Here is a 144,179-nt window from a genome sequence, read left to right as displayed (position 1 = left end):
GTTTAAAGAAACTCTAGCAATATATTGTCGATTAAAGAATCTCGACAAACTAACCAGAGAAAATGATATGTTAAAGGAACAAATACAATTTTCTGTATGTTTAAATTTCCCTGCTTTAAATTTGAGAAATTATGACAAACTAAATTAGAAATTTAAACATCACTAACCTGAACTATTAATTAGATTTAGCGCTTTCAGCGAGAAAATTAAACAGTTAATTTCTTTATGAGGCTTTGTCTAAAAAAGTGGTTGTTGCTCCAATAACCAAGAAGGTCTAGTGTTTCGCCACTGCCTGGAAGCCAAAATATTGAAAATGAAACATTTAACTAATTTTATGATAAAGCATTAAAGTTAAAATTAAATAATACTTTATAAAGTCTTTCAAATATTTTTTAAAATTTAAAAAAGATTTATTTTTTTTCTTAGAAAAATTTTCTTGCTTAAATTTTCTACTTAGAAAATTCTCAAAAATAATTTTGATTGCAAAAACTTAGAAAATTTTCAAAATATTTTTCATGCAAAATTATCTAGCTTAGATTTTTTTTCTAACTTAGAAAATTTTCTTTGAGATTTTCTTTCACTTAGAAATGTTTTATAAAAATCATTGAAATAATTTTCAAAATTTTTCAAGTTTTAACCCTTAGATTTTTCTTGGAACCTCATTTTTTATGTGATCAAAGGGAGAGAAGGAAAAGTATAAGTCTAAGGGGAGATAAATCCAATTTTTTCTACAGTTTTTCTATCTGTTTGCACTTTATTGTAATATTAGTTATTTTATTTTTATGTCTATTTATCCTAACTTAACTTGGGTTGCTCACATCAAAAAGGGAGAGATTGTTGGAACTCCAAGGTTGTTTTGATGTGATCAACAAATTAAGTTAGGTCCTTTGGTGTTTTAACCTTATGTCTAAGTGTGCAGAAGCTTAGGAGCATAGGGAGTTGAGCAAAAGACACAGTTAGCTAGAAGGACGGCATAGAAAAGAGTCGACAGGCTCGGTGCGTCCGAGGGACGAGGTGCTGCTGAAGAGTATGTGGGTGGACGAGAATGAGGTGTGCGGCGTTTCCGAGGGACGAGAAGCCGGAACAGAATGTTGCTCGAGAAAGCCGAAATTGAATTCGGGTGAGCCTTATTTCGGTTAGTTGAAATCATCCAAGCGAGCGGAGCCGGAGCGGAAGACCCTGACCGAGGCGAGCAACATCAGAGCAGAGGGCCCGGACCAGTTCGGGCACCCGGAGCCATTCCGGGTGCCTAGAATCAAGTTTTGATCGGATCGCGGTCAAACGTGATCCGTTGCGAAGGGGATAAAATTTTATCCCCTCCTAGGCGCCTAGACCCCTTTCAAGTGCCCCGACCAAGACTATAAATACAACCTTGGTCCAGAAGCTTTCAATCAACTCAAGCAATTAACATTTTCAACACGTGTACGCTTTCTTTAGAGTTTAGCTTTTATTTTTCTATGCGTCATTGCTGGAAGAGATTTCTCCGCCTGAAGGAGAATTTAGTGTGATACATTCCTTGGATTAACAACCTCCCCGGTTGTAACTAAGTCAAATCCGATGCCTCTTCTGTTTGTTATTTTCTGTTTATTTATTTTATGCAAGTATTATTCTGAGAGTTCGAGAAGGGTAGTTTTCTTTTATTTTTGCAGGGTTATTCAACCCCCTTCTAGTCGGCCAACACGGTCCAATAGTTACAATCAAAAGGTGAGAGAGAAGACACCCTACAACTCAAATCAAGAAGAAAAGAGAAGAGAAAGCTTAGTTGTATGTTGATCATTATTTTTGGAAGAATCTCCAAGCTCTATAGTGGACGAAATCTTCTATGGCTCCTTGGAATAACTCTCTTAGGTTTCCTTGTCACAAGGAAACCCCCTTGATAGGGAGAACCTCTTGATCCCTTGATGTCTTAAATAAGTCCTCCCTTGATTCCTTTATAGCCTTCAAGGATACTAAAATTAACAAACTTTACAAAATCTCCATAAAAATTAGAGGCACTACAACATGTCCACAAAAAATGATGTTTTGGGCCCTAAATTCAGTTGTTATGGTTCCACTCTATACCAAACTGTAGATCTCAGAAAGATTTTCAATTTGATAGGTTGTGGGCTTCGTGGTTCAACTCGAATCAAAAGTTATGTTTATTTGAAGTTTAGTTTGTTGTTTTTGTCATGGGATAGCAACGAACACGGTTGTGTTGGCCAACATGGCTTAGCCGTGTTCCACTCTATGCACTCCAATTTGATACTTTTTGGGTGCTTCTTTTTCTTAGATGATCCATGGTTGTGTTGAGCAGCATGGGATGACCTTGAATCATGATATAATGTGTATTCCTTTATTTTTTTCATCTCCAAATTTACTTTGAACGTCAAGGTCTTCATGTCTTATTAATAAAAACATACAAAGAGTAGTTCTTCAAAATGATGCATGTCACTAAACATGAAAATATCCTGAATCTATCCATCTCTACATAATGTGTACCATAGGACAAATGGACCAAATCAATGGTCTAGGTACACAGGTCAGATAAGGTATTAAAATCTAGGTCCTGAACATAATAAGGCATGGTTATGTCACTACCTCAATAAGCATATAAAATTAGTGGGTACTAACATGAAATGCATAACAAGTAAGCAAAAACAAGCATGTAATAGGTATCCGGTTGTGACAAACCGATGCAGATAAGAAACATAATTATTACTACTTGTTAAAAATTATTATGCATATCAAATGACATCAAAATAGATAAGTCAAGGTACCCGCCTCCAATAGAAAGGTCCAATCCAGTCCAAATCTAACGTTGAGATGCTCGTCTCGCGTCAAAGTCCTGTGTCACGAATATATATATATTTTTATTTAGCTACAACTCAAATGAATAGCTAATTAAAATCCTTAAGAATAATTTAGGGAAAACCCCTAAATCATAAACCTCAACCTACCTAAATTAAATCAACGGTTAATTAGGGTTAGTTACCTAATCCCCAATCAACTCATTAGATTAATAATTCAAACCTAAATCAATTATACTAATCATGAAGTCTACCTCATACCTAATTTAAATCTATCATCGCAATATTCCAATCAACACAGAATCTACAACAAGTATACAATTCTCTACTCCTTACCTCACTGCTCTAAAGTTTCTGTCGACAACACAATTAGAGGTTGTTTTGTTGCTGCTAGCAACAAGATATGTTGCTGGATCAAAGAAACCACAGCAAGTCCCACTGGAATTCTTCACCACTGTCGGATTAAGATGAGGACATCACAAATCAACAATACCTAATTACAGAATACAATGTCTTACCTCCAAGATCACAGTTAGGGCACCGAGTCGGGAATTAGGGCACGGTGTGGAGGTGGCGGGCGCTGGTCCCGTGCGGCGGCGACGCTCTCCAGAGGAAGAGGGGAAGATCGAACAGATCTGAGGCGATCAGTGGATCCGTGCCATCGAGGAGGAATCCTTGCGTTGGTGCTCGACGAGGCAACGGAGCAGAGGTCGCAGGAGCGGTGGAGGCGGCGGCAACCGGCGATCTGCCGTGATATCGGCAGAGGCTTGAGTCGGGGAGATCGGCAAGGGCTCGTCTAGGGGAAAGGCGGCGCCATCCATTTGAAGAGACGAAGGTATCAGGAGGGCGGCAGGAGTCGGCGGCGATCGGAGTCGAGGATGATGAAAAGGAATGGGATGGCTGCTTGCGGCAATGAGTGAAGAAGAGAAATAAAAGGAGAGGAAACCGTTGTCGTGCGGCGCCGGTTAGGAGGAGGAGACGACGTCGAGGAGGTTAGGGCATGCGGGTAAGAAACGGAGGAAAAGAAATAAAAGAAAAAGGAAAGGAAAATAAAAAGGAAAAATCAAATATTTCCTTGCTTAAATGGGGTAGCCTAAACAGGTTTTCCCGGTCCAATATTTATCCCCGTAACCTAAGGCATACGAGCTCTGAAAAATTCTCAAAAAATTTCAAAAAATTCCCTTATGGTTATTCGCCATTTTTTCGGTATTTTACACAATTAATAACGTTCATAATACAAAATATAAAAGAGAGAAATTGTAATTGAATTATAATTAGTGGGTATCTCATCATGTGTAATTATGTACGTATTGAAACCTTTCTTAGTCGATGAATTGATGAGATTGGACATCGTCAATTTTGTGAGACTAGCATATATTATACTCCTTGGTTTACCTAAGCAGTTAATTCTCACTAGTTGGAAATATTGGAATGTTGAGAGTTAATATATGGATGTTAGTTATGGGTAACTTGTTCATTAGATATGATCTGCTCTGAGATTTCATGTAGTTCTTTATATGTCGATGAAGATCTCATTGCAGCTCAAGTGTAAGTTTTCTTAGATTGACGTATTTAAGTTATCTTGCTCGTGAAGACTTATATTTTGATATCTTAGTAGGACATCTTCTAAGAGGTATAGATCTAGGATGATTGGGTATAAGCTAATATGCCTGAAGATATTTGAATTGCCTATAGAGGATTCACCACTCTTTTTATAAGAAGACATATATCTGATGACCTCTTGTTAGAATTATTACTCGTAAATCTTTGGCTAAAGCAAACACATCGAGGATAGTATTCTTGGACATGTGTTTTGAGTAATTTGAATCCATAGGACAATGAATTACAACTTGAACTAGGTATAACGTAGTCAGCCTAATGGGGACTAATACATTGATCATGTTCTGAACCAAGTGGGTGTAAGATAAGTGAAAGGAACAGACACACTAATAACTGTAACTGCTGAAGGGTTCAGAAGATGTTCTGAAATTAATTGTAATTTTTCGATCAATTGGGGATTATGATGTATAACTAGGTTTTAAAAATAGCTTTTCATCTTCTTTTTTATCTTCTCTCAATTCTTGATCTTAGTCTTGCTTTGTTGGTCTTATAAGCGTTGCAAGTGCTCCCACCATACTAATGCTAGATTTCTGAGTTTGAAGGTAACCAATTTTACTTTCATCTGATCGAGTACTTTTTTATAATAAAAAATCCTCTCCACTTCGTTAAGTCAATTAACAAATTCCTCGATTTATGACATATTAGAAAAGTCGGGAAGATCAACTAGAAATATTATATCTCTATATTGTTCCTCTCAACCATTGTTTTCTCAGAACTGAGCATGATTATGATATGGATTTTTAAAAGCGAAATTAAAAGTAGGATATGAGAATTTATTTTTAGTATTAGTCCTAGTACCAATTATGAGATGATTGTAAAGGACTCCTTTTGTATCATATTTCATTATTAATAAAGGCAAAGTTGGTTATTATATTTACTTGAATTCAGTACCGAATGAATAAGTATAATAATATCCTACAGTAGGAGATTCTAATCTATAACATATCTGATCCGGATGTAGGGAATGGCAGGGGAGTAATTAAGGAGAAGGAGGAGGGCTTTTTTGTAATGGGACGTTTAGGTTTTTTGTTTGGGGATTAAGGCAAGCACGAGGGGGAGAAAAAAAGTGGGGGGCTCGCGTTTTGGTGGCGGCCGCCGCCAGGGAGAAACGGAGGGGGGTTTTTGGGGGTTCTGTTCGTGAGAGGAAAAGGAGTCCGCCGCCAGGAAAAATGGAGTCACCCTCTTCTAGGGCTCCTCGCCGGCGACGACGCCGGCCACAGGCTGCCCCACCTCCTCCTCTCCGGTCTCACACCATCAACGCCGCCTAGAAGAGGGCGTTTTCACCGCTGCCAGGGAGAAATCGAGCACCGCCGTCGGGTATGGCGCCCAGCGCTACCTCCTCCTCCAGCAGCAGCCGGCTTCTCTAGCCGCCACGGCCGTCTCCGGCGACTGTCACAGCCGTCGTCGGCGTCTCCAGAAACCTCCGACACCTCCGCCACTGCCGCCTGCACTTCCCGTGGTGGATGCCGGCGATCACGGCGAATACCACCTCCAAACCACCGCCATAGCCGCCCTTGGCAGCCCGCCGATGTGGATCCGGCCATCGTGCCGGTGTATTTCATTGTTCGTACCATTATTATGCCTGTGAGTCATTCGTATTATCCGGCCTGCGTGCCGTGTGCCGGCCTATGAGCCGTTGTATTGTTCCGGGCCGCTACGACTCGATCAACGCCGCAGCTAGCTCAGCCGTCCATCCGAGGGCGCCCCCCTGGGCCAGGGTACGTTCTCGTACCTTTTCTGCATTTCGTTAACTATTCTGTCATTAGTATTCGATTGCTCATATATCTGTGGTATCCGCCTCGAGCATCGAGGTACCAGAGGCCGGGGCGACCCGGTCGCTGGATGTAGGTACAGTTGACCGGAGGAGGACTTCTGACGATCTGGTCAACGTAGAGGACAGATCATCAACCGGGTCATGGGGATGCGGTCAACCTTCCAGACACGTCACACCGGCAGGTTCGTCTTCTCAGCTTCCCGACAGGATCAATATCAATTGGTTGAATTGATAGTGAGATATTGTAGATATACATATAATACTACTCTTAATTATTCCTAGTCAAGCATTAATATGCAAGGACAATATTAATGCATTGAGACTAGCATGTAGGTCAACGGATAAATTAATTTCACAAGTCATGGATATAAGATATCAGGTTAGCACATGAGTATATATTAGAAAATATATACTGAATGACCTACTATGAGAATGTTTCATAGATCGTTATATGAGTGTCATAAACATTCTCATGTGACTATTGGTATGAATAGTCCTTAGACCTGAAGTGACTACGGTTCCATACATAAGGCGTTATATACTTTGGTATCGGCAAACATCACCTGTAATAGTGTGAACTATAAAGTCGATCACTAAGTATGCAATAACTTATGCGGAGGGATGTGAGTGATGCAGATGAGATCTATCCCTTCCATATGACAGAAGCGATATCTGTGAGCCCCTTGATTAGGACACAAGAAAGCATGATCATGCTCAAATGAATCAATATGAGATATTGATCTTATTTGATTGAGTGTGTCTACTTAGAGATCAAGAAACACAAAGATTGATAAGAGAATGACACGGTCTATGACTCATTGATCAATCTAGATATCAAGAATAGAATGACCAGATTATACAAGATAATAGCCATAGAAAGGTTAAGTCGGATCTCGACATTTCTTCACTTGGATAGCAATGATGTCTTGCTAGATGTCACTTATTATTTATGTATCTAAAATATTGATTTGGATACATTGTCAACGTTACGAGAACCTATTGGGTCACACACAAAGAACACGTTGATTTAAAGATGGGTTCATATGATGGATCATTGGATTAAATCTAATCCAAATTAGACTCATTGAGTTAAACTCAATTGGATCCAATTATTGGATTGAGTCTAATTCGAATTAGATTCATGAAGTCAATTTGGATTGATGTTCATGGAGTCAATTTAGATTGATGAGGTTTCATGTGTTAGACTCATTGGGTGAACTTGAATTCACCATAGAAGATGAAAGGTCAATTTGAAAATGACCATTAACTCATGAAGAATTCAAATGTTGATTTGAATTCTAAAAGGAAGACCAAAAGACTTTTCATGAAAGATGATTAAGATTAATTCATAAAGGAAAATTAAAAGACACATGACCTTTGATATTCCTTAGATGGATATAAATATGATTTATGAATAGAATTTCATTAGATTAAAATTTGTTGTGTCCATTGAGATTCCTCCTCATTATCTTCCTCCCTATCTCGGCCGAAACATCCTCGGTGGTTGCTAGCACAACCAAAGGTTGTTTTTTTCTCCACTTCGTGAGTTTGTCAGACAAACAAAGGCTTGTTCGTGTGGATACCATAGAGGCACGGATGCATGATCGTGCTGAGATCATAGCTGTCGGGAGATCGAGTACACACATCAAAGGTATAACCCTCTAATCAAACTTAGTATATAATAGTTTTTCCTTTACATGGTTCTTCTGGAGAGGATCTAGTAAATTTTTCGCTGTGTTTTTCGCGTGTTTAGCGCACTAGATCCCTACCCTTATAACCTTTAAGATCTTGGGCACTACGATCACAATGTGAGACTTCCTCAACTGGATTCTACTTCTCACGACCTTTACCATGTACCTCACTGTCTTCAAGGTCTCGCGTTGTTGTATACTAGATTAAATCTGTGACTTGCCTCTATAAATCCTCAATCTTGTCTTTGGTGATATGGCCATGGTGCGAAACTTCCTCAGCTGGAATCTGTCTATCAAGACAATGATCACAACCACAACGATCATCCATGGATCTCCCCTCGGAACGGACACTTGGCTAGCGTATGGTGGTGTTGCCACCATAAGGCCTAGGGGTCAAATCCCGACTAGTAGTCGGGTGTTTGCCCTCTCTCATGTGCTATTCAACTGGCAAGGTTAGTAGTCACTCATGATTTACCTTTTCTATGTTGGCTTAGGGACGGACTGGCGGAGGTGCTGGGAGTGAGTAAATCGTCTTTTGTCACCTTAAGAAAGCTCTAATACGAAGCGCAACCACGAGATGTTGGACTCTTGGGACGTTCGTCATAACCACTTCCCGATTTACCCTAGCGGCTGGTGGAAAATTTTTGTGAGGTCGGGTCAGTCGCCCAAGGTTTGGTATTACCTAGTTTAACATTTTTTAAGAGAACTCTGATACCAACTGATGCTGGATAGGATAATGAGTATCCTACGGGTTGACGAAAAAGGAGAATTGAAGAGAAGGTAAGAAGAGAAAATCACTGTCCTCTAATTTTTATATAAAAAAAAATTATTTAATAACCTAGGATAATTCCTTAGACAATGTTTATATAAACTTTAAATTCTAAGAAATAAAGAAAGAAAAGAAATTTGAATATATGTAAACCCCACTTCTAAACAAAAAAAAAATATCAAAAAAGAAAAATTAGTAATAGAGTCATCTTAAACCCAAAATAAAAAAGATAAAAAATAAAAATTATCAAAAATATCTAAAATATTAAAAAAATCTTTTATATATATATATAGTCAATAAAGTCCTTCCCATTAATAAATCAATAAGGCATATCAATCTAAATTTATATGTATTTTTAATTAAATAAAAAAAATGATTTCACTCCCACTAATGTCCTTCATCTCCAACTACATAGTGAAATAAAGAGAGATAAATATGATTTTTTTAAGGTAAAAAAGTATTTAATTTTTAGAAGAATGAATCCCATAAGAATAGTATGAAGTAACTCTTTCATCCGATGCCAATTCGGGGCTAGTTTATATGTATTTTCAAGTTCGGTAAACACGTATAGTGTAGAGATAAGCTAGCCGTTGGTTTGAAAGGACGAGTATAATACGGCCAAAAATACTATAAGAGAGGGAAGATAGTCAGGCGGGTAAAGAAAAGACGACATGGAGACATGATCACGAAAGATACTTAACCACAGAAAAAATAAAGAAAAGATCCAAGAGGTGTCAACTCGCCTCAGTTGGAAAGAGCAGAGGCCAATGGTGCAAGTCCAAACTTTTCCCCAGGGAAGCATCCCATCCCATCCCATCTTATCTCATCCCCACCACCACCACACTAAAAGCGTGCATGGAAGTCTAATAAAAAAGGATGCTTTTTGGGGATGGCTGGTCCTCTTTTAATGCAATTCGAACCACTCCATACAGATATTTAAGATTCTACCATTAGGTTGAATTCGGCACTTCCTTTTAGTCCAATCTACTGTCCACCCGTTGCGCCACTCCTATAAAAGCAACGTTACATTATGGTTGAGTTTTCAGTGTGGCAGTCGCTGAAAATATTTGGGAGGTAAACTAATATCTTGCTTTGTACTACAATTAGTAATAGTACTAGTTGCAGTACACGCACCATCCGTTGAATTCGAGCGCAAATTTTTGTATATATTTGGGCTGTGGAGATGACAATTAAGCATCGAAGATAATGAAAAGTAGCCTGTAATTTTATTTCTGCAAAGTTGCAAAACTTTCCGTGGCTACCCGAAGCGCCAAGGTGAGATCTTTAGCTCCTTATGACAAAATATTCTACTTTCCCTTGGCGTTCGATGCAGAAAAGTAAAGTCTTTCTTTTTGTGGGGCAAATTAAACTTCACTTGTTTTTTTCCTGAGAATCTACATGCATAAAGTTGAGATTTTTGATCGACTTAATTAGTAATTAAAGATTTTCGTTGATGATTAGGACATGGCGGAGGCGAGAGAGACGGAAGAGATCGAGAAAGGTGAGGAATTGGAAGCGGCCCCGGAAACAGGAGCCGCAGAGTGGAAGCGAGTCCCGCCATGGCAGAAGCAAATAACCGTGCGCGGTCTTTTGGCGAGCGCCTGTATCGGGGCAATGTACAGTGTGATCGTCATGAAGCTTAACCTCACAACGGGGCTCGTGCCGACGCTCAACGTCTCGGCGGCGCTTCTCGCCTTCGTCATCCTCCGGTCGTGGACCAAGCTGCTGGGCAAAGTCGGCGTCCTCACCACACCCTTCACGCGCCAGGAGAACACCGTGGTGCAGACCTGCGCCGTCGCTTGTTATAGCATTGCCGTCGGAGGTAGAAAAGAGGCGTTTTTATTTTTTTTAAAATAAAAATTGTTTCCTCTATCGTCGAATGTTCAATTTGATGGTGGAGTTGTTGGCGTAGGTGGATTTGGATCGTATCTGTTGGGTTTGAACAAGAAGACCTACGAGCAAGCAGGTGTGGATACAGAGGGCAATGTTCCAGGGAGCTACAAAGAGCCTGGGATCGGTTGGATGACCGGGTTTCTTGTCACTGTTAGCTTCGTTGGATTGCTTGCCTTGGTTCCTCTCAGAAAGGTTAACACCACTCCTACCTCTTTTGTTCACTCTTATCCTTTCAATAAATTAAACTGACAAATTGACATATTTGAGGAACACTAGCAGAAAATTCTGTCTAACAGAAAGTAATAAAATAGGGAGTCACTGATTCTGCTAAATGTTTTGCCGCTAAAGTAGAATTTCCCTGTTTAATACAACCACATATATTCTGAAAATTTTCTTTAGGGAGAATACATTCTGGTGATCGCGATGACGTCGCATCCACACGTCGGCTCAAGTAACTAGAATCGGAATATTTAAGTGAAAATCATGAGGTCAGGAAAATCTGGAAGGCAGACAATAAATTCTATTGGCATAGCTTTACTTTAGGCGACTGTACATTAATCCAATAATTGGCCACCACATTTATCAGCCACGATAATGGTTCTTATTCAGTTTTTATTTTGGCTTTCCTTTTTGAGATAATACTCATTATCGATCTGAACATTTTAAATAATTCAGATCATGATCATTGACTACAAGCTTACTTATCCAAGTGGAACAGCGACTGCCGTCCTCATCAATGGCTTCCACACGCCTCAAGGAGACGAGTTGGCCAAGTGTGTGCAATTATTCGTTTGCAGCTCAATTAGCCAGTCATAATTCAACTTGTTTTTATTATTATTATTATTATTATGTTTCTTTTTTGCTATATATTTTATTCATTTATCTCATTTCTCGACAGGAAACAAGTTCGTGGATTTGCGAAATATTTCACACTGAGCTTCTTGTGGAGCTTCTTCCAATGGTTCTACTCGGGAGGTGATGGTTGTGGATTCTCACAGTTCCCTACCTTCGGCCTCAAAGCCTGGAAACAAACGTAGAAATACGCAATAATCTCTCGACTCCTTAACTAATTTACAGAGTACCACACCTAATTTGAAATCCTAGCTAATTAATCATTCATTTATAATCGCGGGCAGGTTTTTCTTCGATTTTAGCCTGACATACGTGGGAGCTGGCATGATATGTTCCCATATTGTGAACCTTTCCCTCATGCTCGGAGCAGTACTGTCGTGGGGAATAATGTGGCCACTGATAAGTGAACTCAGAGGCGACTGGTTCTCTGCTAGCATACCGCAGAGTAGCATGAGAAGCTTGCAAGGTTACAAGGTACATGTGCTTGTCGAATTCATTTCCTCGCCCTCTCAATCACTACCCTTGGCCAATCTTGTTTGTTGTTTACTGAATTTAATTAGGTCTTCATCTCCATCGCCCTTATCCTTGGAGACGGGCTCTATAATTTCCTGAAGATTTTAGCTTTCACTGCAAGAAGCGTGCATGCCAGAGCATCGCTCAGGATCAAGCAAGGTACGAAATTCTATCGACCAAAGACTAGCTAGTCTACATATATTAATTATGGAATTAATGTCCGATGACAGATCAGGAGAACATGGTGATGGACGATCTTCAGCGCAACGAGGTGTTCAACAGAGAGACCATTCCTGTGTGGTTGGCCTACACCGGCTACGCGATCTTCGCCCTGGTCTCTGCCGTGGCGATCCCCATGATGTTCCGAGAGGTGAGGTGGTATTACGTGGTCATCGCCTACATACTCGCGCCCGCGCTCGGCTTCTGCAACGCCTACGGCGCCGGCCTCACCGACATGAACATGGCCTACAACTACGGCAAGGTCTCCCTCTTCATCCTGGCAGCGTGGGCTGGGAAGGACACGGGCGTGGTGGCCGGTCTTGTGGGCTGCGGCCTCATAAAGTCCGTCGTCTCCATCTCCGCTGATCTAATGCACGACTTCAAGACCGGGCATCTGACCATGACCTCGCCGCGGTCGATGCTGGTGAGCCAGGCCATAGGAACCGCCATGGGCTGCATCATCGCCCCCCTGACTTTCTTCCTCTTCTATAAGGCCTTCGACGTGGGGAATCCGGAGGGCAGTTGGAAGGCCCCGTACGCTTTGATCTACCGAAACATGGCGATTTTGGGAGTGGAGGGCTTCTCGGCGTTGCCTCGCCACTGCTTGCAGCTTTGTTATGGTTTCTTCGGCTTCGCAGTCGCAGCGAACGTGATCAGAGATGTGTTTCCCGGCAAGTACGGGCGGTGGGTTCCCTTGCCGATGGCCATGGCGGTGCCGTTCCTGGTGGGAGCCAACTTCGCCGTCGACATGTGTGTAGGCAGCTTGATAGTCGTCGCTTGCCATAAGATTGACGGGAAGAAGGCGGCTTTGATGGTGCCTGCGGTTGCGTCTGGCCTAATCTGCGGGGATGGATTGTGGATTCTTCCCTCCTCATTTCTCGCTCTCGCCAAAGTCAAACCTCCTATTTGCATGAACTTTTCAGCTGCTTAACTACCAGTACCGGTACATGTACAGATATTTGAGCAAGCCAACCATGTCCATCGGAGGAAATTGATACTGTGGCGGCCGGTCTTTCAAAATAATATAATTGTTGGGCAGCGCGAGTGCAAGGATATATAATTTACAAAAGGTAGTCAGAAATTTCGAAATAGGCAATAATTATAAACACGAGCTGATAAAAGATCAGAGTCGTTGAGCTTTCCATTCAGGGGAGGACTTGAGAGCCTGTGAAAGTATTGCTTAAATAGCATGATGCACAGAGTTTTTAAGTTATAGGTGCTCCACCACCACCAGCGGGTATTATTATTGTTATTACTATTTTTATATATAATTAAGGTATTCAAGTCTTATTATTATAAGACTAATTTTAAGATGATTTCTCCAATTTCATAGAAGTTTTTTTTGTTAATCATCTAGATAAATTGAGAACTACATATGAATTTTAACTGACGATCTAATGTTATATTTTTCAAATTCTCCAGATGTAATATATCTTGGATGAAATTTAAACTTTTATTATCTAAGGAGTCTATTCCACTTCTTATCTTCATAGTAAAAGTGATTACGCTTACTCTAGACTAAAAGTAAGTGGGGTTGGAGCCCATCTTAGCCCAAGGGTGATTTCGCCTCTCATCCCATTGCCCACCTTGTATCATACCATCATAGTCTAGAGGTCACAATCGAACTAGGGGTGCTCTGGTTATGACATTGTATCCTTTGATTGAGGTGCCAGGTTCAAGCACCCTCCTGCGCAGATTCTTATCAATTAAGTGGTATCGTTCACCCAAAAATCCCTTCGGGAGTTTCTGATAAGGGACCGTTTCGGCGGTGGTGTTTGTTGGGACCGAAAAGTAGCTAGAGGGGGGGTGAATAGCTCGTCGCTCGCTAGGTGCTCGTCGTTGCTTGTTTCTTCAAAGATGTGCAGCGGAAATACAAGAAACAAACCACACAACGCTAACAAGGTTAGTTTACTTGGTATCCACCTCACAAGAGGTGACTAGTCCAAGGATCCACACCTACTCACGCACCCTCCACTAATAAAACCCTCCTTTTCGGTAACTACCGAAGGCGGAGAAGTCCTACAAGTTCACACTACAAGAGGAAGGGGAAAGGATACAAAATACAAGCACAAAGCTTACAATAAGTACAAGAAAACTCTAACCCTAGCTTTCTTCCTCTTGCAATAGATCCGCCTCTTGACTTGGAAGAACCTCCAAGAACTTCAAGAACTGGCGTGGAGAGCTCTGTGGAGTCGCCGGTGAAGATCTGAGCTCTGTCGTGGAAGCAATGCCGAAGGAAATGAACGCCTGCGGCTTAAATCGACGCTAACGGTCGAATCCCGATCGATTGGAATGCTCCCAATCGATCGGGGAGGCTTTGGATCGATCCACGGATCGATCCAGAGCGCCTTTGTGCTCTTTGGAATAGCCTGGATCGATCGGTGGATCGATCCAGGGCTTATCACGCATAAACAGCAGCTCCCAATCGATCCACTGATTGATTGGGACCTCTGGATCGATCCACCGATCGATCCAGAGGGGTTCTGTTCGCGGGGACTCACCGGATCGATCGGCCGATCGATCCAGATCTTTTGGATCGATCCACTGATCGATCCAGATCTGCTGGATCGATCCACTGATCGATCCAGATCTGCTGAATCAATCGGCTGATCAATCCAAATCTGTTGAATCAATCGGCTGATCAATCCAGATCTTGGTTTTTGCCCAAAACCAAGTCCAAAGCCCCCTAAACCAACATCCAGTCAACCATGACTTGTTGGTACATAAAACCTAACATCCGGTCACCCTTGACCATCTAGGATTCTCTCACCAAGTGTCCGGTCAATCCCTTTGACCCACTTGGACTTTTCTCCTCTTGCCAAGCATCCGGTCAATCCGTTCGACCTACTTGGACTTTTCTTCCTCGTGCCAAGTATCCGGTCAATCCCTTTGACCTACTTGGACTTTCACCAGATGTCTGGTCAACCTTGACTCATCTGGATTTCCCCGTGTCTGGCTTCACTCACCAGGACTTCCCTTCTGCCTAGCTTCACTCACTAGGACTTCTCTTCTGCCTGGCTTCACTCACCAGGTCTTTCACCTAGCTTCACTCACTAGGATTTTCACCTGGCTTCACTCACCAGGATTTTCCTTTGCCTGACTTCACTCACCAGGACTTTCACCTAGCTTCACTCACTAGGATTTCCTCACTGCCTAGCTTCACTCACTAGGTCTTTCACCTGGCTTCACTCACCAGGATTTTCCTTCTGCCTAACATCCTAGTTAGGACTTCTCAGTCAAGTATCCGGTCATCCTTTACCTATTTGACTCTTCTTCAATCAACCTTGTATTGTCAAACATCAAAACCCAAACCAAGACTCAAGCTTGGTCAACCTTGACCTGAGGGATGTTGCACCAACAGTGTTGATAACTATAAAAAATTTACCCATACAGTTTCGACCCCGCGGGTCATCCGAGTTGGTATGTGGCGGGTGTTGCCATAATGAGGTAGCAGGGTCGATCCTTGGGGCAGCTGGGGAATAAATCCCCTATCCCCGTATTACACCCTGTCCGTCACATGCTCGCTCGAATCAGGGTCGGCTCTGAGGCATGTCACCAGGGGCGACGGCCAAGGACCCCCTAATATTTAGGGGCCCCTAAATTTGACATGTACATATAATATATATTATATATAATTAGATTGTTTTAATAAAAATCTAAAAAATATATTTTATTAGATTATTTTAATAAAGGTCTAAATATATATATTGTTGAATTGTTTTAATAAAGGTAAAAAAATCTATTAAAATTTAAGAAAGAAATCTAAAAAAGAAGAGAACGAAAAAAAGAAGGTAAACGATTTTTTTCTCTTTCTAAAATTTTATTTCTGGTACATTAATTTATTTACATAAGTCATAAGACTTTAAGGAATAAAGTATGAATCCTGAACGTTAATTTCCTCCCGTTTCTCCTTTGAATCTCTTCTAATTAAATTAGAAAAGTTTATTCTCCAATTAAAATTTTAGTTTTATCAATATCATCATTCATCAATGTATAAACTTTACCAACTTATCTATATTTTTTCTTATCATTAATATTCAATATTGATTTTTAATATTATATTGGAGTTAATATTTTATGATTTTTTTTTACAGATTTAAAAGAGTTTAAATGAATTATCCCAATATTAATCATCATAGAATAGATTATATTGATTGCTTTAAGCACAAACTAGGCTTTATTATCTTTTAACTATTATTTTCATTGCTTGTGTTTGTTTCATTGTTAGTTTTGTTGCTGGTTTTGTATGTTTTATTTTTACATTTAAAATTTGTAGTACAAATATATTTTCAAAAAAATATCAATCTCGGAGTATTAAAAGAAACAAAAGAAAAAGAGTAGAACAAATTATTAAAACTCACAAAGGTGTTCTTCGTAAATTTTTTAAAGCTAACTTTTCAATTGAAGATTCGGTCGATGAATTACAATAAGAAAGTCAAGAAAAATTAAATGATCATGCAACAAATAAATAGCAATCAAGTAATCAAGAAAAACTAAATAATCATGCAATCGATGAGTAAGAAAAATTGAGAGAAAATGATCATAATCATGCAACGAATGAGCAGAAAGAATTGAGAGAAAATGATGATCATGATTTGAATGCAAATGGCTTGACAATTTTATGTATTGAAAATGAGTTGTTAGAAAAACTTGATTTTGAAAATCTTATTGATAATTTTACTTCTCAAAATGCTAGAAGATATAGATTTTTTCAATAATTATTTTATACTTATTTTTTTTTGTATTTGTAGGTATTATACTTTTTGGAGAAACTTAGCAAACATATTTATATAGCGTTGCACTTTTTGAAGAATCTTGAGAAATATATTTTATATGGGGTTTACCATATTTTAAATTAAATATATTAATTTTCAAGTTTTTCTATTAAATTATATTCAAATTTTAGGTTAGTATTTTTTTTATAGAGGTTTCTTTTCTCTTTTCGCCCAAGGGCCCCCAAAAGTCAAGGCTGACCCTGGCTCGGATGCTACGATTTGCCTCCCTCGTGATGGTCTTGGGGTCGGGGGCGCTGGGGGCGAGAGTTTCGCTTTTTGCCACAATCATAGTCTAGAGGTCAATTGGAAAAGTATCATTAGAGTAAAAGATGATATCATTTAACCCATAACTAGATACAAACAAATAAATCAGGGGGATATTTTACACTAATACAACGGTCTTTTACATGATAAAAATCAAACACTCAATAAGATATTTTATATCGGTTAGAAATTGACCTTAAAATCTATTGAAAATTAATATTTTCTAATGGCCCATGATAAATTTTCTGACACGCCAATCTCAAATCTAAATAAATAAGAGTTGTATATTAGATTGTCAATTAATATTAAACAACGATAAATACTGTATAAGGAATAAATATTTTACAAGGTCCGACTACACAAGACCACTCATATCCTAAATTAAATTAAATGAGAACAAACATTATAAAAATACTAATTATCTTAAATTTCAAACATAGAATATGAAAATATTCATGAAAAAATAATGAAGATATTAGGTATGATAATTAGAAAAAAAAAATTATATTTACAATAGACAAAATGTATAAAGAAAATAATAGAGAACTTAGATTTTAAGTTATGATATACGAAACAAAGTAAAATAAGAAATGAAATATGTATTGTTGTACATAGTTCATTAAAAAATAAAGTAATAGGAACAATTATGAAAGGAGTTAAAATTATAGTTCTTAAGATAGTGATAGTAAAAAAATATTAATATAATTACTATATATGTACTACAAATAAGATTAAATGAAGATACCAAATATGTATTTATAGAAGACCTAAATGATGTAATATTAAAAATTTCGTCAAACAAGAAATGTAGGGTGCATGAGAGCTATGAATATTTTATAACAAGAAATGAAGAAAAAAAATTATTAGATTTCGTGATAACATATGAACTTATAATAGCTAATATGCTTTTCAAAAAGATAAAAGAACACCTAATTATTTTTACACTCGCACGACCCCTAGGAGTCCTCAAGCGATCAAATACCACCTTGGCCTAGGAGCCAAGGTCGTAGATGGAGGAGTTCTATGTCCTTCCACCCACAACATTATAAAAAATTTCTTTTATTTGCTGGGTGGATAGATCCTGTGACTCCCCTTCCTTTACCGGTGGCTGATATGCCTGAGCAACCCTACTTGTCATTTCCTCCTATGTAGAAAAAATATACAATTTATATCTTATACACAATTATTAAAGCTAATTAATCATTATTAAAGATTAAATATAAATTGTAAGTTAATAATTCAAATGTTCTTGTAACACCCATAAATTTTCTTTATTTTCACAAGAGCAAAAAGAAGTAGAAGAGGAGAAAAGAAATAAAAATTAATTATATATGGCCTAGGCTAGGATTGAACCCTAGACCTCTTACTTAAAATTGATTTAAGTAGTCATTAAGTGGTGGTAAAGCATCACATGATAAATATGAAACAATTCATTATATGTAAATTTTATGTGAGAGATGCTTCAATTTCCACTTAGTATAAAAGAGAAAGGAAGATATGAAGACCTAACTTTTCATCTCCCTCTTCCTTTCCTCTCTAGATGAATCCCTTCTTTTTCCCCCTTTGGGTTTCGGCCAAGATCAAGAAATTTAGGTCCCAAGCTTCTAAGATCTTCAAGTGGAGGATCTAGGAGGAGAGTGGAGCAACGATTGGTATGCGGGTGAAGGGCGACTCAGAGATTAAGGCATACGAGGGAGGATAATCTTCCCTACACCTTATAATAGTAAGATCTAGCGAAAAGATGTAAGTACCACTCACCTGCAGTATAAGTTGCTTCGCTGATGCATTTCCTAATATCTTTTATACATGATTTAGAAGATACTTGTGGAGATATGCTTTAGACATGTTAAGGAAGAAGCAAGTCATGTTATGTAAGATGTCCTCTAAAGTTTTGGGGATTAAGAGTATGTGTAGGGAATCTTAAATTGTTTCCCATCTAGTTTTGGGACTAAGAAGCATATTCAAGTGTCCTAAAGTGCTTCCCTATAAATGTGAGGGGATTAAGCGCACATAAGGTGTTTGGTTAAATGCCAAGCAAGTGCAAGTACAAGAAATTAATAGTTAAAAAGGAAGTATTTTATTTTAGAAAGACATGTACTGGACACAAGGTCCATGGGTGGGCTCCTAGATCGCTCATAGGCTCCTAAACTGCCTAGTAATACCTTGATAGGTTCGGGATTAGCTACCTCGGATCTTATTAAGGATGCGTGCAAAGTAGTACAATGTCGCGCCCAAGCAAGTTGATTATTATTTTCACTAATTATGTAATAGAAGGTTTTCAAACTTTACGGTTTGTCTTAGTAGAAGTTTCCTAAAGTTGACGACTTGAGAATAAAGTGCAGCATTGATGACCTCTTTGATATGCCAAAATTCCTATTTTCATTACATTACTAGCATGGTTTGAGTTGATGTTTTACATGATCAACCTATTTAAAAAAATGCATGCCATGTATATAATTCGGATTTATGCGTTTTAGTGTGAATTATGGTCAAGTGTAAGTTTGTGCTTTCCACAAGTAGATTTTAAAGCATGTCTACTTTAAATGCATCATTTTGTGAGTAAATGGTATTTACTAAGCATCCGCTTATAGATTTGCATTTCCTTATACTGTAGATAAAGGTAAAGGAAAGCTCGAGTAGGAGGAGGCAGCAGGAGCAGTGTTTGGTATGTGTGCAACGGAACCGTGGAAGAAGATCTTGGGATTTGCTATGTTAAACCTAGGTGCTAATGTATTTTCTTATTTCCGCTCTACCTGAAACACTAGTAAGGGTCGTTAAGATAAATTTATAGTTTGATAGTAAATTTGTGTGTCAAAGACTCCTCCTCAAGTAATGGGAAAAAATGGTAGGCCAAGGATGATCACAAAGGGGAGGAAAATATCTTTTTGGAGCTCGGTGTGACCTCCGCACGACCCGTGCCACTGTCGTGTGGAATCACACGGCCTCCTGCTTCCTGCACTCGGCCAAGGTGACACGGGCGTGTGGATTCACACGGTCGTGCCCCTCTTCCTCTCAGCCAAAGTGACACGGTCGTGTGAAGTCACACGGTCGTGCACTCCTTCCTCTCGGCCAAAGTGACATGGTCGTGTGGATTCACACGGTCGTGCACTTCTTCACCTTGGCCAAGGTGACGCGGCCGTGTGGATTCACACGGTCGTGCCCTTCTTCTCCTTAGCCAAGGCGACACGGCCGTGTGGGTTCACACGGTCGTGTACCTCCCTCTCTCGGCCAAGGGGACACGACCGTGTGGATTCACACGGTCGTGCGGCTTTGCTTGGCTCTAGGTCGTGTCATATTCAGTCGAATAAATTAGAGTAGACCTATGGGCTGAGCAGTACATAATGTGTAAGAATGTCAAAAAAATCAAGATGTACAGATAAGGGTAACGTCTGTACCCTATGTGGTAAGGGTAGAAGGTCGTGCGTTACAGTTTTTGGATCGAAGATCAACATATGTGTCATCCTTTCTCTGGTGAGTCTTGAGAAAGATCTCCAGGCAAGTGGGTTGTCTTTCTAAAGAACGCTCCTGCATGCACAAATAAGTTTGACTAAAATTATAAAAGTTTATTAATAAATAAAAATTTGATTTATGTAACTTTAAATTAAAATCACCAGATCCATAGCGTGATCAACAATGGATCGAGATCCTGATGTACGTCGAGCAGATCCGGTACTCGGGCCACTGGCTCTGTATTCCTATTCACTTGAGCTTTTAGAGCCTTTGTCTGCCATCTTTCTGCAAACCAAGTGGTCGTCCATGCACCCCAGATCTCATCAGATACATAAGTTGGTCGTGTGCCATCCTTTCTCACATAATATAATAGGTCTTTGTACAACTTGGCACAATAAATATTCCAAGTTGCTGTAAATTCTGCCTTGTGCCCATCCTCCCACGTATATTTTTTCTACAATTAAAAATTAAAATTTTAGTATATTAAAGGGTAAATATATTGTACATAGTCAATTTACTTACGACAAATTCTTGATAATAAAAATCCTTAGTTTCAGCATCTACATGTCTCCATGTAGTATCAGATATACAGACTCTTTCCTTAAATTTTCATATAATATATGTCAATACTCGATGGTCGTCAGGAGTAAACCTACATATAAACAATATTAAGACATAAGATATATGTTATAAATAAAGAACTTGAATTACTAATAATAAAAAATACTTACGATTCTCCAACAACCCTAAGGACGGTGGATCCACGGAATGGTGCTGGAAGATCTGCCATGATGCCTGATATCTACAAAAAAATATTACAGCACATCATAATAAAATTTAATAACATGATAAATAAGCAACAAAATATGATTGAAACATAACTTACTAGATGAACAATAATGCTAAAATTTAATCAATGCTAGACTCTGTAGTATTTCTACTCAACAACAACAGTTTGTAAGTCGTCGTCGCTAGACTTTGTTAGTTCAGCAAAATCCTCACTGCTGGATATCTCTCCATCATCTATCTCCTCGTTAGTGGCATTACCATCTACAAGTAATTGTGATGTAGATTGGAGTTGTGAATCAACTGAATGTCTCTCTATTTCGTAATTCTGAAATGCATCATGGTTTTGAGCAGTAATGGTGTTCGACATTTCTATGGTCGAACGAGGCTTCATTCAACAAACAGACAACCATTCACTAGCTCTTCTTCTCTTCGTAGGATATTCAAGATAAAAAACTTGACCCGCTTTTATTGTAAAAATGAAAGGTTTAAACTTATTGAACCTTCTGTTTGCATTAACCTCAACTAAATTATAATTTGGATGTATTCAGATACCTGTTCTTGGGGTCGAATCATATCATGAACATTTGAACAACACACACCTTTTTATCTGTAATGCAAGATCTCCAACCTGTATAATTTCCTCAAGTCTACCATAATAATCAAACTCAGTGTTATTGGTGTCGATAGATCCTTTAACGCAAACACTAGAATTAAAAGTTAATCTCTGTGAATCTCGTTATGTCACATGGAATTGAGACCATTAACATAGTAACCCAAATATACCATTATTCAATATGGTAAAATTCAATATTCTATCATCTTGCACATTTGATATTCTGCGGTCTTTCACCTATCAAAATAATTATGAGAAAAATTAGGACCGAACTTAATTTAATAAAGAATTATGAAAATTTCTCTAACTTACATATATTTGAAACCATAATGCAAATTTGATCTCTAACTTTTCAGCAACCTCACTTGCATTCATTGATGGATTTTATAGATATAATTGTTGTTCATACAAGCTTTAAAAGAAGGTAATTATAAGAAAATTAGGATATCAAGCAAATAAGTACAACGAAATTAAAGCTTGATTAGAGAAGTTAACTTACTTTATTTATAGTTTGACCTCATCACAGTTTAAGAGTATGCATGTTCTTGCAGCATGATATTCTTGTTGAATTAACCATCTAGAAACAGATTCACCCATTGGTTTACCAGAAAATTTGAAAATAGAAAGCATCAATGGGTCTATATTCTGAGTATCATCAGAATTTCTAGGGCATTTACGATGTCTGGTTTTAACATTATCAGCAAAATAATAAGAGCAGAAAGAAGATGCTTCCTCAACCAGATAAGCATTACATATTGACCCTTCAACTCTTGCTTTATTACGAACATTATTTTTTAAATTTTCAAAAACCTTTCAAATGGATACATCCCATCTGTAATGCATAGGACTAGCTATTCGTGCCTCATATGGTAAATGTACCGGTAGATGTTCCATTGAATCAAAAAAACTAGATGGAAATATGCGCTCTAGCTTACAAAGTATGAGAGGAATGTCATTTTCTAGCTGAAGCATATCAACCGTCATAATACACCTCACTGTCAAATCTTTGAAAAAAAGACTCAACTCTGTAAGTGCTTGCCAAATATTATTGGAAAGGAAATCATGAAAAGCTATTGGAATAAGTCTTTGCATGAACACATGACAGTCATGACTTTTCATTCCAAACATCTTTAATTTGTTCATGTCAACGCATCGAGCCATATTCGAAGCATATCCATCTGGGAATTTGATTTCTTTTAACCAACTACATAAAACTTGTTTACCATCTTTGTCCAATGTATAACAAGTTTTTGGAAATTTATTGGTTGTTTCATTCTGATGCAACTCTAGTCTGTTGACTAGTTCCTTTAGTTCCTCACGTGATTTTGCAGTGTCCTTAGTTCTTCCAGATACATTCATCACAGTGTTGAAGATATTATCAAAGAAATTTTCTCAACATGCATCATATCTATATTATGTCGAATGAGTAGATACTTCCAATAAGGCAGCTCCTAGAATATGCTCCTTTTCTTTCAATCATACTTGCACATCCTAACAAGATATTTATTTATCTCATCAGAATTAGGCTGAGATACTGGGATAAATCCATAACTATTTATTTGTTCTAAGGCTGTAAATGAATCAAATGTTCGTGAACAAGCTTGGTGTTCGGCTTGGTAAGAGCTTGTTTATATTCGTTCAATATACATAAGATTAATTAAACAAACAAGCTTGAACAGCTCGTTAAGCTAAATAAACAAGCTTGAACACATATGTGTTCATCTTGTTAATGTTCGTGAACAACGTTCGTGAACAATGTTCACGAACCATATTCATTAATAAAATTATTTTCAATATGCTAGATAAATAATAAAATAAAATAAATAAATTTAAATTATCAAGCTCAATAATCAATCAAATAACTAAAAGTTTCAAACAATCAAACAATCTTGAATTGAGAGCTTGATAACATCTAAACGAACCAAGCTCAAACCAAGCTCAAGCCAAGCTTGAATTGAGAGCTTGATAACATCTAAACGAACCAAGCTCAAGCCAAACTTCAAACAAGCTCAAGCTCATAAAAATAAACCAAGCCAAGCTTGAACACTCATTTCAAAAGCTTGGTTCATTTTAAGCTCGGCTCGGCTCATTTACCGCCCTAATTTGTTCAATGATTTCTTCGCCTGAAGCATGGACTGTTGGGGGAGGTTTTCTGACTACAATATTCTTTAGAAATTTTTTCTTATTCCGCCTAAAAGGGTGATCCAGTGGTAAAAATTTACGATGATTATCAAAGCAAGATACCTTCCCATTGCAAGGTAATGAAAATGCATCGGACTTTGTCATGCAATGTGGCATGCTAATTTACAAATAGTGCTCTATCCTGATAATATTGATCAGTATGCTGGAAAATCACTGATCGTCCATAATAAGGCAGCATGTAATGTAAAATTAGTTTTATTTGCAACATCATAAGTCACCGAACCTACATTCCATAATTCATTCAGCTCGGCAATTAAAGGTTGCAAAAAAAAATCTATCTTATCTTTGGGATTGGTTGGACCATAAATAAGCACCGTAAGAAACATAAATTCATCTTTCATGCACATCCATGGGGTAAGTTGTACGGTGTTAATATAACTGGATAAGATGAATATTATTGTCCCGACTGACCAAATGATAGAAATACATCTGCAGAAAGTCCTAATCTCACATTACGTGGTTTCATTGCAAAGGAGGGAAACACAATATCAAGATGTTTCCATGCAGGAGAATCACAAGGATGACACATTATACTACCTTCGTGCTCATGCTCATGCTCATTGATCTGACGATAAGAACAGGGACCCCCCTGAGGGAAGTCAACGCCACGTGGAAGTCAAAGGGCCGAACGGCCGACCGGAGAAGAGGAGATCGGTCGGCCAAACGGGGTCCCATCGGAGTCAAAGGCACCCGGCGAGGAGTCAGGGTTCCGACGCTCGTTGAACAGGATCGTATGGCCGAGCGGGTGGCCCACTCGGCCGAAGGCATAAGGTAGCAATACTGCGATCAGTCTCCACAGAGCACACTACCGGGAATATCCTAAGTGGACCAGCACGTATGACCGGCCGGACACAAGGGGGCTGCCGACCGGCCGGACACTCGGCATGTAGTAAGAAGAGAACAAGATAAGGAAACATCCTCTGACAGCGGGCATGTTCGAGGAGCAGGCCATACGCAGGATCTTATGACAGGGGTCCGCTATCCCATCAAAGGCGTGCTCGGACTGTAGCAGTAAGGGGTCAGGTAAGCTTTTCTGACAAGCCCATATTGAGGTATTGGCTGAGGACACGTATTCGTCTCGATATGTGTGCATGAGTCCCTTTCCAGCCCTATATAAAGGGCCTCACCCTTCACCGAAGGTACGCGTGCTACGATTTTTGGAGCCACTTCTTTGTTGTCTGCTTGCCTGACTTGAGCGTCGGAGGGTCGTCGTCGGGAACCCCCTCCCGGCCCGACTTCTTTGCAGATTCGCCGGAGCGTCGTACGACCGGTCGGAGATCTACGTCAGCAACCAGGAGAGCGCCACGTGCCCAGCGTCCGTTGATTCAGCGATTCGGACAGGATCAATTTGGCGCCGTCTGTGGGAACGCACCTGCATCCGACCGGAAGCAATGGACGAAGCTAGACGACCGCACACCATGATGCTCTCCCAGGAGGGGCCCGACGCTCTAATCGAGGCAAGAGCAGCTAAGCTCGTGGAGCAACAGAGACAGAAGGCGCAAGCCGAGCATTCCGAGCAATAAGCGACGTCAACGTCAAGAGGTCGAGCGGCATCAGAGTTCCGACCGGAGAATATCTCAACATGGGGCCGAGATAAAGATCCGGTCGGCATTCAAGGGGAAAGAGGATGGCCGAGCGAACCACCTCCAGCAGTACCGAGCTGGGTGAAAGGTACGCCGATGTAATTCATTTTATGTATGTCTTGGTCGCCTGTGTCCTTTTAATGCAGGAGGCAAAGTGATAAAACGCATTTTGGAATTATTGGCCGAACGACCGACTACACGAAGACCACGTGCCGCTCGGAACGTGTTGAAATTAGCCTTGAAGGCCGTCAAGCTCCGATGTTAAAAATCGAGAGACGAGCCGGCGTCTATAAACCCTCCGAGCGGAAGACCGTCGAGCTCCGACGTTTAAAATCGAGAGATGAGCCGGCGTCTATAAATCCTCCGAGCGGAAGACCGTCGAGCTCCGACGTTAAAAATCGAGAGACGAGCCGGCGTCTATAAATCCTCCGAGCGGAAGACCGTCGAGCTCCGACGTTAAAAATCGAGAGACGAGCCGGCGTCTATAAACCCTCCGAGCGGAAGACCGTCGAGCTCCGACGTTAAAAATCGAGAGACGAGCCGGCGTCTATAAACCCTCCGAGCGGAAGACCGTCGAGCTCCGACGAGCCGGCGTCTATAAACCCTCCGAGTGGAAGACCGTCGAGCTCCGACGTTAAAAATCGAGAGATGAGCCGACGTCTATAAACCCTCCGAGCGGAAGCCCGTCGAGCTCCGACGTTAAAAATCGAGAGACGAGCCGGCGTCTATAAACCCTCCGAGCGGAAGACCGTCGAGCTCTGACGTTAAAAATCAGGTCACGTTGACTAAGATAGTAAAGTCGACTGAGGGATCATTTTGCCGAGCGGCCAAGTAACCAAAGGTACTTGGCGAATAGCTTGCGAAAAATTCCATTTGCGAAAAATTATACCTTCATCCGAGCAGACTATCCACGCGAAATACTTCATAAAAACCCCTTGCGAATACGAGAAAGGTGGGATGAAAGGGAGAACTACGAGGAGAAGCAGGCGAATATAAACGGTAGTTAGCGAGCCGAGTGGACAACACGCATATGGATTAGCAAAGGGAAAGACATTAGCATTATAGAAACTAAGCCCGAGCGGCCCAATTACAAAAAAGGTATTCTTCGCTCGAGCAGCCTAATTACATCTAAATTTCTTATTCAAGATAATCGTACAGATCCTTAGGGATATTGTCAAGAAGAGCCACTTGATCTGCGGCCGGAATGGCGGCGGACTCGGGAAGTTGCCCCTTGGACTTCAAATATGACATTGTTGCGGTCATAGCAAGGTCAAACGTCGTATACATCCGCTCGTAGACCTTCTTCGAAAATTCGGCCGAACGGATGTATTTCTGTTGTAGGGAAGCGACTCGGCTTGGTTCGGCCTCCTGGTATTCTTTAAAGGCCGCTTGGGAAGCATCGACGGCTGCCTTGTGCTCTTGTAAAGCCGCCTCGAGCTTTGCCACCTCGTCCGCTCTGGAGACCTTTTCTTTGGCCGCTTGGTCCATGAGCTCCTTCACCCTCTGCTCTAGGCCCCGAGCCTCCACATTCTTTTTCTCCAGGTCGGAGATAGCCGTGTTCTTCCGCTCGGTCGCCAAGTTTATCTTGTGATCCAGAGATTTTTTCACTCGCTCGAGCTCGGCCAGATTGTGAGCCTGGTTGGCTATTTTCTTCTGCTCGGCCGCCAGCAAAGCTTGAGCCCTCTTCAGCTCCTTCTGCAACTCGGCATACGAGGGGCCTTGAGAGCCGGACGGACCGCTTACAGCCCTCAGTTGTCTCAATTCCTCGTCCTCCATCGCCAGGCGGTTGGAGACAGCTATCTCCTCTACCCATCTCTGACGAAAAAGAATATAAGTTGTTAGTGGCCGATCGAAAAGAATGCATACAAAACTTTGGGAGGAAAACAAACTTACCTCCCGTGGCCTCTTGCATATGGCTGTTAGCCAAATTGTGGAGGGGGATCATCGTGACGCGCGCCCGAGCGTCGGTCCACATCTCAGCTAGGGGCCCCTTCAGGATGATTGTGTGCTCGGGCGCGGTGGGGCGATCGGCCTCGGGTAGCAATTCTTCAGTCGGAAGATGAAGTGTAACCCAGACAGTGCGGCCATGACCGGGGGTCGTCCGAGCGGATGAGGGGAGAGGATCAGAGGCCGGTGCCGAGAATTGGGATAAGATGGTTGAACGCTGGACTCGTTGGGGAGCGGGTGGAAGGATGCTAACGGGAATGGCCTCAAGAGGGTCCGCCTGCGCGTCCAGTTGAGACGGGGCCCGATCAGACGAAATAGCCTCGACCTCTGGGGTCTTGCCGCGAGCGCTTGCGGTGGCTCGGGCGGACGGCTGAACCGCTGACGTGGCTGATCGGAGGGGAGTCTCCACTCGGCGCCTCTTTTGTTGGAGAGGCCGCTCTTCTTCCGGAGCGGAGCCTTCCTCCCGAGCGGAAGGCTCTTGGCTAACAGTTGCTCCAGCCGCTGGCTCTAGGAGAGAAGCCTGAGCGGCCGACTCCCCAGCATTTGTCCCGCTCTCTTCTTCATTTGAGTCGACCGCCTGGATGCCGAGCGTCTCCATCTCTCGGGCAGCCGCGGTCTCGAGCGCCGCCGCTTCTTGAGAATGCCAGTCATTACCGACTCCATGATAATATTCGCTGCAAAGGAGAAAGAAGAAAAGCAGTTAGCAATCAAAGCAAATGACCAAGTAAAATTCTTACCGAAGCTGCTCGGGAGGGGGGTTCTGATCGGACTCAGGCCGAATATGTACATGACCCCTTCCGGGAGGAACTTGTTGATGTCAAACCGCAGACCGGCCAACATATTGGCGGCGTGGAGATAATTCGGTTGGGTCTTGAACTTTTTGAGCTCTGGGGTGGGAGGAAGGCCGACCTGTCATTGGGTTCGGAAGGTAGGCCGTTCGGCAAGGCGAATGTAGAAGTAGAATTCCTTCCAATGCTTATTGGAGGAAGGTAGTTTATTGAAGAAGACCAAGCCGGGCCGAGCTTGGAACATGTAGGTGCCCGACTCGGATTGCTTGGGGTAATAGAAGTAATAGAAGACCTCCGGCCGGAGGGGAATGTTATGGAATTTGAAGAGGACGACTACACCACATAAAAGGCGGAAAGTATTGGGGACTATGCTTCCGAGCGGAATGCCGAAAAATTTGCAAACTTCCACAAAGAAGGGATGAATGGGGAGTCACAGACCGACCGTGAACTGGTCGCGGAAAACACAAAACGCTCCGCGCGGCGGTTTGTGTGGCCGAGCGGAGTCTGTGGGTATGATGATTTCAAGGTTGGAGGGGATCTCAAAAGTATTAATCAGAAGGTCGGCGTCGCGCCGCTCGAAGCGCGACTCCATGGTAGTGTACCATGGGCCGAGGGTTTGGTCTTGGGATTGAGAAGATTGGGCCATTGTCCGAGCGGACGAAATCAAAAAAGACGATAAAAGAAGATGGCAATGGAACAGTATCCCAAAGATGGAAACTTGGGAAAGAAATGCAAAGAAAACGCCGGAAACAAAGAGGGAAAGAAAGAGAACCTTGCAACGAAGAGGAGGATCGAAGGAAGAGCACCGGAGATCGCCGAAACCAGAGCAATGAGATCGCCGGAAAGCTGGAACGCGAGAAGTTGGGAGGCACGCAAGAGCAAGAGTGCGGCGAAGGGAGAAAACAGAGCTCTTTATAGGGTGGAGCCCGAGCGGCCTCCACCGTTGGATCCAGGTCGTGAGAATCGGAATACTCATCGCGCCGTTCATTTTGAACCGCCTTGATCCCATCAGAACACCACGCCGCCGCCGTACGATGACGGCAATATCGCCACGTGGCATTCAACCACTGGAACGCATTTAATGAGCGCGTGCTAGACCTTAATGATGGAGATTGGCGGAAAATTCGAAGAGATGCTGAGTAACGGTGGCGTTGATTGACGTTTTGGCTGCCCCTGGTTTCCGAGCGGATGGCAGTTGCAGCACGCCGCTCGGCCCAACTGATGGTCCAGTTAGTCAGACTAATCGCCTCCTTCGACTAGACTTGAAGGGGAGGCAAGTGATTCGGCGATAAGAACAGGGACCCCCCCTGAGGGAAGTCAACGTCACGTGGAAGTCAAAGGGCCGAACGACCGACCGGAGAAGAGGAGACCGGTCGGCCAAACGGGGTCCCATCGGAGTCAAAGGCACCCGGCGAGGAGTCAGGGTTCCGACGCTCGTTGAACAAGATCATATGGCCGAGCGGGTGGCCCACTCGGCCGAAGGCATAAGGTAGCAATACTGCGATCAGTCTCCACAGAGCACACTACCGGGAATATCCTAAGTGGACCAGCACGTATGACCGGCCGGACACAAGGGGACTGCCGACCGGCCGGACACTCGGCATGTAGTAAGAAGAGAACAAGATAAGGAAACATCCTCTGACAGCGGGCATGTTCGAGGAGCAGGCCATACGCAGGATCTTATGACAGGGGTCCGCTATCCCATCAAAGGCGTGCTCGGACTGTAGGAGTAAGGGGTCAGGTAAGCTTTTCTGACAAGCCCATATTGAGGTATTGGCTGAGGACACGTATTCGTCTCGATATGTGTGCATGAGTCCCTTTCCAGCCCTATATAAAGGGCCTCACCCTTCACCGAAGGTACGCGTGCTACGATTTTTGGAGCCACTTCTTTGTTGTCTGCTTGCCTGACTTGAGCGTCGGAGGGTCGTCGTCGGGAACCCCCTCCCGGCCCGACTTCTTTGCAGATTCGCCGGAGCGTCGTACGACCGGTCGGAGATCTACGTCAGCAACCAGGAGAGCGCCACGTGCCCAGCGTCCGTTGATTCAGCGATTCGGACAGGATCACTCATGATGCCACATCATGTGGCCAGCTGTAGCTGCAGATGCATACAAACGTTGAAATCTAGTAGTTAACGAAAAATAATACATCACTTTCCAAGCAATATTTTTCCTCTTCTTCCCTGGTATACTAGTACGATGCTTAAAGCAAGGGTGAGTACATATTTTACATTCATTCCAAAATATCATCCAGTTATTTATACAATAATCAATCTTCTCTACAGGCAAACCTAAACCTCTGATCAATTTCTTTGTTTCATAGAAGCTATCAGTCATTATGTTATCAGCAGGGAGAAACTCTAACATCAATTGACAAATATCATCATAACATCTTTCAGAAAAATGATGTTCTGCTTTCATATTCAATAACCTTGCAGTAGCTGATAGTTGAGAATGACCAGAAGGAATGTCTTCCCACACTTCTCTTTCACTAGCCTTTAACATTTCATATAGTTGCTGATATTCAGGGATTGATATTTCATCTATATTCGAATAATCAACTGCATTCATCGCATCTTAAACCATTGATTGCATTGAAATATGAATATTATTTGATGCTTCAGGAGCGGTAACAGTAGTCCCAGAAGATGAACCACCAGAAGACCCAATTGGTTCATATAAATAAGGCTCTTCGTAACAGTACCAATTGTAGTAATTTGGCACAAAACCATTTCTACATATGTGCATTTTTACAGTATCCTCATCACGAAAAACTCTATTTTAACATTTTTTATGATTGCACGGACACCGTAACTCAGCACCATTCATATATTCTGGATGATTTTTAGCAAAGTTCGCAAGCTATTCAACTTCAGCAATAAAATCATCTCTGATAAAATCATTGTCTAATCGATTATACATTCAAGCTTTGTTCATATACATTGTTACCTAATGATATTATAATTTGAAACATTATTAAACTTGTATCACTTTAAATACGCTTAAATAAAGCATTATGTGCATAATTTCACCTCACGATCTTTGTATCATATTACCGAAAATCTCCTCTACACTAAAGCAAATAAATAAAACTAATATACACATTTTGTTGCTTAGGGCATCATTAAATAAAATAATCATACATATATGAAAGTAAAACAAATCTAATATATAGAATAATGAACATGCAGCAAACAATGGCTACAATATGCACTCCTGCGGTAGCCGACATAGACATGAGCAGCCCTTGCGGCTAGCCGAGAGCAGGCCACAAGCAACCCCTGCGGCCAGCCGCGAGCAAGCACTTAAAGCAGGACTTTGCGGGAGCTGCGATCAGGACTCTGCGGGGGTCGCGAGCAGGCCCCCTCGACTAACCACGATTAGGCAGTGAGCAGGTGCCTGCAGCGGCCGACCTCTAACAGTCGGCTGTTGGGATATATACTAAAAGCCTAGCTTTTTGTATGAAATAAGAATCACATTGGTCAAATATCTGTATTTGTGTTAAATGTAGTTGCCCATTTAATTTATATTGTAGATAACATGGTGTGTGGTGCCACACAGAAAATCATATTATCAGTTCCTTATAAATTATAAATAGTAGCTCACAACCAAGATAGAATGGGACAAACCATTGGAGTGGTTGTAGTGTAATTTAGTATTAGTTTATCTTGACTATAAAATTACACTAGTACACTATGTGTGTATTGAGAAGGACCATTTGAGGTAGTTTCTTTTTATACTGACTACATAAAAGAACAAAACCTCTGTTATTATGGTTGTGCGTACTCTTAATTCCGATATAATAACAAGCATATATACTTAGTATATATTTCTTTAATTTATCAATAGGTGAGATTTAGTTCGATAAATCAATAGACCCGATAAGTTGGAAAATAATATTATTTATATGGTGTATTGTTAATTATAGAAGGAAACTGTGTCCTAGTAATCTAGGTTGATGATGTCCCCTTGAGGAGCTCATAAGGATTGTCATGTAAACCCTGCATGTGGGTGTAGTCCGGTATGACAATACAGTTGAGTGGTACTACTCTTGGAGCTAGATATTAATTAAGTGAATTGTCAGTAACTTATTTAATTAATTGACATTCGATATCTTAAACACAGGGAGATTAATGCACTCATAATAAGAAGGAGTCCATAATGTAATTTGGGATTGGTGTGGTAGTTCAATAATAACTCTTTAGTAGTATGAGTTATTATTGATGAACTTGAGTTGGGTGTTCGGGGCGAAAACAGGAAGCTCAAGCTCATCGGAAGACCAAAATTAATTCCTCCTCTCGATCCCTGTTGCAGCCTCTATAAAGCCTTATATCCACCAAGTCCACTTCTTACCCAAGTAATGGGTCGGACACATCCTTGCTTGGAGCAAGGGGCCGGCCAAGTATCAACTTGGAGCCCAAGAGGTGGCCGGCCAAACCATGCTTGGTGTCCAAACATAGGGTCGACCACACCACTAGAACCAAAGGGAGATTTTATTTTGTTAAAAAATTTTCCTTTTGTAGCCATTCATGAAAGGATTTAAAAGAGAAATTTTAATTTTAAAATTTCCTTTTATAGTCATCCTTATGGTTTTAAAAGAGAGTTTTAAATTTTTAAAATCTTTCCTTTTATAGCTATCTACAAAAGATTAAAGAGAGATTTTAATTTTGTTAAAATATTTCCTTATTTGTAGTTATCTATAATGTTTAAAAGAGAGATTTTAATTTTTGATAAAATATTTCTTTTTTGTAACCATGATTTAAAAAGAGAAGTTTAATTAATCTTTCCTTTTTGTAGTTGTCTACATGTTTTAAAAGAGAGAGATTAATTTTAAAACTTTCCTTTATTGCCATGTACAATAGAAAATTTAGAAAAGAGAGATTTTAATTGTGGTTAAAATTTCCTTTTTTAAGGTGAGACCACAGATAAGGAAGTTTTAATTATGTTTAAAACTTTCCTTTTTTGCCATGACCAAGGATTATAAAAGAGAATGAGAGGTTGCCTCATGAGACACACAACCTAAGCCTTGCCTCCTCTCCTCTCTTCCTTGTGGTCGGCCCTCTCCTTTCTTCTTCTTTCTTTGTTTTCTTTCCCATAAGGGTCGGCGGCACCTTTCTTCTTGTCTCCTCTTTTGCTTCCTTAGGGCCGGCGGCATCAAGGATTGGAAAATCCTTGTGGCCGGTTGCTTGGAGAGGAAGAAGAAGAAGGAAATTTTCTATTTTGGCATCCCTTGGTGGTTCGAGAGTCTTGGAGGAAAAGAAGTGGTCTGGGTGGAATTCATCTTGGTAGATCGTCGCCCACACGGCGTCCAAGAGGAGGAGAGGAATACAACAGAAGATCAAGAGGTCTTTGTTTACAAAGAAAGGTATAACTAATTAATGATTTCCGCTTCAAATTAATTAGTTAGTTTTCTTTACATGGATTCTGAAACACCAACACAAGAGGCTAGCGATTTTATGTTTCGATTTCGTGCTATCGATTTTGTATTTTGATTTTGCGTTTCAATCTTGTGTTTTTATTGTGGTCTCTGTAGTTAAACATAGTGTTACTATAAGAAGATAAATATCCAATTTCTTTGAAAGACTTTGTCTAGGAAGTGGTGGATGATCCCATAACCAAGAAGGTCTAGTGTATCGCCATGTTTAACCTGGAAGCCAATATTTGAAATAGATATTTAATTAACTTCTGTAATATGGTTTAACTTAGGAAGATCACATCGGTTAAACTTGGAGTAAAAATGTTAAGTATCGTTTCCAATCCAAGTTTAACTTCTGAAGAGCAACTTGGATTAATAATGTTAAGTATCGTTTACAATCCAAGTTTAACTTCAGTAGAGCATATGGGTAGCTAGGTTAATTTTGTCCTTGTATAAATTTTTGTATAGGGGAAACAGAACGAAATCCAGGTGTAGCAACCAACATCGGCCAGCTGCGACCGACCTCTAGCAGCCGGCCTGTGGTGGCCGACATGCCGCAGACAAGCGCCTGCGGCGGCTGGGCTGCTGCAGCTAGCTACCGCGGCTGGCCTGCTGTGAGTAGATGCCTGCTGCAGCTGGCCTACCGCGAGAAGCTACCGATGGTGACCCGCCAGTCGCGAGCAGGTCGCGGCGGCCGCGTGGGTGTGAAAAGGAAGAGACGAGAGAGGAGCATACCTGAGTCGCTGGTTGCTGATCATGGTGAACGAGAGAGGGCAAAGAGGCTGCTGGACGCGGAGAGGAGATCGTCGAGAGAGGAAAAAACATGGGTCTAACGGAGAGGAAAGGGAGCTCTCGTGCCCTAATTTTAATCTACGTTACCGATGGAATCAATCTTCCATCGATATTTTTCGACGGACACTTAATTCCGTCGGTAACTGCCGACGGAAACTTAATTCCGTCGGTAACGATCGATGGAATTAATTTTCCGTCAGTAACTTTTCTGCCCGCACCCGTTAAATTAAAGTTCGTTAACTTATCCGTTGGCCCTAGGGTGATTTTTCGACTGAATTTAATTCAGTCAGAAATTACCGACTGATTTAAATTACCGACGGAATAATCAATTCCGTCGGTAGTCGCCGACTGAATTAAATTCAGTTGGTAATCTCGTCATTATTTGTAGGAATTTTTGTGATGGAAGGTTCGAGTGTGTGCTACTAGAAATTGTTTTTATTTTTTTACTAACTTGACATATTTGTCTATACTTTCCATGTTTTAATTGTCATAATATTGGTCATTTCATTCATATTTAGTATTGATACATTATATATGTTTTTTCATAATTTAGATATCTAGTTATTTCGATCGAACTAATTCTGAAGATGATCATTCCAATCTCACAGAGTTTTCCACTAGTCAGTAAGTTTATGAATCACATAAACACTACAGCAAGCTACCTACAGTTGAACCCCATGGTGTTTGTTGTACCTGTAAGATCATCCAATGACAAATCAATACTTTACTCATAAAGGTAAACTCACAGGCTTTTTTTCGCCCAAGAGTACTTCTGCCCACAGCTGCCCAACTCACATTATTCCTCTAAATTTAGCACCAGTACATGTCCCAACAAAGGATCAAATCATGACAATTAAGTTACGATAAATTAGAGAAAAATCCCTAATCACAATGTTAACTTTGCATGCAATTCTCATGTCAAAAAAACTTTGTTTCCACTCCCTGCATGCAAAGTATTACTTGTTTCAACTGTCTCATACAAATATTGATACCTAAATTGTCCCTCAGATTTTTTTAGGTACAAAAAGTCCAAAATTGAGTACAAAAAGTCCAAAAACGAGTATAATTCTTCTTAAAGTCAGTACTTTATATTAAAAATTGAGTATATTTTCTATCAAAATTGTACCTCTTATTTTTTAGGTATAAAAAGTCTAAAAATAAGTATAATTCTTGTTAAATTTAGCACTTTACACTATAATCTAGTATTCTATACTAGGATCTAGTATATTTTCTATCGAAATTAACCCTCATATTTTTCGGTACAACAGTCTAAAAATGAGTATAATTCCTATTAAATTTAGCAAATTAAATTTAAATTGAGTATATTTTGAGGTGAAAAAAGAAGCGTACTCAATTTGATAAAAAATATACTAGATTCTAATTTAATATATTGAATTTAAGAGGATTTATACTGATTTTTGGACTTTTGTACCTAAAAATATCATGGGCAATTAGGTAAATATGTTTGACTGGGGAGTGAAAACAAAGATTTTCATGGATGGAAACTGCATGCAAAGATTTATTTATTAATAGGGACTGCATGTAAATTTTCCCATTAAGTTATCTCCATTACATCTTAATCATTGGGTCATGTCCGTAAGGGTGATTATGCTTTTAATTCTTGCTGTATATGATCGTATATTCATGCTACTATATTTTGCATGTTATTTCAAGTTTTGTCATGATATTGATCTCTTGATTTATATTATGAGAAATTAATACATGTATGTCATACATTATTATGTCATTATGACTTATATCTAAATTCTAACCATGTTAATTTTTTTTTATATTCATTTAATGTATGTCATAGTTATTTACATGTGTTAATTTAAATTTCATGTAATTAAGGACAAATGAACTTATTCAACATCTTAGTGTTAGTTGCTACTCGGAATATTATTCTAATTCTCATATACAAAAATTTGTACAAGCATAGAACTATCCTAGCTACCCATGTGCTCTACTGAAGTTAAATTCAGATTGCAAACGATACTTAACATTATTAATCCAAATTGTCCTTCAGAAGTTAAACTTGGATAAAACGATCCTTAACATTTTTACTCCAAGTTTAACCGATGTGATCTTCCTAAGTTAAACCATATTACAGAAGTTATTAAATATCTATTTCAAAAATTGGCTTCCAGGTTAAACATGACGAGACGCTAGACCTTCTTGGGTATGGGATCATCCACCACTTCCTAGACAAAATCTCTCAAAGAAATCGGATATTTAACTTCTTACAGTAAACTAGATTTAACTATAGAGACCTCAATAGAAGCACATTATCGAAACATGAAATCAAAAAATAAAATCGATAACAAAAATGATAACTTAAAACTGATAGCCTCTTGTGTTTGGTTTTTCAAGATCTATACAAAGAACATGAACTAGTTATGATGCGGAAACAAATAACTAGTTATACCTTTCTTTGTAGCTAAAGACCTCTTGATCTTCTGTTGTATTCCTCTCCTCCTCTTGGACGTTGTGTGAGCAATGATCTACCAAGATGGAATCCACTCGAACCACTTCTTTTCCTCCAAGACTCTCGAGCCACCAAGGGATGCCAAAATAGGAAATTACCTTCTCTTCTTCTCCTCCTCCAAGCAACCGAACACAAGCTTTCTTCCTCTCTTTGTTTCGCCGGCCTTAGCAAAGTAAGGATGAAATTGCCTTCAGCCAAAGGTGAGGAAGAGAGGTCCCTTGTATGTCCTCAGATCTAGATGAAGATGAACCTCTCTTGTGCCGCCGACCCTTGATAGATGAGGGGATGGGAGGGCCGGCCACAAGTAAGGATAAGAAGAAAGGGAGCCGACCACTCCAAGGAAAAGAGAGGAGAGAATAGGGTTGTGTATCTCATGAGGCATCATCTCCTTCTCTTTTATAATCCTTGTCAAGGCAAAAAAGGAAAGTTTTAAACATAATTAAAACTTCCTTATTTGTGGCCTTCCATTTTAAAAAAGGAAATTTTAACAACAATTAAAATCTCTCTTTTCTAAATTTCCTATTGTACATGGCAATAAAGGAAAGTTTTAAAATTAATCTCTCTCTTTTAAAATATGTAGCCAACTACAAAAAAAGGAAAGATTAATTAAAACTTCTCCTTTTAAATCATGGTTACAAAAAGAAAAAGTTTTATCAAAAATTAAAATATCTCTTTTAAACATTATAGATAACTACAAATAAGAAAAGATTTTAATAAAATTAAAATATCTCTTTAATCTTTTGTAGATAGCTATAAAAGGAAAGATTTTAAAATTTTAAAACTCTCTTTTAAAACCATGAGGATGGCTATAAAAGAAAATTAAAATCTTTCTTTTAATCATTGTAGATAACTACAAAAAAGAAAGATTTTAACAAAATAAAATCTCTCTTTTAACCATTGTAGATAACTACAAATAAGGAAAGATTTTAACAACATTTTGTTTTAAACAAAACTTCCTTTTTCCTTTACCTATGGCCGACCCCATGCTAGGTCACCAAGCATGGCTTGGCCGACCACTACATGAGCTCCAAAATAATGCTTGGCTGGCCCCCTTGCTCCAAGCAAGGATGTGTCCAGCCTATTACTTGGGTAAGAAGTGGACTTTGTGCATACAAAGCATTATAGAGGCTACAACAGGGACCGAGAGGAGAAATTAGTTTTGGTTTCCCGATGAGCTTGAGCTTCCTGTGTTCGCCCCGAACACTCAACTCAAGTTCATCAATAATAACTCATACCACTAAAGAGTTATTATTGAACTACCGCACCAATCCCAAATAACATTTTGGGCTCCTTCTTATCATGAGTGCATTAATCTCCCCTGTATTTAAGATATCGAATGTCCATTAATTAAATGAGTTACTGACAACTCACTTAATTAATATCTAGCTCCAAGAGTAGTACCACTCAACTTTATTGTCATGTCGGACTAAGCCCACCTGCAGAGTTTACATGACAATCCTTATGAGCTCCTCAAGGGAACATTATCAACCTAGATTACTAGGACACAGTTTCCTTCTATAATCAACAACACACTATATAAATAATATTATTTCACAACTTATCGGGCCTATTGATTTATCGAACTAAATCTCATACATTGATAAATTAAAGAAATAAATACTAAGTATACATGCTTGTTATTATATCGAGATTACGAGCATATACTTCCATAATAACAGAGGTCTTGTTTCTTTATTAAGTCAGTATAAAAAGAGCTAGCTCAAATAGTCCTGCTCAATACACACCTAGTGTGCTAGTGTAATTTTATAGCTAAGATAAACTAATACCAAATTACACTACAACCACTACAATGGTTTGTCCCATTCTATCTTGGTTGTGAGCTACTATTTATAATTTATAAAGAACTGATAACATGATCTTCTGTGTGACACCTCACATCATGTTATCTACAATATAAATTAAATGGATAACCGCATTTAACATAAATGCAGATATTTGACCAATGTGATTTCAAACTAAGTGTTTATATAAAAAGCTAGACTTTTAGTATATATTCTAACACTTAGGTGGATAATCAAATTAGGAATGACTAGATAGATTTGCATGATCACACAACACAAGGACAATTATTTTATATCTCACAAGAATTAATGATCAACTTGTATTGTGTAACGAGACACGTAAATATTCGTGAGATGTTAGATTGATGAGTTGAGTTCAAAATGTTGATATAGTGCATCTAGATTAACTAAGTATCATTGAATCACATAGATATAGTATATACCAATCATAAAAAAAAACAATGCCTATAGAACATGCTTGAAAATTATTTTAAAAAATATTCTTAAAATTAGTTTTGAAAACCTTGGTGTATTGTATTTGCTACTAGAAGTCACTATTGATAGTATTGATATAAAGATAAGATAAAACATTGAACTTTCAACGATTTCCAACTTTATATTAATTTTTAAAAATAATTAGTATTTTCTTCTGAAAATATTTTTATGATAATATTTAACATGAATAATGTCTATATTTATTATTATTATTTTAAAAATTATAAAATTACTTGTGTATTTTTGAATTTTGAACTGTTGCATTATTTAGACTATAGTTGACTAATCTAAAAATATTAGTGACTAACACAATATCATTCAATAATGTCCCATTAAGAGTATCAATTGATTGCTTAGAAACATCAATTGACAGACACTTAGGATTTTAACTAAAATTTATCTTTTCAAATGTCTATGCTTACCCCTAGATAAGCATTCGACGGAGAATTTCTTGATGAAAATCAAAAGGAAGTGTTAAAAAAAAAGAGGATGAGGAATTATGGGTGGGTGGGTGGCCTAAACATTTATGGTTCGATTCCCAATTACGGTGCACTGTAGGATATTTTCCTCCCGTTAGATGACAAACTCAGGATGTAGGGTTACTGAGCTGCCCATTGCGAGTATTTCATATGTACTCTGATCAACTGATAGTTGATGAAAAATTTTAATGAGGTCAGGCTAGATTAATCTGACTTGAGGGGCCAGATACTTGGTGCTAGCTAAAAAAAGGTTAAACTTTTAATCTCACAACATTGTAGTTAGAAATTCCTAAAGGTTTAGGAACTTCAAGATGTAGTAACTAAGGGGGAGGTCCCTAGTTCTTATATAAGTAGAAGATTTTCAAGACCAACAAATGAGAAGTATGCTTTAGGGAGGCCCGCCTTATGATATGTGTAATGACCCACAAAGAAAAGATGTATTTCCTTAAGGTGAGAGGGGCATCCTAAATTAAGCAAAGAAGTTAAGAAGAGAAGGTTGGAACAAGGGGGAGGCATCCACCTTGTTGAAGTGTTAAGTTCTAGGGTAAATTTTGAATGAATTGCCATAAAAGGGAGAATGGAAGGTAGAGAATCTCCACTTAGGTGTCACCATGGAATTCAGAGAGCTTTTTTGATATATGCCTAAGAGGAGAATAAAATGTTTAAGTTAAAAAAAAATCTTCATTTTTTTTTGGTATAAAATGTGGAAAGTTGGGCTAATAACATAAACATATTGTCAAATATCAAAAAGAAAAAAAATATTGGTGCAATCTAGTTAAGGTTAACCAAGTTTAAATTAGATTTATTTGATATTTGATAAATATTTTTAATGGTTGAGCGAGAGATCAAATAGTTCAAAGTTCACTAAATACTTGACAAGAAAAAGTCATAGTTGATTGGACACTTATAGTTGACATCCAAGATATTGGTGATGGAAGTCCTAATAGGTAAAGAGTTAGTAAATGTTAGACACATGAAGGAAAGCCCTGGCAAGTCTTGGAAGACCAAATGTCGAGCATATGACAGAAGTATAATTAGGTCATGGATGACTAAATATTGGGCATGTGAGTGGATGTCTTAATAAGGCATGCATGTCTGAATATTAGACATGTGAAGGGAAGTCATGATAGGTCAAGAAGGACTAGATGTTGAGCATGTGAAGGGAAGTTCTGACAAATCATAGAGAATCAAATTTTGGACATGTAACAGAAGTTCAAGTAAGTTTCGGAGGACTAGATGTTTGGTAAGAGATAAAGTTCTGAAAGATTAAGAGCGACATAATGCTAGCAAAGGTTGAAAGTTCTAGAGGCGTGAATTCTATATTATGGAAGTCTTGGCAGATTAAGGGTAACTTAAGACTAGGCAATGGGTAAAGTCCTAGAAATAAGGAGTTTCTGAGTGAGAGAAGTCCTAATAAAATGAGGTTAACTTAATAATAAGCAAAGCTAAAATCCTAATAAATCAAGGTCCACCTATACTAAACAAATGAAAAGGTTCTAAAGTTCTAAAGACAAAATCTCTTAGCATGAGAGAATTTAGTGTAAATGATATTTTCAATAGCGTGAATAATATTTTCAACACTATGGACGATACCAATTGATTGAACATTATAAGTCAACTAAATGAATAATATTTGTCAACTAAATCAACAATATCAGTCAATTAAATAAATAGTAGCAATCAACCAAATGAATAATATTTTTTATATGAATAGTATTTTTCTAAAATTGAATAAAAAGTTATTCAATCGATTAAGGCAACTGATGATTTTTTTTTTACTCAAACAAAAAGTTTAGAAGTTGAGTAAAACAATTAAGGATTGAATAGAAAAATTTTCAATCAACTGATGGAGTTGATTGATGTTTTACTAGAATGAATAAAAGGGTCAAAAATTGATTTAGAAAATTAACTCTATAAAGAATAGTCGATTGATGGTTAATTCATAAGTGATTAATGAAGATCTTGAATACACAGACTTCTCATTTCTATGATATCAATCGTATCATATACAATAGAAAAATGATATGCACAAGGAAAAAAATTCAATGAAAACTTCAAGGATAGACACATAAAATGATGTGACCCACAAAAAATGAAATGGTGGACCATGACTTTATGTGTCTATCCTTGAGATTTTCATTGAATTTTTTTCCTTGTGCATATCATTGCTCTATACAATAATCAATTGATAGTATGCAAACAGTCCAATGTAATGACCCCATTTAACACGAATTCAAGGCCTCTAATGTTTGATTGTAAGTAATCAACTAAAATTATATCCAATCGATGGACTAATATCACCTTTAATTAGACAACGATTAATGACTTAACAGTTATAAATCTAGATGGAAGGTATTTTAAAAAAATAGGTGTGGTCTTTAATAAATTTTAAAGTGTAGTGTGATATTTGAGTATTTTAGAAATTTTAATGCGTCCTTTAATATCTTTTAAAATACATTAAAAAAATAAAAGAAAATACAATTTTAAAAATGTAGTATAAAATAAAATGGCAAGTACATGGGCAAAATAAAATATTCTCGGAAACGAGCAAGAAAATAAAGGCGGAACCGACTCGTATCGAGAAGAGTAGAAAAGGGCAATGGGTATTCTCAGGGTCTTTGCCCTCCCTGCAGCGATTGCAGCGACAGCTATTATTTCTTCTTCTTCTTCTTCTTCTTCCTCCCCGCCGTTTCCCTTTCCAACCAAGTTACCCTGCTCCGTCCCTTCTGCATTAGCGACCCGCTCCCTCCGCTTTGCTGCCCTCAGTATGGATTCTTCAGCCGTCGAGATTAAGACTAACTTCATCCAGGTGAGTTTCTTGCACCATCGCCTGCGGTTCTCGGTCTCCCCGTCTCTTCTCATGCTCTCTTGTGTTATTTGTTCTAATCCTTGGGATTTTGTTTTGCAGAAAGATACGATTTTGCCAGAACTCCTGGTAAGATGCACTTTTGCGCTATTGATTACAGTTATTTTTTGCTCTTCTCTTTTGTACTTTACCATGTATATGATCTTATCTTTTGGGATGCTATTGTTTTTAAAAAATTTTTGTCGAGGACATTCTTGCAAATGGTTTTATTGACAAAAAATTACTAATGCTTGTGTTGCATATATAAAGACTTCATACTTGAATGTTTTCCCTGCGGGAGGTAATTGTTTAGGGTTCATATTCTTTTCTCGTGTTCACATTAATTTACTTTTGGTAAATTTAAATGCTTGTTTCCAAGATTGAGGGCTGCTACAGTTAAGAAGGTAAGATGAAAAAACAAATTAAGATGGAATTTTTTATTTTTAGTAGTGTAAGTTGATCAAACAACATGTGAAAGAAACGCATACTTTCATTTTCTACAGAAGTAAAAGTAAAACCTTAAGATTCCTTTGTTCAGGTAACTAATTTACCATTATCTCTTGTCTAATTGCATCACAGCTAGATTTTTTTCTTATAGTTTGAAAGGTATAGATCAAATTTATTGAGATGCGAACTTTCAGCAAACTTTTTGTTTCACTTTTCTGGTCTAGTTATTCAGACCCGTTTCTTGTAACATGTAGTTTATTTCAAAAACTAAAACCAAAACCATCAACTTTTATCAAATTATTATCACTGCTGCAACAAGAAATTGAGTACTAAATAATTTGCATTTTCTTTTTCAGCTACTTGCAACTTTTAATCAAGTAGAAAAAAGATATCCGTTTGTTAAATCATAAAAACAACACTGAATAAGTTATTTTTTACTCAACTATTTAGTTGATGTGCTCCATTTTCCCAATTGGGTGTAATCTACTTTGTAGTAGATAGGTGATCCTTTATTCGTTTTCCTGTACCATATTCCACGACTTGTTTCAGGTTGCATGGTTTCTCAGATTACACGTCTTCCATATTGTTTTATGTGATTTCAGACAGAGTTCATGGTGGATATGAAATGTGATGCATGTGTTTCAGCAGTGAGGAATAATCTTTTAAAACTTGATGGTAAGGCTCAATGACCCCTTGTCTAAACAATTATGTAGTGAAAATTTCATCTTATTTGTTATCAGGTTTTTGCTAGTTCACTGCTGGTGTGTTTCAGTTAATCACCCATTTTTTGTTTTTCTTTGTCAAACAAGGAATAAAAAATGTTGATGTAGATTTGAGCAATCAAGTAGTAAGGATTCTTGGCTCAGTTTCTGTGAAGTCAATGGAAGACGCTCTTGCTCAGACAGGTCGCTCTGCTCGATTAATTGGACAAGGCAATCCTAATGGTTGGTTATTTTCTTTCCATGCTGTAATCATGCCAAGACTTGAGTAAATCAAAGGAAAGGCTTTGCCTTTTGTTCTATTGGCAGCTTCATATAATTGATATATGTTCTCATATAGTCAGATTTACAGGAGTGTATCAAGCAACTAATTTCCCTTTTTTGTTCTTGTAGCATGTATATCCTGTACAAATTAACAGCAACCATGTGTTGATTCTAGAAAGAGTTCTAAATTATTCTACTAGCTGCTAAGTTCTCTGTAGCTTTTTATAAATTATTTGATGAGCATGTCAAGTTTTTGCTGCATATTCCTGTTAAAATTGTGATTCACCTATATTAGAGTGAAAATATTTACACTGGTTTGGTATCATGTAAATGAGTCTTTGCTACCAAATGATTTAATTTTTTTTTTTGTATACCTTTTAAAACATGAACTGCAGAATGCTAATATGTCTTGGTAAGCATCCACACATGACACATCTAGGGGTGTCAATTCGGGTGGGTTCGGGTTGGGTTGAAGCAAGGATTTTACAAAAAAAAAAAATCTCGACCTGAACCTAGAAACCCTAAACCCGAACCTGGATAACCCGACCAACCCGATTAAAATAGACTTTTTTTTTGTTATTTTCTATATAACTCTTCATTTTTATCTTTCATCATTATCATATTAACCTTGTTGTTGATTAACATAAAATCATCTTAATTTTTAAAATAAAATTTGATTTAATGCCAAAAATACGCTAAACCCTAAATTTAAGTCAACCCGGGTTAACCCGAACCCAACCCAAGCCTAACACAACCCGAAAACCCCAACCTCAACCTGATCTGAACCCAAAAATCTCCAACTTGAACCCGATATTTTTCGGGTCGACTCGGGTTGGCGGGTCGGGTTCTTTTTTTGACACCCCTACACATTCTTCTAGTATGATCATCATGATATTTTGTTAATTTTATACCAAAATTATAATTGTGGACTTGAATATGGTTTTACAGTTATTGGAAGGCTAAAGATGGGAAACTGTCAATTTCTGGAATACTAATAGTTAACATAACTTGCATTTTTCCAGATTTTTTAATTTCTGCTTCTGTTGCCGAGTTCAAAGGTCCAGTTATATATGGAGTCGTACGTTTGGCTCAAGTGAGCATGGAATTGGCAAAAATTGATGCTAGCTTTAGTGGGTTATCTCCTGGGAAGCATGCATGGACCATAAATGAGTTTGGAGATTTGACCAAGGAAGCAGCAAGTACTGGGAAAGTCTTTAACCCTCCGTATAATATTTCTGAAATGGTAATGAATCATACTTTTTTTTCATAACTTTTATAGATAAAAAACTAGTTCTCTCAAACTTTGCATGCCAATTTTTTTATTTCTTATGGTTGTTGCTCTTGTAGCCTTGAAACTACATGAATTCATATACAATAATTTTTTCAAATATAACAAATTTGATTCAATTGATTATTTAATTGTTATTGCCTTATTTTAACAAGTAAATAAAATATGTGAAGAGTATCCAAGGAATATAATACATCTATATTCATCTCAACATTGCTTTGATGCATGCCAAGGCCATGCTAATTGTGAGCACAAGACAATACAGTGCCAAAATCATATCATTCCAACTGGATACCAAAACTCTACATGGAAAAATACTTTAAACTCAAGCTCCCTTCACCTTTAGTTAGCCATTTGTATTTAACATTGACACTTTGGCATGATGCTAAAATCGTACTATTCTAGTCAAATATTGAAATTCTAACCCGCTCTGAGATTTAAAACCCTGGAGTAATTAGCCTGATGATTAGTGTCATGTTGCCACAATTTTTTTTTTATTGAGAACTCTTCCATCAATTACTAATTCATATTTTGTATAAACTATAAACAAATAAACAACATAAAACTTATGGCATATATATAATACGATACTTCCTATCGGTGTCAGCAAGTTTCCATGATATATTGTGTCTGATTTGGACTTGTGTGATAATTCCATTAGAAACCTTTTTAGGAGCTTGTTTAGGTATAATCATGACGATGGTTTGAAACCTCATATTATGTCGAGCGAAATGACAATGTATTGTTCCGGTACTGAAATTTGATACCACTCGGCACCAAGATTTAAAATCTTGAATCGTATTATAATTTCGGTCTTTGACCAAAAAGGTACTATTCATGCTGACGCTCTTATGTATGGTGTTGGTGATAGTTTGGAGGTTGATGGAGGAAGGAGATGAAGCAAAGGATGTGTTGAGTGGTATCGAGTTTTGATAATTTACTGAAATGATATGTTTCCGTTGTTTCGCCTGACATGGTACAAGATTTAGAATTTGTGCTTAGTACAAACTCCTTCCTATACTTCATTTATCTTTCCAATCAAAGACCGAAACGTTGATATGGCTCGAGATTTTGAATCTTGATCATAACCACTTGATACTTGAGGTACTGAATTTGGAGATTGGGCCCTAAGCTTAAATCACTATTAAGGTACTGAATTAGCTACCTATTAGACCTAAATAAGCTCACATTATCCTCAAATTAACCCCATATTAGACCACTTGACAATTATCTCTAGCTTATTTAGATCCATTAAATAACAAAAGGATAGTTCATTTGTGATTTAGGTAATTACTTTTCTTATGGTATGTTTGTAATTGGTTCATATAAGGGTGAGAGTTTGGTCACGGGTGCTAGAAAGAAATTGCCGTGGGTGTCCCACAATTAATGCAAGAAGATGATGCATGCTGGGTAGCATACACGTGCATTTGATTCTGGTCCTATTCTCGGCAAGCTTGGCCACAATGCTGAACAATGATAGTGTTCCATAAGCTTTGCCGTTTAGCAGGGACACATCCTATTTGTAGATTCTGTTTCTTGTATCATTCCATATCAGATTGTCTTGCATTGCTGTTACAGCGAGTCCTTGGGCAACTCAATACAAACATCATATGGTCAACCATGGTTCTTTGTGGTCTTTTTTAAAGTTCATCCACTATAACTTGATTGTTTTTTTTTTCATATCATGCTTTCTAGATATTTGAAAAGGTAACATGGCTATGATTTTTTATCTTTTGCAGCCCCTTGGTGACCTGGGAACACTAGAAGGTCTTGATACAGGCATATCTCATTTCTCAGGTTTTAAAGAAAGAATTAGAGTCTCTGACCTCATCGGTCGTTCAATTGTAGTTTATGCAACTGAAGATAAATCAGTCCCAGGCATTGCAGCTGCAGTTATAGCAAGAAGCGCAGGAGTTGGTGAAAATTATAAGAAGCTATGCACATGTGATGGTGTAACCATATGGGAGTCGAGCTAGATCTTGTGTTCTTTGCTTTTGGGTTATGTTGTGTTTCTGTTGTAAAACTTCAGTACATCTTTAGTACTCTGGAAGATTCGCTTGAGAGTGAACAAGCCATGAGTAAAATCTGTGTATTTTATTGGATCTAAGCCTTCACTTGGGATCAAAATTTCATTGATATACAATGAAAGGTTTCTAGCCATTGTCAAAATTGAATTGCGACAAAACATCCGACAGTCTTGGAGGATTCTTGATTCATTCACAGTAAGTTTTTGTATTGAATCGTGGGGATAGATCTTTTTAATTAGAAAATTTTGATATTTAATATGTTCATCTTATTTTATTGCTGGCAAATTTTATTGTAAAGATTGTTAGAATAGGTTGAGTACTCATTTGCAAATGGATCTGGATATGGTTTTGCAGTATCTCATTTGCTATAGTAGTAGATTTGCATTGAGGGGGTGGTGAACAAGGGTGGTACACTTTTTTAAACATATATAATACTATTTACTGTATCAAAATTTTAGCATAAGAAAAATATATATTAATACCGTACTAAAAATTTGGTTTATTGAATTTTTATTATACCATTAATATCAGTATGTTCAGTATAGGTAGATATAGTATATACAATATATTAAATTTTTAGTATTTTTCCATCTGTGAAGCTAGATTACTAACTCCATCCTTTCTTTAAATGTTACTTGAAATGCAATATATACATGGTTATTTCGTTATTATCATATATCATGTTTATTGAGTATAAGAACAACTCTCCAAAGGAAGTGGCAACCACAGCGACCTCAGCATGGCAAGTTCAGCGCACACGCGCATTACTTGTCTTCCAACACCGGCTGCACATTCTCCAACTCCAAGCGCTTGCTTAATGTGGGCGTCTTGCTCGAAGGTGTACCGAGCAATACCCTACATATGCTTAAGAAAGGGTCACACTGTTCCCACGGTGTAGCCGAGTTAATACTGGGATAGTAGAGCTATTTTATTAGGTAAGAACAGATTTCTGTGTAGTGTTTATTCTCCTAATGGTTAAATATCCTCCCACCTATGAGGCTGTTGGTATGTGATTTATTTCCTTTTATCTCACTATGGGATTGGCGATGAAGAGTCATTGGATGAGCGAAATCACCTTTGCTTCGTTAAGAAAGGGTCACACTAATTAATGTAAAGCCTTGATAAAATTCTTCACAAGTTGAGAACATCTAATCAAATGCTTCTTTCAATGCCAAAAGAGATGGATGATTCCATTGAAAGTCTCATTGGTACATGTATTATGAAATTTGATAGTAACATCAGAAGGCATGATCTTCTTTGTTATTAAATTCTCATATGTATCTTAATTTTTGGCAAAACTTTATCATAGGTTTTTTTTAATTAATGAATATCAAGTGTAAGTTTTTTTTTATGCTTTTTAAATAGTTGGTAAGGAGATGTATAATTTCTATTATTGGCCTTTCACAGGGGCGGATCCAGGATTTTAAGTTTGAGGGGGCCGTATAATGAAAATCCTCTACTCCTTTAAATCCCGAAACTATCTAAAAATACTTATCAAGGACCTAAGCACAACCTTATGATTAAAAAAAAACAAGAGACTAAATTAGCATTTATAGTCCTTAGTACATAAATCTAACATAGCATACTATAATCACTACATAAAATTCCATGCATCAGATTACTAATTTGTGTTATGTATCCCATAAAATGTGACACTTTCATGCTTTTTAAAATGAATAATGCAACAACATCTACATATTCTATTAACATTATATAAAATAAACACAAAGAAGAGCAAAGCATATTAATTTACCTTTCCAGCCATGCCATTGATTATAGCTGAAGCTTCTTCGCTAGATATAAAAATCACAAAACCAAAACCCTCTAGACCTTCCACTTTCCCTGCCAATGATGCACTCTAGCAGTATAGTTAAATACCAGTGAGTATAATCATGTACTGCAAAGATTAAAAAGAAATCAAAAAGACAATAACGACTTACCATCAACAACTTCACCATAATTCATAAATGCTTCTTTTAAACTCATCATTAGTGTCAAATGAAAGACCTATGAAGTAATAAGAGCATCATAAGCGGTGTAACAGCAAATCAATAGCGATATTCTGAAATGTATTTTGCCAAACCTCTAATAAAAATTTTTGAAGATGACATGTATCGTATTGATTGGAATAATGATGGTCGGGAAGGAAAAGATTTCTTCAAGAGATTTTCAACTCACAAACACCATGTTAACATGAGAATTATATGGACAATAAATCAGATAATTCTTTAGAGAGCAACAGATTGTTTTTTTCAAACAGAAATACAGAATAGTATAACTAATTGTAAAATAGTTGCATAGTCCAAGAACAAACACATTCAATTAAGTATCAAATACAATTATCTAACTAAAAGGAATTCGACGTTCTTTTAAATTTTCGAAGTCTTCAATGATAGCTTCTATGCTCACATTTCTAGCAATTTCTCGCTCAATATATATCATTAACGCGTCTGAGAGAAAACCATCCTCCATTTTGCTCCGAAGCCTTGTTTTCACGATATTCATCGCAGAAAATGATCGTTCTGTAGTAGCAGTGGAAACTGGAAGAGTAAGCACAAGTACAATCACTCTAAAAATGAGATTGTATGTAACAGACTTGTTAGTCTTCACCAACCATTGACATAATTCTGAAATAGTTGCAAGATTATTGTAGTTGGGCCCTTTGACTATATTATACTCGTAATGCTTCAATTGCATCTCTAATTGCTCTTTTTCATCTCTTGTAAAGTCTTCGGCATAAAATTTTTCAACTAATTTACATATATCCTCAACTCTGAAAGACTCCACTGCATTTTGAGGATTTAAGGCATTACTAAGAATAAGCAATTCCATAGCATCATCACTAAAGCGCCCATTAATTTCTTGCAACTGTGAATCTATTGAAGCATAAAAGAGGTCTACCTGATAATGATGCTCAATGGTGAAATTGTCTTGACGAGCACGGGCTCGACCTCGTCTATTAATATATGGAGCATTGAAATCAGGAATATCAATATTTCGAAGTTCACAAAAAGATTTCACTTTTGCAAGCAAATCATTCCACTTGTTATCCCTCATTTGTTGAAGTAAATTCTTAGTAGATAATACAAGCTCCATTGCATTTATAATATCCTGAGACTTACTTTGTAAAGCTTGACAAAGGATATCTGTGATTCCCATGATCTCTTTCATAAGATGCAAGATGAATACAAAATCAAAAGAAGTCATTTCATCATAAACAGATGTTGCATCGGCTCGTTGAGAAGGAAGTCCATCATCCATAACCTTAAGCAATACCATACACGATGCACTAAACATCTTAATTAAGCCTTTCAACGATCTCAAATGAGAACTCCAACGTGTATCAGCAGCTCGTTGTAAAGTACCTATCTGATTAAGTCCACGCCCTGTCTCAAGTTCATTAATAGCAATCAAATGTGCAATGTCATCTGCATGAGCATTCTTCAATTCATCATTACGCTTGCACGAAGAACCAACAATATTAACTATAAAAGTTAATTTATCAAAAAATTGATGAATAGATGTCACATTTTTTGATGCTGCAACTAAAGCCAATTGTAACCGATGAGCAAAGCAATGAACATAATAAGCACTTCTACAATCTTTTATGATTAAAGCTTGCAATCCATTAAACTCGCCCCTCATATTACTAGCACCATCATAGCCTTGACCTCTAATATTTTGAACATCCAAATTGTAGTGAGCCAAAGAAGAATATATAGCATCCTTTAAAGTCAAAGCTGCTGTATCAGATACATGAATAAGCCCAAAAAAACGTTCTTGAATGAATCCATTAGTATCCACGAACCTCAATACTATAGACACTTGCTCTCTTTTTGACTCATCTCGGGCTTCATCAACAATTATGCAATATTTGGCAACTCCAATTTCTTCACGAATTGCATTTTTCACTCTCATTGAAAGCACATGAAGTATTTGTTTCTGAATATCGTGACTTGTATACTTGGCATTTTTTGGAGCTTTCGCAATTGCCTTTGAAAGTTCATCATTGTACATGCTTAGCACATCCAAAAATTCAAGAAAATTGCCACGATTAGATGAACTAGATTTCTCATCATGGCCTCTAAATGGAATTCCTTGAAGTGCAAGCAACAACACCACATGTATGTGAGCCTTTAATCGAAGACGATTAGTTGCGATTTGTTCATCATTAAAATTGTCGAATCTCCTTGATATGTGTTGTGGTTGGTTCATCAAATCCTCACATGCCTTTTCAGCATTACGATGGGGTGAAGATACATTATCTTTCCCTATATGGCTGAGGAAAGCACAAGCTTTTCCATTTCGAACTTTTTTCCAACTATTAAATCCATTAACAGTAAATGCAGTTTGATTTGAGCATCCCGATGGCTTGTTGAAGATAAAACATAGAAAGCAATATGCTTTATCTTTAGCTGGTGAATACTCCAACCAAGGAAATTGTTCATACCAAGTAGACTGAAATCTTCGCGGGTGCTTAATATTTTTATTTAGTGGATATTCTTGAAGAATAGGTTGGTATGCCTTCAGATTCAAATAAGCTCGACGAATTTCCTCTCGTTGGTTAGGATGATATTCCCAAATTTGTCGACGCAATCCTGGATCACGCTCTAAAGAATCGAGATCAACCTCTTCAATTTCTGTACTTTTGAATCTTTTAGGAGAAAATTCAGATGGAAGATCATTGTTATTTGATCTTGTCGATAGGGTTATAGGAGTAGCCGGATCTGGTTCATTTGCTCTCTTCCTTTGAAAAAACTTATCAATCGTAACGGATTTTCCCATTTAAAATATATGAAACCTTTAACAATAAAAAACTCAAATTATTTCAAATAAGTGAATAATAATTAATAATAACAACATTACACCAAACATTAAGTCAGTGAATAATAACAACATCATACAATAAAAAAAACACCAAGCTTTTTTTCTTTTAATCAAATATTAAATCAACAATTCTAACTTCAACTATTTCATCATTTAGGCACTTTAATTTCTAAAATCACAAGATTTAATTAAAATGCTTAAAATTAATCATTTCATAAGAGAACAACAAACAAAGAATCTAGCAAAAAAGGAGAAAAGCAAACAAAATAAAAGAATCTGGTAAAATTATGGGCTTTACATAGTTCTATTCTTAGTAAAAAGTTATAAATCATAAGTCATAAAAAAGATAAATCTATAAATTATTTCAAAGTCACAGGCCCACAACAACTAAATGGTAGGACCATTGATGGACACCTTTTACAATATAGTATGTTTGCTTGTGTGTGCATATATTATAGGTAAAAAAAAAAAAATCTAAAGTAGCCTTCACTTTCAACAATCAACAGCAAGAAATCAAGAAGGACAAGGACTCAAGGAGGGCCATGTAAAATTAATTATTATAATTTTTTTCTAACAAAATGTATGGAATTGTTTTTGTTTGGTCCTCTGACTTTGCCTCATGTGTTCTTCTCGTCTCATTCATAAATAAAGGTATTAGGTATATAGCATAAATGATAAATCTGTTAAGCAGCCTAAGCTTCATAGTGAGGTTAGCTTATGGGGTAGAAAGTAGAAACGATTCAAACGAAGATGGAAAATACCAAAAAAAAAAAATTCTGTTGTTCCCTTCTCAGTTCTCAATTTTAAGGGCTTCAAAAATCAAAACCCTAAGGACTAAGGAGGAAGGAGTAGAATGAAATTGTACCTTTCTTTCAAATCGGGCTCGAGAATATTTTCGTCGCACGAGACCTCCACATCCAATGTCTGATTGCTCGTTCGAAGGCACCGGAGCAATTGCCGTTTGCCGAACGATGAGTAAGGTATGCCGTCTGCAGCGGTGCAAGGCTGTAAACGTACTGTTTTTATCCCATTCCCAAATAAATTTATATTTAATATTCACTAATAATATTACTAATAATTAATATTATTATTAATAGGGTTTACACATGGACTGGGGGGGCCGTGGCCCCCCCCCCCCAGTCCACGTGTAAATCCGCCCCTGGCCTTTCATACGTAAATCTAAATTAATTTTTAGTCATTTTAATTTTTTTATCATTCTTTAACAAAATTTATGACTTGTTAATTTAATACTTTTATAATTCACATAATTTTATATATCTTTTTTATTTTTATACCAGGTTCTAAAATACTTACATCCATTAATTATATATATTTTTTTCTTTTTCAATACTAAATTTAATAACTAAGTCATTTAATACTATACCTTTCTAACACTATGCTTCTCTGAGCATTTCTATATTTCTATTAGATTATCATTTGAGTCAATTTTTTTTATTTTTTATTACATTTAATGTCTATTTTACTTTCAAAATTTAAATTGTCCAATATAAATTTAAATTTTTATATACTTTGACTTATTTAATTTTCTAAGTTAAATTGGTCATTTAAATCTTCATTTCACTTTTTTTATTTCTTTATTCTTCACTATAATATTGTATTGGAATAATTTTTAATGCATCTTATTGGGTAAGATTTTTTTTTTTTTGCTCTCTCCCGCTTTAACTATTTTATAGAGGTATCTTACTCCTTTTGTATCATATTATCGATAAAGCATTTGAAAATTTGAAAACTTCATTCTTAATTTCACTCGGTGCTTTCTTGCTTTTATTTCTAATTTCTCCTATATTTTTTCATTTCACCATCAAAATTTTTTATTTAATAGTGGCCACTCTCTTGACTCGCCAATTATACTCTTGACCACTATTTTTAAATTTGATATTATCTCATCTCGTATATTCAATTTACCATATATTTCTTTTAATATTTGTATTTCTACATCTCCTTAAATAAAATTTATTTTTTATTCTTTAACTTTTACCACTTGATCCCAAGAGTTATATATATATATATATATATATAATTGTTATGCTACAGACTCTATTCTGCGGATTGCTACGGACTTTGCCATGTCATTTTCATTTTAATTTTTTTAATACAACATTTCCTTTATTTTTTTCTCTCTCGTGCTTCTTCGTTCTCGCCGCTGGCCACCTGCTCGCCCGCCAGCCACCCTCCCGGCCGCCGGCCACCGCCGGACGGATCGCATCCAAAATCCCAGCGACAATCCGGTTGAAATTCGACCGCGATCACGATCGCTAGCGTGGCGGCCTGATAGCGGCGGATTTCGACTGGATTCTGGTTGCAATCCATCCGTGAACTGGCGGGGGTCTAACAGTGATCGGATTCCAGCCGCGATCGCATCGAATTCCGGCCGCGATCAAGCCAGATCGCGGCTGGAATCCAACGCGATCGAGCTGGATTACGGACGGAATCCATGCCGCAAACCCCCAGCATGACAGCCCCGCCGCACGCCACCCGTCGGCTGCCCGCCCACCGTGCCGCCTGCCCACCGTGTCGCCCGCCCCACCGTGCCAGCCATGCTGCCCACCCACCGTGCTTAACTCGCCAAAATCCGTCAGCAATCGCGGCTACATGGACGTGATTGCGCTTTCGGATTCCGACGCGGTTGCGTCCGAATCCCAGCGCGGTCGCATCCGGAATCCGTTGTGATCGTCGCATGCCCAACACGGCCACGGTCGTGTCGGATCGCGGCTGGAATCAAGGCGCGACCTAGCGGGTGGCTGGTGGCGCTGTCCGACGGTGGCCGGCGGCCGAGCAGGTGGCCAGCGGTGATGAGGTTTGGCGAAGCAGGGTGATGAGGCGGGGCGAGGTGCTGTATTGACGAGGCGCGGCGAGAACGAAGAAGCAGGAGAGAGAAAAAATAAAGGAAATGTTGTATTAAAAAAAATTAAAATAAAAATGACATGGCAAAGTCCGTAGCAATCCGCAGATAGAGTCCGTAGCATAACAATTCTCTTTCTCTATATATATTTCTATTGATATTATACTTGAGGCATGTATCTAATATTATTAATTTATATTGACTAGTTAAATTTTATTCAGGATGACTTTACCATCCTTATAAATTTCTCCCTCTCTATCTAAGAATAAGAAAATTAATTTATAATTTATTATTCGTACTTTTGAAAATAACTAAGTATTTTTTTATTCTTAAAAAAATATATTAACCGTTATAAATTTATATACTATTACGATATCCAATATATTTCAAAATCATAGTCCATATTACTGATTTTGTACTTGGTTATATTCGACATACATAGTATAGTATGCCAAGTGGGTCTCTTGAGGTAATGCATAACTATGTGTTAAAATTTTTTAATGTAACATGAATCATACCTGCTTCATTGTTTGTTTTTTTTTTTAAATTTAAAAATATTTTAAAATTTTATTATTATCGCAAATTTATTTTTCTTAAAATTTCTTATAAATATTTTTTCACCTTTTGCTCTTGTGAAACAAAATAATTAGCTAAAGATATTTTATAATTAATTTTTTTTCTTTTTGAATATTTTATAATTAATTACATACATGATTTATTATTTTTTTTGAAACAATAATGATAACTTAGAAGGTGCCCGCTCAATAGTATAACTAGCGATCAGATATTTCAACGACAGTTAATAGCTTTTGTCAAATCTAAGAATATTTAATATGGATAAAGTGAGCATTTTTTAATTTATGTCTTCTCGGATGATCTACTTATTAACATATAAAATATTATTATCATGAGATTTGAAGTTCGAATCTCGATAAAATCAAAGTAAATATCTTTCTTATATGTATATCACTATTCCAAAAATTAGTAGTCCGTAATTTACCTTTTCCGTATTGATCCTAAAATAATTATTATTCTAAAAACTAATAATCCATGATTTATCTTTTCTATATTAACCCTAAGATGAATTGACGAGGACGTTAGGTCCTAACATATTCACACTTTTTAATTTACCGGTTGGAACATAATCTATGAATTATGAATATAAATAATAAATAATGAATATAGATGATAATATCGAATATGTAGATGCAAAATGGAATAATATTTCAGGGCTAGCGCAGTTCGCATCGTCATCATCCTTTTCTTTGACAATTGTGGCGGCAATGGCATCGGCCACGACAATACTTTCTCCTCGCCCCCTCTCTCTCGCCCTGCCGCCGTACTTTCACAACAAGACTCGTGGTTGCTGCAGCCATGCCTCCCGAACGATGCCGCACGATTCGGGCGCCAGAATGCGCTTCTCGCCGCACTATCTTTCTTGCAATCAACGTCGGTCATCCGCCCGTGCAAAGAAGAATCCTGGTTCGTCGCCAGCAGCGACGGTGGAGCCACCCTTCAATGTTCTGGTGGCCATGAAGTCCTTGCACAATGACATCATGATCGTGGACTCCTCGACTACGAGGTTTTTGACCCTCGATTCCACCAGTAGGTGCTTCTGCATGTTACTTATGTCTCATGATCTATAGTTTGCTTGCAGAAGTATGCCTTTTGATGAAATGCGTCAACGTATTTTCTACTAGTTAGGAAAAATCTCTCATTTGGTTTCCTTATGTGGAAGCTCACCGCAACCCTTCCTCCAAAATTCCCCACTAGAATATGATAACTTGCTGCCTAACAGACACGAGAAATCTCTGTAGTTGCTTCCTCTTGCCAAATGATACGCCATGGTCGCTGTGTACGCACGACTTGCAACGGGAGGCTGCTAAGAGGTGCCTCTCGTTGCTAGAAAGGTTGAAAGATGCTGTGGCCGTGTTGATCACTACTTCAGATGCGAAGGACACAGATTGCCCCAGCACGAGAGGACATTGCTTCAAACAATGTATATTGTTGCCGGTATGAGAATGGAGGAGGAAGACCACCTCTTGCTCGTTTTAAAATCACAAGAAGATCCTGCGCCAGCAGAGTAAGAAAAAGATATAGAGGGAGAGGGAGGCTCACCATGGACACCATCTTCTCTATGACTTCTGAAACACAGCTGATGGTGTGCAAAAAGGATTCCAAATTGAATGAAGATTTTCAAATCAAGAGCTCACTCAAAATCTCCTAATTGAGGAGGAGATCTATCACTTGAGCTTTTTTGAATCTAGGAGATCTCTGAATCAGTAAGCTTGATTCATGCTCCTAAATTCCAAATTTCTGACCATGTGGGAGGAGAATGGTGCTTGTTTGAGCGAGTGAAGGGGAGACTGCAGTCTTGTGCAAGAAAGGGAAGGTGAGGAATTAGAATAATATAGTCTAATTAATCCCAGTTATAATCTCACTGGTCCTGTTCACCTTAACCAACAATTGATACAAATTTAATTGCGTCAATCCCAACTCAAACTTGTCAAGGCCAAAACACACCAAAGTCAGATTCTCTCCATGTTACATTCTAAATTGTGAAATTTATTGTATATTTTGATCAAAATTTAGATACAATATCAATTGATAATAAAATGAGTAAAAACCGTTTTGATAAATTTGAATATTAATAGTGATATTGTCTAGAGCTTCATGGAGGCACGCAGTGTAACACGATTTTGATGATGTTGATGATTCATTTGAATATTGTTGTTCTTGAGGAATGACAATGAATACTAAATGCCTACTACACCTTAATGAAATTCTTGTAGTTAATGCTATAAACCGGTCAATTTATTAATCTCCAACACAAAACTTTGATATTGCTTTTCCTTATTATCACTGTGACATATGCAATCTATCTATTGTTTTATAGATAACATTCATAGTATGCTAAACAAGGAGCAACCTTGGACTGGATCATATTGGGTATGTAGTGAATCAATTTTGTTATTTCATGACTACTTATTCTTTGAATTTTGATGTATGATTGACTTTCAGTATGTTTCTTAAGGCTAGTCAACTTGAATTTTGAATGCTTATAGAATCAAACAATAGTTTGAATAAGTAACAATACCATTCCTTGAAGTCATCATTCTACTCTGTTCACAGTTTCATCTATTAGTTGAATATCCAAATCTTAGATAAGAATAAAACAGTGTGTCTCTAATATTGGGATTACTAGATTTTTGCCCCTCATCATTGTCCAAATTTTACTTGATTTTTTTAATTCCTATTCAATTTGAACTACATGAATTTGAAGGTTGTGTAAATGGAGATTTTTTTTTTCTTTTGATGAATGAGAGATTATCCAATCATAAAACAAAAGATAGGAAAAATGATTTGAAAGAGAATGAGTGAAAATGTTGCATTTAATCTGATGAAGGAGATGCCAAAAGAGAGAGAGATAAGTTCTAACACCTTGAAAGATACATCATTGGAAGTGAGAGACATTGGAAGTGAGAGAGAAACTATTCGATCTCTAATCTTGCTGTCCTTGGAGAGAGAATTGATGGTGTATAGAAGATGAGTTCTAAAACAAAATGTTTGTAAAATCTAGGTAAAGTGGGTGAAAAAGATGATGCTTATTAGTAGATCATGCCCAGGTTTTTGATTGTGTTTATTTTGGGATGAGAATCACATTTTAGGTAATTGGTTGGTTGCTGCAGTGTGGTTTTTTAAGGCATTCTTTAAACTTTAAATGATTCTCAGATGCACCTAAAGTTTATTTCTTAAAATTTTCTCAAGTGCAAATGATATGAAACCAAAATTTTCAGTCTTTGTTTCATCATAATATATGGATGGATTATTTCTTATTAACTCTTTTCTAGAATGAAAGAGATTTAACTCTCTCTCAGTGAGCCCAAACTAATTGTGCTTTTAGATGACACTGTACTTTAGCTGCTATTCTGGAAATCTTTGGGTAACATACTTTGCGTTTAGCCTCCGACTAGAGTTAGTTTATTATTATTAAAGTTAATTTATAATTGACTATCATCTCAACTATTTTTAGTTTTTTTTTTCACTTAAACACCATGTTTTTTGAATTAAATTCCACAAAAAGTATTTACTTAAACAAATAGATTCTTTTTGTTACATTAATATTCCCTCACAATAAGAATTGTATTGTGTATAAAATATCCATAAAAAATGTAAATAAAGCATATACTTTTTGCGATCAATTGGAATAATATAGGTCAATTATTAATTTAGAATCTTATACAATTTTTTTCATTACACTTGCTAAAACTATCTGAACATAAATCTCTCCATACAATTCCAATTGAAACATTAAAAAACATTGTGACATATTAACAATATGCTAAGTAGCAACATCCTAGCTAGGGCCATTGTAGAAACTATGTTTATGCTACTACCATTGTTTATATTGATTTTGTACTATTGGTACCTCATATTGCCAAAGCATTGAAGATACTGATGTGGTTCTATGTGATAATGGATGCGGATAATTGGAAATGCACCAAGTAAAGCTCCTTAGTTCTTTCCTCACCTTTATCAACTATGGGTTCATATAGGGTTTCAAACTTATCATTAATTCCCTAAGTTAGAAAATATAAAACACTTCGTAGGCTCCTGCTCAAGTTTTATCACTAAGACTGGATGTGAAAATTTTGATACGAAGTGTTCCTTACTATAAAAATTATAACATTGTACATTAGGGTCAGAATTGTGATTAGGTCTCTAGTATCATAAAGGTTTATACAACAACAATTAAGCATTATCCCACTAGGTACGGCTATATGGATCATTCTACTCCATTGGACTCTATTCCCTACTCTATCATTATTTATATTTAAATAAATTTTAGCTTATTTTATTGCTGCTAACCAAACCTTTTTTGGTCTTCCTCTTTCTTATTTGATGTTCACATTTGTCATAGTTTCATATCGCCTAACCGAAACATTTATTGGTTGTTTAAGTATATGCTCGTACTATCTTAAAGTCTCTGGAGTTTTCCCTTAATAGGTGTAACCCCGACTTTTTCTCTAGTATTTTTATTTCTTATCTTGTTCATCCTTGTATGTCCACATATCCATCTTAATATTCTTATCTCGACAACTCTCATCTACTATTCATGTGTTCAAGTCATAGCCTAACATTTTACTCCATATAACATAATAGTCAAACCGTCGTCTTGTAAAACTTTCCTTTAAGTCTCGGAGGTACTTTATGATCACAAAAACATTATCATAAAGGTTTATGAATTAACTTTTTCTTGTTGGATGAGATCTAGGATGAGTTGAGCTAGTGATTTTCCTTGATGGTGATGCCTTATTAGGTGGTGCACTTTCAGTTAAAGGGGTTTGCCTGGATGTAACTACCATTAGGATCATCAAAATTTTTGTAGCCTTGTGGTAGGCCTCTTATGAGTTAGGAGAAAACTTCACTTCTTCTTGAATTTCTCACCTAAGTTGATTAAGGAAAAAGATAAGGATCACTAGGTTCTTTTCTAGCTTTATAGTGTATATGGAGTTTTTTAAACTTTGTTTTTTGTCACACTTAAGGATCGCTACCTTAGATTCCATTTACTATATGGTTGAATCTTAAATCATTTTTAAATGTACTTTTTGGTCTGTCAATCTTTCATTTTATTTAATTTTGTGATTGATGCTTGTCTTATGTCATGATATACTAATCAAAATAGTATTAAATTTTTGCTGACCTATCATGAGATACATACAAATCTAACTAACCATCAAAACTAAGGCGTCTTCCTTAATGTGCCTACTGATACTTCCTAACTCTGCTATGCTTATGCCTATTGCTATTATTGTATTCAAGAAAGTACTTTACGTAAAATATGCAATATAATATTTTTTTAGATGATCTAATATTTATATTTTCTAGTTGTTTAGTAACATGTTTTTTTATATCCCTTTAAGTTGTCTACTCTTACTCTTACAATTTGAGATTGACTTCCATAGTATCATATCTTGAATCAAAATCATCAAACCTTGGATATGCGCCTTCTATAGTAGTATTTTCACTTATTATGCCAGCATAAGAGTCGACAAGTAATGAAAATTACAAAATAGGTGAATGCTTAAGATTGAGAAACTAGTAAGAAAGTATGTAAATGATGATGGTAAATGATTTGTGAGAAAATTGAATAAATGCAAACAATTGACTAAGTTAAAAAAAAATCTTAAAATGAGGGTGAGTTTATTGGATTGTTGCAAGTTTAATTTTGTCATTGTGTTTGTCTCAAAGAACTTGACCAAGTGGGCTCAACTTTATCTTGTTGCATACCTTAAATCAATTCAATTCACGAGAAAAATTTAAGAGGGGATGGGGCTCTAGTGTTGCTATAGCAACTTTATTTTTGGGGTACTGTAGGTCTGTAGCTACAATAACTTTTTAACTGTGATTGAGTTTGGATTGTGCGGTGCCACAGTTGCAACGTTTGTCAATAAGGTCCATCAAAGTTTAAAGTTGGTTACAATCGAGATTTAGTTTGGATTGTGTGAGGCCACATTGTATAATTGGTTAGGAAGCTCAGTTGGTTGGGTGAGGTGGTTCTCACATGAGCTTGCAGAGCACCAATCATCAGAGAGGAAGGCGATACCAATGAGAACTTTTAGAGCAAGAAGAATTCACAAGAAGGTGATGTGACTACCTTTGCTGCATTTTCGAAGGGTCAAATAACCACCATGCATGGAAACTTGGTAATGTTGAGGAAGAAAAGTCTCCTATTGCAAGTTGGAAGAGTATGCGATAGCTTGGTCAATGGCAGAGGTCAGCGATGAAATGAAGACATGAGTTGCAATAGAAAAGCTAGCTAAGGTGTTATGGTTGGAGTGATTGGATGGTGGGGAGGGGTCTTGGCAAGTGAAGTCGATCTTGTGTAGTAAGGTTGAGAGATGGAGAGATGGTGAGGTTTGGTAACTGATGGGAGCCACAATAGGTAGGGAGGTATGAGTGTTGTAAGTGATGAGAGATTTAGAGGAGTGGCAATGCTAAGAGGATTGCATGGAAGTGTGTGGTGGTAACAAAGTTCTTGTATTGGAGAGGGGTCATGAAAGTTGGAACAAAAGTATCTAAATATATTGGCTTTTAAACCATTTGATGCAATGTTAATGTGACCAAATCTTACATAGAGTAGAAAACTATGAACAAAAGTTTATCAAACCGAAAGATAATTTGCACTAGGGAGGAGGGGCGACATAGGGCCCTTTTTATGAAATATTCAAAGAGCCTAGCCTTCATAGTTAATTCTCTTAAAGCTAGATCTAATTTACCTAGTGAAGATACAATCTTTTTTAACATGAACAACTTTTAAAAATTTAAAACATGGAATTAAAACTTGTCCTAACTAAATCCTAAATTCATTTGCTGGATTATTTAAGCAATTAATTAGGTCACATAGGAAAGAAATTTAAATAATTAACTTGAATTATTCAATGCAAATATTAATTACTTTGATCATAGAAGTTACTCATAATTTATTTGCCATTTTACCCATAGGCCCAACTAAAGTATGACATTTACCAATAGACACATTTTATTTTGTAGTTTACAAAAGAGTGCACCTTCCCTTTTGGATATTCTAAAAATACCTTAGCTCTCACCTGAATGAAAACAATAATCAATGATGTTTTAGTGGTGAAAATTAAAAAGTAGATGAATTCTTTCTTCGGAACTACATGAATATAATGGGGGTCTTATGTTGCTATTTTGATCACGTCATTAAGATGTCTAAAAACACCTTAATGGCCAATTGTGCCAAGATTAATAAGAGCATAAATGCATTTTCAGGATCACTCTATTAAAGATCCTCTAATGGTTAAAATAAAAAAAATAAGAGTATAAATAAATTTCCAAGAGCACTAAATGCAATGATGGTTCCATATTGCCATTTTAACCGCTATAAGGACATTAAAATTTCTAGGAGCACATTGAATGCAATGGTGGATTTTTAGTTGTCAATGGATTCCTAAAGAATACCATCAATGTAATAGTGGTTTATATATATATATATATATATATATGGAAGACCATCATTGTGTAATGCATGAATGTATTATTCTTGTATGAGAAGAGGGTTTTCTTATACTATTTTGGTAGTCTTCCATGCCCTTTTTGATTTTTGACCACTTAAAGATTATATATGTTTTTTTTCCTTGAAAACGTTAAGGTGTTTTCTTATAAGACCACTGTATTTGTGATGCTCCTAAAAATCAAGGTTTTAAAATTCGCTAGGCGTTAGTCGGGTGCCAGATCAGCGCCTAGCACCAAGGCCGCTTTGGCGGAGACTAGGCGCCGCTAGGCGAATTCTACGGTATCAATATAAATTACATAATAAATCACATTCTATAACTCCAACACAATACCATCAAATTTAAAATGAGTTTAAAATTACACAACTAATAAAATATCACAAATTTATTCTACTTATTCTCCATAATTTTCAATAACTTGTTCTTCATCGGACACAAACTCAATATCATCATTGTGATCCTGCTCTTCTTCTTTGGATGCAAAAATGTTCCTCGTGAAGTCCTCTTATTCTAGAGCTTCTTCAGAGTTGTCCGATGGCATGACGTTTCCAAAGGATGATGCTTTAGCCAACCTTCAATTCAATCGCTTCCAAATCGCTCAATTGTAAAAAAGAACAGACAACAAATTTTTCTTCAAATCGATTTCTCCAGCCTTTAACTCTTTGATTTCTCATATATGTGAGCTTCTTCATTTGTTCTGATTTCTCCAGCTCTGGTTACTCAGTACGATAAAGATGAAGTTTGGTGCTAATCGCTAGGATAAGCCAACAAATCGATTTTCTTGTTGGACCAAAGGTTAGGGCTTATAAAACTTAAGGCCAATAATAAAAAAAAATGTTACATTTTTGTTTCTTTTTTAATTGGGCTTTAAATTAAAAAGTCCAAACTAAAAAAAAAATCATGAAAATAGTGCACTATTTTCACAGTGCCTAGATGATTTGACTGATTAGTCGGTGCTATGGACCGCCTAATCCCGTCTAGGCGGCAAGGCCGCCCAGTCGCCAAGGCCGCCCAGTTGCCAAGGCCGCCTAGGCTGGTCGACTAGTATATTTTCGGTGTAGCTGCTGGTGCCTAATGCCTAGACGGTTGCCTAGGCCAATTTTTAGAACATGGCTAAAAATCCATTCATACCTTTTTATTTTAATCATTGAATGACGATGTCTTGTAAAGATATGTTGATGATCTTCTAGTGGTCAAAATGATGATATATGACCACCATTTCATTTGTAATGCTTAAGAATTGATTTGTGCTCTTATTTTTTTCCCTTAATTTTGTCCATTAGAAGTTTTTCAATGTGTACTTAAATTTTTTAGGGATCGTTTGAGTGAGTGTCAGCGTTTTTTAGAATCTTTATTGTGGAAACTGTGTCCTTTGCTAAATTTAATATCATGGTATGCTCTTTGATAAGTGCTAAACTTAATGTATGTTATTTGGTAAAATACCATAATTTATTCCTAAATAAATAAGGGAAACTTAGACAATCAACTTATCTATTATCTTAAATCTTTTAATATCCTCCTAAAATTAGGTTATATTACTTACATCATCATTGAATTGTGTCCTAATTGTTTTAGATTGATTACATAAATCCCATACCTTTATTAAGCTTCATGAAGGGACATATTATTAAAACCATTCAAATAATTTATGTTACATTAATTTTCTTTGAATTTTCTCAAAGCCTTAAATCTTCTCCTCTATTTGATTCAACTCTTCTACCTCGAACCTAATCATTGCCTTTAAATCCTTCATTGCCATCTCTAGTTTTTTTTTCAATAATAATTATTTTTATTAATAGACAACAATTCATTTATCCTAGCTCCATATATATGTTTTTAGGGAATATATCTTCAATTAATCCTTATAAAGTGAAAGGTAGCTCTCTATCGTTGTAACTATAAGATATTAAAATTCTGATTAATATGATAATTAATTGAAATATATTGTTATAATCTTACTGGGTGGCACGCTAGGTTGCCAGCTAGTGCTTGACTTTCAAGCAAATATTCAATAAATGAATCCATTAAACTATTGTACTAATGCTAGATTATTTCTCGGAAGGAACACATTGCAGACCCGACTATAATGTCTCGGTAAGGACGACTACATCTCTATAGAATTTGGGTGTAGTGTTAAATATACAAAAGTTTTCATACTATAGATTGGATAAAAAAGGGCATCTCGGTGCACGAAACTCTTGCCAATGTGGGGTCAATGATCTATTGTACGTAGCCTTACCTTGCTTTGCAAGAGGCTGCTTCGAAGTTGGATAAAAATAAATATTATAGTAAAATTAATTGGCTAAGATTTGGAATATGGAATCTAGGAACGCTCACAAGTAAAGTAATAAAGGTAGTAAATAAGATGATTAGGAGAAAAATTAATATTTTATGTGTATAACAAACAAAATGGGTAGGAGAGAAAACAAAGATGATAGAGAGTATGAGTTTTAAGTTATGGTACGCAGAATGAATAAAACAAAAAATGGAGTAGGTATTGTTGTAGATAGTTCACTAAAAATTGAAGTAGTAGAGATACTTAAAAAGGAGATAGGATTATAGCTCTTAACATAGCGGCGGCGAAAGAAACCATTGTTGGACCCCGTGATAGTTTTGATGTGATCAACCAAGTTTAGGTTAGGTCCTGTTTGTCTGACCTGTGTCTAAGTGTGCAGGAACTTAGGAGCGTAAGAAGTCGAGCGGAAGACGCAGCTCGCGAGAAGGACGGCACGGGAAGGGAGCCGACGGGCTCGGTGCGTCCGAAGGACGAGAGAGCTGCGGAAGAGTACACCGGTGGACGTGAAGAACGTGCGCGGCGTTCGAGGGACGTAAAGCCGGGACGGAAGACTGCTCGAGGAGAAGGCCAGGAACTGGATTCAAGTGAATCCTATTCCGGTTAGCCGAAATCACCCAAAGAAGCCGAACTAGAGCAAGTCAACAGGAAGTTGACTTGTCAACGGTTCGGTCGACTGAACCCCATGATCGGTCGACCGAACCCCTTTTCATCAGAACTGTTGGTGACACATTAGAAGACACGTCAGCAGTCAGCTGGACTGATCGGTCGACCGAACACTGTGATCGGTCGACCGAATCGAAGATAATCCACAGACTCAGTCGATCATTTTGATCGAGCCAACTCAATTGGAGACCGTTGGCCGATCGGTCGACTGAACGCAAGGATCGGTCGACCGAACCTAAGCTCGATCCAGCGAGACTGCACCTGGACGGAAAGACTGGGCAGGTTCAGCAGGTTCGGTCGACCGAATCTGGGGATCGGTCGACTGATCCCTCTCGAGTCAAAACCTGATCCCGAAGATCAGGTTAGCTGATAAGCTTTAGAACCCCTATATAAAGGGGGTCTCGGGTAGCTATTGAATACAACGAAATCGAACTACAACTCCTGTACTTACATTCTAGCAATAGTTCTGTGCTTCCAAGTGTGTAAAAGGCTTCTCTGCCTTCAGAGAAGGAGATTGTTCATAGCGCTTTATTACTGCCTTGGATTAACAACCTTCTTGGTTGTAACCAAGTAAATAGCTGAGTCTTCCTTTTCTGTTCATAGTTTAGTTTTGTTTAAATTTATAACTATTGCATTTATTTGAGTTTAAAATTGGTTGAGGAGGGTATAGTTCTTATTTGTAGGCAATTCACCCCCCTCTTGCCGGTCCCGCTGCACTAACAAGTGGTATTAGAGCCCAATAGCCTCAGAAGGACTAACCGCCGTCTGAAGCACAAAGATCATAACAATGACCGACGCGAACATTCATCCCCCGAAGTTCGACGTAGATTTCGCTACATGGAAGCGAAAAATGGAGGTATTCTTTAAAATGGATTTTGACATTCTTATTACAATGAAATATGGTTTTGCAGCTCCAAAAGACAAAGAAGAAAACCAATGGACGAAGGAGCAGGCTGATTTCATCGCTAACGGAAAGGCTGAGTTTCACTTGCTCAGCGTTCTTCCGCCCCAGGAGGTAAATCGGATTGGAAGCTACAACTCCGCAAAAGACCTCTGGGAAAAATTCCTGGAGCTCCACGAGGGTACCTCGGAAGCAAAGCTAGTGAGGCGCGACATCCTTCGGACATAACTAACGAACCTCTGGATAAACAATGGCGAGAAAGTAGCGCAACTCCAAACAAGGATTAAGGAGCTAATAACTTAACTAATCAATCTTGGAGAAGAAGTAACGAACCGGGATTCCATTCGATATGCGCTCAATGTTTTCCCCAGAACTCCAGCCTGGGCGTCCTTAGTAGATGCATATTACATCTCTAAGGACTTTGAGGTAAGTAGTTTAGAAAACTTATTTTCTACTTTCGAACTTCACGAGTCTTGACTTTCAGAGAAACCAGAAGAGAAGTCGAACCTTAACATTGTCCTACAAGCCGAAAAGGACGATCTCGACTCTGAAGCATCGATCGACGAAACCGAAGCGGCACTATTGGTAAGACGTTTTAGTAAATTTCTTAAAACTAATAAATTTAAATCGCAGTTGAGGAAGCATCAATACAACAGAAGGACAGTCCGATGCTATAATTGCAATGAGGAAGGGCACATCAAGGATGACTGCCCCAAACTGAAGAAAAAGAACAAGGAGAAGTCTCAAAAACCGAAGTCCTCTACACGCAAGAGCCTGAAGGCTACATGGGACGATTCTTCATCCTCCGAATCAGAAGCCGAAGTTTTCTCGAGACTAGCACTGGTGGCCAACCATCTCCTTGAAGATGACTCAGACTCAGAGATGAGCATAGATGAAGGGGGAGGATCATCAGAAGAGAAAAGCTACGATGAAGGGGGAGCCTCACCAAGTAAGGTAAGTGAGGTACGTGCACTAAAACCTAAACAGTCATTTCAATTTATTATAGCTCTCTCTAAAGACTTAGCTAAATTAGAAAAAGAAAATACTGAATTGAAATTGAACTTAGCAAAAGCATGGCCACTAGAAATGTATGATAGTTTAAAATTAGAACATGAAAAATTAAAAGTTGAAATTGAGAAATTGATAAATCATGATGCATGCTTAAATAAATTTCCAAAATCAAAATTAAGAATTTATGGAAAATTAAACTGGTATATTAGAAAACATCAGGGACAACTTAGGAAAGTTCCCAGAAATTATGCCCCCCCTAAATTTTTGAGTAATCCAGTAGGAAGGAATCTATACTGGATTCCAAAATCTTTACTAAATTAAAACTATATAAGTTAGAGCTTAACAGCGAGTAAATTAAACAATGAATTTCTTTATGAAGCTTTGTCTAAGGAAGTGGTTGTTGCTCTAATAACCAAGAAGGCCTAGTGCCTCGCCACGACCTGGAAGCCGAAATATCGAAATAAAATGTTTAATTAACTTTATGATAAAAGCATTAAAATTAGAATTAAATAATGCTTTGAAAAGTTTTTTAACATTTCCTTAGAAATTCTCCAAAAATTATTTTTTTTCTTAGAAAAATTCTCAGTCTTTGCTAAGTTAAAATCTCTTTTTAAACTTAGAAATTTTCAAAAGACTTTGACAATGTTTTTGTACCCTGTTTTTACTGTGATCAAAGGGGGAGGATAAGTGTAAGTTCAGTTAAGGGGGAGTTTAAAATTTTTTTTCAAACAATTAACTAACTAAATTTTGATGTTGCAATTACTTTAAATTGCAAATTTATTTCTAAAATGTTAGTTTAGTAATTTCTTTAAATTACTATGTGTTTGTTTTTACCCTAACCTGAACTTGGGTTGATGCACATCAAAAAGGAGGAGATTGTTGGACCCCGTGGTAGTTTTGATATGATCAACCAAGTTTAGGTTAGGTCCTGTTTGTCTGATCCCTGTGTCTAAGTGTGCAGGAACTTAGGAGCGCAGGAAATCGAGCGGAAGACGCAGCTAGCGAGAAGGACGGCACGGGAAGGGAGCTGACGGGCTTGGTGCGTCCAAAGGACGAGAGAGCTGCGGAAGAGTACACCGGTGGGCGTGAAGAACATGCGCGGCGTTCGAGGGACGTAAAGCCGGGACGGAAGATTGCTCGAGGAGAAGGCCGGGAACTGGGTTCGGGTGAGCTCTATTCCGATTGGCCGAAATCACCAAAAGAAGCCGAACCAGAGCAAGTCAACAGGAAGTTGACTTGTCAACGGTTCGGTCGACCGAACCCCATGATCGGTCGACCGAACCCCTTTTCATCAGAACCGTTGGTGACACATCAGAAGACACGTCAGCAGCCAGCCGGACTGATCGGTCGACCGAACACTCTGATCGGTCGATCGAATCGAAGATAATCCACAGACTCAGTCGAGCATTTTGATCGGGCCAACTTAGCTTGAGACCGTTGGCCGATCGGTCGACTGAACGCAAGGATCGGTCGACCGAACCTAAGCTCGATCCAGCGAGACTGCACCTGGACGAAAAGACTGGCAGGTTCAGCAGGTTCGGTCGACCGAATCTGGGGATCGGTCGACCGATCCCTCTCGAGTCAAAACCTGATCCCGAAGATCAGGTTAGCTGATAAGCTTTAGAACCCCTATATAAAGGGGGTCTCGGGTAGCTATTGAATACAACGAAATCGAACTACAACTCCTGTACTTACATTCTAGCAATAGTTCTGTGCTACCAAGTGTGTAAAAGGCTTCTCCGCCTTCAGAGAAGGAGATTGTTCATAGCGCTTTATTACTGCCTTGGATTAACAACCTTCTTGGTTGTAACCAAGTAAATAGCTGAGTCTTCCTTTTTTGTTCATAGTTTAGTTTTGTTTAAATTTATAACTATTGCATTTATTTGAGTTTAAAATTGGTTGAGGAGGGTATAGTTCTTATTTGTAGGCAATTCACCCTCTTCTTGCCAGTCCCGCTACACCAACAACCATTAATGTAATTAGCTTATATGCATTCCAAATAGGATTAGATGAAAACACCAAATATAGATTTTGGGATGATTGAGGTATTACATAACATTTTGTCAGCCGAAATGATTTTAAGAGCAGAAGATCTAAATTGGTATGTAAGAGTGAAAAATGAGGAATATGATAGGCTACATCGGCTTATGAGTTTGGATCAAGAAATAAAGAAGGAAAAACTATATTGAATTTTATGATAGCATATGATTTTATACTAGCTAATACATTTTTCAAGAAAAGAGAAATATACTTGATCATGTTCAAAAGTGAAAATAATAAGTCGCAAATTGACTTTCTTATAGTTAAAAAGAAGGAAAGAAAAATTTGTAAAGATTGTAAGGTCATCTCTAAAGAAAACTTAAATGCTAATATAAGTTATTACTGTTGGATATACACCTTAAGCATAATATCAATAGAAGGAAAATGTGTATGACTCTTAGGAATGGAAGTTAAAGGCATGGAAATAAAACTTATTTAAGGAGAGGATAAGAGTACAAGTATTAGGAGAAATATATGATGAATCGAATACAACATGAGATAAGATGATATTAAAGTTGAAAATAATAGTTAATAATGTACCACCAAATAAAAAATCATAGCGGCGGAATGAGAAGATACAGGTGAAATTAAAGAAAAATGAACAATCTATAAGGTATTATATATTTCTAAGAACAAAGAAAACTTAAAAAAATATCCAATGGCCAAGAAATAGGTCCAGAAACCAATCAATGAAGCCAAGAATGAAACTTTTAAACACTTAGATCGATAATTGGATAAAAAAAATCGGAAAGAGACATTTACAGAATAGCTAAAGCGAGAGGGAGGAAGACAAAAGATCTTATTCAAATAAGATATATTAAAGATGAATGTAAATTAAATGATGAGGAAATAAAAGAGTAATGAAAGAAGTATTTTTATCAATTTTTTTTTTTATTTTAACTAAACTTGTAGAAAAATTTTTTAAATGAATGAAAAAAAAAAAAAAATTTAACTATAATGATATTCCGATAGAGATATGGAAGTGTTTAAGGAAATAAAGTATTGAATAACTTATAAAGTTATTCAACCTATATTGAAAACGAAAAAAATGCATATTCAGTGATGAGTTAGTATTTTAGTTCCCTTATATAAGAACAAAGGAGACATCCAAATTTATTCAAAGTATATGGGTATTAACTTAATGAGTCATATTATGAAATTTTAGGAAAAAGTAATAAAAAAAAGACTAAGGAAAGAGACAACTATGATTGAAAATAAATTTGGATTTATGCCTAAGCTATACATCTTCTTAAGTAACTAATTGAAAAGTATCGGGAACAAAAGCAAGACTTACACATGATATTCGTTAACTTGGTAAAAACTTATGATGGACTCCCAAAGGAAATTATACGGAGGTGTTATCATAACGTATATTGAAATAACCTAGTAAAAGCTTATGATGTAATGATAAGAGTGATGACTTCAAGTGGATTAATCCAAGCGATTCCCATAAAGATAGGGTTATATCAAAAATCAGCTCTAAGTCCCTATCTTTTTACACTAATTATGGACGAACTCAATTGACACATATGAGATACGGTACCTTGTTGTATGTTGTTTGCAGATGATATTGATTTGTTAGATGATACACGTGAAGGGGAAATATGGGAAGTGAAAGGTTTTAGGCTTAGTAGAGTAAAGACAAAATATATATAATTTAAGTTTAGTAATATTAGATTTAATGAGACAATTGTTAAGATAGAAGATGACGAGTTATCTAGAAAAGAGAGCTTTAAGTATTTAAGATCTTTTTTGCAAAAGGATAAAAGGATTGAGAGAGATGTGTTATATCGAATACAAGCAGGATGGTTGAAATGAAGGAGAAAGTTAGATGTTCGTTGTGATCGTAAAATATCTATAAGACTTAAAGGAAAGTTTTACAAAACGGCGGTGAGACCCATTATGTTATATGAGGTTGAATGTTGAAACTCGAGTACATGAGCAGAAGATGAGAGTTGCAAAAATGAAGATATTAAGGTGGATGTGTGGACATATGAGGATGGATAGAATAAGAAATGAAAATATTAGAGAGAAAGTCGGGTTGCATTTATTGAGGGAAAACTTCGAGAGACACGTTAAGATAGTACAGATATGTACTTGGACGACCAATAAATGCTCTAGTTAGGCTATGTGAAAGTATGACAAATATGTACATCAAACGAGAAATAGGAAGATAAAAAAAAAGACTTGGTTAATAACAATAAAACAAGATAAAGTTTATTTAAATATAGATGATATAATAGGGGATAAAATCTAATGACGTAGAATGATTCATATAGCCAACCCCACCTAGTAGGATAATACTTGATTGTTGTTGTAGTTATAATCTTACTTTAAACTCATTGATGGGACAAGATATGTAGCAATTTTAAAAGTTAGGACAAAGACAACTTGAGAAGGATGATGATAATGGTATTGATAATGATAGTTAACTATCATGTAATTATGTCTATTGATGTTGCATTATTAATTGATGATGGTAATGACAATGAATCTCTAACCACTTATTCCAAAAGCTTGAGTAAGAAAAAATCAATTTTATCTAATGGACCATCGTATTTGTTCATGGGAGAGCAATGAGTTTGGAGTCTCCGTGCTTGGACACACCTCATGCCCATTATGATTTAGAGGTAGTGACCTATTTTGACTTAAGTAGAGTTCCTAGACTTCTAGCTTTGATACCATGTTAAAGTTGATTAGTTAATCATTTATCCAAAAATACTTTGGTTAGGAAACAAATCAATTTTGTCTAATGGACAACCACACTTGTTCATATGAGACCAATAGGCACGGTGCCTCCTAACTTCTACACTTACAAAGGAAGGATTGTTGAATCTGACTTGCTTTTCATGTCTATATCACGTTCATTTGATGTTACACATTTTTAAGACTTAGTTGAGACAGAATTAAGTCTGATGAGAAGTTCTGAGATGAGACCTAATTTTCTTCACTGTTCAACTACAATGAATTTCTATCTATTCATGAGAGTTATCTGCTAAATTTTGCATTCTTGGGTATGTGCATCATGACATGAAAACTGCCATTTTATCTCTTTAGAATTAATATTCTGTTTTAACACTTAAACTTGCTAATACTAGTTTTTTGAGACAAAATGTTTAGTTTCTTGTTTGTTTGATTTGTTTTTTAGGATGAGTTTGCCAGTCTTCCTGCTATTGTTCCTGAAGGTCCAATTGCAATCTTAGGTTTGGTAATTCACTTGATCCTGAAAAGCCTCAGCTAATGAAATGAACTGCAAAATGTCTCAGTACTCACAATTCACAGAATGTATTCTCCAGGGTGGCGGAACAGCTGCACATACAATGCTTAAAGCATGGCCAAACCTGCACCTTCAAGGTTGGGAGATTGATGAGACAGTAAGAAAATTTCTCAAGATTATTTTTTTCTTAATAAATATCCTTCTAGTTGAATGGTACCTGTGCCAAATTGGTGCATCCAGCTCGTAAGGGAATCAACTTGCTTGGCTGTAGTTTTGAGTTGCAGCATTTCAACTTTGTAACTTTGAAGGATCGCCACAAGAGAGGGAGGTGAATTGTTTGTCCAAATTAAAAAAAAATTAAGTCTAGATATTAAGCAAAAACTTAAGTCTATGATGAGAACACTCAACCTAATCAAAACATCTATTTGCAACTAAGATAAATATAAGCAATTCAAATTCATATATAACGGATCAAAGCATTGTTAATTAATTAACAACTACTGTCAGCGTTTAGGTTGGTTTATATAAGAGACTATGTGATAGATGAATATTGTTGGTGTATATAATAATATAACTAGTTTAATTGCTAGATTGATCGTAACACTTCATGAATGTATATAGACAATATACAAGTGTTTTCCAAAATGTATTGACATGTAGGTATGAAATCTCGAGTTGGGCCACTTTGTACTGTCCAAGATGTAATGACTAAAAGTTGATACATAAGATAGGCAAAAAAAAAAAAAAAAAAAAAAAATTGTGTTGCACATGCTTGACAGTGTTGTATGTGTCGTCTGTTTCGCTTGTTTCACGAAAAAACAAACTTGTGTTGCACGGAATGACAAATTTCGCTTGTTTCCCAATTTTCCTTGGCACAATACGAAATTTTATACCATGAGGAGTAGATTAGAATAAAGAAAGGGGGTTACATATCTTGGTGAAATGAAAGGTTCATGGGATGCCCATTGAGATCACCCTTCAAAAGAAGAAATAGTTTTCTTATGTTTAAATGGGGAGAAATAGAATGATGACAATGAATGCCAAAAGATGACATTGGGTTTAATAGAACACCACCTGGGTATCCCCCAGCAGTTGGATGTTGTCATTCAATTTTTGTTTAGCTTATTACCATTAGTATTCTAATTTTAGCAACTTATATTGATGATATACTTATATCATGAAGTGTAACATGTAGGATATAATAGATGTCCAAAACCATCTTAAAAGTCTTGGAGTAGGAGTTGCTTACAACTCTTGTGGAACATCCATATCTTGATGAAAATATGCAATGCATCTCTTAAGTTGGTATTATTGGATATAAGCCTGAAGAAACTCTAATTACCCACAATCATAATTTGCAGTAAGAAGATAAATGACTTTGAACACCATTTTGTTATTTAAGACTAGTAAAAAAACTCATATATCTTGTAGTTACTAGGTTAGATATATCTTATGCAGTTGAGTTGTGAATCTGTTCATGCAATAATCCAAGTGTCATCATAATTTTTTAGCATATTAAAGGGTATACAAGGAAAAGTGGATAGAAAGTTTTTGAAGATTGACTTTAAAATTACAAAACCAATAGATATACATTGTGTTATAGACACTTATGTATGTCGCAAACAATCCATTGTTCCACGAGCACATGAAACACATTAAAGTAAGCCAGACTGTCACTTTATTCACGATCCCATAGTGTGTAAGATTAGTACACTGTTCGCTTGTTTACTAGAACAAGCAATTGATATTTTTTAGTTAGCCAATTTTTACTAAGCTATGCTCTAGTACTTGATTTGTTTGTTTGTAACAAGCTGAATATGATAGTCCAGCATGAGGAGTGCTAGGAGGAATAAGCTTTTTCAATATTATGTAGTCTATCTTGAGACTTTTTCCATGTCTGAATTTACCTATTTGTATATTTTTAGCTAGTTCTTAGGTATTTTTTTTATGGTTATAAAATACAAAATTTCTATTATCTTTGAATAAAATAATTAGAATTTCTCCTCTAGCTCATACTTTATTATTCATTTTTATTCTTTTCTTGAGCAATCCGATTAATGCTTAAAACAATCAATACTATTTAAAAGAATCTTATAATCATGGTTTGGATTTTCATTTTAGGTTGAAAGACAATTGAATCATATCAGTATATTAAATTATGAAAATTCAATATTGAAACGATATGTCAATAAATATCATTTTGTGTTGACACTTGACACATCTTGCTAACTTATATTACAAGGCAAGGTTTAAAATTTCGACCTGTGTCGAGGTTTCGGTTTTGGACCGGAATGATACGATTTCGGTATTGTATCGTGCCGTGCCAATATAGTTTCAGTATTTTCTAAATAAAAAATATATTAGTTAAAAAATAAACAATATAAAAAATAATCTTAAAAAAAAAGAAAAGATATGAAAATAGATAAATAAATAAATAAAAATTTTATTATAATTTTTAAATTAAAATAAATGAAATATAAAATTAATTAGATAATTTTATTAGGGTTTAATAAAGCCTTTTTGATTATCTCCATCATAACTAGGAGTTTATTAAAATAATTAACCTAAATTTAATTAAAAAAATTTGAAATTCGACACTAACGAGCTCACGCGACTTTGGCGCTGTCGCAGGGTTACACTACCCCTCAACCATGGCCGCGGGGATCGCGTGACTCCTCTGGCACGACCGTGGTGGTCCATTTGCAACGATCGCAGGGTCACACAATGCCTTCGCGGAGGCAGCGGAAGGGTTACTGCTGTTGTGGGGTCGAGCAACCTCTCCGCTGCGACCACAGGGTCGCGCAACATGTCACAACTATTGCAAGTTTGGTGCCGAGGTTGTGCTGGTGTCGGTCGCCGAGCGGAATAAGATGTTTTGCCTGTTTCGACCGTCTCGGCACGACACTTTCAACCATGGTACAGGGCAATATGAATTCACGTATTATTTTTTTAAAGCTTGCCATTCGAAAAGAGAAATTATGGTGTACAAGATGAACATAAATTTACATTTCCAAATTTCAAATTCTAACCCTTTTGAAATTTTAACCTCACAATACTCAATGTTCATGAAGATACTTCATTGATAAGCTATTACTCTAAGTAAACATAAGCCTTTTTGGACAACAACTATAAATTAAATTAAACTAGCTAATCTTATCTTTCATTTATAATCTGTACAATATTGCTAAGAACATTTTCAAAAATTGAGGATCATGTTTTTTTTTTTTATGGAAATTCTGGTGAGATTGACAAATATCATAGTTGTTAGGAGGCTTTGCAAATTTGGTAGGATAAACAAGAATATGAAACCATAAAGGCTCAATGTTCAAATTTTTTTTAAACAACTTTCAGGGTATATGGGGATTAATATTATAGGGCTGAAAGTGGATTAATCACAAGATAATTATGGGAATGTTTAAATTGTACATGCAAAACAAAGGTCAGTATGGTCACACTAATGCTTGACCCATATCCTGTGTTGATATAGTCTACATCAACCGAGAATTGTACCAAGACCAAGACTTTAACCTTAATTACTTGCGTAGGGATTTTTAGAAATTTTGAATAGTAAAAATATGTCTAGTTCTTTACCAAAGGCAATGCCAAATAAGAGGAAGTTGACCATCATTAAAGGTTGGCATTGCCTTCAATCAATCTGGTAAAAAAGACAAGACCCTTTCATATCAATTTTAGTGCGACTAGCACTGAGACATAACTTTTGTTGACCAACATTCTGTGTCATTACAAGGTGACGCCAGCTGTGATCGAGGAGAAAGTGGCAATGACAAGTGCATATCTTGCCTAAATTTTCCTTTGTTATTATGTACTTTCGAACCTAGTTCTCCACTGAAGATTTCATTTTGCACACCCTTTTGAATATCAAGTTCAATAGTATATTTTCCTCCATACTCATTCATTAAATTCCATGAAGGCCTATGTACGCTCACTTATGAAAAGGCACAACTGACACTGGTTGTTGTCCAGCACAGTAGTTGATCATTAATATGATTTTTTATTTTTAAATTTCTTTTGTTTTATTAAATAAAATTGTATTGTGTTTCAAAATAATGCATAACTTATAAATTTATTGGCAAACTTGTTTGCAATTCTTTTACATGCTACTGATTATGTTAGACTATTATCAATTTTAGTAAAATTGTTCTTGCTAGGTTTCCTTCTTTTATTGGTTGTGGTACATTAATACAATATTACCTCTTCCTCATTAAATTTTCTGTAAATGTTTTAGCATTTGTCTTGTTCACGTTTATGCCAGCTGATTGATTTGGCAAGGGAATATTTTGGTCTATCTGATCTAGAGAAGTGCACATCAGCTGGTGGTTTTCTTTCGGTTCACATTGGTGATGCACTTTCTGAATCTGTGACAACTGGAGGTGGCTTTGCTGGTAATTACTTTTAATTTTCCAAGGACTTAAATTCTTTCCTGCAAAATTGCTTTGAATTTCCTTCATGAAGATGCTTTTTCTTTTTATTCTGTTTACATTCTAAAAATTTTGAAGTTAGGGAAATTAATATGCTCCAATGTAAAATCCTAATCCTAAAACATCAATATGGAAATAAATCTATAACCCTTTGCTTACTTCTAAGGATGGATAGAGGAAGGATGGAGGATTATTGGGGAAAAAAATCCACCGTGGAAAAGAAAGGAAAAGAAAGAGGAAAAGAGAGGAATAGTTGTGAGGAAAGGAAGAATTAGGGAAGGAGGAAGAAGCTTGGAAGGGGAAGAGGTGTGAATTGTCCATGTTCCGCGACTCATGGCCAGGCCAAGGCTGCGACTCATGGCTAGGCCAAGGCCGCGACTCACGGCTAAGCCAAGGTTACAGCTCATGTCCAGAATAAGGCCACAGTTGTGACTCGCAACCACGAGGTCGCGTGGTGGCAACTCATAGCCACGTGGCTTGGCTGTGAGTCGCATGGCCACTTGTAGCTGCAAGGCCACCATTTGCAGTTGCAAGGTCACCACTTGCAGTTGTGAGGCTGCCACTCTTGGTCGTGAGGCTACCATGCACAGTCACAAGGTTGCTACACACAACTAGGTTGTGACTCTTGACTATTAGCTCAGTGAGCTTCTTGGTCTAGACTGACGAGGCACATGGGATTTTTTTTTTCTTTGCTCAAAGGAAAGAAATTTTTGCTTGATTTCAGGTAGATTAACAAAGGAAATTATCTTGACTCTCATGTAATTCTTTCTTTTTCTTACCCTAATCTGTCCTTCAAGATAATTTTCCTTCAAAGGAAAATAGAGTATTGGACTTAGTTTCTTATAGAAAAGGGAACTAGCTAGGGACACTAATGTGGTAGAAAAATTTGGAGGAAAGGAATAGGGAAAGATTTCCCTAGTTTATGACTTAATAAAAAGGAAAAGTTTTTGATTATTTGAAAGGAAAGAAAGAGGTTAAGAAAGGTTTAAATTTATAAATTAATTGTTAAAAATATAAACAATGATTATAGTAATAGTTTCTAAAAAAATATCTTATTTGGAGTCAGAGTTCTTTTGCCCAATATTGGAGAAAACATGTGAAAAAGTTTAGGAAGTATCTAGGTACTTGGGGAAGCTTTACCCTAGGAGCCTTTCCTACATTTCCTTGTCATAGGAGGCTATGCTTTTTGATAATTCTAATACCTTTAGCACTCTAGAAAGTGCAGACTAGCACATGATCATGATGAAGAGATGTTATACTCCAAAGTATATTTACACTTCAATAGATATAATTAGGATATAGAGGGGTTGATTGAGGATAATTAGATATATCTTAAATGCTTTTAATGTTGAATTAATTGTTTTACAACTGAGGCAGGTTGTGTTGGGATTTGATGATTTTTTCAATTAGATTTGGGGTTCATTTAGGGTTACATTTGATGTTTAAGAATGGGATTAGGTTGTGGTGTGCATCAATTTAATTTTGTCTTGGGCTTAAATTGGAGCTTTTATGATTAAACATGATATGAATGAATTAGCTTGAACCAATCTGGATGGGCTCAATTGGGTCAAGGTTATTATTAAAATTCCTCTACCTTCACTTGATGTAAGCATGCTATAAGCTTGTCTCGTCTCCTAAACTTAAGGTCATGTCTTCTGCAAGTGTCTCTGCATGCCCACTAGTTTGCGCTGATCAAACTACACCACTAGCCATCTCTGTGAACACTTGTATTTATTGCTGTGCCCACATTTACCTAGGAGTCAAAATGACACTATTAGCTTTCTTTGTGAGCGCCTGAATTCAAATTATGGAGATGATCTCATTTAGAAGCTATAGGGATCGAAGATTTTATGATTTTTTTTTCTAATGCATAATAATCATTTTGGAATTAGTAATCAATAATTAGTTTGAGATACTTATTTTATTTTTCTAGTGACTATACTTTCCTAGTGATAACCTTCCTTCAAGATCTAGTGACTTATATTGGCAATGAAATTTGACTTATCAGTGCAAAGCAATTAAGATATTCACAATAGTTTGCAACAAAATCACTTAAATTATATTGGCATACTATAATATTCTGAATACATAACACGAGAATATAATCATGACTTTATATGGTTGAGACTTGTGACATTAGATTATATATGTTCCATGCACTTGAACATTCATTTATAACTTACTATAGAAAGTAAGGACAGAATGTTGAGTCTTGTTGGGCTCTACAAGTGGAATTTACCATATGACTTGTCAGCCAACTGATAGCGAGACCAGTTTGGCATAGCAGCACATGACAAGAAATAAAGAGGGAAGAAGAGAGACCGAGGGAGGGAAAAGAGGAGAGGGGAGAAGGAGAGGAGTATTAAAGGGATGAGCAACAAGAGAGAAGAGAAGCCATGGGAGAGAAAAGAGGAGAGGGAGAAGGAGAGGAGTATTAGAGGCACAAGCAATAAACAAGTGATGATGTGTGAGGTTTCGGGTAGAAAGAAAAGTGTATTGAGAGATAAGAGAGAAATTAAAAATTCCTAACTGTTTGAAAGTATCACTAATCTATTAAATATGATTAAACAGGACTATCCAACATATATAAACTTTACTATTTTTTAATCTAGTCAAAGGTTGAAATATCTGACCGTGTTGGTCGCCATGGGCAACATTTACCATTTTGCTAGTTGACTAACAACAAGGCTTCTTTGGCAATGACCACGCATAATGTGAAATAGAGAGGGACAGAAGAGGGACTCAGGGAGAGACAGAAGAGGGGAGGAGAGTATTAGAGAGACGAGCAATAGGTGAGCGATGACAAGTATGCATGTGGAAAGAGAAGGGCATGGAGAGATAAGAGAGAAATTAAAAAAATTCTAACATACCACAAACCTAATTAAGTATGATTGAACTAGATTATCCAACATATATAAACTTAATTCATTTTTAAACTATTCAAAATAAATTCAAATTGAGACTTGTTCAAATTCACTTGACGAATCACCATTCCTACTCAATGAGCTCTTCTTATCACTAAACTGACCTACACTCAACCCTTAAAACTTCAAATATTAATTCAATTTAGCTTAATCAAAATCTAAAATGTTTTAAAAATAAGTTAAAATGTAAATAAGAAAATTTAGTATCTAATATTAGTCAAGATTTACTATTTTTTTATTTAGTATCATTAAGCTTTTTCCCCTCTTATAAATCTTCTCTTAGCTCTTCGGTTTGAGTATTAAGGATTTGTTAGAGTTCAACATAACACTATAATTAAATTAAATTGATTTGATTAAGTTAAGAAAATAAGTTTTTATTTATTTATTTTTAATTCACTTCATCTAGATATCATTAAAGATACATAAGGATTATAATAGATATTTTAAAAACCTTTATCCAATTCAATTTGAAGGTATAAACTTTTTTTAATTTTGAATTTCTTTTTATCAAAAAAATCTTGAATATGAAAGTTTTAAATTTACATGAGTCGAATTTCAATTTTTAGAAATTTATACTTATAATATTAAATAAATTTAATTATCATATTAAAAAAATCTAATTTATATAATATTTTTACATTCTAAAATTTGAAAAAGCTTATATCTATATTTTTTTTATCCACTTTAATAATTGTAGACCAGTGACAAGCAGATGTAAGACCGTTAGGCGCGCCTGAGGCGTTTTTTCATCACCTTCTTTTCTTTTCTCAGTTATATCTGCTTCCTCTGTTTTCTTATTTTTTTCCCTTCTTGTTGACAGCAAAACTGCAACTTCTCTCTGTTATATCTTCTTCCTCTGTTTTCTTTTTTTTTCCCTTTCTGTTGACAACAAAACTGTTGCTGCTGTGATGCTGTCCCGTTTTTTTTCCTATTTTTCTTTTTTTTTTTTTGTTTTCTGTTGTTGGTACTGTAAAAAACTGGATAGCTTCGTTTTTTTCCCTTTCCTGTTTTGTTTTCCAGTTTTTTATTTTGTTGTTGGTCCTGTTTTTTTTCCTTTTTTCCCCTGTTTTCCTTTTTCTTTTCCTATTTTTCTATTGCGGGTAGTGGTACCAGTGGTACAGTACTTTTCTATTATTGTTGATGCGAGGTACAGTAGTTTACCATTCCATTAATTCATTAAAATATTTTTTTATTTTGTTTTTAATTTTTTAGGTTATTTTCTTGTTCGATTATAATGGAAGGTAGTAGTGATACTCCAACATATATATCAAAAGATCTGGCATGGAATTATTTTCAAAGAGTTAATCTGAATAACAAAAATGATTTGATTTGTAACTTTTGTCAAAAAGTTACAAAAGGAGGTATTTATCGTGCAAAACAACATCTTGTTGGGGGGTTTCGAAATACTACGACTTGCAAAAAATGTCCGCCTCATGTACGTGAAGAAATAAAAAATTTCATGGAGAAAAAGGCAGAGAAAGGCAATCTTTCTAAACTTGCGACATTAGACTTTGAGGATGTAGATCCTCTTGGTGATGATATTGATATGGATGATATTGGAGCTAAAGCTGTACCGCCTATAAGTACAAGTACAAGTTCTAGATCAGTGAATATGCAAAAAAGGCCAAGACAAATAGGTCCAATGGATACGTATTTTGCTCCTAATGTGCAAAAAAAATATTGAAAGTAGAAAGGGTAAAGAGAGGCAAACTACGATAAATGAGGCATACAAGAAAGAATTGAGGGAAAAAACTTGTATGGCTATAACTGAGTGGATGTATGATGCGGCAATTCTTTTTAATGCCGTTAACTATTCAAGCTTCAAAAGGATGTTGGACTTGGTTGGCCAATATGGTGTAGGTCTAAAAGGACCTAGTTATCATGAGGTGCGGGTTTCTTTTCTAAAAAAGGTTGTTGATAGTGTGACTAATAATTACATTAAGTTGTGTGAAACAGAATGGGCAAAGTATGGTTGTAGTTTGATGGCAGATGGGTGGACAGACAAAAGACAGAGGACATTGATTAATTTTTTAGTGAATTCTCCTAAAGGTTCAGTTTTCATTGAATCGGTTGATGCTTCTGATTATGCAAAAATTGGAGAGAAAATATTTCAGTTGCTTGATCGATTTGTGGAGAGTGTAGGAGAAGTTAATGTTATTCAAGTTGTTACGGATAGTGCAAGTAACAATGTGCTTGCTAGTAAGAATTTATTTAATTTTTTCTTATCATTATGCTTTTTCTTATATATGTTAAAATTATCTAATTTTATAACTTTTTATAGGAAAATTATTAGAAGCAAAAAGGCCACACTTGTATTGGACTCCTTGTGCTACTCACTGTGTTGACTTGATCTTAGAAGATATTGGGAAATTACCTGATTTTAAAGTAACATTGCAAAAGGCAATGAGTGTGAATGCTTACATTTACGTTCGCTCCGGTATGATAAATATGTTGAGGCAATTCACAAGACAAAAAGAGTTTTGTCGGGCGGGTGCCACGAGATTTGCTACTGCTTTTCTCACTCTTGAAAGGATGCACCTACAGAAGCAAAATTTAAGGAAAATCTTCATTTCAAAGGATTGGACAGAGAGTAAATGGGCAAAAGAAGCGGCGGGGAAGAAGGTAGCTAAAATCATCATGACACTTAGATTTTGGAGCAGTATTGTGCATATTTTAAAGATATATGGCCCTTTAGTTCGTGTTCTGAGACTGGTTGATGGTGAAAGAAAACCTGCAATGAGCTATATTTATGAGGCTATGGATAGGGCAAAAGAAACAATTATGAAGACCTTTAAGGAGAAAGAAGAGAAATACAAAGAAGTGTTTGAGATCATTGATAAGATATGGGAATGCCAACTTCATTGGCCTCTGCATGCTGTAGGACATTATTTGAATCCAGAATATTTTTATTCATACACAGATTCAAATATCTGCGGAGAAGTGGTGAATGATTTGTTTGAAACTATGGAGAGATTGGTTTGAAACACTGCCGAGCAAAGATAAAATCACTGCCCAACTCTCTATATATCGAAAGGCAGAAGGACTATTTGGGAGGAATGTGACAATTAGACAATAGAAGAGCATTATCTCCAACAGAATGGTGGGAATGCTACGGAGCAAATACCCCAGAATTGCAAAAGTTTGCTATTAAAGTGCTTAGCATCACTTGTAGTGCTTTTGGTTGTGAGCGCAATTGGAGTGTATTCGAGCAGGTATGTAATAAATATAAATGTTTAATACTATTAGTATGTTACTTTTATAAGTAGAAAATATTCTTTGTTATTTTATTATACTTATTGTGATTTTTGATATTTTGTAGATTCACAGCAAAAAAAGGAATAGGCTAGCTCAGCAACACTTAAATGATTTGATATTTGTGAAATACAATCGTGCCTTAAAACTTCGGTATGACGCACGTGATAAGATTGACCTTGACAGATATTGATGATAGTAATGAATGGTTGATGGGTAGAATGGATGGAGAAAGAGATAATGAAGAAGATGAGTTGGTTTTTGAAGGTGATGACTTGACATGGGATGTCGTTGTTAGGGCTAGTGGAGCTGAAGAGCCTGAATATTGTACTAGAGGAAAAAATATTGCATCCATGACCTCTAGTTCACATGCTAGACCTAAACAAGTTGAGAAGGGAAATACATCTTCCTTTATGAGACACTCATCTCTAAGACTTTAGATGAAGAAGAAGAAGAAGAAGAAGAAGAAGAAGAAATTGAATTTGAAGAAGATGAAGATAAAGAAGAAGAAGAATACAATGAGGATGATCTTGAGCTTGATGATTAATTTGACTTATTACGCTTGTTTTGATGAACTTTGTTAGTTTAAATTAGAAAATTGAAACTTGAAAGTTTGAAACTTTTATTAATTTTATCATGGTGCTGTTTTGCTTGTCGTATTTGATATTGATGTGTGTGGAATATTAATAGTTATCATATTTGACATATTATATGAGTGTGTGAATAGTTTAGTAGTCATCAACCTCATGCTCAAGAGGAGTGCGCCTCAGGCGCGCCTCGCGCCTTGGGCTCTATGAGCCCTTTGCACCTTGGTGCGCCTCGCGCCTCTAACAACATAGGATATAGGCTTGACACTAAATAGTGGAAGACGAAGGGTTTTCGGAATGAGATGAGGTTTTGCGTTGCACGAAGGTTGCGTGTAGGTTTAGGGGACAAATAAAATTAAGGGAAAAAATTTAAGGAAATTAAAAATAGGAAAAGAAAGAAAATTGGTATAAATAAAACTAATGAAAAAAACTTAACGAAAATAAAAATAGGAAAAAGAAAGAAAATTGGTATAAATAAAATTAAAGAAAAAACTTAACGAAAATAAAAATAGAAAAAGAAAGAAAACTGATATAAATCAAATTAAGGTTTCATAATATAATTAGTGGCTAAAAATTTATTTATTTATTATAATAATTATCTACTAAATTTTTATCGATAATCTTATTAAACTTTATCATAAAACTTTAAAAAATAAAATTTCAACTAGTCAAAATTTTATAAAAAATATTTCATCAAAATAAATTTTAAATGATATTTTTAAATTTTTTATTGGTAAAAGTAAATATAAATATTGATCATTATGAATGAAATATAAATTTTCATTTATTATAATTACTGATCAATTATTTTTGTTAACAATTTTGTCAAATCTTATGATATTTTTTATTTTAAAAAAATTAACACAGTGACAAAATTAATTTAGGCGAAAATTAATTAACACAATTATTTTCATTCATTATGATATTTTTAAATTTTTAGAATCCAAAATTAATATAATTTTTTATTATATTTTAGGCGAAAAGAAAGGGAGTGAAAGGGTTGTAGGCGAAGAAGTGAAAAAATTACAGCAAATATTAATTCATTTAAACTTTTACTTGGTAAAATTTAATATAATCATCCATAAAATATTGTTAATGATATTTAATTTTATTTATTAAAATTATCAATTAAATTTTTATGGTATTTTTATCAAATTTTATTAATAAAATTTTAAAAATAAAAAAATTCTACTCGACTTTCAAGCATAATTTGTTTAAAAATAATATATTTGGTTAATAAATATTTTTAGTTAACTAAATAAAGTTAAAATTAGCTAGTAAACGGTAAAAAAATATTAGTTAAATTTGATAATTAGTGATAAATTATTAATACTAGTTAATATACACTTCAACAGTTATTTTTAAAATTTTTATTTATCAATTTTAACTTTGATAAATTATCAATTAAATTTATTTGGTCAAAAATATTTGGCTAAAGCACGACAATAACAGTATAAAAATGACGATGAAGGAGAAGAAAGATGGAGAAAGAATAAAATTCAAAGATAAGCAATCCAATGTAATTTTGAATATATTTTATTATACATAAAAATCTCTCTCATGTCTAAATTTTGAAAGTATAAATAAAAATTAATTACTAGTAAGTATGACCTATAAATATTTTTAATTACTAGGCAAAATCAAATTTTGGCTAATAAATCAAATTTTGATCTATAAAAAATTTAAAATTATTGGACAAATTTAAAACAATGAAATAAGGTGATTCGTAATTATTTACTTGCTGAAATTTATTTTGGCTGATAATTCTAAATGTTTACTGGTCAAACTCATTTTGGATGGAAAAAATTCGTTGGCAATCTCGTCTTTTTTTAGTGTATCAGGAACCGAAGTAAGACTTACAATGGTATTCATCAACCTTAAAAAAATAGAGTACCAAAGAAAATTATAAGAAGAATTTCATGAAAGTTCGACAATAGAAATTATATATCTTTTCTAGCAACTAATTGAAAAGTATCGGAAATAGAAATAAGATTTACACATGGTATTTGTTGACCTAGAAAAATCCTATGATAGAGTCCCATGAGAAATTATATGAAAAATTCCATGGAAGGTCAGACAACTATTTAAGAATTATCAGGAACAGAAGCAAGACTTACATAGTATTCGTCAACATAGAAAAAACTTTAAGATAGAGCCCCAAGGAAAATTTTATAAAAAATTCTAGAAAAGAAAGGTATTAGCATAATGTATATTGAATTAATTAAAATATATATGAGGATGTAATGAGAACATTGAAGACTCCATGTGGATTAATCTAAGTGTTTCCCATAAAAATAGGGTTGCATTATGGATTAACTCTAAGTCTCTATATTTTTATACTAATCATGGACAAACTGGACATATAAAAGATATAGTACCGTGGTGTATGTTGTTTGTAGATAATATTATTTTGGTAGATGAGACATGTGAAGAGTAAATACTAAATTCGAATCTTAGCGGAAAATGCTAAAAGTGAAAAGTTTTAGATTTAGTAAAAGATAAAATATATGAAATTTAAATTTAGCAATGTTAGACATAATGAGACAATTGTTAATTTAGAAGATGATGAGTTATTTGTTATTGAGAGCTTTAAGTATTTATGATCATTTTTGAAAAAGGATTGAGGGATTATAAGGAGAGCGTCAGATGTTCTTTATGATTGTAAAGTACCTTTAATACTTAAACAACAGTTTTACAAAATGACGGTTATGCCTGCTACGTTATATGGAATTGAATGCAAGACTATTACTCGAGCATATGAGTAGAAGATGAAAGTTGCATAGATGTGGATGTTAAGGTGGATGTGCGGACATACAAGGATGAAAAGGATAAAAAAATAAAAAATATTAGAGAGAGTTGGGATTGTTCCTATTGAGAAAAAACAACAGGAGATACATTTAAGATGATATAAACATGTACTTAGATGATCAATAAATGCTCTAGTTAGGTGATGTGGAATTATGATAAATGTGCATATCAAACGAGGAAGAGAAAGACAAAAAATACTCGGTTAACAATGATAAAATAAGATAAAATTTAATTAAATATAAATGATGATATAGTAAGGGATAGAGCCCAATGACGTAGAAGGATCGATATAGCCAACCCTACTTAGTGGGATAAAGCTTAGTTGTTATCCAAAACTTGTCTTTAGGCTTTAGCAAACAAAATACAAGCATTAAAGGGATACATAATGCTCAAATTTCTTATCAATTAGTTATGTTCATTTCAAATAAAATTACATCTTCAATAGTAAAAGTTTTTCGTGCTTTTAAATTTAAAAGTGCTCTAATGTTGCATAATTCAAAAGCAAAATATATCATAGTTATAGAGGACCTAGAAATGCCTTTGTTTTTTTTTTTTTGCTCATTTGAGTGTTTTATTTGTAAAAATTGATTAGATTATAAGTGTAAATCATTATAAAATGAAAGAATTATATAATTTATGAATAACTAAAAAAAAAAGTTAATAGATTATAACATTTTTTACTCTAAAAACTGAGTTGAATTAATTAATCAAATAAACACCTATCAACAATCTAAATAATTATTAAATTAACAATTAATTATATAAAAAATTAATCAAAAAGTACAACTTATACTAAAAATTAATCATCTCATTAAATATTATTCAATTAATTAAGAATCAAAGCATATGACAACATGATACATGATACAGAGCAAAACTATATTGTTTCTTATAAGACCAAAACTCTAGCAAGGTTTGAGATGCAAAGATAAACAAATATGAATCATCAGTATCATTTTCTTAACAAAAGAAAATAACCATTTAGGAAATGCGTAGACCAGATTTTATGATCTTAGAACCTCTTGCAGTATGGTATTATATATAAAAAGTTTCAACTGTTTTCTAATACATTAATCTCGTAATATATCATCCATATCTGATATTCTAGTGCATACCTCATTCAATAACTGTAATGTATGCCTCAACAAAAATGAGGTCATGCATTTGGTCCAGAATCCAACGAAGCTAATAATTCCATAAGTATTTCATTTTTATAATAAAAAATAAAAGTATGACTTAAGTCATTCTGGAATGAATTACATGTTATTTAAATTAGTTGCTAAATCAACAAAGACTTAAATCTTGTGATTAAAACTAATCGTTATGTGGAATTTAATGGATCAATTCTGGAACACTCAAATCAATATTGCAACATAATGTAATGGTCATGATTAAACAGAAGTCTGCATTAGTCTTTGTCATATTAAAGTTAGTCAAGTCCAAATGATGATATCCAAATACCATATTCAGAACTATAGCAAGTGTATGCTTTTGCAATTTTTTAACATGCATGTATTGCTTGTTAATAATTGTAATCCTATTGTTTCATGTTGCCATATAGGAATTATTGTGGATTTATTTTCTGGTGGAGAAATCCTTCCTCAGTTGAAGAAGGTTTGTGCTCTTTTTCTATGGAATATTCCACTTCCATCTTTGCTTATATCTGTATTACGAAATACTTTCCATGTGAGATTTTCTTTTGTGACTTATTTATGTGTTGACTTGATGGTGCATATCATACACCAGAGTTCTAGAACTTTTCTTGTGAGAGACAATTCATCCCATGCCAATTTCAGACCCACATTTATGGGAGTTCATGCACTGGGATAATAAATTCTGGTAGCTTTGTGGATCGCTACTTATTTTACACCATGAGAAAATTTTTAGTTCTTCTTTTCGTGCCATGTATTTTATTACATTACATATTTCCTACATGTTGAATTGATTTACTTAATTCTATCGAGAAGGTATTTCAATTATATTACCAACTCAACATATTCTTAGTTTCTTGAAATGCTAAAAAGTTTAGTTCAATCATCTTCTACATGATTGTTTATTTGCTAAAATTAGCCTAATAAATCCTTCTAAAGATATGAAATAAAGGAAACGATTCCATGAAGAATCCGAAGAGAAGCAAATAAATGGCCCTTGTCATTTATACTTGTGCATGTATATAACAACAACAACCAAGCCTTTATCCAACTAAGTGAGATTGACTAAATGAATCATCCTATAGTATTGGGCTCGATCCCCTACTCTATCCTTATTTATATTTAAATGAATTTTATCATATTTATGGTTACTAAGTTTTTTTTTGTCTTCCTCTTCATCAATTAATGTGCATATCTGTCAAGGTTTCACGTTGCCTAATTGGGGTATTATTGGTCGCCTAAGTCCATATTCATATTATCTTAAATGCATCTCTTGGTGTTTTTTCTCAATAGACACAATTTTGGTTTTTTTCTCTAATGTTCTTATTTCTTATTTTATCTATCTTCGTGTATCTACACATCTACCTTGCACATTTACCTAACATCCTATCTTTGTGACTCATCTACTCGTGTGTGATCATTTGAATCAGAGAAGCAAATAAATTTCCATCCACCTATAGTCATGCATGTATGGTGAAATAAATTTCCATGAAAATTTTTAAGAAAAGCAAATAAATAGTCCTTGTCACTTATACTCATGCATGTATTGGGAAGTAAATTTCAAACATTATGTTTAGATCCACTAATAATGATTTTTTTTTGGATTATTTGAATAAGGTGATAGACTAAACACTGTAATATGCTGGCATTTGTAGTGATAGTGTTGTTTTAGAAGTTCATAAAATTGCAGATAGTAATGTATGACCAAGAAAAATATTGCCAACATGTTGGAATTAAAATTGTTGAAAATTGTTGCACGATAGTAAAAATGTTACATCCTATAACCGCCAAAACCTGTACTTTCACTAGTAATACATTACATCCAATGGTGTTGAAATGGACCATCTTTGATAGCTATTATTGCTGCAATGCCTATGTAAATAGGTTACCTAAAGAAAAATAAAATATTTGAAATAATCTCATATAATCATACATATCTTGAAATTTTATAATCACTTACCTAGTCATATATATATTCATAAACATGTAGTTTGTTATAATGATCAAGTTGTTAGGGCTGTCTATATGAATTATATCTTCCAACGAGCTCTATGCAAGGTTATATCACTAATAACAATCATGACTTTTGCTCGTAAACTCTTTATGCAAGGATTAGAATTGTATCATAACATCCCCACTTGGTAATTTTCTCATCACTTTGTTGCTCTCTACCACACCCTTGCTTGATCCCCTTCATAAGGAGGGATGATGCTATACTCTTCTTTGTTGAGTAACTCTTCCCATGCATTTTTATGATGCATGACACCCTCTCCATCACCATCGTCTCTAGGAGATTTGCACGCCGTGAAAATTCATGACCATACTTCATCGCTTTCATGCAATGATTAGGAAGATCTCAAGGGTCGGCACCTTTGGAATTCCCTATCGCTCAACAAATTGATGATTGGCAGGAGGCTCACACCTACACTTCCTACCACCTCTCAACCTAGTCCACCGTTCTTCCAATGCCATTTGATCCTCCATGCATGCGCTATCAAACCTCTAACATCCCCACCTGAAGCTAATTTTCTCATCTCACCTTGTTACTTTCCTCTAGCACACCCTTATCCTTGCTCAATCCCCTTCATAAGGAGTGATGGATCTTTACTCAAGTCACCTAAGAAAGTTGGCATGCAAGGTAGCTATAACCTTCATATAGATCTAAATCACAAGATGAGGTTGAAAATGAAATGATCATAGATAGAAAAATGTATTAGAAATTACTTGGTTAACTAATCTACCTATCTAGGGCACCTTTTGACATCTCTTATGTCGTAAATGTTGTGAGCTAGTTCATGCATAACCCTAATGCACATTTTTAAGTAATCTACAGGATATTTTTAGCAACTCCAGGGAAAGGGATTTTGTTCAAGAAGCATAGCTTGATTACACTTCAACTGTCTATTGCACCTTTATTGGAGAGAACTTAGTTACCTAGACGAAGCAAACCCGATGAGAATAATGTCTCATGAACCCACAATAAATTGAAGATAAAAACTAGGAAAAGTCTGAATTTAGCAAAGCACAAATTTAAGGTCTATGAGATAGAAGAGAACACAATTTAAAGGATTTGGGCTGGTAAGTTAGATAAACGTCACAAGTATTGTCTTGATAAGTTGTAGTCTAATAAAAAACCAATAAGTGAGAGCCTCACTATGCTTTTGTATTGAAAACAAACATTCTATATATGTGTGGTTGCCGCCCCTTCCCCCTCTATTTATAACTATAAGGTGTCATGAAAATCCTAAAAGACATAAAATAAGCCTATTTAGAAGAGTCCTAGATAGACTACTTCAACGATTAAAATACAGTTATGTGTCGTCCGGTATAGACGATTTTTATCGTTCCGCCGCTGGAGCGAAACTGGTATAGGAGGCGGGATAATTTCATGTGTCACGCGTCACACGACAGAAGGAGTCGCGTCGCGTCGTGCGACAGAAGGAATCGCGCGCCGTGAGATGGAAGGAAATATGCTATATAACATAGGAGGCAGCTGCGGCGAGCGATCATTAGTAGTGGGGAGGCAGCGGCAAGGCATCAGCGAGGCGACAACAAGGGTAGCGACCATTCTCGGGACATGTATGATTTCAATTTGACCTAAACGAGCAGAGGTGGTGTATCAGAGGTGTAAGACATGTTGTGGGACTCCTCCTGTGCCGCTAGAAGTGTCGTCGAAAGCCTCTGGCGGTGCTGGGCGCCTCGTCGAATGCCTCTTGCATTATCGGACGCCTCACAAGACGTTGTCGAATGCCTCACAGAATGTCGTCGGATGCCTCGCTAGACCCCTCCGGTGCGGCTGAATGCGTCGCGGGATGCCTACGGCGTTGCCGAATACCTCGTAGGACATCGCCGGATGCCTCGTAAGACGCCATCGGATGCCTCGTTAGACGTCTCCAGTGTCGCCGGACTCGTCGTGGGATGCCTTCGGCGCTGCGTGTACGCAAGGCGTTTTTGTTCATCGAAAGTTAAACCAAAGATTTAATTAATTGAAACATTTCCCAATTTAGGTGTGATATTTCGAAAAGACTTTTATAAACCCTAATTAAATTATCCCCCAAAATATATAAAAAATATATTTAAAATTAAATAAATTTTATTAATTAATATTCTGTTTTTTTTACTATTTTATATATTTTTAAAAATTCTAAAAAAATCTAATAAATCCTTTATATTATGATATATTTAGTTTTTATTTTTTTACTATTTAATTGATATTTTGATTTTTTTTTACCATTTTAAATTTATATTATTTAAATTAATAATTAATTAAATGAATAAATAGTTAATTTATATAATTGGGCATTGATGGACATGTGAAGAAATCAATATCAATATTGCATGTCATGCGATGATTATTTAATCTGGGTGTTGCAGAACTATAGAGTTGACCTAAGCAGACTGTTATAAGCACCAATACTTCCATCTAATTCACGCCACTACTTTTGGTATTAGTAAGGTAACATATTATGATATATCAATTTTAATCCAAGTTATTGATAGATTAATTTTATTTAAAAAAACTATATTTAATTATTTTTTCTAGTCATATTAAGTTGTCTAATAATTGAGAATTTATATAAAATCAATGTACAACTTATTTTTAAATTATACATAATAAAAATATTTATCTAATAAATAAAAAAATACCGAAACCGTATCGGCACATCACGATACGATATCAAAACCATATTGTTCCAGTCTAGGACCAAAAACTTGGCACGGGTTGAGATTTTAAACCTTAGACTACTTAGCTAGTTTAGGTTTAATCCATCATTAAAAAATTTCCCATTACCTACAAATGAGACTTAACTTACTAATTAGCTCATCTAAGACTTAAATTAGGTTGACTTCGCTACATGACGCTCTTGTCCAAATCAGCTTCAAGTGCAACCTTAGTCATGACATCTTCAATTAACTCATTAAGCATTTCTTTTTATGTTTTTAGCTCTACCCTTTATAATTGAGCCTTCATTAAAGTGTAATGGGTCATTAAAAAGTTCTAGAATAGGATGCTTCTTCCTTTCCATTGTCTCGTCTTGATTCCCATCCTTAGCTTGCTTTGTCGCAATTTGGTCTCCATCTTTGTCTCCATCATTCCCCCTCTCTTCTCAAAAGGATTTGTCCTCAAATTTTCATCACCTATATTAAAGGGAGAAAGAACATTAAATGTAGCACTCACATTATACTTACCAAGAAAATCAAACTTGTAGGAATTATCATTTATTAGAGCAATAATTTGAAATAGTTCATCTCCTCAAGCATGCATCTTAGTACGACATTTAGCTAGAAACGTATCCTTATATGAACCCAAACTCAATCCCTACTTCAAAGATCACTTTCTTTCATTCTTTGTTGGCTTGTGTAGCATATTGTTCAATCCTCTTTTCAATTTACAACTATACTTTCTTATGCATTTTGTCTCACTAACTCTACCTTTCCTGTACCATCTAAACTAACATGCTCAGAGATAGGTAAAGGTAATAAATCCAAAGGAGTTAAAGGGTTGAAGCTATATACTATAAAAGGTGAAAAGTTAGTAGTAGAATGCACAAACTTTTATAATCAAATTCGACATATGAAAAACAATCTTCCAAACCTTTCAAATATTTTGAATAATAGCTCATAATAAACGACAAAGTTTGATTTACTACCTTGGTTTATGCATCAATTTGTCATTTGTAAGTTATAGAAAACAAAAGCTTTGAACCCAACTTATGCTATAATGTGTTTCAAAGGTAGCTCCGAACTTAGAATTATGGTTTAAAACTAATCAACACTCCATGAAGTTACATGGTATCTCTAACGAATAAATCAACACTAAGGAACTTAGCATTGTTCGTGTCACGCCCCAGAGGAGTCTCTGTCCGAAGAAATTTCGGCAGCATCTCCCCTGTACGGCGGACAATCTGAAACTTTTCTACAAGCACTATATACCTCAGCCACATGCGGCTGGAATAATAACAATAAAAGAAAACAAACACCACGCAGTTAATATCAAATTCAGCCTCTGGCTGACACAACCACGCAGTAAAAAAAAAAATAAAGCAGCCCACTCGGCTGTACCAAAACCAAAACACAAAACTGCTAGCCGGCTAGGCTTACACAACCAACAACAAATACAAAATACCACATAACGACATCAACACTCCAAAAACAAAACCGGAGTACAGAGCTAAACAAACTGATACATAAACAAACAAAACATACGTGAAATCGATAAGTCTTCTGATGTGACGTAGGGACCAGCAGACAGGATGCTCCAAGCGACACCATAAATAACGTACCTGAAAAATATAGAGTCCACGGGGTGAGTTCAACAACTCAATAGATACCTAGTTGACATGTATATATCAGACAATAATAATGAAATACAGCTTTCTAATCATATATCTAGGAAAGATGCAAAACTGAACTAAGGAAGCTGTACTCACCAGAACTCCTATCCAAACAAAAGGGTCATCAAACCGAAGTGCCCTAAATCCTGATGTCAAACATATGCACCAACCAAATGCGCAAACACAATCACAAGAAATAAATGATCAATGCGTATGATGTCAATGATGCGTCTGGTCACCCCCGACGCCACTACTATCTCACACAACGGCGAGACCGAGGGTAGGGACAACCGACACTCGTCGTCACCGCTCCCGATGAGTGACCGAGTGGACGGATCTTGTCGTACTCCTGTCCCGTGACCCCAAATCATAAATGGGGAGCTCAATGCTCTCTCACGATGACGGGGAGGAATCCCTGCTGGCTAACACGTTGTGTCACACTACCCGTGGCGGACCAACGAGCTAAACAAAGTCCTACTGCAACACACATCGCTCGAATCGACCACTAACCCACGAGTGGTGGTGTGTGCAGATCCATGTAATCGGCGATGTGCTCAACAACAATGGAGTCGATTATCGCAAAGATGCAATCATGATGCATGACACTAAGCATGGAAAACCGATCAACATAACCATATCCATACATACAAAATGGGTACTGTAAAAGCGATGGTCACATACCAAGATCTAGAGTACACAGGTCGATAAAATATCAAAACCTATGTCCCGAACATAATAAGTATGGAATATCCCGATCGGATAGAAAATCCATATATCATAATATGGGTACCACAGTATCAGGAAGTCAAATCCACGGATCTAGGGTATACAAGTCCTCTAAGGTATAACAACCTGGACCCAAATCATATCCTCTTCCATAGATATGTACCAACAATATACACGGATCAAAGAATCATGGTCTAAACACCCGAATCATATATGATACACAAATAGAGGTACACAAATCTGATATGGCCCAAAACCTAAGTATCGGATAATCTAGATACACGGGCTAGAAACAACAATCCAAATCCTAGTCCTAACCTCAGTAAGCATGGTATGTGACTCTAGAAACTAAGATACTCATGGTAACAAGATAATCATGGCAACAAATCACGAGATATAAGCACGGATACATCACAGGTGACAAACCTAACATGCTATGGATATCAAACAGTGACATACCAAAGACAAACATGTTCATTGCTTGTAGTTATAAAATACTATGCATATCCAAAGACAATATCATAAAAGATAAGTCAAGAGGTACCCGCCTCAAATATAGATCGTGTGTCCTCTAACCAGAGCTCTAGTCTCAAATCAGAACCTGAAATAAATATACAATCAATCACTTAGGTTTATCGTAGATCAGATAATGCAAGCCAAAACCTCAATAAATCCAATCTAACAATCTCATCATTTTCTTCCAAAAATCCACCCAACACTTGATAATCATTTTCTATTAATATAATCCACCTTAACAATTCCTCAAGTAAATGATTACCAATGAATCTAAATCTGTAACTAAACTACAATCATACAGCAACAGATTTGTTGAAACCCTAATCCTCAGTACAAAACTCACCTCAACAGATGAATTGTGGTTGATCCACAATTGAAGAGCTGCCACTGTATGCTGGACAAGAACACCTCAGCGCGAAAACCACCTTGCTGGATTCTCCCCTTCTGGTCAAAAATCAACCATAAGATCACGAATGGAGATCACGGATCATATCAAGGAATGAAAATCACTAGTCCAACCACAACCTAATTCCAACCAAATCTATTCATCTTACCTTTTCAATCGTCAGTGCTGATCACAGACCCAGCGAAGGAGAACGAACCAATCTCACTTACTGCCTCCCAACCAAAACGCCCAGATCAACACTACACCGAAAAGATTGAGGAGGAGATCGAAGAATCAGTAACAGGTCTACGACCGGTGAGGAAATGAAACATGAATCCAGTGGAGAGGGGAAATTGATGTACCTCCCTGATGGCAACCACCTCTACCCTCTTCAAATCCGTGAGTGAGAGGGAGAGTTTGCCCTAATTCCATCCAGCGACTCCTCCTTACCAGCGACGACAACACCCAACAGCAGTTGCTTTCGCAACAACAGAGTGGAGGAAGGAGTGGTGTCTCACTCGCTAGCCGGCAATGTCAGCGACAGGGCTTGGACAGACGGCGTCGGCTGCGATGACTGTGGCGTCGGGAGTGGGCCGTCGACGCTATGGTAGAGGGAAGTCTCGGCTGCCTCTTGCTCAGGTGTCTGTGAAGGAGAGAAGGAGACGGGGCCGAGTAGAGAGGCTAGGGCACGGAAGCAGGGGAAGTGGATCGGCTCGGCGCCGGCACCTAGGGCAGAATCGGTGAGAAGAGGGAAGACTTCCCTTGGCCACGGCATGTACTCGAGGGAGAAGGAAACCGCCGGCGCTAGTAGATTAGGGCACGGGGTGAGTTCGGCGGAGGAGAAGAGAAGGACGCGCGGGGGAGAGGTTTCGGCGAAAACAGGGAAAGAAAAAGAAAAAGAAATAAATAAATAATTCCAACTTTTCCTCACTTAAATTGGGTAGCCTAAACAGGCTTTCCCTGACCCCGTTTTTATCCCCGTAAACTTGTCCATACGGTCTCCGAAAAATTCCCAGAAAATTTCTAAAAATTTCGGAAAAATTCCCTTATCATTATTCGCCATTTTTTTCGGTATTTTACAGTTCGTTTACCTTCGAGACAAAGCATCCACAATCTTATTTTTCATACCTCATTTATACTTGATCACATTAGAAAATTATTCAATGAATTCTATCCATTTTGTATGACATATGTTTAACTTACTTTGGTGGCCTTTCAAATGCTTCAAGGACTCATGATCAATGTGAATGTTGAACTCATTGATCCCTAAATAATGTTCTCAAGTTTCCAAAGTCCTTACCAAAGCCTATATCTTCTTGTTAAGTTGGATAGTTTAAAGCTACTCCGATGAGCTTCTCATAAAATAAGCAAGGAGTCAATCTTTTTACATTAGCACTGTCACGCCCCAGAGGAGTCCCTGTCCGAGAAAATTTCGGCAGCATCTCCCCTGTACGGTGGACAATCTGAAACTTTTCTACATCTCACAAATACCTCAGCCACAAGCGGCTGGAATAACAACAGTAAATAAAATCAATCACCACGCAGTTTATATATGTATTCAGCCTCTGGCTGTCACAACCACGCAGTTAATAAAAATAAACAACATAATAATACTCTGACTCGAAATCAACCCTACTCAACTACACTCGTAAAGCCCAAATCCGATTTTTCTTACCTCTTCTGCCGTCCAGGCAGGTATGTAGTAGAGTAAATCCAAATCATACTAAAAGTCCATCCAGCGGAAAGATTCCATACAATATCCATATGTAAGTCCAAAACAAAACTAACACAAAGTCTGATAGCGAAAAGCTAGAATGAAACAACTCAAAAACCAGCAGAGGAGTAGCACTACGTGCAGTGGGGACTAGCGACTGGAACTCCCTCCTGACAGCATCAACCTGAAAATATCAACAATGGAGGCGGGGTGAGTCCAACACTCAGCAGGTACAGTTGATATGCAAAGTAAAGAAACAACACCTAGCACTAATCATGCAGATACTCCGATAAGAAAGATAAGAACGATCCGAAATAAACAGAGAATACTTGTACTAACCAGTCTGAGTATAAGGTCAAACAATCCGAGGGATAAGGAAATCAGATGTCAAACATAGGTATCCAAACAATACGCAGATATAAACGTGAAACACAAACACAGCAATAAACGATCGTGCGTATGATGCGATGATCGTCCCCGTCACCCCCGACGCTACCGATCATCTCACACATAATGAGGCCGAGTGGGTGGACAACCGCACTCGTCGTCACTACTCCCGATGAGTGACCGAGTGGACGGGATCTTTGAGTACACCTATCCTCCTACCCCAAATCATATGGGGGAGCGCAATGCTCTCAACTCCGAGTACAAGACGGGATGCCGGATAACTCGTTGTGTCACACTACCCACGAGCGGACCAACGGTGCCTAACAGAGTCCTTGCTGACACTCTGCTGAATCGACCACTAACCCATGAGTGGTGTGTGCATGTAACTGGCGATGTGCTCAACAATAATGGAGCGGACTATCGCACAGCATGCAATCATGCAAATGATGCATGGCAATAACCATATAAACATCCTGACATAATCCATATATATAGAAAAGTGCACCCTAGGTCAACGAACCATATCGAATCAAAGGTACACAGAAGGTATAAAAACCTAGGTCCTGAACATGGTGAAGCATGGTATATCACTACCCGTATAAGCATGTATAGACAGGTAAAGTATACATGGGATGCAAAACAAATCAATCAATCAAACATATATCAAGATTTGGGTAGTGATTAACCGAAACAGATAAGAAACACAATTGATGCAATATGTTAATTTCATTACTAAGCATATCAAAGACAAAAAGTCAAAAGTACCCGCCTCCGATAAAATAGAAAGGTCCAAGCTGACTCCGAGATACTCGTCTCGCGTCAAAGTCCTGAATCAATTCGCACAGTTTAGCTAATTTAAATTTTTAAACAAATAGCTAAACTAATTTCTAATCCACTGATCATTTAGGGTTAGTTTCATTAATCCTGATTACACTATTATATAACTTATAAACTTAAGTTATTAATTATTGCTAACACAACTAGCAATAATCTACCATGAAAATCAAAACTCTAAACCTTACCTCAATTCACGGCCGTGATTAATCCATAATCAAGGAATGTGTTTGCTGCTGGAACAAGGTGAGTGGCTGGAAATCCACTTGCAAAACAATCAAGAAGGAAACTCTGTCACGCCCCAGAGGAGTCTCTGTCCGAAGAAATTTCGGCAGCATCTCCCCTGTACGGCGGACAATCTGAAACTTTTCTACAAGCACTATATACCTCAGCCACATGCGGCTGGAATAATAACAATAAAAGAAAACAAACACCACGCAGTTAATAAAATTAAAGCAGCCCACTCGGCTGTACCAAAACCAAAACACAAAAACTGCTAGCCGGCTAGGCTTACACAACCAATAACAAATATAAAACACCACATAACAACATCAACACTCCAAAAACAAAACCGGAGTATAGAGCTAAACAAACTGATACATAACAACAAGCAAAACATACGTGAAACCGATAAGTCCTCTGATGTGACGTGGGGACCAGCAGACAGGATGCTCCAAGCGACACCATAAATAACCTGGTACCTGAAAAATATAGAGTCCACGGGGGTGAGTTCAACAACTCAGCGAATACCAATAGACATGCCTAGTGAGATATATCTATGAATAAACATGGAATACTGACCTAATCATATATCTAGAAAGACGAAAGGTAACTAAGGAAGTCAGACTCACCGAAACTCCTATCCAAACAAAAGGGTCACAAACCGAAGTGCTAAACTCAGTATGCACGCCAAACATATGATCAACCAAACGCAGAAATAAACGCAGAAACACAATCACGAAATAAATGATCAACGCATGATGTCGATGATCGTCTGGTCACCCCCGACGCCCACCATCTCACACATGAAACGGCGAGACCGAGTGGGTAGAGTTGTAACAACCGTGCACTCTGTCGTCACCGCTCCGATGAGTGACCGAGTGGACGGATGTTGTAGTACTCCTGTCCCGTGACCCCAAATCATAAACGGGAGCTCAATGCCTCAACTCCGACACGACGACGGGAGGAATCCTGGCTAACACGTTGTCACACTACCCACGAGCGGACCAACGTAGCCAAACAAAGTCTCTGCTGCAACACACACTGCTGAATCGACCACTAACCCACGAGTGGTGGTGTGTGCAGATCCATGTAACGATGTGCTCAACAACAATGGAGTCGACTATCGCACAGCATGCAACCATGATGCATGTCACTATGCATAACAAAAACTGATCAACATAACCATATCCATATATACAAAATGGGTACTGTAAAAGCGATGGTCACATACCAAAATCTATAGTACACAGGTCAGATAGAATATCAAAAACCTATGTCCAGAACATAATAAGTATGGAATATCCTGATCAGCATAGAAAAATCCATATATACATAATATGGGTACCACAATATCAGTAGGTCAATCCACGAATCTAGGGTATACAGATCCTCTATGGTATAACAACTTAGATCCTAAACATATCCTCCTTCCATAACATATGTACCAACAATATACACAGATCAAAGAATCAGGGTCTAAACATCCGAATCATATATGATATACAAATAGAGGTACACAAATCTGATATGACACAAAAACCTAAGTATCAGATAATCTAGATACACAGGCCAGGAACAAAAATCCAAATCCTAGTCCTAACCTCAGTAAGCATGGTATGTCACTCTAGAAACTAAAATACTCATGGTAACAAGATAATCATGGCAATAAATCACAAGATATAAGCACGGATACATCACAGGTGACAAATCTAACATGCTATGGATATCAAACTGTGACATACCAAAGGCAAACATGTTCATTGCATGTAGTTATAAAATACTATGCATATCCAATGACAATATCATAAAAGATAAGTCAAGAGGTACCCGCCGCAAATCGCAGGTCCAATCCAGTCAAATCCAACGTCTCGTCTCAAACCAAAGTCCTGTATCAATCACATGATTATAATTTAGCTAATTATATATGCAAACAACTAGCTAAATCTCAACTTAACCTAATTAGGGAAAACCATAATCAAATAACCCTTTAATCCTATCTTTGATCATGTGACCTACTACATCATGTATCAAAATTTACTATACCATGCCTCAAGCTGCACAGATTAACAACCTCAATCCTGAAAATAAACCAATCCTCTGTTCACAATTAACACTTAAATTCTTAGAACCATAACCAAATTCAATGCAGCAACAAAATAATGGATTTAATTTAGTACTAATCCAATTCTATACACTTCTCACCTCAATGTAACACTGCAACTAAATAGGTACTGCTGGAATCCATCGGATCAAGAAGGAGAAGTGGTGATCGGCAACAGGGACAATCCACAGCAACAACCCACTGGAATTTCAATTGCCGACACTGCCAAGGAGCCACTGCCAAGATGTTTCATTCCTAATAAACACCACATCCGAAATCTCAAACCTCTACATCTCAAGACTAAAAATCAAAATCCCTTACCTATGTGCCAATAGTTTCTTTCCCAAGCCGAAATCACCGAAAGAGGTTGTTGAGGTCGGCAAACAAGGGCTCGCCGGTGGTGGTTTTGCTGCCAAGTTGCAGCAGAGGGGGCGGCCGTCGCCGGCTAGGGCAAAGGAGAAGGTTGCCACTGCGTTACTCGGTGTCGCGAGAGGAAGAAGGAGGCGAAGGATGTCGGCTAGATCTGAACTCACTCCAACCACGCCGGAGCAGAAACTAGGGCTCGGCAGAATCGGCCGACAAGGAAGAAATCGGAGAATGGAGACCGGAGACTCGACAAGCTTCCCTCCTTCTCGCTCCAAGACTGATCTGTGCCGGCGACGACACCAAGAAGATGAAGAGAAAATCGCCGGTCGCCAAGAGAGGGAACGCGAGGAAGAGTCGGGGAGGAAGAGATGAATCGGGTTCGTGATCGCCGTTTGGGGAAAATAAAAAAAAAGAAAAGGGGAAATGTTTATATAAATAAACATTTCCTCACTTAAATGGGTAGTCTAAACAGGCTTTCCCGGAACCCAAATCTTATCCCCGTTAACTCGTCCATACGAGCTCCGAAAAATTCCCGAAAAATTTCCAAAAATTCCTATTAATTCTCTTATCAATATTTGCCTATTTTCGGTATTTTACAAACTCACTAATCAACAAAATAACTCAATTCAAAACATAACCTACTGACCTTACCTCTTCCTTGATGCCCTCAACCAAAGCAAGATTGCCACGACAAGTTCCAACAGCCCCAAATCAAACCTACTGGCCAGACGTAACAACCTACTGCCCTGATCAAGTTGCTGTCCACCAACCGGATCAAGAAGAAATGATCAAGAAATCACAAGACACTCTATTAACAATTAAAGTCCAGTAATAATTTGTTCCCATTACCTCTTCTTCGATGATGACAGCGAGAATCAGAAGTTGGTGAAGTCGCTGTCCACCAAACCCTATACACTAAATTAGCCATCCCACACCCAAGTGCTGCTCACGGCAGGATAAGAATCAAAGCACAGAATTGAAAACAAAAAAACAAACCCTAAGCCCTCACCTTCAGTCCCACTGGCCGGGTTACAACTACCCCCTGTCACCTTCTTAAGCTCTTGATTTCCGGCGACCTAGGCATAGTGTACAGAGGCGGCGTCGCATAGGGCAGAAACAAGGCCGCAATCACTCTAGATCAGAGACACAAGGAAGGGAAACTTCGGCCGGCGCACAGGGAAGTCGGAGAGGTGGCTCATCACCGGCGGCAGAGGGGGTCAGCATCACGGGCAGAAGGCCGGCGATGCTAGGCAGAGGCGACGGCGATGCTAGGAAGAGGCGACAGCGCTGCTCAAGTCCAGTGAGGGCAGCGGCTTCGGCAGGGCTCAGTGGCGGCCGACTGTCGGCTATGGTGGCGGCGTGAGGTGGCTAGGGCAGAGGACACAGGGGGAAGAAACCGCCGGCGCCGGCGGTTAGGGCTTTTTTTTTCTCGGCGTCGGGTTCGGGAGTGAGGCTCGGGAGAGAAGGAACACGGAAGAAAATAAATGAAAAAGAAAAAGGAATTAGGAATTTTTATAAAAGAAACAATTCCTCGCTTAAATGGGTCGTCCAAACAGGCTTTTCCAGGCCCCATTTTTATCCCGTTAACTCGTCCGTACGAGCTCCGAAAAATTCCCGAAAAATGTCCAAAAATTCCGAAAAATTCATTTATTAATAATCGTCAACACTCCATGAAGTTACATGGTATCTCTAACGAATAAATCAACACTAAGGAACTTAGCATTGTTCGTTTACCTTCGAGACAAAGCATCCACAATCTTATTTTTCATACCTCATTTATACTTGATCACATTAGAAAATTATTCAATGAATTCTATCCATTTTGTATGACATATGTTCAACTTACTTTGGTGGCCTTTCAAATGCTTCAAGGACTCATGATCAATGTGAATGTTGAACTCATTGATCCCTAAATAATGTTCTCAAGTTTCCAAAGCATATATCTTCTTGTTAAGTTGGATAGTTTAAAGCTACTCCGATGAGCTTCTCATAAAATAAGCAAGGAGTCAATCTTTTTACATTAGCACAACCTCAATACCTATTCTTAAAGTAACACTCAACTTCAAAAGTTTTTGCAAAGTTAGGCTTCCTAATACAAGTAATGGTGTAGAACTTAGCCTATTCTTAAGTAAGTCGAAAGTTGAATCTAGTTCACTATCTCAATAAAACATAATATTCTTTTTAATAACTTTCAGTCAAAGATGCAACTAATGTACCTCAGTTCTTAGCAAATCTTCTATAGAAACTAGCTAACCTATGAAAGTTATTTTTTTGGTGTTGGTCATTCACGAATCCTTCTTTTTATCAATCTTGATTCCCTTAGCACAATATAACTAAGAAACACAATCTAAATAGTGTAAAAAAAATATTTATGAAGGTTATCATACAATATCTCATTTAACAAAACAAACAATTAAAATGCTCATTTAAGTTTTTGTTATAAATCAAGATATTATTAAAATATACTACAATAATTTTCTCCATATAGGCATGAAAGATCTAGTTCATTAATCTCATGAAAATTTTAAGTGCATTAGTTCCGAATGACATAACTAACCATTCATATTTGGTTTTGAAATCAATCTTCCATTCGTCACCTCCATATGTGAATTTGATGATAACCAAACTTCAAATCAATTTAAAAAAAAATGCAAGAACCATATAAGTCATCTAGCATATCAATTTTGTTGTAATCTTATCGACACTTGTGCAATCGACGCAAATTCTCCAAATTTTATCCTTGTTAGGCATTAGCAAAATAGGAACTACACAAGGAATCACACTTTCTCGAGCATACACTTTTTTTATTAACTCTTCAACCTGTCTTTCGACCTCTTTTGTCTCCTTGGGATTGCTTCTATAGGCTGACTAACTAGGAATTGTTGATTTTGGATGAAATCGACTTATAGCTCTATTTCCCTAAGTGGTGACTATCCATTAAGAATCTCATCAAGAAATATATTAGTGAAATTCCTAAAAAAAAGACTTACCAACACTAGAAAATTAGGGTTAAAATTCTTAACACTGAAATAAACCTTTTTTAAGATTGTTAACAACACTAAATAAGCCTCTTTTTATAAAAGTATAAGCATTGGCCATTGGGAATAAAAAAACTTTCTTAACCTCTCTTCTTTTATATAAAAGATCCATTTTGTCTTCTCTTGCTATTGATTTTTTTTTCTTTTTATTTCTTATTCTTTTTATTGGTTTTCTCATCCTCTTTCTTTTCTCATGCTCCTTTTCTTTTCCATCTCTTTTTTCTTTTCTCATTGCCGCTTTACTTTTCTCTCACAATCATTTCTTTTGCCACTCATTTTAATCCTTAATCTTCATATACTACCTAAGATTTAATGTTACAAGAGTTACAATTTTTTTTATGCATCATTAAAGAATACTTTTAGAACCTATAATGCATGCATAACGTTCCATCAAACTTCTATAGTTTGCCCAAAAGTAAATGACCTGCATGTATTGATACCAAGGTTTAAAATATCGACCCGTGTTGAGGTTTCGGTCCCAGACCATAATGATACAATTTTGGTATCGTATTGTGTCGTGTCAATATAATTTTGATTTTTTTATTTATATATAGTAATTATTAGATAAATATGTTTATTGTGTATAATTTAAAAATAAGTTATATATTGATTTTATATAAGTTCTCTATTAATAAACAACTTAATATTGTTAGAAAAAATAATTAAATATAATTTTCTTTAAAGAAAATTGATTTATCAATAACTCTAATTAAAATTGATACACTATAATATGTTTCCTTACTAATACTAAAAGGAGTGACGTGAATCAGATAAAAACATTAGTTCTTGTAACATTTTACTTAGATCAACTTTATAGTTCTCCAATGCCCATATTAAATAATCATAATTATATAAATTAATACAAAGATACTATTTTATATATAATAATTATATAAATGAACTATTTATTCATTTAATTAATTATTAATTTAAATAATATGTATTTAAAATAGTAAAAAAAATATTAGAGTATCAATTAAACATTAAAATTGTAAAAAAATACAAAATAATTAAAAAAATATCAGAATATAAATTTTATTTATTCTAATTTTTTAGACTGTTATAATTTTTTAAAAAATTTTTATAATTTTTTAGAATTTTTAAATAAAATTTAAAACAGTAAAAATAATTTCAAAATATCAATTAATAAAATTTATTATTATTTTTTAAAAATATTTTTTTATATTTTATTGAGATAATTTAATTAGAATTTATAAAAGCTTCTTCAAAATATCACACTTAAGTGGGAATTGTTTGAATTATTTAAATTGTAATATTAATTTTGAATAGTAAACTTGGCGTTGCCTCTGCGGGCGAGGTATCTGATTGCACTGGAAGAGTCCGACGACGCTTTCGGCTCTACTGAAGCATCCGTGATGCTTCTGGCGCAGCTAGAAGTGTTCTGCGACGCTACAGGTGCCTCCAGAAGTGTCCTGCGACACTTATGGCGCTTCTAGAAGTGTCCTACGACGCTTCTAGTGCCTCCAGAAGCATCCGATGACGCATTCAAACTCACTTGTTGCTCACGACATACGTGCGTGACACGATAACGTGCTCGAAATGGCCGCGCGAACGGTGCTGATTTCACTTTCCCGACAGAACTGTAAAAATCGTTTGTGCCGCTCGGCACGGAATGACATCTCAATCACTAATTGATACTACATTACAAAGTACTAATAATCATACCTACTAATGAAAAATGAAACTAACACTTGTTTGTTGACCTTAACTTCCCCACTCCCATTCAACTATTGTAACTTATACGGTCTATCATTAATAGTAAGCAAGCTTAACTTTTTAACTAAAAAAGTGCTAGCTACATTATTGTAATTTCACCATCTATAATCATATTACATACCTTTTGTTAATATGATAGTGAGTGCAAAAGATGTTGTCTCATTGTTCTCCATCCTTCTTCACAGACACATTCAAAGGACACCTAATGACAAGGGCTCCACCTTCAACTAGATATTTTTCTCCATCTTGATATCTCCTAAGATTCTATCAACATGAATTTTCAACTTCCTTTTTGTTTACAATCTCTAGCATGTCTAAATCTACCATTAGAAGTTCTATTATCAAAGTCTCTGTAACTACTATCCTCATCAACATGCTCATTATGGTTTTGTTGCTTAGCTGACCTTTGCACATTAGGAACCCTACAAGCTCGACTCCTTTGCAATCCAATAATGATGACATCTTGTCTCTCTAATTTATCTAAGACCTAACCAAATCTAATTTTCATTCGTGTTATCTCAAAGCATGTTATACAAGTTATTCTTCCATCCTTACTATTAGTGCAATCAACCCATGGTAGGTTAATCAAGTTTTTTTTTAAAAAAAAAAATTGGGGCAATATGTTTATAGATTATGTCAAGTAGGTTAAAGTTGATTGGATGGAAGAAGATCAAGTGGGTCGAGGTCAATCAAATATTTAACAATTAAGAAAATCCAATAGGTGTTGGTAGATGAAAAAAGTCCAACCAATGCTGATTTTGATAGAAGTTCAACAATTTGATGATTTTGATAGAAGTTCAATAGGTGTTGATAGATGTGAAAGTCCAAGAGGCGCTCGTGTTAGAAAATTGACAATTGTTTTAGGATAGTTTTGAATTTTGCAATTATTATGAAAAAGGAAAATTAGTTTTGGAATAATGCTGATTTTGATAGAAGTTCAACAATTTGATGATTTTGATAGAAGTTCAACAATTTGATGATTTTGATAGAAGTTCAATAGGTGTTGATAGATGTGAAAGTCCAAGAGGCGCTCGTGTTAGAAAATTGACAATTGTTTTAGGATAGTTTTGAATTTTGCAATTATTATGAAAAAGGAAAATTAGTTTTGGAATAGAATATTTTAATATTTGTTTTTTCTGATTTATATCTATACAATGACAACAATCAAGCTTTATCTTACAAAGTGGGATCGACTAGGATTTCATACAATGACAACAATCAAGCTTTATCTTACAAGGTGGGATCGACTAGGATTTCTATCTATAGATAATGTATATATACTTATTATTGTGCATAATGAAAAAAGTAAGTGAGAATTTCATTCCATGTGTTTTTGTCATGGTATCAAAGCTTTAGGGTTTCATATCTTTGGGATTCCTTTTTCGGCTTTCATTGCAAAGTTATTGCTTGCTCTTTTTCGGCCTTTATCGTTCACATTTTTTTTCTTCCTATTGTGTTAACCTTCACAGCTAGTATTTTGTTTTTCATAGTCTGCGATGTTTGAGATTGTAGAAACAAATAACCCTCAATCTAATGAAGGAGTGATAAAAACCCATCTTCATGTCAGTGAATTGCAGAATATATACCACTCTTATAGACTCAGTCGTCAAAATTACGTATGATCAGGTGTGCTAGAGGAGAGGGGGTAAATAACACTCATTCGTCTTTTTGTATCGTTCTTGTCTACATATCAGTATGCAGCAAAATTTATAAAAATAAATACAAGAACATAAATACACACTAGATTTGCATGGTTCACAACCCCCCGGGTTCCTACTCTCCATGGCTATGTCTCGATCGTGAGCACTAAGTCTTTCTCCTTTTCGGATAGCTTTCAGCAGTGGAGAAACATCTTATAGATTTATCAAACACACACAAACAATTATCAAATAAACAATAATAATAGAACACAAACAAACTTTATTGAAGAATCCTCTTTAGAAGTCTTGAGTGCGACTACTCCTGGCACTTCCTAGATCTCGACTAGAACTTGGAGAGCTCGAATGCAAGTATGAGAGTTTTAGATGTTGCTTTGGACCTCGAGCCTCTGCCTTTCTTTCATAGCCTTTTGTTGACTATTGATGTGACACTTTTTTGATTGCCCAAAAGCCTTCTTAGCACATGGAGTATTGTTGGCTCACCTGCCGATTTGATCCTCGTAAACTTTGGATCTCATTGACTTAATGACTTCTAGTTGCCTAGACCATCTCTGGTCACTTGGAGCTTGGCCAACTCTGATCCATTGACCACCTTGCTCGGATTTCTAGATTTGACCTTAAGGTCGCTTAGAAGTTGTCCGGTTGCTCGGACCTTCAGGTCGCCCGGACCAATTTTGATTCCTTGGAGTTTCTAAATTTGTGTCGTCAATTTCAGCTTCCTACAACACAAGATTAGTCCACGAACAACATACAAGTTATGTTATGTTTAGTATTTGGTCTACTTGACCTACTGAGCTTGCCTAGTAGTTATTATACCTGACTTACTGAGACTTCTTACTTGTCTAGAGTTCATTTTTTTAAGACTTCTCTCTTGTTTGAATTTCACTCCTCCAAGACTTCTCTCTTGCTTGAATTTCACTTCTCCAAGACGTCTCCCTACTTAGTTCATTCCTTTAGGTTTTACTTGGCCTGCTTGGACTTTTCCTTTATCTTGGTCACTCTTGACTGGCTAGGTTTTCTCACTTTGTTTAAGTTAACCTTGATCTATTAGGGCTTTTCACTTTGCCTAGGTCAACCTTGATCTGTTAGGTCTTCTCATTTTGCCTAGGTCAACCTTGACATGTCAAGATTTTATCACTTTGCCTATGTCAATCTTAACGTGTACTTTTACCAATTAACTTTCAAATATTTTGTCAACCACCTACTTAATTCAATACTTGATTAGCCTTGACTAACTAATCAAACCCTAGGAATCAATTGTACCAATAATCTGCTCACTAATCATATTAATCAAACATATTGATTAAACATCACAACTTGAAGGTCCATTGTACTAAAAATCTCCTCTTTTTAATGTTCTATAATATATTTAAATTAGGCTAATCACTTAACCTAACTTCATTGGTCTTATGCTAAAATCAAAGAATGAGAGTGTCTAACTTGAACTCTTCTTCTTCCCCTTTGGCATATATCAAAAAGTAAGGCTACCTACCTTTTAAACTAGAATTCTAAGGACCTCCTTAGTTGTTGCATTGAATTTAAAAATTTAAATTATTTATTTCCTTAAAAAAACATAATTTTTAAATAAATTTCTCCTTTTCAAAATGGGAAAAGATTTTAAAAAATATTTTTTAAAAACAATGTTCAAAAATATTTTTCTAATGTAATTTTTAAAATATCCATTTTGAAAGTAATTTCTCCCTTTCAAAATAACAAAAGTATTTCTAAATTTTCAAAGATATAGATATTTTTCAAAATATTTTCAAAGAGGTATTTTTCAAATAGTTTCAAAATACCTTTCAAATAATATTTTTAAGAAAATATTTTTAAACAATTTGAAACTATTTTCAAGGAATTTTCTAAAATAAAATTTCAAATTGAATTTGAAAATTGCCCCTTAAATAATTTTACCTCTTTTAAGAGGTTGAGCTTTCCCTAACTCTCATACTTTCTAAGGACAATCTTGTTAAAGACAAGGAAGAAATACTAAGGTGTCTAGGAGTTTCACTAGTCAATACTTTAATTTCACAAATATAACTAGTTTTGAAAATTTTATAAATATTTACCAACCGAACAATCATAAAATATCATTACTATATTAATGACAATTTTGAAAATATATATTTTTTAAAATAAGTCTTTGAATTTTTTGAAAATCCTTTCAAAATAATTCTCATTTAATTAATTATCTTAGCATATGGTTTTCAAAAGAATTCACATTTAATTATTTAGCTTAGCATCTCATCTGCTCTATATGCCTTAGTACACATCATGCACGATAATCTTATAATTTTTGTGTGATGAGTATTTCAATTGTTAGTGATTAATTTAAATTTAGGATTTTTTTTTTAAGGTAGTTTAATATTGTGTTAAATTCAAACTTAACTTTGGGTCTGTCAAACATGTATGCTTACAATAAGTTTCTAGGCTGTGACGAGACTCAGGGGCATTTCTTAAAGTAGCCACGTGCCTTAGACAACTTTTCTAAAATAAGTCTATGGAACTTAATATTAAATCTTGGTTTAACTAGCCCAAATGAGATTCTCAGTCAATTGCACTAGGTAGAATTATTCGGCTTAGACATGCATCAATAGAGCTTCCTTAGCCTACTATCATCTCAACCATTTCTAATACCCACTTGTCATCATCAAACCCTTTTTGCCTATACCATCCTTTGTAAAATAAAAACCTAATAACATGATTACTGAATATTGTATGTTTTGTCAAAGTATAACAAGTAACAATTAGTTATAAGCATGGATAAAATATGGTAAGCATAACATGTATCAACCATCGCAACCATAACAATTATATCAAGCAGATCATAATTTAGTAGTTGGTTTCTAATAGTGTGTTAAATACACAACATGACACTTTATGTGTTCATCCCTCGAATATGCTATTCCACTTTTGATACATTTAATTATTATTATTATTTCCTTGGATATAATTTTATTAATTTGTTCCATAATAAAAAAAAGTATTTGATTATAAATTAGTTTATATGTCTTGAACTTATTTTCTAACTTAGACTAGTGATCCAATTCTAGGTTTTGAATTTTAAAAAACTTTTTAATAATTAAAAAAAAATTGACTTTAGTTTTCAAAATATTACTGTTCTTTGTCAAACTTTATCTTATTGCATGCAATCTTAGGGAATCTGGCATGCTCGTGGATCCTTTTTTGCATTGGCATCTCTTTCAACAATCTTTGCATCCAATTGCATGATGAATATAGAACACATTTTGTGCATTTTACTGCTATTTGTAGGCATACAGATCATGTGGCGTATTACCTTTGTTAGCTTGGTCCACATCTGAATTGAATTTTTTTTTCTTGGTTTTGTTTATTCTATAATTATACATGGTTTTGCTCGCCTTTTATTTGATATGATGTTTCACTAGCAGAGGCTATTCGGTTCTTATGCCATTTTTCTTGTGTGCAAAACAGGTTTCTACATGGTTAGACATTGAGAAGAAGTTGATTTCAAAGGGTCGCATCATGGTAAATTGTGGTGGAGCTTATGCTGAGGTATATGGAAGCGGAAAACAAACTGTGAATGCTAATGTTTTATCAACTGGTTCCTGGATTAAGAACTCTACTATTAAGGCACTTTGCCAGGCATTCCCTGGAAAGGTATTGCTGCTGCTTCTTTGTAGTTCTTAACAATTGTCACAATCAATGCCCGCCTGTATACAATTGCATTCAAGTTGGTACATTTCAGCCGACATTTCTGATTTGGAAGGTGTATTTCCTGGCAGCTAAGCTGGAAAAGAATGGAAGAGAAAGATAGCGATAACTATCTTGCCCTTACAGGTCCATTGCCAGATTTAGATGCCTGGTCTGCTGCTGTTCCTGCTGAATTGAGCATGAATGTGAAAGAATGGAGAATGTGTGAACTTTCTTCATGAAATTAGTTACCCAGCCTGTCAAATTCTTCTGTTGGAAATTGATTAATGTCACATTCGCATTACCTGACAACAAGAAAATGAATCTTGCACAGCCTGGTGCTTGGCGCTGACGCTGGCTCGAGGGGAGAGAAACTTACAAAGTCCATCTAGCCATTACTTTAGATCGTTTGCAAAAGCAATCGTATAAACATTCATGTAACTCGTTGAATTTTGTGGAGTGACCAATGCAATCATTTTGTAGCTCTCATTAGCGGTGACAAGTTTGGGACGTGTTGACGGGAGCGTTGGGAGTGAGCGTATTTGTTTTTTTTTTTTTTGCCACCATCATTAGCGGTGGCAAGTAGGCTAACTTGGTTTGGAATGGGTTCTGCTTGACAAGGCTTGAAAAGGGTTGAGCTGTGTTGTGTTGAGCCTTGCCTGGTCCACTGGTCGAAATGGTTGAGGTGGGTGGGGTGGCTCAGCTTGTTGTTTGAACCAAGCATTGACCCAAGAAAGGTCATGCCAAACCTAGCATGGAATTGGGCTGAGCACGGAACTAAGCCATCTCAATTTAATCCCGGGCAAAATAAACATTTAGAATCGAAGAAAATGATAAACTATTTATAAAAAAGAAGTATTTTTAGTTATTTTTAATTTTTTTTTAATCAAATTAGCCTTGAAAAAAATAACTACTTTTAAAAAATTTCTTTTAAATACTCTCAATTTACCTCTGGGCTTCAAATTATCTATTCTCTTCACTTGCGTACTCTTAACTCAATTTTCTCATCTTTCTCTAGACTTGCATTCACTCTAATTTCTTACCAATCTTTATAAATTTATTATTTATTTAATAATATAAATCTCTTCTTAGTCTTTATAAATTATCATAGGGCCCTCGGCGTCTTAAATATACCATTACTTTGATAATACAATTTCTCTTCATTAGGTAAACTTTGAAATTATTCTTTTAATATAATTGTTATTAACATTGTTTTTTATTATTAGATTATTATTAATATTTTTAAATTATTTAATAAGATGTACAATAATAATTAAGTTTTATCACATAGGTGGGATGGGCCATATGGATCATTATTGAATTCTAATCCTTATTATATTATCATTTATACTTAAATAAAATTTATCTTATTTTATTATTGTTAATTAATTTTTTTATTTTCGTTTATTATGTGTATTTGTCATAGTTTCATATCATCTAAGTAGAGCATTTATTGGCAGTCTAAAGTACATATTTGTGTCATTTTAAACGTATATCTCGGAGTTTTCTCTTAATAAATACAACTTTGATTTTTTTTTTCTAATACTTTTATTTTTTTATTTTATCATCCTCGTATATCTACATATCCACTTTAACATCCTCATTTCTACATTTCTTAATTTTTTGCTCATTTACTTGAGTCATAGCCAAACATTCAGTGTTTTATAACATAGTAAGTATAATCGTCATTTTGTATTTTTTTAAGTTTTAGAAGTACTTTATGATTATATAAAACACCTGACATTCTCTTATATTTTAACCATCCTTTTTGTATTTTATGCAAAATGTCTCTCGATCTCTCCATTGTTTTACAAAAATAATCATAAATACTTAAAACTACCAGTTCTAGACAATTTGTCATTTTCTATTTTATTACGTCTAATATTATTCATATATTCTAATTTACTCTATTAAGTTTAAAATCTTTTACTTTTAGCATTTTCCATCAAAATTCTAGTTTAGCATTTACTTATTCACATGTCTTATCTACCAAAACAATATTATATATAAACAACATATACCAGAGTATTGTGTTTTGAACGTGTCTAGTAAGTTCGTCCATGATTAGTATAAAAAGATAGAGACTTAGAGTTGATCTTTTATGTAATCCTATCATTATTAGAAATGCTTCAGTTAATTCACCTGAAGTCTTCACTCTAGTTGTTACATCTTCATACATATCTTAATTAATTCAATATATGTTACACTAACATTATTTTTTTTAGAATTCATTATATAATTTCTCTTAAAACTCTATCATAAACTTTTTTTAAAATCAATGAATACCATGTATAGATATTGCTTTTGCTTTTAATACTTTTCAATTAGTTGCCTAAGAAGATGTATAACTTTTATTGTTTATCTTCCAAGTATGAATCCAAATTGATTTTCAGTCACCGTGGTCTCCTTCCTTAATCTATTTTCTATTTTTTCCTCCAAAATTTCATGGTTTACTCATAAGTTTAATACTCTTATAGTTTGCACAATTTTATAGGTCTCTCTTATTCTTATATAAGGGAACTAGAGTATTTACCGTCTATTGATCACACATTTTTTTCATTTTCAATATCATATTAAATAATTATTTAAGTTATTTAATACCTTATTTCCCTAAGCATTTCCACACCTCTAGAGTATTTTCTTAATGGTGCATGCTCTTGTGACTAACCGACACTCTTAGCTACTATTTTCAACTTTGATATCATCTCATGTCATATTATAGAGTCACCGTATATTTCACATAATATTTGTACTCCTACATTTTTCTTAAATATGTTATGTTTCCCATCTTTTAACTTCCACCACTTAATTCTAGAAGTCGTGTATATTTTTCTTCTATTGATATTATGATTGAGATGTATATTCAACACTACTAGCCTATATTAGACATTTAAGCTTTCTCCCAGAATAACTTATAATCTACACTATAATCTCCCTCCGGCCAAACTCCTTTTGACAGAACTTTATTCTACTTTTCATCCAACTACAAAGTCATTTCCTGGGACAATATTAAAGCTTCAAGATTCCAACTTACCATAATCTCCAAAGTTAATGTTTTTAAGGTTATTTGTTATATATTTTTTCATTGTAATTCCCTTATTGTTCCAGCATTAATGACAACATTTAGTTTAACTTAGTTTATGAAACATATTTGATTGAATTTTTTAACTTGATTGTTGTTTTGTTTAAGATAGGAAATTTAAAAAAATTACATCTGCTTTAGCAAGAGAGATCTAATTAGCAACTCTGGAGGAAAAGTTCATTGGATGAACATTTTATAATTTTTTTTTTATGAAACTTCCACAAAGGGAAAGGAAAGGGAGAGGGTCATTCATCTGAAACTTCCACAAAGGGAAAGGGAAATGGTCATTTAAGAATTCATCTTCACGAAAACACATTGGTACTATAAGTAGTAGCCCCTTTATGTCATTACTGAGCATATCATAAATTAGACAACTTAGGAGATTACTTGTCATCATAATTTAGAATTGAGATTCGAAAGCAAAGATATTTAAATTCTCCAATGTGGCTGTGTCTTCGTAACAAAAGACGTAGTATTATTGCATGAAATCCCAGATAGATGCATATATGCTCAGATGGATTCCAATGTTGCTTCTAGTATATATATTTTTTTTTTTTACAAATAAAGAACTAAATCAATCCAGATTAGAAAACCTGTTGAGGAAATATTATCTTTCCATGGATTCAGAATACAGATAGTTTGATATTTTATAAATTTTATATTTTATATCTTTTTTCTTTTATTTTGTTTGCTTCTAGTACATATAAGCTACTTTTATGGATTATAGATATTGTTCCTATGGAGTAATATTTGGGTTTAGGCAATATAATTATTTGACTCATCAACTCTTAATATTTGAGAATGTTTTTGCATCAAAGACTCCTAGCTCAATCCTTCTCTGCCTTATATGAAGGGATTTATTGATCTACTTATTGTAAGTTTTGATTAACTAGTTAATTTCTTTAATAAATAGGTAATAGTATCTAATTATTGAATTATGACATAGGTTTGGTTTCTTGAGCATGTTCTTATTCAACAGCCAAGCAACATCGTAGTGTCGAGAATAAGTGGAGATTTACTTATTCTTATATAAATAAAGAAAGAGTTAAATTAGAAGGAATCTCACCTTCCAAAGCAAACATTATGTGTATTTTAACTAATGTTAAATTCATGTTATATAGTTAAAGATTTTTAATTAATTATATATTATTATTAATTTTGTAAATTATTGTTGATATTCTCCCTACCCCTGACGAAGTTCATTTACTTAGGACCTCCTCCTTATTGACTTTGAGTCACTACAACAGGGTGACACATTGGTTGCATAATTTCATATAAATTTACATAAAGCAGTTGGAGGTTCAAATTACATTGAAAAGGGAAAACAAATTCAAATCCTTACCAACCAGAATTAAAATTTAGCTAAATTAAATGAAGAAATATTTGGAAAGTGAAGATTTTTCTTATCCTAACTACCCTGTAGAAGATCCTCATCTTGAAGATGTTTCAACCAATGTGATGAGGAGACAACGTGATAGAAGTTACTATATGTAGGACCCTTAGCGGCCGGCTAGAAGAGAGGTGAATAGCCCTACAAAGGAAAATGAACTTTTCTCGAACTTTATAGCTTTATAAGAATCAACACTTGCATAAAAGAAATAAGAGACTAAATAAAGAAAGGAAGAGGCACAAAAGGCTTACTTGGTTACAACCGGGGAGGTTATTAATCCTAGAAAGATGAAAATCTCACTATTGTCTCCTTCAGGCGGAGAAATCTCTTACAGCAGTTAAAGAAATGCAAAGCTAAACTCAAATGAAATCAATTACAAGTATTGTTATGAACCATTGGGATCAGGGTTGTATTTATAGCACTGGTCGGGGCGCCTGGAAGGGTTCCAAGCGCTTGGAGGGGAATAAACTTTTATCCGCGTCGCAACGGAACGCGCCACATCGCATTCCGAATAAAATTCTGCTTTGGGTTCCCTGGACTAGGTCCGGACGCCTCGGACTAGGTCTTGGTCTTCCGCTCGAGTTCCAATCGCATTGGTCCAGGTCTTCTGCTCCAACGTCGCTTGCTTAGATGATCTCGGCCATCCGGAATAGGGCTCACCCCAACTCAACTTTCGGCCTTCTCGAGCGAACTTCCATTTCGGCTTCTCGTCCCTTGGAAACACCGCGATCCTCCTTCTCGTCCGCTCATGTACTGTCACGCCCCAGAGGAGTCTCTGTCCGAAGAAATTTCGGCAGCATCTCCCCTGTACGGCGGACAATATGAAACTTTTCTACAAGCACTATATACCTCAGCCACATGCGGCTGGAATAATAACAATAAAAGAAAACAAACACCACGCAGTTAATATCAAATTCAGCCTCTGGCTGACACAACCACGCAGTTAAAAATAAAGCAGCCTACTCGGCTGTACCAAAACCAAAACACATAACTGCTAGCCGGCTAGACTTACACAACCAATAACAAATACAAAACACCACATAACAACATCAACTCTCCAAAAATAAAACCAGAGTACAGAGCTAAACAAACTGATACATAAAACAAACAAAACATACGTGAAACCGATAAGTCTTCTGATGTGACGTGGGGACCAGCAGACAGGATACTCCAAGCGACACCAAAACCAACCTGGTACCTGAAAAAGATAGTATCAACGGGGGTGAGTTCAACAACTCAGCGAATACCAATGGACATGAGTAGTAAGATATATCTAACAGCAACAAACATGGAATACAGCTTCCTAATCATATATAGGGAATATGCAAACTGAAAGGTAACTGAGAAAGCTGTACTCACCAGGAACTCCTATCCAGACAAAAGGGTCGTCAAACCGAAAGTGTCAATAATCCTGTATGCAGGTCAAAAGTATGCATCCAACCAAAATGCAGCAACCAAATGCAGCAAACACAATCATAAGAATATAAATGCATCAATGCATATGATGCTAATGATGCGTCCCGATCACCCCTAGTCATCACACACACAAATGGTGAGACCGAGTGGGTAGGGCAGTGACAACCGTGCACTGTCGTCACTACTCCGATGAGTGACCGAGTGGACGGGATCCTCTACTCCTGTCCCGTGACCCCAAATCATAAATGGGGAGCTCAATGCTCTCAACTCCCAGTACACGATGACGGGAGGAAATCTCGCACTACCCGTGAACGGACCAACGGAGCCAAACAGAGTCCACCGTCTGCGGCTACTACGCTGCTACACTAAATGCCAGCGGAGCCAAACAGAGCGGAACTGTCTGCCGGCTACCACGCTGAGTCCTCAGACCAACGGAGCCAAACAGCAGAACCGCCACACACCTGTCTGATATACCACTAATCCATGAGTGGTGGTGTGTGCAGTATATGTAACTGGCGATGGGCTCAACCATAGTGGAGCCGACAATCGCACAGCATGCAATCATGATGCATGTCACTATGCATAGCAAAAACTGATCAACATAACCATATCCATATATACAAAATGGGTACTGTAAAAGTGATGGTCACATACCAAATTCTAAAGTACACAGGTCAGATAGAATATCAAAAACCTATGTCCTGAACATAATAAGTATGGAATATCCTGATCAGCATAGAAAAATCCATATATACATAATATGGGTACCACAGTATCAGTAAGCCAAATCCACGGATCTAGGGTATACAAATCCTCTAAGGTATAACAACCTAGACCCAAATCATATCCCTCTTCCATAGCATATGTACCAATAATATACACAGATCAAAGAATCAGGGTCTAAACACCCGAATCATATATGATATACAAATAGAGGTACACAAATCTGATATGGCACAAAACCTAAGTATCAGATAATCTAGATATATAGGCTAGAAACAACAATCCAAATCCTAGTCCTAACCTCAGTAAGCATGGTATGTCACTCTAGAAACAAAGATACTCATGGTAACAAGATAATCATGGCAACAAATCACGAGATATAAGCACGGATACATCACAGGTGACAAACCTAACATGCTATGGATATCAAACAGTGACATACCAAAGACAAACATGTTCATTGCTTGTAGTTATAAAATACTATGCATATCCAAAGACAATATCATAAAAGATAAGTCAAGAGGTACCCGCCTCCAAATAGCAGGTCCAATCCAATCAAATCCAACGTCGAGATGCTCGTCTCGCGTCAAAGTCCTGTGACACATAGTATCCAGATTTAGCTAATTACATATAAATAAATTAGCTAAATCAAATCCTCGAGAAGCTAACGAAAATCCAGATCCAATTATAAACCCTAATTGGATCATTTAACTCCTCAATCGATTCTAACTAATACATTCGAATTAGGACTTGCCATGAGCATAATCAACCATAGTAACTTACCCAAATTGGGATAAACCACCACTGATCCAAGGCCGAAATTACCATGATCAAATTACCTCCAAGAATCAGTCCTGATCCATATATTCCACTCATATGAACTCCAACGGCTGCTGTCCACCAAATCCATATCCCTAAATTAGCAATCCACTCCAAATTCAATTATCCCTAATTCAATACATAACCCTAATTAATTATGTATCAAAATTTACTACACTATACCTCAATTCACAGCCGCTGTTGATCCGCAATTAGGGATAGTGTCGCCGAAAGGAGTAGCCGCTGCTGGTGACCAAGACTCTACAACCAGAGACCACCATTCTCAATTAGCACAACAATTCCATCCCACACAGTGCTGCTCACAGCAGTACACGAAACAAGCACAAAAATCAAAAACCAAATCCTAACTCTCACCTTCAATCCCACTGTCAAATTACTGGCGCTTGTTGTCATCTTCTCCAGCTTCTGGTTTTCCAGCGATCTAGGGCAACCGAGTCAACCAGGGTGGCGGCGCACAGTGCAGAGAACAAGAAGAGGGGCGGCAGAGGAGAGGAAGCTAGGGCACGGTGCGGCGCTGGAGCTCCTGTGGTCGGTGATCGGCGTCGGCTGTGGTAGTCTCCACAGCGAGGGGCAACAGGCGCCGGTGACTAGCAAAGGCACGAGCACAGAGGAGGCGGCCGGAAATCGCTTGGCGTCGCTACGCTGGATCGTGCAGGAAGAAGTCTCGGCCGGCAGCAAGAAAATCTAGGGCACAGCGACTGGAGGAGGCAGGCGGCACTGCGGTTGGCGACGCCGTCGAGTGGAGAAGCCGCGACCGAGAAGATGGCTAGGGCTCAAACGGCGTCGGCCAGGAGAGGAAGAGGAATGGGAGAACCGGCGGAGGAAGAGAGAAATGGAGGAGGAGGGGAAGTGCGGCGCCGGCTAGGAGGAGACGGCGTCAAGGATTAGGGCACGCACGGAGGAGGAAAGAAATAAGAGTAAAAGAAAAAGCAAATAAAAAGGAAAAGAAAAATAACTTTTCCTCACTTAAATGGGGTACCTTAAACATGTTTTCCCGGGGCCCAGTTTTATCCCCGTAAACTCATCCATACGATCTCCGAAAAATTCTCAGAAAATTTTCAAAAATTCCGAAAAATTCTCTTACCAATACTCGCCTATTTTCGGTATTTTACATTCTCCCCCACTAATAAAAATTTGGTCCTCAAATTTCGTTATCTACTTTCAGCAAATGCTAACAACAGGTAAAGAGTATAAAATGCTGAACGGTAAATAATATCACACACCTCAAGTGAAAAGATGGGGTATCGTGCTCGCATAATATCCTCGAGCTCCCAAGTTGCCTCCTCGTCTATATGATGCTGTCATCCGACATCAACCAACCGGATTGTCTTGTTCCGCAACTGACGCTCTTTCCGGTCTAGTAGCACGGATCAACTCTGCCTCACGCTGAGCTCGATGAAGTCCCAATAACTGGGCCTCCCCAACCTCATCCTAAAGGATGGGTGTCCGACAAGGCCTACCATACAACGCTTCAAACGGTGGCATTTGGATAGCCGAATGCAAACTGTTGTTGTAGACGAACTCTACCCATGGCAAATGGTCCTCCCAACTGCCTCCAAAATCCAATACACAAGACCTCAACAAGTCCTCTAGAGTCTGAATAGTCCGCTCTAACTGTCCATCTGTCTGCGGATGGAAAGTTGTACTAAAACAGAGCTGCGTGCCCAAGGCCTGCTGCAGACTCTGTCACAATCACAACGTGAAACGAGATCTCTATCCGAAATAATACTCAAAGGAACACCATGAAATCTGATGACCTCTCGGCAATACAGATTTGTCAATCGATCCAAGGAATCAGTTTTCCGGATCATTAAGAAGTGCGCGAATTTGATTAATCAATCAACGATTACCCAAATCGCATCATGGCCTCGTCATGTCCTCGGCAAACTCACCACAAAGTCCATAATAATCTATTCTCATTTCCACTCAGGAATAGAAATCTGCTAAAGTAAGCCGGCAGATCTCTAATGCTCGGCCTTCACCTGCTGACAGACAAGACATCTAGCTACAAAATCCGCGATGTCTTCCTTCATGTCGTTCCACCAATAGAAACACCTCCAATCTCGGTACATACGAGTATCGCCCGGGTGGATCGCAAATCGAAAGTGATGAGTCTCCTGAAGTAGCCCCTGTAAGACCGGATGAGACTGAGGTACGCACAATCTGCCTCGGGAGTATATAATACTCTCCTCGTCTCGTGTGAACTCGGTCTGCTGCCCGGAGCTATCTGGCTGCTAATAAATTGCAAATGCTGATCACCAACCTGGGTCTCTCGGATCCTCGTCCTGATCAACGACTGAGCAACTATGGTAACAAGAATACTCTATTCTGTCTGTCCCTGCTCCTCAAGGTCTAACTCGGAGAAACCCTGAATCAAGTCTGTGACCACAACTCGGTGGTAAGCTACAGTCCCTCTATACTTCCGGCTAAGTGCATCGGCAACCACATTAGCTCTCTCTCTGGGTGATAGCTAATGGTACAATCAAAATCCTTCAGGAACTCCATCCATCCCCTCTGTCGGAGATTAGGTTCCTTTCCAAGTGAACAAATATTTGAGACTCTTATGGTCCGTGAGAATCTCAAATGTAACACCGTATAGATAAGGCTGCCAAATCTTTAAGGCACAAAATAATGACGGTCAACCACAAGTCATATACTGGTAGTTCTACTCATGCTCCTACAACTGTCGAAAACATAGAAGACTACCGTGTCGTGCTGCATCAAAACAGCGCCAAATCCTGTAGAGATGCGTCGGTATAAATCACGAATCCGTTCTCTCCAAAAGGAAAAAACCAAAATCGGAGCCGACACTGGTCTCCGCTTTAGCTCCTAGAAGCTGGTATTGTAGTCCTCGAACCACGTAAACTTCACGCTTTTCCTGGTCAAGTGTGTCAATAGCATAACAATCCGTGAGAAATCCTCAACGCATCTCCGGAAATATCAGCCAAACAAAGGAAGTTGCGAGCCTCTTCTATAGACTCCGTCTACTCCCAACAGTAACATCCTCTATCTCCTGTGTAACCACGGTATACTCCTACTGGTGACCGTGTGTCTCAAATATCTCACAGAAGAAAAAAACAAAATACACACTACTGATCTTCACATATAGATGTTCTCGTCGAAACATCTCTAGAACTATGCGAAGGTGGTGTACTTGACTCACCTCAGATCCGTAATAAATCACAATATCGTCAACAACGACAATGGAAACCGATCCAAGCATTCTAGGGATACCCAAATCATCGAGTCCATGACAACATCTAGGGCTCCGTAAGCTCTAATGGTAAAACCAAGACATATCATGTCTGTATCACAGACATTCCTAACCATAAGATCCTCAACAATAAACAGATCTGGTCACCCACTAATAACATAAATCACCAAGGAAAAGATCCTCTAGTGTGAGAGCAACGCTCCATCACACGAAATACCACAAATGTGGGAGCAACGCTCTACCACCAGAAATCCTCCATATGTGGGAGCAACGCTCCACCACAGACAATCCATAACATGTGTGGGAGCAACGCTCCACCACCAACAATACATAAGTGTCCAAAGCACCTAACTATCTAGCTAGAGACTGCACGAGATCTCTCTACCACAGATCACTGTGGTTAGCCTAGGGTATAACCACCCAGTAAGCAAATCAAATCTATAGTCAACCCTATCATCCTCCTAGTAGGTCGGTCACCCACTAATGGGAGAATTAGTTGACAGGGTAAAACGACCAATATCATAATGTAGACATTTAATATTCTACATTTAACATAGGTAGAATCATCATGATGCTACCAATCATACATCTGACACACGTGCACACACAACATATGTATGATCGACATAATCCTCCGATTAGTACACACCAAAAATACTCACATCATAGGTATAAATCACCGTGATACCTCCAACAATGCATACCGAACCCGTGTGCACATATCAATATAGGTATAATCGACAATACACCTCAAACAACACTCACCTGACATATATACACACATGCCAAGAGTATAATCAACATATACTTCTAATCAGGCATACTAAAACTCAGGTGCATTCACAAATCACACATAATCAACAAGATACCTCAGATACCACACCAAACACATATGTATATATCACAACACTGATGTTGTCGACAAGATACTTCCAACATGACTTTCACACCCATGTGCACATACCACAACACAGATTTAAATCGATAAGACACCTCCAATATGTCAATCAGGCACGTATAGCTAACTAATTAGCTATAATCCACAAGAAACCTACAATAACCATATCTAGATGGGAATACCTCACTATCCACAAATGAACTATCCATCAAAGAACTCCTTCAACTCATAACAATCATATGTACACCTCATAGATATGCATAATCAGCATATTTAATCCAATCTATCACACCAACCCTATGCCATCTTCGAAGTTATCCAATTAGGTACAAACAGTCTAAAATTACAGTACCCATGGAATAGGATATATCGATCCTCTATCAACTGACCCAACCGACAATAGTATATGGCTAATTCAGTCCTTTCCCCGTCCGTACAAGTCATGTACCCAATATACTTAAGATATCCAACTAAACACGAGTCACCCAAAGATCAATATTTTTTTTATAAAATAGCGTAAGTCGATCCCCTACTGATCGGATCAACCAAAACAATGAATCAGTAATCGACTATCCAAATTTAACCAGTGTCCGCTAATCCTCGGCAATCACTAAGGTATATCCATCCACGACTACCCAAGTCGACAAACGTAGATCAGTCTTCTACTGATCGATCCAACAAAAGTAAATCAATTATCTACGGATGAAATTAACTAAGATAACATGGTATACTACTGGCTAGGTCATCATAAAGATATAAATACTATCCACTACCCAGCTAATAAAAGCAGAGGCCGGTATGTGCCTCAATCTGCTAACCAACTGGTAATAACATAAGCTAAAAACTACCAGTGTATGATATGATAAATCACCAGAAACTGTAACCCTTAATCTCTATTAAGGTCAATCAAGATCAGTGACTAACCTAATACCTAAAATATATGCTATATCAACTAAACAGGTACCAGTAAAGAGTGCTAATACAGGTCATAAACAGTAATAGTCAACAGTGCATATACTAACAAAAATGTAGGATAACAGTATACCAACATACCTCCTATAGCTTGGAGATGTCCTGCCGCTGCTAGGTCCCAAAAATCACATCAAGAAGACTAAAACACGAAATCCAAAACACGGGATATAAAACTCGTAAGCCGATCTCTGATACCAAATAAATTGGTATCAGATAAATCTCGAAAATCCAGAACACATAGCAAGTATCGTATACCTGCTCTGATACCACTAAATTGTCACGCCCCAGAGGAGTCTCTGTCCGAAGAAATTTCGGCAGCATCTCCCCTGTACGGCGGACAATCTGAAACTTTTCTACAAGCACTATATACCTCAGCCACATGCGGCTGGAATAATAACAATAAAAGAAAACAAACACCACGCAGTTAATATCAAATTCAGCCTCTGGCTGACACAACCACGCAGTTAAAAATAAAGCAGCCTACTCGGCTGTACCAAAACCAAAACACATAACTGCTAGCCGGCTAGACTTACACAACCAATAACAAATACAAAACACCACATAACAACATCAACTCTCCAAAAATAAAACCAGAGTACAGAGCTAAACAAACTGATACATAAAACAAACAAAACATACGTGAAACCGATAAGTCTTCTGATGTGACGTGGGGACCAGCAGACAGGATACTCCAAGCGACACCAAAACCAACCTGGTACCTGAAAAAGATAGTATCAACGGGGGTGAGTTCAACAACTCAGCGAATACCAATGGACATGAGTAGTAAGATATATCTAACAGCAACAAACATGGAATACAGCTTCCTAATCATATATAGGGAATATGCAAAACTGAAAGGTAACTGAGGAAGCTGTACTCACCAGGAACTCCTATCCAGACAAAAGGGTCGTCAAACCGAAAGTGTCAATAATCCTGTATGCAGGTCAAAAGTATGCATCCAACCAAAATGCAACAACCAAATGCAGCAAACAAAATCATAAGAATATAAATGCATCAATGCATATGATGCTAATGATGCGTCCTGGTCACCCCTGACGCCAGTCAGTCAGCTCACACACACAAATGGTGAGACCGAGTGGGTAGGGCTGACGTGCACTCTGTCGTCACTACTCCTGATGAGTGACCGAGTGGACGGGATGCTGTCGGAGTACTCCTGTCCTGTGACCCCAAATCATAAATGGGGGAGCTCAATGCTCTCATCTCCCGGTACACGATGACGGGGAGGAAATCTCTGCCGGCTACCACGCTGAGTCACCTGACCAACGGAGCCAAACAGAGTCCACCGTCTGCCGGCTACTACACTGCTACACTAAATGCCAGCGGAGCCAAACAGAGCGGAACTGTCTGCCGGCTACCACGCTGAGTCCTCAGACCAACGGAGCCAAACAGCAGAACCGCCACACACCTGTCTGATATACCACTAATCCATGAGTGGTGGTGTGTGCAGTATATGTAACTGGCGATGGGCTCAACCATAGTGGAGCCGACAATCGCACAGCATGCAATCATGATGCATGTCACTATGCATAGCAAAAACTGATCAACATAACCATATCCATATATACAAAATGGGTACTGTAAAAGTGATGGTCACATACCAAATTCTAAAGTACACAGGTCAGATAGAATATCAAAAACCTATGTCCTGAACATAATAAGTATGGAATATCCTGAACAGCATAGAAAAATCCATATATACATAATATGGGTACCACAGTATCAGTAAGCCAAATCCACGGATCTAGGGTATACAAATCCTCTAAGGTATAACAACCTAGACCCAAATCATATCCCTCTTCCATAGCATATGTACCAACAATATACACAGATCAAAGAATCAGGGTCTAAACACCCGAATCATATATGATATACAAATAGAGGTACACAAATCTGATATGGCACAAAAACCTAAGTATCAGATAATCTAGATATATAGGCTAGAAACAACAATCCAAATCCTAGTCCTAACCTCAGTAAGCATGGTATGTCACTCTAGAAACAAAGATACTCATGGTAACAAGATAATCATGGCAACAAATCACGAGATATAAGCACGGATACATCACAGGTGACAAACCTAACATGCTATGGATATCAAACAGTGACATACCAAAGACAAACATGTTCATTGCTTGTAGTTATAAAATACTATGCATATCCAAAGACAATATCATAAAAGATAAGTCAAGAGGTACCCGCCTCCAAATAGCAGGTCCAATCCAATCAAATCCAACGTCGAGATGCTCGTCTCGCGTCAAAGTCCTGTGACACATAGTATCCAGATTTAGCTAATTACATATAAATAAATTAGCTAAATCAAATCCTCGAGAAGCTAACGAAAATTCAGATCCAATTATAAACCCTAATTGGATCATTTAACTCCTCAATCGATTCTAACTAATACATTCGAATTAGGACTTGCCATGAGCATAATCAACCATAGTAACTTACCCAAATTGGGATAAACCACCACTGATCCAAGGCCGAAATTACCATGATCAAATTACCTCCAAGAATCAGTCCTGATCCATATATTCCACTCATATGAACTCCAACGGCTGCTGTCCACCAAATCCATATCCCTAAATTAGCAATCCACTCCAAATTCAATTATCCCTAATTCAATACATAACCCTAATTAATTATGTATCAAAATTTACTACACTATACCTCAATTCACAGCCGCTGTTGATCCGCAACTAGGGATAGTGTCGCCGAAAGGAGTAGCCGCTGCTGGTGACCAAGACTCTACAACCAGAGACCACCATTCTCAATTAGCACAACAATTCCATCCCACACAGTGCTGCTCACAGCAGTACACGAAACAAGCACAAAAAATCAAAAACCAAATCCTAAACTCTCACCTTCAATCCCACTGTCAAATTACTGGCGCTTGTTGTCATCTTCTCCAGCTTCTGGTTTTCCAGCGATCTAGGGCAACCGAGTCAACCAGGGTGGCGGCGCACAGTGCAGAGAACAAGAAGAGGGGCGGCAGAGGAGAGGAAGCTAGGGCACGGTGCGGCGCTGGAGCTCCTGTGGTCGGTGATCGGCGTCGGCTGTGGTAGTCTCCACAGCGAGGGGCAACAGGCGCCGGTGACTAACAAAGGCACGAGCACAGAGGAGGCGGCCGGAAATCGCTTGGCGTCGCTACGCTGGATCGTGCAGGAAGAAGTCTCGGCCGGCAGCAAGAAAATCTAGGGCACAGCGACTGGAGGAGGCAGGCGGCACTGCGGTTGGCGACGCCGTCGAGTGGAGAAGCCGCGACCGAGAAGATGGCTAGGGCTCAAACGGCGTCGGCCAGGAGAGGAAGAGGAATGGGAGAACCGGCGGAGGAAGAGAGAAATGGAGGAGGAGGGGAAGTGTGGCGCCGGCTAGGAGGAGACGGCGTCAAGGATTAGGGCACGCACGGAGGAGGAAAGAAATAAGAGTAAAAGAAAAAGCAAATAAAAAGGAAAAGAAAAATAACTTTTCCTCACTTAAATGGGGTACCTTAAACATGTTTTCCCGGGGCCCAGTTTTATCCCCGTAAACTCATCCATACGATCTCCGAAAAATTCCCAGAAAATTTTCAAAAATTTCGAAAAATTCTCTTACCAATACTCGCCTATTTTCGGTATTTTACATGTACTCTTCCGCAACACCTCGTACCTCGGACGCATCGAGCCCGTCGACTTTCTCTCACATGTCGTCCTTCTCATTAGCTGCATCTTTCACTTGACTTCATATGCTCCTAAGTTCCTACATACTTAGACACAGGAGTTAAATACCAACATGACCTAACTTGACTTGGTTGATCACATCAAAACTATCTTAGGGTACTAACAATCTCCCCCTTTTTGATATGAGCAAACCGAAGTTAAGTTAGGGTAAACCTCAAAAATAACAGTTATAAAATTTGCAAGTAAATAAGCAAGTACAAAAATTAAATTGTGCTACCCTACCAAGTACAAAAATTAAATTGTACTACCCTACTAAGTACAAAAATTAAATTGTACTACCCTCCCTTAGATATCTTCATTACTCCCTCTTTTGATCACATTAAAAATGGGGTACTTTAAAAATGCTATTTGAAAAAAAATAAAAGTCTAAGGGAAAATTTTAGAAAAAATATTAAAGTTTAAGCTTCGAAAAATCTGGATTTAAAAAATTTAACATATATAAGGCAAAGAAAAAAAAAATTATGAAGTTGAAATTATTTTTAAGCAGAAATAAAGTCTTTTGCACATTAAAAAAATTATTAATAATTTAAAAAATTAATATTCAATTTTTTTTTAAAATTTTCTTATAGATAAGTGATAAATTTATCTCTCGGAAAAATTAACTTCTAATTAATTTCTAACAAAATTTTTAACAAACAATTGAAAGCATTTTTATAACAACTAAATGCTTAATAGTTAGTCAATTAAATACTTATTTCAATAATTGACTTCTTGGCTGTGGTGAGGCACTAGACCTTCTTGGATATTAGAACAACAACCACTTCTAGACAAAATCTTTTAATGAAAGTAAATATTTAATTTTCTCTCTGGAAGCCTAAAAAACATTTAATCTAAATATGATTTTGGAACCTAAAATAGATTCCTTACTATAGGATTAATCAAAAATTTCTTCGAAATATATTTCTGTAATATTTTCCTAATTTGACCTTTATGGTATTTAAAATGACAATTTAAATCATTATATCTTCTAATATTTTGAACATGTGAGCATGCACGTTCCTTCAAATATTCTATTTCTGTTTTCAATTTTTTATTTTTTATTTTTATTTTATCGAGATCTTCTAATCGACAAGATATAGCTAAGGTTGATTTTAACTCTTTATTTTTTTCGAACTTACAGTAATTTTTTGATAACATTTTTATGAACTGAAATAACTTGCCAGGAGGAAGAGACCATACCTGACTTATCTTGTCGATCTCATAATCTAAAACTCCCCCTGAAGTGCTACTTTCTTTCGATGTCGCTCCCCTTCATTGATGTTCTCGATGCTCATTTCGGACGAGCTTGCTTCTTCTTCGTCTTCTTGGTGACTTGCCACTAGCGCAAGTCCGGCGAGGGCTTCTATCTCCGATTCGGACTACATTTCATCTCACGTCGCTTTTAGATTATACTTGGTCTAGGCTGGCTTCTCATTCTTTTCTTTGTCCTTGTTCTCATTCTTTTCTTTGTCCTTGTTCTTCAATTTAAGGTAGTTGTCTTTCACGTGCTCTTCTTTATTGCAGTAGTAGTATCTTATCTTTCTTTTTCATCTATTACCCTATACTTGATTAAATTTATTAGTTTTAAATAATTTTTTAAATTTTCTTACCATGAGTGTCGTTTTGTCATCGTCAAGAGAAGATTCAGAGTCTCGTTCGTCCGTTTTTGCCTTTAAGGCAGTGTTGTGTCTTGGCTCCTTCTTCGGATCTGCACATCTTGTTTCATGAACTTCAAATATTGAAAATAATTCTTCTGACCTACTTAATTCTAGATTCTTCGATATATAATAAGCATTTACTAATGATGCCCATTTAGTAGTCCTAGGAAATGCGTTAAGCGCGTACCTTAGCGAATCTCGATTGCTTACATTTTTTCCGAGATTCGTGAGTCCAGTGATAAGATTTTTTTATTCTTAAGTGAAGGTGTACAATGGTTTCGCCTTCTTCTAACTTGATGTTGTTGATCTGGTTCCTGAGCAGATCTCGTCTCGCGAGTTTACCTATGAGGTCTCTTCGTGTAGTTCTAGGAATTTCTCCCAGAGCTCCTTGGCTAACTCATAGGTTTCGATCCGATTGACTTCTTGAGGTGGTAAAATGCTAAGCAGGTAAAACTCTGCTTTGTCGTTTGCCATGAAGTCGGTTTGCTCCTTCTTCGTCCATTGATATTCTTCTTTACCCTCAGGTGCTACAAAATCAAATTTCATTATTAAAAGTAAATCGAAATTTGTCTTAAAGAATACCTCCATCTTTTTCTTCCAACTCGCGAATTCCCCCTCGAACTTTGGTGGATAGATGCTCGGTCCGACCATCTTATGTGCTTCGTTGGCGGTTAGTTATCCTGAAGTAAACCCACTCTGATGTCAATTATAGGACCCTTGGCAGCCAGCTAGAAGGGAGGTGAATAGCCCTACAAAGGAAAACGAACCTTCCTCGAACTTTATAGTTTTATAAGAATCAATTGCATAAAAGAAATAAGAGACTAAGTAAAGAATGGAAGAGGCACAAAAGGTTTACTTGGTTACAACTGGGGAGGTTGTTAATCCAAGCAGTTAAAGAAATGCAAAGCTAAACTCAAATGAAATCAATTACAAGTGTTGTTTTGAATCATTGGGACAAGGGTTGTATTTATAGCCCTAGTCGGGGTGCCTGGAGGGGGATAAACTTTTATTCCAGTCGCAACGGAACGTGCCACATCGCATTCCGGGTAAAATTCTGGTTTGGGCGCCCTGACCCAAAAAGTCAACATTTTGTTGACTTTTGGGCCCGTGTCTTCCTCTCCAGTTTCGATCGCATTGGTCCGGGTCTTCCGCTCCGACTCCGCTCGCTTGGGTGATATTGGTCATCCGGAATAGGGTTCACCCGATCCCAACTTCCGGTCTTCTCGAGCGAACTTTCGCTCCGACTTCTATCCCTCGGAAATGCCACGCGCCTCTTTCTTGTCTGCTTGCATACTCTTCCGCAACACCTTGTACCTTAGACACACCGAGCTCGTCGGCTTTCTCTTGTGTCATTCTTCTCGCTAACTGCGTGTTTCGCTTGATTTCCTGTGCTCCTAAGTTCTTGCACACTTAGACACAGGGGTTAAATATCAACAGGACCTAACCTGATTTAGTTGATCATATCAAAATTACCTTAGGGTACTACACTATAATCTCAGGACCACTCCTAAAGATATACCTAAATAGCTAGTAATGGTCCCAGGTAGGAAGAGGACCGAGAGATTAACAGAGGAGGTTGAGGGGGGTAACTTGGAGGTAATTGGTGGATTTTGAAATAAAAGATATTGGAGGTAAAGATTTTGATATGCAAGAAAAGGGTAAAGACTATATTAGTCATCAATGAGATTGATGAAGAAGAGGCCTATAAAATACAAGGGACAAGGAAATTAATACTATGAGATTGAGCACTATTAAAGTAAGTAATATTTAAGTTTGATATTAATTATATTTTCATTGATTTCACTTGTTTTTATTAAATACATTGAGTTATGTTTATTTGCAGTATCTCAAAGAAAAATTCAAAGAAACAAAAAAAAGGAAAAAAAAGGTGAGAAGAAGATGTGACCTACTTGATATCAGTGCTTGAAAATTTAAGATAGCATACTTCTGAGTTTGTGTAGGAGGAAGGCTATTACGAATTGACAATAAATGTCTTCCTCTCATGTTTCTTTGGCAACCTATTTACCGACAAGAAAGTAATCAACATTTACATTTCATTACTCTTTAAAGAAGCATCCTCGTCTATTAGGTAATATAATAAATCGATATATTGCTGAACCAAATTCACGGTAAAAATTTGACTTCGTATTATAACTTTTTATTATGTTTGTGATATTATTACACTAATTTATGATTATATCGTGAAGGTGCATATTATCATTTAATGGTCATAGATACCAACACAACAAAACCTCTACCATTTTAATTCGTTTTTCTGTAACTCCAAATATGATAAATATTGTACCAAGCTGGTTAGTATTAATTTTTAAAAAATTACATTTTAGCACTATGAAATATTATTATATCTTTTTATTAATTATTTTTGTTCATCCAATGCTCACATGTATCTAGATTGAAAATATTTCCCAATGATAAACTAAAGGAAATGCACGATGGATTACAATATCACTATCATTTAGACGAATGAGTCTCTACTAAATTATATTATCCCCAACAAATGTCATCGTACGTAATTTACTACATTATTAGTAAATTTCAATGGTACATTGTGATTATATTTTAGTTACTATTTTAATGTTATGACAATGACAATGACTTCTTCATTATGCAATATATCATACACCTATTGTACAATATTAATATGTAATTCATGTAAAAAAAGACATTCATAAATTTAGAGTAGAGATTGCAATATCAATCATTAGAGACAAATATTGTAAATTCAAATTAGAATGAATCATCAATCTTGTTGTTGACATTATGTAATATGTTTGTACTTCTTGTATATCAAATGATATAGTATGTTTGTTTATTGTAAATTGATACTTGTTTGGAATAGAAATTCTTGTTATTATTGTTATTATTGTAAACTGATAATTGTGTGTTGTTCTTGTATTTTGCTTTGCAATTTTTTTTTGTCTAAATTCTTGTTGTTATCGGATTGTTGCTGTTGTTAATTTTTTTTAATATTTTTGTTGTAAATTTATGTTTTTATAGTATTATAGATCTTGTTCTTTGGCTTGGAAATTAATGTTCTTGTACATATGTTGTTGTTAAAATTTATAATATGTTCTTTGCTTTAAATTGATATTTGTTGTGTTGTTATTGTATTTTGGTTCGAAAATTATTTTATCTTGCATGACATAGCCGGACTCAGTAGCCCTTATTATTGTGACTGAAGTTGGAATTTTCTCTTTCCTCTATCCTTGGGGGTTCACCATCTATGTTAAGAGGATCTATTATACCAGCTGCAACAACATGTTTGATTTGATACATACCGAAGAAAACTACTCTTATTGTTGTTGTAATTTTATAGTATGATAGTGGTAAAGTGATGCTCTTTAAAGTGTGACAGTTGTAATTTTATTTGATTATTGTTGTTGTTGAAAACTTGTAGTTTGTATATTTGTAAATTGATATTTAGTATGTTATAAAATGATCTTGTTCTTTTATTTGGAAAATATTTTATCTTAATCCATGTTGGTATTAAATTCTTGTTGAGATTTTATCAGACGAGTATGTTTGTAAAATGGTCTTGGTTTTCACATATTAAGGAACTCATTTATGGTGTTAATTTTGAAAAAAAAAAACATTGCTTTCAATATGGTGTTTGAGGGAAACAATCTTTTCAACTCGATTTGAGCATGAAAAATGATGTAGAAAACTTAATATAAATGCTACGATGATGATACTCACTGACCGACACTAATTTCAAATACTCGGACTTTCCTATTTCTAAGGATATAAATTTTGATTTTTTGAATGGCTAAGGTCCATCAGCCAATTTCATCTATTTAAAAGTAACTGATAGACTTAGAGAACTCGATCAGAATAACATGGAACAAACACCTATGTACTCGGCTAGTGCTCTGGAATGTACTCATGCCCTCAAACACCAATGCGATATATCATATTGAGTGCAATAATTTTTTTAACTTGATTTGGGCTTGAGAAATGAGATCAAAAACTCAATATAAATGCTACGATGATGATATATATTGACCGACACCACATTTATGATTCTTGGACTCCCCTATTTATGAGGATATAAAAAAGTTTTATTTTTTGAATGGTTAAAGATTCATCAACGAGTTTCGTCCAAAGGTGATTGATGGAGCCAAAGAACTTACAATGACATGGGACAAAGATATATGTGCTCGACTAGTGCTGTTGAATGTACTCATGCCCTCAAACACCAATGTGATACATCATATTGAGAGCAACAATTTTTTTCAACTCGATTCGGACATGAGAAATGATGTTGAAAGTTCAATATAAATGGTACGCTAATGATACTTGCTAACCGATACCACATTTGGGATCCTTAGACTCTCGTCTTTCTAAAGATATAGTTTTTTATTTTTTTAATAGCTAAGGTACATCAGCCAGTTTTGTCTAGAAGTGATTGATGGACCTATAGAATTCAGAATGACATGGAACAAAAACATATGTGCTTGGCTAGTGCTCTTTAATATTTTTTTTCAATTCAATTCGGGCCTAAGAAATGATATCAAAAGCTCAATATAAATGTTAGACGATGATACTCACTAATTGACACCACATTTCAGAACCTTGGACTCCCCTCTTTTTGAGGATAATAATTTTTTATTTTTTGAATGGCTAAGGTTCATTAGTCTGTTTCGTCCAAAAGTGCTTAGTGGAACTAGAGAACTCAGAATGACATGGAACAATGACCTATGTGCTTGACTAGTGCTTTTGAATGTACTCATGCCCTCAAACACTAATGTGATACACCATATTGAGAGCAGTGATTTTTTCAACTCAATTCAAGCATGAGAAATAATATCGAAAGCTCAATATAAATGTTGCGATGATGATACTCATTGATTGACACTACAATTGAGATCATTGAACTTCCCTCTTTTTGAAAATATAAAAAATTTAATTTTTTTTGAATGACTAAGGTCCATCAACTATTTTTTGTCCAAAAGTGTCTGAAAACTCGGAATGACGTGGAATCATTAGATTGTCTGAATGGTGAAGGTCCATCATCTTTTTGTCAAACATTCTAATTGCATCCAAAACATTCTAATTGCTTATACCAACACATGCAATTTATATCTCTACATAAAACAACATATGAATATGGAAACAAAACATAGGCAACATAACACAGATATTTAAATATAAATCAACAGTTTCAAAATTAATGATATGTTAATCAAAATACACATTTGAATCTATTTAGAAAATGCACTTATATCTTCTCCATTCATCACAATGATAATTTTTACAACAATAGTTTCGTGTGCCAAATACATACAAAAGTTGAGTACTATTACAAAAAAAAACGCATTAATAGATGTATCAACTTATTGGAGGCATTCAACATGCTCTTTTATTATGACCCAATTGTTTGCCTCTACTACACTTATTTTTAACCTTTCACATGTGCTTGGACGGGATCCTCGCCTTCTTTCTTCTTCCATGTTGCACAAGTCTATGAGGTGATAAAACAATACAATCGTGCCCATCTATTCGCCAAAATTATTTACTTATATATGAATAAATATGATCCATGTAAGTACTTTTCTAAGTTTTAAATAAGAAATAATGCTAACAATACTGATACAGATCCATGTTCCTGTTTACACACTGCATATAGCGTGTAAGCAAGGATGCCCTAAAATTTGAAACTCATTGCAATCACATTTACAAATCTCCATGTCAACTATATAGGAAGATGTTGACGATTTTACTTCATTTTTGTTTTGCTATGTGGAAATACTACATAGGACCTAGTTTTTTGTCTCCCAATGTCATTCTCCTTCATAGCCAATGACGTCAATACTCTTGTAGAATTATACACTTCCTCCCTACAATTATAAAACCATTGTATAACCTTCCTTCATGCGTCGTTTATTAGTATTGTAATTTGGAGTTGTCAAGTGTCCTTGAATAGTGCATTCATACTTCCAAAATAATTCATGGTCAACATTGAGTACCATCTACCAGGAAAAATGCATTTACCCATTTTATAGGTTCTATATTTTTCATCCATCTATAAACATCTAAATGTCTCTGTGACATAGTCTACCTAACTCTATCATATTGTAGAATTGTATTTACTCTAGCTATAGCCCAAAACAATCCTTATATAGGTTTATAGTATCTATAACCATATTACAAGATAGGTGCTAGAAACATTATCCATGATGAGTAGTAGGGTAAACTTTACTCATTGCACACAATATTCCATGATGTTTATTAGTTATAATTGTCATAATTGATAGATCAACTGTAAAAAATATATATTTAAGAGATTTAGAAATCACTCCCATGTTGGGCCACATTTAACTTCACCAATTCCAAAGTTAATTGGAAAAAGATTTCCATTAGCATCTACGGTTGTGGCCATGAATAATACACCTAGATATTTGTCACTCAAGTATGCTACATCAATTCTAATTAGTTTACAAAAATATGTTTGAAAAACTTTTCCACATGCACCAAAAGTCCAAAAACAACATTGGAATTTATTACCACCATTTATTTTCAATGCAACATGTGTATCTGGGTCTTTATATTTTAGCTCACGAAAGAGTCTAAGGAGATCACCACAATCCTTATTGAAATCACCTACCACCTTATTTAGAGCTTTCACACGTGCATATTATGCCTTTCAATATGATATCTTCACTCTAAATCATGATTTCATCTTATTTTGAATCATTCTGGGTCAATAATCTTTTGATGTCATAAAATGACTTTCAATACGAGAAGCTATAAAAGAAGATGTGCATGCATGATGATCAATTGTTCTTAAGCCAGGACCGCATTGATGACGCTCTAAATATTTTGTAATCATGAACTCAATATTTCCCTTTGCAATTATCGTTCATGTGAAATTTTCTCCCTTACAAATTGCTTTAACTCTGGTCTTCTTAGTGACCTTTATTTTGTATGTGAAATGACTTTTTATAACATACTTAGCAAGTGTGGCTTAAAATTTTTTGCATTGCGTAAACCTATGACTTTATATATATATATATATATATATATATATATATATGTTAATACTACTCAAATTGAGTTGAATTAACAAGATGAAAGTTTAAAAAATATGTTACTTGCTCAACAAGAAATTCCTCAAGAGAGTTATCTAGTTCTTGCATTCGCAATGGAACAAGTCTTGAGTTCATTATATATGCATCTTCAGCTAATGGAAACTACTTTTCAAGGCCTCTATATTCGTTAGTGTTGATTGACTCATCTAATGAATAGTGCATATAATTTGCTAAGAATTCATCCTCGGAGACATTTCTTTCAATTTCCACTTCCATTCATTGTCGTTAAATTCTTGTTCAATCCATGTATCCTCAAAGAGAGCGATTTTCCAATCTTGTACTCGTATTTAATGGGCCATCCTCAAAATTAAGAGCTTGTTCATGTTGGTGAGGAAAGCATCCGACGATCGAACCTGTGTTTTGATTATGTCAAAGGGTCCAAAGTTAAGTTATCTTGTTATCTAACAAGGTTCATTGAGCTTGCAGGAAAGTCCTAAGTTGTCTTAGGCAAAAGTCCTAGTAGATTCTAGGCAGGTGGAAAACCCTAAGGGGTGGTAACTCTAGGTCCTAGGGGGTAGTAACCCTAGGTGGTGAAAAGTCCTAGCTACGGTTAGGTAGTGGAAACCCCTAGGGGGTGGTAACCCTAGGCTGAAGAAAATCCTAGGGGGTGGTAACCCTAGATCCTAGGGGTGGTAACCCTAGGCTGAAGAAAACCCTAGGGGGTGGTAACCCTGTGTCCTAGGGGGTGGTAACCTTAGGCAGAAAGTCTAGTCGGTTTGGAGGATCAATCTAGCAAACAGGTAAACTCTCTTAAGTGGAGTAGGTGAGGACGCGTTCCCCGGTGAGGGAACAGTAGGCGTCGGTTCGACCTAGGGTTTCCAGAGGTGAAATCTGAAATCAGAATCAGACAGTCCGGAGGCTGTCAAAATAACTTTCTATTTATCTTATTTTATTGTACTAACTTTTTTTTAGGGTATACTTTGTTGTAGACTAACATGCCTTGCAATATGGAAATGACACAAGAAAAGCTTCGGATGAACAATCCCGAGGTGCCCTCCATGGAGCTTGGAGGCACCTCGGGTGACTTGGTCGACCGCCTCACAACAAGGAGTGAGGGCGCCCTCCATGGAGCTTGGAGGCGCCCTGGACGCTGGATGGAGGGCGCCCTCTATGAAGCTTGGAGGTGCCCATAGGTGGATAGGCAGCGAAGATGTAAGAGCTTATCGACGTTACGATTTCGGTGGGGTTGGAGGCCCCCTCCATGCGATTGGAGGCTCCCTCAACGGGCTATTTAAGCCTGGTTCGAGCAGTAACCAAGTACAACTCAAAAACTTGCAATCCTTCTTCCGTGTGCTGCTTAAATAACGATCCGACAAAGCTGTAACTCGACTCCGACAACTAGAAGCTTCAAATTTACTAATCTTAGTCGTTGGTATATTTTACTGCATTTAATTAACTGTACTTAAAGTTGTAATATTTTTAATTGATAGTGATTGCCCAAAGTAAACATTCAACGAGTGTGGGCATTGGAGTAGGAGTCGCCACAGGCTCCAAACCAAGTAAAAACCTTGGTGTCAGTATTATTTTTATTTTTCTGCTACGTATTACTTGATTGTTTTAAAATGAACGTGAAAGTCACGAGCGCTATTCACCCCTCCCTCTAGTGCTTTTCGATCCTACAATTGATATCAGAGTGGGGTCGCTCTGAATCGGTACAACTATTGTTCGAGCATTCTTATTTGTCGCTTTTTCGTGCGTTTTTGTTAAAAATAAAACCTTACGCCTTTCATTTTTTCCCTCTAAAACTGTTTTTGAAAAATTCATTTTCATTTTTTCACCATTGGTCGGTAATAGCGAAATACCATATTTTCAAAAATTTGTAATAATATTTTTATTAATATTTTATTAATAAAATTAGTAAATTGATATTTTTATTTTTCTCTCGCACTACTAATCCAAGACCAAGTCTTGGGATATTTGTTTCTTTTTACTTTTTGTGTGTGAGATTTTCTTCTACAATGGCCCACCAAGAAGGCAATAGCACCGCACGCCTACCACTCTTGTCCAACAACAATTTTGGATACTGGAAAGACTAGATGGAGCATCAACTAAAGACCCAAATGGAGATATGGACCATAGTCTAGATGGGATTTATACTCCCCATCGAAGAAGGTGTGCCCATCACCTGTGACAAGTGGGATGCACAAACAAGAAGAAAAATCAAGACAAATGCAAAAGTAACTTATACTCTTCTATGCAGACTAACAAATTCAGAGCTTGATCGAGCTGGAAAGTTCAACAATGCTAAGGAACTTTGGGAGAAGTTGATCAAGCTTCATGAGATTCCTTTAGAGCCAGAAGATCAAATCGAACCTGAGTTCGAATCTGAGTCTGAATCTCCAGAGTCAACCTCTGAATCAGACTTAGAAGAATCAGATCAGACCGATTTCATAGTACTGATGGCTAAGGAAGAGATAGCTAAATCTGAGTCCGAATTCGAGACGACAACAGTCAAGGGGGAGAATCCTATCATGGATCTAAAAGGTAAAATTGTAAATTCAAATTCAAAATTTCATATAACTTGTTTTAAGTGTAGGGAGAGAGGACACTATAGTAACAAGTGCCCTACTCTTAAGATTCGGTCGGCACAACCGAAGGAGAATGAGAAATCGATCCGGAAAGGGAAGAAGCACATTGAATGCTCCAAGTGCAAACGAATGAGCCACTACAAAAGACAATGTCCAGAAAGAAGATCCAAGAATCCAGGGGGAGAAATCAAGGTTAGTAAATTTACATTATATGAAAATCTAATTTTTGCAACGTATGTCGGTACCCTAACTAATCCTGATTGCACTAGTTTAGATTTCTCTTGAAAATTAGATATGCATGCTAATAATGTAATGAATAAAGTTAATTCAAATCTAAATAAGAATAACTCAAAAATATTTAATAAAAATAAGAAATTAACTCTTAGAAAATTAGAAATACAAAATAATATCTTAAGAGATAAAATTGATAAATTAGAAAAGATTGTTAATAATTTAATCAAATCACAAAATCTAGACTTGGATTACAAGTCTAAGGTAAAACTTAAACTCTACAAACCAAACTATAATCAAGTGCCTTTTATTATGTAACCAATCAATAAATACTAAGTTAATCGGTAAACTTAAAAGTTAACTTAAAATTGTAACTTGTTAACCTAAACTAATAAATGCTTGATTTGTTTGATCCATGCATAATTACCATGAATATGGATATAAGGCTAGATAAGGACCTAGGCGTGATTTACACTTGACTAGTTAGACCTCAAGGTTTCAAAAAGGAAATTAAATATTCAATTTCTTTGAAAGACTTTGTCTAGAAGTGGTGGATGATCTCATACCCAAGAAGGCCTAGTGTCTCACCACAACTTGGAAGCCAATCATTGAAATGAATATTTAATTTACTGATTGTAAAACCTGAGTCTAATTCAAATGTAAATCAATCCTTAAATGATAATCTAAATCAAAGATAAAATTAATCATCTCATAAAAATCTATAAGGTTCCCTTATTAATAATTTAGAAAAGGGTGAGATGGACCTAAGTTTAAAGTAGTCAATCAAACCCAAATTAGTTAATTCAATTAAGTTAACTTAATTAATTTTGAAAAATTATTTCAAAATGTTAATCTTAATTTCTTAATATTAATAATTTTAAAATCATAATTAAATCTTAATTAATTTTAAAATCATAATTAATTCCAATTTCAAAATCATTATTTACAAAATTATAATTTCAAATCATAATTAATTTTAATAAAATAAAAAAATCTTAATTATTTGATTATTAATTTTCAAATCATAATTAAATTATTAATTCTTTTAAAATATTAATTATTTTTAGAAGATAATTAATTTTCAAATCATAATTAAATTTTAAATTATTAATTCTTAGATTTTCAAAATCTTAATTATTTTTAAATGATAATTAATTTTCAAATCATAATTAATATGTAAGTTTATAATTTCAAACTTAATTAATTTTCAATATATTTTCAAAATCTTCAAAATTTTAGTTATTGTCAAATGTTTAAATCTAATTAAACTTATATTTTAAAATTTGAAATTCAAACTTATTGAAAATTCAATTTTATATTTTAAATCTCAATTTCAATATTTTAAATATTGATAAAATTAAAATAAATTTAACTCCGTCTCACATAAACTTATAAGTTGAACATACTTGATAACATAAAATGAGTGAGATGGAAAATCAAGAAAATAGATAATAAATCTTTATGTTTTTTATTTACATGCATCGATACTAGGAACCTAAATTTTTTTTTGGGGCATTAATTAAGGGGGAGTGAAAGAGGAAATTTAATTTTAAAACTATTTTTGAAAAGACAAAAACTAAGTATTTGATAAAGTATTTTTCAAAGAAAATTTTTACTTAGCTAAGTTTTTTTAATATTTTTTAAAGCTAAGTACTTAACTAAGTTTTGATCAAATTTTTTTTTTTAAAACTAAACCTTTATCAATTTTTTTTCAAGAATTTCTGTTTAAAGTTAAATGGGTTATCAAAATCCTTTTAAAGCTAAAGTTTTTTTTTTAAGCTAAGTTTTTATCAAAAAATTTTTAAAACTGAAGTTTTTATCACAATATTTTTAAAAACTAAAAGTATTTTTGGTATCAAAAGTTTTTTTAAAAAAGGCTAAGTACTTAACTTAGTTTTTATTAAATTTTTTAAACTAAGCTTTAATCAAAATCCTTTTTGAGCTGAGTACTTTGAACTAAGTCTTTTTCAAAACCTTTATAAAGCTAAGTATTAAAGCTGAGTTCTTATCAACTTCGATCAAAAGTTAAGTATTTGACAAAATAATTATTTTCAAAGGTAAAAATTAGCTAAGTTTTTTTAAAAAAAGAAAGCTAAATATTTTCAAATTAGCTAAATGTGTTTCAAAGCACTTATTTTCAAAAGCTAAGTTGAGTTAAATTTTTTTTAAGGCTGACTCACTTTCAAATGCTTAAAAATTAGCTAAGTTTTTAAGTACTAATCTTCAGGGGGAGCTTAAAGTTAAAAGAATAAATATTTTTTCTATGTAAAATAAACTTCTCTCTACTTAGTATTATTTTTTATTTATGTCAAAGGGGGAGAGAAAAGTCAAAGTTAAGAATTTAAACATAATTTTTATGAAATGAGGAGCATAAGGAAGTTTTTTTAAAATCATTGTATTTATGCTCATGCTTAAATTCATTTATTATTTTGTTATGTTTTACTTAACTTTGAACCATGTTGCCATAATAAAAAAAGGGGAGATTGTTGGTGCGGGAAGCATTCGACGATCGAACCTATGTTTTAATTATGTCAAAGGGTCTAAAGTTAAGTTGTCTTGTTAGCTAACAAGGTTCATTGAGCTTGCAGGAAAGTCCTAAGTTGTCTTAGACAAAATCCTAGTAGATTCTAGGCAAGTGAAAAACCTTAGGGTGTGGTAACCCTAAATCCTAGAGGGTGGTAACCCTAGGTGGTGAAAAGTCCTAGCTGTTGTTAGGCAGTGGAAACCCTAGGAGGTGGTAACCCTAGGCTGAAGAAACTTTAGGGGGTGGTAATCCTAGGTCATAGGGGGTGGTAACTCTAGGCTGAGGAAAACCCTAGGGGATGATAAACCTTGGTCCTAGGGGTGGTAACCCTAAGCAGAAAGTCCAGTCGGTCTGGAGGATCAATCTGGCAAACAGGTAAACTCTTCTGAGTGGAGTAGGTGAGGACGCGCTCCTCGGTGAGGGAATAGTAGGTGTCGGTTCGACCTAGGATTTTCGGAGGTGAAATCCAAAGTCAGAATCGGACAGTCCGGAGACTGTCAAAATAACTTTCTATTTATCTTATTTTATTTTACTAACTTTATTTTGTAGGGTATACTTTGTTGTAGATTAACATGCCTTGCAGGACGGAAATGACACAAGAAAAGCTTCGAATGAACAGTCCGAGGCGTTCTCCATGGAGTTTGGAGGTGCCTCGGGTGACTTGGTCGACCGCCTCACAGCAAGGTGCGAGGGCGCCCTTCATGGAGCTTGGAGGCGCCCTGGACGTTGGATGGAGGGTGCCTCCATGGAGCTTGGAGGCGCCCTCAGGCGGATAAGCAGCGAAGATGTAGGAGCTTATCGACACTGCGATTTCGGCGGGGTTGGAGGCGCCCTTAACAGGCTATTTAAGCCTGGTTCGAGCAGCCGCCAAGTACAACTCAAAAACTTGTGATCCTTCGTCCGTGTGTTGCTCAAAGAATGATCCAATAAAGCTGTAACTTAACTCCGACAACCAAAAGCTCCAAGTTTATTGATCTTAGTCATTGGTATATTTTACTGCATTTAATTAACTGTACTTAAAGTTGTAATATTTCGAATTGATAGTGATTGCCCAAAGTAAACACTCAACGAGTGTGGACCTTAGAGTTGGAGTCGTCACAGGCTATGGGAAGTAAGTAAAAACCTTGGTGTTAGTATTATTTTATTTTTTCGCTGTGTATTACTCGATTGTTTTAAAACGAACGTTTATTGTATTCATCATAGCGCTATGGGAAGTTGAAGATGACATATTAGTGGTACTCATATTTATATTTGGCGTAGCGTTTATGTTTCGATTATCTAATTGTGAATCTATAGACTGCATCATAACTGAGAACACATTGTCAAAAATTGGATCTTCCCTGCATTAATATAATTTGCAAAATAATCATATTATGAAAAAAAAAATATCTATTAAAATTGTGAATATTTCAAAAACACACTAGCAGAATGGAGAAAGTCAATATATCAAAAAATACATATCTTCCTAAAATTATACTATGACATTTTAGGATTTATCCTTTTAGAAACAAACAACTTTTAGATGATAAACACACTTAAAGGTAGATCCGCTACCTTAGCGGCCCCCCTAGTGCCGGCCCCACGG

The 144,179-nt window shown here is 36.4% G+C and overlaps 4 protein-coding genes and 1 long non-coding RNA gene across 8 annotated transcripts; 3 read left to right on the top strand and 2 right to left on the bottom strand.

The window, feature by feature from the left end:
• Positions 1-9,637: 9,637 nt before the first annotated feature.
• On the top strand, positions 9,638-13,243 carry LOC121985324 (probable metal-nicotianamine transporter YSL9). The gene is made up of 8 exons (XM_042538696.1): positions 9,638-9,915; positions 10,102-10,462; positions 10,553-10,725; positions 11,209-11,306; positions 11,432-11,566; positions 11,670-11,859; positions 11,946-12,057; positions 12,129-13,243. Exons 2-8 carry the CDS (start codon positions 10,105-10,107, stop codon positions 13,046-13,048), a joined length of 1,986 nt encoding a protein of 661 aa, XP_042394630.1. The 5' UTR covers positions 9,638-9,915; positions 10,102-10,104; the 3' UTR covers positions 13,049-13,243.
• A 29,298-nt stretch (positions 13,244-42,541) lies between these two features.
• LOC121985323 (copper chaperone for superoxide dismutase, chloroplastic-like) lies at positions 42,542-47,726 on the top strand. Its single transcript, XM_042538695.1, has 6 exons — positions 42,542-42,803; positions 42,903-42,929; positions 43,889-43,961; positions 44,096-44,230; positions 45,292-45,512; positions 47,297-47,726. Exons 1-6 carry the CDS (start codon positions 42,594-42,596, stop codon positions 47,531-47,533), a joined length of 903 nt encoding a protein of 300 aa, XP_042394629.1. The 5' UTR covers positions 42,542-42,593; the 3' UTR covers positions 47,534-47,726.
• Positions 47,727-47,857: 131 nt separating this feature from the next.
• Positions 47,858-53,421, bottom strand: LOC121985322 (zinc finger MYM-type protein 1-like). 3 transcript variants are annotated; one of them, XR_006113119.1, is made up of 3 exons: positions 53,277-53,413; positions 49,525-49,591; positions 47,858-49,442 (listed from the first exon to the last, which is right to left on the bottom strand). XR_006113119.1 is itself a non-coding variant. In XM_042538693.1 (2 exons), the coding sequence occupies exon 2, from the start codon at positions 52,367-52,369 to the stop codon at positions 49,928-49,930; it is 2,442 nt and encodes an 813-aa protein (XP_042394627.1). In that variant the 5' UTR covers positions 52,370-52,385; positions 53,277-53,421; the 3' UTR covers positions 49,839-49,927. The 3 variants fall into 3 exon arrangements, 1 of the variants encoding a protein (XP_042394627.1); XR_006113118.1 differs by having other exon boundaries at positions 47,858-49,426; XM_042538693.1 differs by lacking the exons at positions 47,858-49,442; positions 49,525-49,591 and adding an exon at positions 49,839-52,385 and having other exon boundaries at positions 53,277-53,421.
• A 3,067-nt stretch (positions 53,422-56,488) lies between these two features.
• Positions 56,489-112,779, top strand: LOC121985320. Of its 2 annotated transcripts, XM_042538692.1 has the most exons (9): positions 56,511-56,856; positions 56,932-57,666; positions 58,171-58,223; positions 73,373-73,432; positions 73,521-73,598; positions 77,715-77,844; positions 89,013-89,065; positions 112,072-112,257; positions 112,383-112,779. In XM_042538692.1, the coding sequence occupies exons 3-9, from the start codon at positions 58,185-58,187 to the stop codon at positions 112,530-112,532; spliced, it is 696 nt and encodes a 231-aa protein (XP_042394626.1). In that variant the 5' UTR covers positions 56,511-56,856; positions 56,932-57,666; positions 58,171-58,184; the 3' UTR covers positions 112,533-112,779. The 2 variants fall into 2 exon arrangements, with proteins under 2 accessions (XP_042394624.1, XP_042394626.1); XM_042538690.1 differs by lacking the exon at positions 56,932-57,666 and having other exon boundaries at positions 56,489-56,879.
• Positions 99,449-103,114, bottom strand: LOC121985321. Its single transcript, XR_006113117.1, has 4 exons — positions 103,038-103,114; positions 102,840-102,946; positions 99,688-99,753; positions 99,449-99,492 (listed from the first exon to the last, which is right to left on the bottom strand). It is a non-coding gene; the product is annotated as an uncharacterized LOC121985321 (long non-coding RNA).
• Positions 112,780-144,179: the final 31,400 nt, after the last annotated feature.

Source organism: Zingiber officinale, chromosome 5B (genome assembly GCF_018446385.1).
Source record: "Zingiber officinale cultivar Zhangliang chromosome 5B, Zo_v1.1, whole genome shotgun sequence".
Classification (NCBI taxonomy): domain Eukaryota; kingdom Viridiplantae; phylum Streptophyta; class Magnoliopsida; order Zingiberales; family Zingiberaceae; genus Zingiber; species Zingiber officinale.
Note: the sequence above shows the minus strand (reverse complement) of the source record. Positions and strands in the feature narration are given on the sequence as shown.

Coding starts and splice junctions, on each gene's coding strand:
- LOC121985324 (XM_042538696.1), top strand. CDS start 10,105: ATGGCGGAGGCGAGAGAGACGGAAGAGATCGAGAAAGGTGAGGAATTG. Junction 10,726..11,208: donor CCTTGGTTCCTCTCAGAAAG/GTTAACACCACT, acceptor TAAATAATTCAG/ATCATGATCATTGACTACAA. Junction 11,860..11,945: donor GAAGCTTGCAAGGTTACAAG/GTACATGTGCTT, acceptor GAATTTAATTAG/GTCTTCATCTCCATCGCCCT.
- LOC121985323 (XM_042538695.1), top strand. CDS start 42,594: ATGGGTATTCTCAGGGTCTTTGCCCTCCCTGCAGCGATTGCAGCGACA. Junction 42,930..43,888: donor CGATTTTGCCAGAACTCCTG/GTAAGATGCACT, acceptor ATGTGATTTCAG/ACAGAGTTCATGGTGGATAT. Junction 45,513..47,296: donor CGTATAATATTTCTGAAATG/GTAATGAATCAT, acceptor TATCTTTTGCAG/CCCCTTGGTGACCTGGGAAC.
- LOC121985322 (XM_042538693.1), bottom strand. CDS start 52,369: ATGGGAAAATCCGTTACGATTGATAAGTTTTTTCAAAGGAAGAGAGCA.
- LOC121985320 (XM_042538690.1), top strand. CDS start 56,558: ATGGCATCGGCCACGACAATACTTTCTCCTCGCCCCCTCTCTCTCGCC. Junction 56,880..58,170: donor TTTGACCCTCGATTCCACCA/GTAGGTGCTTCT, acceptor ATTGTTTTATAG/ATAACATTCATAGTATGCTA. Junction 89,066..112,071: donor TCCTTCCTCAGTTGAAGAAG/GTTTGTGCTCTT, acceptor TGTGCAAAACAG/GTTTCTACATGGTTAGACAT.